The 132,841-nt window shown below is 41.9% G+C and overlaps 10 protein-coding genes and 1 non-coding gene across 19 annotated transcripts; 9 read left to right on the forward strand and 2 right to left on the reverse strand.

Moving 5' to 3' along the window:
• The first annotated feature begins 2,448 nt into the window (after window positions 1-2,448).
• Window positions 2,449-2,521, forward strand: trnaf-gaa (transfer RNA phenylalanine (anticodon GAA)). Its single transcript has one exon. It is a non-coding gene; the product is annotated as a tRNA-Phe (tRNA).
• Window positions 2,522-29,761: 27,240 nt separating this feature from the next.
• On the forward strand, window positions 29,762-36,626 carry ip6k2b (inositol hexakisphosphate kinase 2b). Of its 2 annotated transcripts, XM_071536760.1 has the most exons (6): window positions 29,762-30,331; window positions 33,544-33,775; window positions 33,903-34,066; window positions 34,242-34,417; window positions 34,850-35,213; window positions 35,298-36,626. In XM_071536760.1, the coding sequence occupies exons 1-6, from the start codon at window positions 30,118-30,120 to the stop codon at window positions 35,465-35,467; spliced, it is 1,320 nt and encodes a 439-aa protein (XP_071392861.1). In that variant the 5' UTR covers window positions 29,762-30,117; the 3' UTR covers window positions 35,468-36,626. The 2 variants fall into 2 exon arrangements, with proteins under 2 accessions (XP_071392861.1, XP_071392860.1); XM_071536759.1 differs by having other exon boundaries at window positions 34,850-36,626.
• Window positions 36,627-47,255: 10,629 nt separating this feature from the next.
• Window positions 47,256-53,671, forward strand: sec61a1a (SEC61 translocon subunit alpha 1a). Its single transcript, XM_071536752.1, has 12 exons — window positions 47,256-47,329; window positions 47,973-48,040; window positions 48,172-48,237; window positions 48,643-48,721; window positions 48,809-48,940; window positions 49,036-49,145; window positions 50,039-50,192; window positions 50,366-50,526; window positions 50,681-50,878; window positions 51,076-51,267; window positions 51,356-51,432; window positions 52,355-53,671. Exons 1-12 carry the CDS (start codon window positions 47,323-47,325, stop codon window positions 52,539-52,541), a joined length of 1,431 nt encoding a protein of 476 aa, XP_071392853.1. The 5' UTR covers window positions 47,256-47,322; the 3' UTR covers window positions 52,542-53,671.
• Window positions 53,672-54,407: 736 nt separating this feature from the next.
• Window positions 54,408-58,727, forward strand: LOC139658626 (mitochondrial intermembrane space import and assembly protein 40-B-like). The gene is made up of 3 exons (XM_071536761.1): window positions 54,408-54,582; window positions 55,395-55,493; window positions 56,150-58,727. Exons 1-3 carry the CDS (start codon window positions 54,561-54,563, stop codon window positions 56,530-56,532), a joined length of 504 nt encoding a protein of 167 aa, XP_071392862.1. The 5' UTR covers window positions 54,408-54,560; the 3' UTR covers window positions 56,533-58,727.
• Window positions 58,728-59,401: 674 nt separating this feature from the next.
• Window positions 59,402-65,233, forward strand: uroc1 (urocanate hydratase 1). Its single transcript, XM_071536763.1, has 19 exons — window positions 59,402-59,527; window positions 60,118-60,248; window positions 60,589-60,682; window positions 60,808-60,867; window positions 60,988-61,116; window positions 61,221-61,282; window positions 61,419-61,485; window positions 61,680-61,823; window positions 61,963-62,051; window positions 62,461-62,523; window positions 62,656-62,835; window positions 62,927-63,024; window positions 63,159-63,231; window positions 63,378-63,567; window positions 63,679-63,777; window positions 63,897-63,996; window positions 64,249-64,330; window positions 64,496-64,595; window positions 64,772-65,233. The coding sequence occupies exons 1-19, from the start codon at window positions 59,402-59,404 to the stop codon at window positions 64,910-64,912; spliced, it is 2,028 nt and encodes a 675-aa protein (XP_071392864.1). The 3' UTR covers window positions 64,913-65,233.
• A 319-nt stretch (window positions 65,234-65,552) lies between these two features.
• Window positions 65,553-70,175, forward strand: LOC139658621 (MAP kinase-activated protein kinase 2-like). Its single transcript, XM_071536754.1, has 10 exons — window positions 65,553-66,125; window positions 67,509-67,648; window positions 67,894-67,958; window positions 68,073-68,152; window positions 68,288-68,414; window positions 68,669-68,744; window positions 68,863-68,987; window positions 69,189-69,274; window positions 69,422-69,502; window positions 69,619-70,175. The coding sequence occupies exons 1-10, from the start codon at window positions 65,868-65,870 to the stop codon at window positions 69,892-69,894; spliced, it is 1,314 nt and encodes a 437-aa protein (XP_071392855.1). The 5' UTR covers window positions 65,553-65,867; the 3' UTR covers window positions 69,895-70,175.
• A 1,333-nt stretch (window positions 70,176-71,508) lies between these two features.
• Window positions 71,509-77,957, forward strand: LOC139658622 (actin nucleation-promoting factor WAS). 3 transcript variants are annotated; one of them, XM_071536755.1, is made up of 9 exons: window positions 71,509-71,687; window positions 74,837-74,983; window positions 75,578-75,664; window positions 76,259-76,343; window positions 76,580-76,751; window positions 76,884-76,959; window positions 77,143-77,287; window positions 77,443-77,660; window positions 77,758-77,957. In XM_071536755.1, exons 1-9 carry the CDS (start codon window positions 71,589-71,591, stop codon window positions 77,899-77,901), a joined length of 1,173 nt encoding a protein of 390 aa, XP_071392856.1. In that variant the 5' UTR covers window positions 71,509-71,588; the 3' UTR covers window positions 77,902-77,957. The 3 variants fall into 3 exon arrangements, with proteins under 3 accessions (XP_071392856.1, XP_071392857.1, XP_071392858.1); XM_071536756.1 differs by having other exon boundaries at window positions 76,643-76,751; XM_071536757.1 differs by lacking the exon at window positions 74,837-74,983.
• Window positions 77,958-78,289: 332 nt separating this feature from the next.
• On the forward strand, window positions 78,290-96,432 carry pfkfb4b (6-phosphofructo-2-kinase/fructose-2,6-biphosphatase 4b). Of its 6 annotated transcripts, none has more exons than XM_071536768.1 (15): window positions 85,069-85,234; window positions 88,472-88,588; window positions 88,752-88,848; window positions 90,031-90,097; window positions 90,201-90,275; window positions 90,638-90,694; window positions 90,892-91,013; window positions 91,104-91,311; window positions 91,718-91,842; window position 91,890; window positions 91,962-92,066; window positions 92,167-92,296; window positions 92,949-93,011; window positions 93,238-93,302; window positions 93,536-95,106. In XM_071536768.1, the coding sequence occupies exons 1-15, from the start codon at window positions 85,111-85,113 to the stop codon at window positions 93,593-93,595; spliced, it is 1,416 nt and encodes a 471-aa protein (XP_071392869.1). In that variant the 5' UTR covers window positions 85,069-85,110; the 3' UTR covers window positions 93,596-95,106. The 6 variants fall into 6 exon arrangements, with proteins under 6 accessions (XP_071392868.1, XP_071392869.1, XP_071392866.1 ...); XM_071536769.1 differs by lacking the exons at window position 91,890; window positions 93,536-95,106 and adding exons at window positions 87,317-87,482; window positions 95,125-96,432 and having other exon boundaries at window positions 85,133-85,234; window positions 91,718-91,864; XM_071536767.1 differs by lacking the exons at window positions 85,069-85,234; window position 91,890; window positions 93,536-95,106 and adding exons at window positions 78,290-78,380; window positions 95,125-96,432 and having other exon boundaries at window positions 91,718-91,864.
• A 248-nt stretch (window positions 96,433-96,680) lies between these two features.
• arpc4 (actin related protein 2/3 complex, subunit 4) lies at window positions 96,681-100,067 on the reverse strand. The gene is made up of 6 exons (XM_071536771.1): window positions 100,007-100,067; window positions 98,358-98,476; window positions 97,991-98,102; window positions 97,719-97,814; window positions 97,417-97,587; window positions 96,681-97,203 (listed from the first exon to the last, which is right to left on the reverse strand). Exons 1-6 carry the CDS (start codon window positions 100,007-100,009, stop codon window positions 97,198-97,200), a joined length of 507 nt encoding a protein of 168 aa, XP_071392872.1. The 5' UTR covers window positions 100,010-100,067; the 3' UTR covers window positions 96,681-97,197.
• Window positions 100,068-102,275: 2,208 nt separating this feature from the next.
• On the reverse strand, window positions 102,276-111,855 carry LOC139658623 (ras-related protein rab7-like). Its single transcript, XM_071536758.1, has 6 exons — window positions 111,507-111,855; window positions 107,376-107,438; window positions 106,683-106,809; window positions 105,228-105,446; window positions 103,868-103,996; window positions 102,276-103,696 (listed from the first exon to the last, which is right to left on the reverse strand). Exons 2-6 carry the CDS (start codon window positions 107,426-107,428, stop codon window positions 103,601-103,603), a joined length of 624 nt encoding a protein of 207 aa, XP_071392859.1. The 5' UTR covers window positions 107,429-107,438; window positions 111,507-111,855; the 3' UTR covers window positions 102,276-103,600.
• A 3,419-nt stretch (window positions 111,856-115,274) lies between these two features.
• LOC139658629 (fibroleukin) lies at window positions 115,275-118,213 on the forward strand. The gene is made up of 6 exons (XM_071536764.1): window positions 115,275-115,496; window positions 116,214-116,409; window positions 116,789-116,866; window positions 116,979-117,091; window positions 117,226-117,488; window positions 117,871-118,213. Exons 1-6 carry the CDS (start codon window positions 115,275-115,277, stop codon window positions 118,211-118,213), a joined length of 1,215 nt encoding a protein of 404 aa, XP_071392865.1.
• The last annotated feature ends 14,628 nt before the right edge of the window (window positions 118,214-132,841 follow it).

Here is a 132,841-nt window from a genome sequence, read left to right on the forward strand (position 1 = left end):
ATAATCATTCTTGAATCTTTCACTGAATAATTTGACAGAGAAATGCAGACTAAAAGGTCAGCTGTGTGTGTCTATCCATGTTTTTGAAATAAGTAAATCATTTAATGAATTAAGATAGACAGAGACTGGAAATGAAAGATTACAAATACAAATTGTGTTGCTCTGTTAATTCACTAAGCTAATATTATGAGCGAAAGCCTTATTATTAAATAAATAGTTCTGTGATTGGACATCCATCACAACTGCAGCTGTATTTCTACAATCTAAAGAGAAAACCACATGGATCCATCCTGCTGGAGAAATATCAGACTCCCTCCATCCTCCTTCTTCGGACCTTACTGCCCAAATCTTTCTTTTTTTCTCCTGTCCTTCCCTTTCTACATCTCCTGTTTCCACTCCCTGTTTCTCTGATCTCTAAATTTAGAAACTCTGTCCCAGATACTTGCAGTATTTAGTGCTGACTGTAGTGAACCCTCACTGTTCCTCACTATGATGTGACAACAGTGCTAATCACCAGTGCTAATGAAGATCAAGCTCGTTACTCAGGTAAACATCTGCCTAGGCAGCTCATGATGTTGATGTTCCATTTCTTATTTAACAGAAAGAATTTGTCTGTGTGCGTGCCTGTACTGCATGTCTGTGCTTTTGTTGCCTTGCTGATTTGTTCAGAAAATCAATGCTGTAGTTCCCACCATCCTGCTTGATAATCTCATCAGTCCCCTCCTCTCCCACACCCCTGTTTCCTCCCTTCCTTCTCCTTCTCTTTATTCCGCCAGTCTGCATCTCTCTCATCTCTTATCCACACTCAGGCCCTCCAGAACAAAGGGAGAAACAGCTGCAGTGTCTGTGAAGGAAGGAAAGTCACCTTGGGGGAAGACAGAGAGACAAAACAAGAAAGAGAGAGAGAGAGAGAGAGAGAGAGAGAGAGGCGGTAGAGAAGGGAGATTAGGGGGAAAGGGGAGAAGGAAAAAGGAGGGGTAGAAGCTGGTAACGGGACATAATATGACTAATAAAGGGACAGCACTGCATCACTCTAGAACCCCTTCAGAAAATACCCAAACACTGATGGTTAGCACAGACTGATGAGATGGATAAGACTAACCCTAACCCTAAACTGTTACTGCCACAATTATCCCAGGACTCCCAGAGTCCTGCAGTATTGCTCCTGCCTCTTACCCTTCACACTTTCACCAACCAGAAATGTCTCCCCATTTGCGTTTCATCCAAAACAATATTGTCATCATAGCCTACAAGGAAGTACTTGAAGTCTCTCCCCTCTTTTGTGGCTTATGATGAAGCATTAAACCAGTAATGAATCTATGATGTATCTGTTTTCCATTTTTGATAACATAAAGGAGAAGTGAATGACAGACAAATTATAGTGTCAATTTTCTTTTTCTTTAAAGTGTACATTCTAATTTAATTGTACATCAGGAAGCATTAAGAATCTATTTTAAAACAGGACGTCCTGGTGGCTTAGTGAGTGGGCTAAAGTGTGTAACGTCCTGGGTCCGAATCAGGCCTGGGACCTTTGTTGGGAGCTCATCCTCCTCTATCTCCCAGTCTTTCCTGTCTCTTTGAAGCTACCTAATAAAAAATGCACAAAAAAATCTTTAAAAAAAAAGATGAAGACATATAAACACTGTGTGACCTCAACAACAAAAAACAATTATGCATCTTCAGCAATTTGATGTGAAGAGTGAAGGGCTGATTGAGACAGAGAGTGCATGGATACACAGCAAGGTGGAAACAGGAGATGACAAAGCCCAGAGTGATAAAAAGGCAGGTAAGGAGAGGTAAAAGGCCATGTAATGTATCATGAAGGTTGATGATGTGCAACGTACTGTCTCTGTTAAAACAAGCCCTGTAGGGTGGTATCATTAATCTGAGACTGTGCTCAGAGGCCAAAGGCCTTCTTTGAATATGTCAACCACTTGTGTTTTATGGAAGGATCAGTCATGTTTCGTGCATGTCATTACTTTCTCTGCATACACTCTTCTGCGATCACCAGCAGCGCCATCTTGTGTTGAACCGGTAGATAAGCAACTTCTGAACTACTGTCATTTGAATGCGGCTATTTTTGTTCACAGCTGTGTTTGTCTCCACTGGTATGTTGACTACTTTTTGTTTCTTCTAGCGTCCTCCTTTTTCTAGGCAAGCCACGGCCCTCTTGACCTGGGACCTTTTTCGGTCATGTCAGACTATTGAAGACGATGAGCACGAGCCGTTTGGGCAAAGTGAGTCATATAGCAGCCAGCACTTCCACGTGAGCTAATTCACCAAGGACACCAAGCTTTTTGTCACATTACAGCATCGAGCTATTGGGTGAAGCACATGATAGATATGTACATGTAGATAGCATAAATAAGCAGAAATTGCGTTAAAACATGCCGTGTGAGGCAGATAGACAAGAATATGTACCATTTATGTATTTTTATGTGTATCGGCGCCGAAATAGCTCAGTTGGGAGAGCGTTAGACTGAAGATCTAAAGGTCCCTGGTTCGATCCCGGGTTTCGGCAGCAGATGGGAAATCCTTTTCGGGCCAACTGTATTTTAGTTTACGTTTATAATAAGCAGATAACAGCAGTGGAAATAAAGACAAATCCCAGTAACGTGAAGCTGCTGGACAACACACAAACCCAGATGACCGCCGAAAAACGCACGAGAAAGCCGATGTGTATATAAGTATTAACGTTACATAGACGTATTTCCGCGTTTACGTAACATTGGCGCTTTTCTGAGCAACCCGACTGTCGGTCATCTCTTTCACCTCACCGAGTCTCCTGCACAATATACAGTATTATTGTAATTATATGGAAAACATGTTAGCTCACCAAGTGTATAGGCTACAACAGCGCGCTGTAACCTTTGTTTTTTTTAACAGTCTATGGCTGTAACACGCTAAACCAAAGGGAGAAGCCTGTTAACTTGCTTTTTCACCAGAGGGCGATGTTGTCAAATTAATCAATTAACTGCTGCTGCACACAGGAGCCACATGAACGATTTAATCGATTCGACCTGCAGCTCACCTCAGGGACATGTTGGTTTAGCAAGTTAAAATACATGTTGAGCAGTAACACCGTGTTGTAGCAGCTACTTAAAGCGAAATTGTGTTTTGTTCGGCCTGCCTTAATGGGAGGAGGGACATAGCCTATACTTAATCCATATTAACATCAAAGAAACATAATATTCCTGTAGGCCTTCATCACTTAAAGTTACATAATATTGTTTTTTCTTCCATTTGCATGGGATAAAAACGACACCTATCCTTTAAGGGGATTTGTGGGCAGCAACATGCTTTGTCTGTCTCCCATAGGCCTTCAGAATTTGAATGTGTGTATGTTTATGCACACTAGAAAAACAGGATATCCTTAACTTTTTAATGCAGGTATACAACGTTGTCCCTGGATATTCACTGCCCATGCTAAATAACCTGCAAGCAATTTGCACTCTTGTGGTATTTTTTTTCTCAGTCCATTGCACGTGCGGACACACACACACACACAGTCTTATGTAACATTACTCCTTGTCATACTACGACCCCATGGCCCCTTCATACATTAGCGCAGAGCTTTTCATGCTTTCTTCTCCTGTCTCCCAAACCGCTGAGTCTTTCTCCCCGCTCCGCGTCTTTCTCTCTGCCTGGCTCTCTTCTTCTCACCACCAACATGTGGTGACAAGCAATTTACCACAGCTGTGAATCTGTCCAAGTTGGGTTTGAGAATTTGTTTAAACATTTTACTTTTATTATAATTATTGACAAATCATCAATCAGACAGGCAACTTAACAGATTTCACATTCTAAACATAACCTTTCCCTTGAAGGTAGGCTATCCCTCAAGTGAAAAAGTGCTACATTGCAAATCTTTGGGGTTAGATTGTAAAAAATTCATTGACAAATTCCAATTTTTTTTTCAGACCAAACTTGAAATGCACCATTCTATTTGTTTGGAGTCAGGGTGTCAACTGACCTCTTCGTAGATCTTGACTTTTTGAGTTTTAGTCTGTTATTTTTCTGTACTTGCTGCTTGTCACAGAGAGGGGAAAAGTCCCTGTTTTAATACTTCAGTAAGCCAATTTTTGGCTGAGGGTCAAACGTAGAGCTTTATTTAAAGCACCGTGACAGATTATGGCCGTTGTACAAAGGCACATCAACATTTAGCACTGATGGAGGCGGCAGCATTACTCAATACTTTCCAGTGTTGATTTTCAAAACTATTGATTAACTGCATTCACAGCACTGACCTGTGCTGTTGAGCTTTTGTTCGTTGCCTGAAGCCATTTGGTAAAGGTGCAATGAAAATCAGCCATATCAGTATCTTGAATGAGGATCTATGTTTGAATATCAGCTTTATGCAAATTATATTCACAGGACATATCACATTATTGTAATCTGTTTGGTCTGTGTCTGTAATATCTGGTATAATCCTTTTTAACCTCTCTGTCAGGATACACTGATTTTGCTAATCATGTCATGGGTCCAGGATCCACAGCCTGCAGGATCCTTGCCCGCTTTATGGACCAAGGTAATTAAAGACTTACAACATGTATCCACCCATTGTCCTTGCTCCGAGGCCAAGTTAACAATTTAATGTGTGAATTATAAAAATCATAACATATCACTGGATATGTCAGATTGTTTAAGTGTTACAGCAAGTTTCAATGGGACCCTGAGTCTGTAATGTAGACAAATCCTTAAGTTGATTCTGATTCTGATTTGATCAGCAGCACAACAAGGTGAAAAACTCTTTTCTATTTTTGCCTTAATAACAGTGTCTGGTCATGAGTTTTAAAGAATGGCTCGACATAGGAACCATTCTGGTCTTTTGTGTGTGTGTGTGTGTGTGTGTGTGTGTGTGTGTGTGTGTGTGTGTGTGTGTGTGTGTGTGTGAGAGAGAGAGAGAGAGAGAGAGAGCCTGTGCTACTATGTAAACTATATACAGAGTTGAAATGGGGGCCAAGGAGCTAAAACACAGAAACCAAACTACATTACATAACAGTTACTCCTCATATCGCCTCAATTCACAGACACTTCAGTTTCCACATTCCTCCTCAGCAGTCACCTAACACTTACTCACCTTAACACTCCTCCCACACCCAATACCCCCCCCCCACTTAACTCTCTCTCACTCTGTTTCACTCTCACTCTCTCTCTGTCTCATTCCTTACTTACAGAGGTATTTGACTGAATTGATCTCTATGTTCATATCCCCCAAAAGCAGACATTTTCCTAACTTTTATCAAGACTGTTGTTTTAAAAGTTTTGAAGAATGCAATCTCAAGATCAAGGAAAAGACAATATATGACATCATCCAAGTGTATTGCTTGAGATGGATAAAAAAATTTTTTCCTGTATCCATAGTAAGCATCTACATTTTTATATATGACAGATATGTAACATTAGTAACAGGAAATTACCATAAAAAAAACTTTGCCAAAGACAAATGCCATTTGATAAAATCATATAATTGAATTTTCCTCCATCTTGCAAATTCCTAAAACAAAAGAAATAAATCAGGTAATTTTAGGGACATGTCTACCTTAAACAGCATGTCCCTAACAACAAACTAAACATCAGTTTCAGTGGAAATGCCCTCATGAGCCATTCTCTGTATCCCGGACCTCTTCTCTGTCTTTCTATTTGTCTGTTCACCTTCACCTCTGTTTCTGTACCTATCACCTTCATTTCTTCCCAGACCAGTTTCTCTGCCTGTGACAGTCCACCAGTTAACAAACCACTCCTTAGTTTATTTATACACACCTTTCCAAGAGAAGGCTGAACCCATTGCACTCTGATGTTGACACGTGAGACAACTGTGTGTGCATGCATGAATGAGAGGGTGTGAGCAGGGCGTGTGCTCAGAAGTTGCTCTTGATTTGGAGAAGTTGTTTATGTCTGTTCATTTCTGTTTGTAATGAGAATTATTCCATGTCAAAATGAAATAGAATCTCGCAGAAGCCACCCGGACAGAATTGTATTTGGGTTTTTTTCCCTGCTCCATGAGAAACACAAGTACAATTCATAACTCTTGACAAAGAAGATGATTCCATGTACCATGAAGTGGTCGATATGGAAAATGAAATGTTCTTGGTTTCATGCAGATTTCAAAACTCTTGACTGGTATCTCCTGCCAAGTACATTATGTTCTGTATCGATAATTCACTGCAGAACAGGCCATTCAATATAAGATGAATACTACTACTACTACTACTACTACTACTACTACTACTACTAATAATAATAATAATAATAATAATAATAATAATAATAATAATGATAATAAACTTTATTTCTATAGCACTTTTCAAAATCAGAGTTACAAAGTGCTTTACAAACATGGAGCAAACTCAACAGAATACAGTACTGGATACAAAATACAATAAAATAAGAGGAAGGACTAAAAAAAAACATGATTTTGAAGTGCATTAAATATAGCAGAATAAAAAAGATAACAGGAACAGAAAATGATCATAACAATCATTTTTGGTAAAAGCCAAAGTTTGACTCCCTGTTCCTCACATTTGACTATAGTGTTATGTAACAGACTGACCATGAGGCAAGCCAGTGGTTGCGAAAGTCGGGCAGTATCCCAAACCGCGGTGTTCTTTTAAAACCCAACAACACATGAAAAAATACACATGTTCTATGTCAGCCTGACCTGTATATGTGTGTGTGTGTGTGTGTGTGTGTGTGTGTGTGTTTGGGGGGGGATGTATACAGTATGTGTGTGCACGCTGTGTTGTGCATATTTTCAGCTGGAATCAGTTTACTGTAACCCTGCCCCAAGTGATCCATGAGTCACTATAGAATAATATACCATTATTATTATTATTATTATTATTATTATTAAAAGTGGGGATGAGATCACATGATCCAGGTCTTGCACTCTCAGCCATAACTGCATCACTTGGTTTCGGCCACAACGTTCTCTTACAAATCCTCTGTGAGTTTAATTACACAGTGGAGGGACTGATGATTCAGTTGCTAGTCATCTATTAACATCACTGAACCGCTTTGGTTAAGCAGTACGCTTTGTGGTCAGGCAGAGATTTTTGTAGAGATTAAGTGCTAATGTGTGCGTGCGTGTGTGTGTGATATGAATTAAACAATTACTAGAAATCCAATGTCACTTGCAGGATCCCTAAAATTTACATTCACTCAGTGGTCATATTTTAGACCAACTGCTAGCCACAGGTTTAGATCAAAGCTGATAGGTGAATATTCATTAGCACAATTGGCCTTTTATTGTGGCTCTTTATACGGAGAATTGCATCCCCTTGTTTCTGTGCCCAGAAGAGTCTTCTAAATGTCCAACGGTGTGATTCAGCAATGAGAAGATTGCGTTGCCTCTGGCTGAGCTGTGATGTGAGTTTGTAAGTCAGAAACAGACAGAGGACAGGATGAGTGTTTTGTTTTGCTCAGCAGATATCTGCCAGAATAGGCCCACTTCCTGTATTTACCCAGCCCACTCCTTCCTCAGTCAGACCTCAGAATGTGCTTCTGTACGCTTCACTGCACTGGCCTAAAGAAGTCACGTGCTCAATGGATTGAACGTGAGTGGGAGACAGGACGACCGGCGCCCCTGAGTGAGGTAAGAGAAAGTGAGAGACAGACACACAAAAAGAACCAGAGACAGAATGAGGTGTAAAACACCCTGATACTGTTTCAACTGTGCTGGCATGAAGTGCCGCCTGCAACCTGTCTTCCAGTTGGGAGCCTGGAGCCAAATAGCCAGTTGACTCCCTGATGACGGGGAACAATAGAGCTCCCTACCTGTTCCAGACACCCTGTCCCAGAAAAGTCAACAACTGTGTCATGATGCCACAAATGCAAAAACACCATCATTAACAACAACAACAACAGAAAGCAACACAGAAGGGCAGGTTAAAATTGTCTTTGTCCATGCTAAGAACATTCATTTATCCATGACGAGACTCTAATAAGCATGAATTTGGTATCAAAGAAAATATAAACTGTTTATACTTGGGCCGAGGTATTTTTTGGAACTTACCCTCTCCCTGTTCCCTTCCTATTTCCTACCTCATCTTGCCTAACCTGTGTTCTCTGGCTCATTTTGACTTCTAGGATGTTACAGACAAAATGTATGACTACTGGGAGGTATTGTGAAGAGGTGAAATCTGTGCAGATGATTTCACTAATTGTAATTGTATAAGGAAGTGAGCATCAAAAATCATGCATCCCAGAGTGATCATATATCAGAAGATCTCATGTTTTAATAGCCAGGCATTAATGTCGAATTTGAGAAATATCAGCAGAGTGATTGAATAGAAATATGACTTACCTTGTATTTAGGTTGCAGTGCTTACCTCAATCATTCAGTCAATGTCATTGTTTGATTTTTCCAAATATTCAGTTCTGATTTGCTCCAGGCTGGTTCATATCTGTGTGTTTAGTGTGTTCAGTGTTTCTTAACCATTAGGTTGTGACCCAGTTCCTAGTCTGACAGAGTTGTGCTCAGAAAAAATCCCTTTTAGTCTTTGATTTTACACCCCACCAGTACTTGAACCAATCTTAGCAGCTGTTTCAGGACCATTATGAATTTTCACAATGTGTACATTTGGTATTGGAAAGATAATTTTATTATCATTTATTTGTCAGATGAACACATGCAGGCTTGGAAGTGACCATTTGCCTATTTTTCACTTACTCTTGGTTAGGATTTTCGACTAAAGCCCAGATAGACAAAAAACATATTGTCTACTAATAATGTCTATAATGTATGAGAAACAGTCCACAAAAATCACAGTAGTGAGCTCAAAACATTTAGCTAAGATGATGTACACTTGGATTAGAAGACGTTCAGAGAGATGCAGGACATTTGGGCCAAACCTTCTCCCCCGTTGTCAGTCGGTCAATCAAGGAATTATTTGATTGTCAGACACGTCTGCCACACAGGTGGAAATGTGACCATACAACTGCAAATGCCAGATGGTATAAAATGGGACATTTAACAGAATGCCTCTATTAATAACTGTTCCCCTGTATGTCCTTAATTAATCCTCCTCTCCCCTCCTCTTGGTCAGCTTTGTGTTGTTGATGGAAGGTGGTGTAATGTGATCCAGTGCAGCACATGCCACAGTGCTAGTGACTCCTCTTCAAGAGGACTTGCGGCTGTCTATATCAGGGTAAGAATGCCCATTGACCGCTGCATTGGAAACTGTATTTATAGTTTGGGAATGAACCTTAAAAGCGTCATGGTATGAGAGGCTTCGGCACACAGTCTGGGGGTTTCTGTTGCTGTGACCCCAGGACCAAAGCGTTCCTCTTGCAGCTGTGTCCTGTTGCTCAGATCAAGAGGACACACAACAAGGGTGTTGGCGGGGTGAAGAGTGTACATGCGTGTGTCTGGGTGGAGAATGTGTGTGCGCGCGAGAGAGTCTTACTCAGCACTGACACCAGCAGAAAGAATATTATTTTCAACCCCCTCACAGTGCATCTTTTGGCAGAACATGGTTAAATGGGTGGTGATCCCTGTAAGTCCTCTGATGACAGGGAATGGTCTATGTGTCAAGGTCAGCCAGCCCAGACGCCAGCAGCAACTCTGATGATTCAGGGATTCACAGAGACGGGGGTCATGCGTTTAACAACTGTGGCCAGCAGGGATACACTGGCAGCATTTGCCATTGACTTTGCCAGGTGACATTAACTGTGTGTTGTGACTGTCAGCTCAGCAGACATGGGGTTTTATAAATATCAGGTGAACCAAACCACATCTCCACAAGCCTACCAATCATCCTCCTCCCTCTGTGTGTTTATGTAGAGTTAATGTCATGTATTCACCGGTCTGGCCCTCTGTTTACACAGATCAGATCGTTCCTTCAGCCAGGGACAGACAGGAAAGAGAGAGGGGAGAAGAATGAAAAACAACAACAAAGACGAAAAGGGACAAGAACAACAACAAGGAGTGACTGTAGTACTGCAGTAGACAGGGAGGCACAATGTCTCATAATGCACATCAACAGATACATCCACTTGTACTGCAACACCAAAACACTTAACAATGTACAAATTTGCAAGTTTATTTCAAGCCTACTGGATAAATGTTTTACAGTCCAACTGTACTTAATTTGTTCTATTTTTACTTTTATGTTTATTTTTCAGCAAAACATTCATGGATGTACTTTCTGGACTTAAGTAGCATCAGCACCAGCCAGTTAAATTCCTGGAACATGAAACTGTCCCACCACCCTTTTGACTTTGGACTAGATCTCAATCCAGACTCTTTGAAATTAGTATCCTCAGCTACGATCACTAATTAACAGTAGTGATGTCCTAATTATCAGGATAACTGTTGCACTCCAGAGGCCTTCTCGTCTTTTGCACGTGCTGGAACAACGCTGAGGTCACATCTGAGATGAGATCGTTTTACTCTATTCTTGCTCTTTCTTTCTCTCGGGATCATTTGAAAGGGTCTGTGGGGTCAATGTAATTATCACTGAACCCACTTGTTTTCTCTCTCTCTCTCTTTCTGTGTCTCTCTTAACATAGACGTGTATGTGTAACTGATCACATGTTTGTGCACACATCCTCATTATGAAATATCAGCTCAACTTACATTTAGATACAGTATTACAAGATAGAACAACAGGCTGCTTTTAAAAACAGGAACATTGCCTCAGGCTGTTCTAACTGTGTCACATTAGAATATTAATGTACTCCCCAATACACACATTGGCTGAAGGCATCTGGTGTGGCCTTTCTCTAACTTGGTTTCTCTGAGAATGTTGAAAAACTGTACTTTCATTTCCCTAAACTAGACTTTTATTATGCGCTCATTGCTTTTGTAAGTTGCTTTCACACATGGGATTATTGCCCATGACTAGACAAACCTAAACATGTTTAGCTCGTTTTTTTTAATTTAAAACAAAAGGAAAATATCAAAAATCAAATATCAGTCACTGTAACCTAGATTGCATCTAATAGTCTTGCCAGGCTGAAACTTTTACTCCAGTAGATCCACTGCAGTCAATAATCTGAAGCTAATGCATATTGATTGTGCAAGGTGATCTTATATCACAAGTGACCAGTGGCCTAGATGTATCCAGTAACCCATCACACATCAGCGAGTGCCTGGTGTTGCCTTACCACATCCCCGAGGCTCACAATGCAAGGTGAAAGGGTTAGCATGACCCCAGGCTGCACTGACGTAGATACAGACACACACTGTCATGTGACACAGCCAACAACCAGCTATGGCCTGTCTCCACTGCTGCCAGTACCTAAATACTTAGGCAACTAGTACAACTCTTCTTCCAGGATTATGAGTTTGATGGAAACAAAATTGGACATACTGTTGCAACTATCCAACCAGAGAGACATCCTTTCCTTAGAATAGATTCGATACGATTAAATGATTAAAGGAAACATTAAATATTCCCATGGGGATATTAGGTTGTCACAGCAGCAGAATAAATATTAAAATATATATATAGAAGAATAAAGATATAGATATAGATATTAATAAGACAGAGAGGGAGTACTAAAGATTACACAAGTAATTATCACAACTGAATATAATGAGAATAATACAACAAATAAATAAAAAAAGACAGGGTCGGATTTGAAGCAGATGTGCAAGTGTGCATCACTAACTATTCGCATCACATGTGGAGATGTAAGAAGGCATATACAGAAATGTGTCCAAATGGTCAAATAAATACAATACGTTATTACATTATCAGATTTACAGATGCAGGTAACTGAATGTGCAGATGTGTATTGTTAGCTATGTTGGTACCTTGTAAAATTTACAAATGGAGATAATATATCTACAGAAATGAGTTGGACATGCAAATGGGCATTTTCAGACGTAAGTAGCATACATACAGACGTGTGTCCAGTATATGCATCATCTCATACACAAAGATATGTACAGAAACAAGCACAGGTCATGTGCGTTGACAGATATCAAAAAAGTGCAAGCCAGGCAGATGCACAGAGTACTGCACAGTAGTTCAGAGCTAGCAGAAAAAAACACAGCACAGCAGCTCATGAAGACGGTGCAGTGCAGCCAGACGTCAGCACCCTCCTGGTTGACTGAGGCTCGGGCCACAGTGGCTTCTCACATTGGTCAGCAGTGAGCATTTAAGGCCGCATGCATGTTTTCATCCTCTCTATGTAATCATAAGACACTTGTCGCCATCTCTTAATCAATATGTGCAGATAAAATGAATGAAATTAGATAAAAAACTGCCAACTTTCATTTTACACCTGTCATTTTTAGATTGAATTACATGAATTACACTCAGTGAGAGATCAGCACTTTAATTCTATCTCCCTTGAAAGGGTATGTACATGCTGCTGCTGTACAAAACTAATCAGAAATGAGTTTTTAAAAGCAGAAAATTCCTTCCTTGGGGAGCATGTCCCCAGACCTTCCTAGTTTTATTAGACAGTTCACAGTGAAGAGAGTCAGGGAAGAAGCCATGTGACAGGAGTCCCAGGCTGGATTCAGATCCAGGACGTCACAGGCCCATGTTGTGTGACTTAGCCAACTGAGCCGCCAGAGCGCCCCAGAGGAGCATCATGCCTTTAGACGTTTTTGCCCCTGCCCCTCCCAGAGTCTGTGCACGACACTGCTTTAAAATATGATTATTATAGTTGCCTTCTATGTCTAGCCACATTCAGCAACGCTGTCTGCAGGCATTTTAACATCAGACAGCCTTATATAACCTCAGCCCCCTACACATAATTATCCCATCCAAAGAATTTGTCATCATGCTATCTAGAAAGATTAAATATTAGTCATACCTTGCAAGATCCTCTATCTTTGTTCTTCCTTCCTGAACCATAAAAATTAGAGTCTGTAGAGTTGGACTGCTTGTGTCACTCGTCTCACTTTTAGTGTGGTTGCTGTGAGTTGTGCTGCTGTAACGTGCAAAAGTAGATCACTTTCCCTGGACCTTACGTAAGCAAAAGGACACTATATCTGGGCAGGACATGGCGATAGTGATGCTAACCCACTGCCATTAGATTTATGCTGAGGCTTGCTCCTTGTGGTGAGGGTTGCATGGGGTTCCAGGTCACCTAAGCTCTGCTGACACACTGGCTTGCCACAGGAGATGAATGGCAAGAGCCTCCACACACACCTCTTCCATGAATGTTTTTTATTTATATATTTATTGCTTCTCGCTTAGTGTGTCTTTGGTGTGCGGCTGTGACTGGGTGTGAGGAGAATGTGGGTGTTTTGTCAGTCGTCGTAGGTGGTGACAGCGAATCTGACATCTCACTTCTCATCTTCATGTTGCGCAAGAGAGAGATGAGGGAATCCAGCAACCAGAGCCTCCGGAGCTCCAAGCATGGCCATCGGAAGGGAAGTCTGGCATGGAGGGAATGAAGAAAGAAGGGATATAGAGAGAAAGGGATGAAAGAGGAGATGGAGAGAAACTGTGAGGAAACTTTACTAGAAGGTGACTCTTTCTATTATCCAATATCTGTGCTCCAAAACTATGACTTGCTCCAAATCTATGCCTAAATGTGTGATAGTGATTTTATTCCACTCACACACACACAGATGGTCGGTATAATCCTTACGGCACATTCCAAGCGGCTCCACCATCTTATGGCATCGGTGTAGGGGAAGTTCACTGGAGCAGGATGAAAAGGCTGAGGGGGGTGTTACAGATACTGTATCTCACAGCGTGACTCACGGGGGAGCATTTAGCTGAGATGGGCTTACATAGAGGGAGGGGTGGAAATTTTTGCAAAGAGATGTATGGAGAGAAGCGATAGCGAGCTCTGAAGAATTCTCTCTCTCTCTCTCCCTGTCAGTCTCTCTCGCTCTCTCTGGCTATATTTAAGCTGTTCTCTTTAACAGCGAATGTGACCTCTCATTCTCTGGCGCAGGCTGTAATTTACCTCTCTTTCTCTCCCATTAAAAGGCTGAGCTGTTTTTAGCTGTGTCTCTGAAGGTTACCTCCACCATCCCATCCCCTCGCGCTGCCAGACCTAAGAAATGTTCTGGGTTGCTCCTTTTTTCCCAGTTCTAACTTCCTCACATAGTTGATGTTGTGCCTGAAGAGGCCTGTCCCAGTTCCTTGCTCTTTTTCGCAGCAGAACTTCTTATTAGAGACTTGTGTGTTCCTTCAGGGAGAACAGGTGGAGAATACAGACTAACCCAGAAAATCTCCTGGCTTCTCAGCTGCATCGTCTCATTATCTCAAACCAGTGTAGCTCCTGCTGGCTTAAATTTTCACTTTTCCCAACTTGCTTGCTTCTGCATATTTTTTGCCCGACAGTGCTTTGCAAATGTTGGACACAGTGTTCGTCGTGAGTGTGTGTTGAAATTTGTTTTCACAGCCTAAGCCGCTCTCTCTCTCTGGCATGCCCTCAGTCTGCTGTCACAGTGTTCTCACCCAGTCTGTGTTCTCAGAGGAGAGGGCCAAATGCCTGCTACTGCCTGCCAGTCCAGCAGCTCTACATCCCTGTCCCCCCCTCTCTTTCATCCTGTCTCTTTATTCTTCTTTCTGCCCTCCTTTTGTTTGATCCCTTTCTTGATCTCTGGGATTTAGTGGTGGTAGTCGTGGTGGTGGGCTCGGGGGTCAGAGTTATGCAACTCCAGGATTACTCCAGAGGACAAATTGAGTCAGACAGGCTGAAAGTATATAGGCCAGATGGCCAGACGCATTCCCATATAGCCTGGTAGAGAAAATAATGCACCCATCATTGATGTGAGACACTAATAGACTGATCACATGTGTTAAGTGAGGGTCTGATGTGAGGATGCTTCATTTGGGCCTTGCACCTGTGGAAGATTTCCCTGTTGACTGGGTGTTACCTAACTTCACCCTTTCTTCACCTTTTCTTCTGGTACAGCTTGCCTTTCCCATGTCCCTGAGATTGTGCGTACAAGGACATATGACTGGCACCTGTGGCGGTGGCCTGAACTGGCCCAGATCCCAGGCCCTTCGGGATTCCCATAAAACCCCTCCTGTCACTAAGGCTCACTGGGTCTGGTTTCCCTTGGCGCCAGAAAGAGAGAGGGATGGAAAGAGGGCTACAAATGATAGGGGGATTCACGGAGGAGTGGCTGAGGTTTGTCACATGCACATCCATGCTGGTTGGCATCGTTACCCCACATACCTCTCATATACGTCCTGCCTGCTTAACTAATTTTCCCATACTGCTGCCATTGCTCCACCCATCACCATTCTTGGCCTCTTACCAACCTCTGAGACCTTGTCCCATGATTACAGCCTTATCTGGACACATTCAAAGGCCGGACTGGGTGGCATCAGATCAGTAATCTTATTACTCTAAGTGATCTTTGGATTAGTTGGTATCCAATGAACAATTTTTCCAATTTACAGACTGTGATGTTGCATGATTTAATATGTAACCGCTTCCATTTTTTTTTAAATATTTGTAATCTCATCATTTTGGTCTTCATTGCAACTGTTTGTAATGGTAACTGTAAACTCTTTAGCAGATTGCAGTTATGTAAAGTTACTGTAATCCAATTATATGTAATCCATTCTATACCAATGTACCAAAGCTACAATGCAGTTGCTACACTCTGCAGAGATGCTTGATGTTTTGGGATGAAATAATGATTGTGTTTTTTTCATGCATGTAATGTATTACATGCATGATAATGTGTTACTGAAGATAGTTTACTTATTGATGCTTTTCTTTTGTATATAGTTTTATTATTATTATAGCGTGTGTGTGTGTGTGTGTGTGTGTGTGTGTGTATGATCGTGAACGGATGGTCTTGAACAGGCCTAGTAGCACAGGCACTGCTGTCATGTCCCACACATCACTGGTGACGCGGATCAATGACAAACCGTTTAGAGATGCTCTCCCTCTCGCTCACCACCACTGGACGACGTCATCATTCTCACGCTGTCCCATCAGGTTGCAGCAAAACCTGCCCTAGTCATTTACCCACTAAATGGCCTCAACCGCACGCATTCACATTCGCACAGAAGCCCATATTCCCGCACAGTCGTCACAATCACACAACGTCATCAACACATTTCCAGGCACCTCCTCCACTTTCACATTAAAAATGCTGGGACATCTGACTGTGTCATGACTATGTTGCCTGCAGGGACATTTGCTCGATTAATGGCTGGAAGATATTCCCCTTTTACAACCAATCTATCTACTGCTGTGAATTTGCTAGCCTCCCTTTATAGTGATTTATTTTGTGTGTTATTAATCTGAAAATGAACTTGGCTGGGCTAGCTTAGTCAGATTCACTGTACTTACATTACAGTGAAGTACAAGGCTTTCATTCAGGGTTCATTCTATACAGGGTGCCAGGTATCTATAGAGACTGATGAGCCCCTCACTATACACAATACAAAGCTCTCTTTTCACAGGCAAATTATTGCACTGTGGAATCTTTTGAGAGGATGTAGGCACAGTTAGTGCCTAGTGATTATAGGCTGTGAGAGAATGAATGAATGACTGAATTAATTAATTAATGAATGAACAAGCAAAGTAATCACTGAGTAATTTAAAATAAGACTTTATCCAGTGTTCCCTCAGTCAAGCCGCAAGGCTAAAACAATAGTCTCAATATTCAGTATCGTAAAAAACACATCCAGCTCCTACTGGGTGCTTTCCCTCCATCTCTTTTCTCTCATCTCTAACTGTCATCTGTCTGGTATTTTTCCACTGAACGTGTGGAGTCAGATGAGATGGTGTGACCTTCAGCAGAATGGCTCAGGTTTGCTGCGGTGTGTGCGTTAAGTAGCGGTCTCTTTCTTTCTAATCTTCCTTTACGCTATCGCTCCAAGCCCAGACACTGCAGCGCTCTGCTTGGAAAATTCCACACTGCAGCAGAGAGAGAGGGGTGGCAGTGGAGAGATGCAGGTGGGATGGGGGAGGGACAGGACAAAAATACACTCATGTGAAAGAGGTAAACGATGAGATGTGACTTCAATATTTCGTGAGGGGGAAATGTTCACACTTTGAATGAAGAGAGGAAGGCAAGGTTACATGGTACAATTGAGGAAAACTAATGGAATGATTGATGATTAATTGGATGATTAAATGTTGAATATTTTGAAGACGTCTATAGCTTATTATTATTCATAAATACAATACAAAAGGGCATAGGCAGGAAAGGAATGACTGAGGAGTGACTGAACAGTATAAGGAGGAGGAGGGACAGATGCATTCGAGAGCAACCAGAAGAGATGGAGAGAGTTTTAGAAAGAGTGAGTGACGCTGTAAAGAAACAAAATAAAAATTTGATCACAAAGAAAGAGTGAGTGATGGAAGGATGGAGGAGTGCAGCTTTTTGGGGTGTCTTGCTAAGCTCTGCAAAAACGTGCATCTGTCTTCACATGCGCTGAGAGTAAGCAGAACACCGCAGTACCCCACTACTGCTGCTTGGAGCTGGCACCTAGATAAACTCACTCACAGAGCTGCAGCCTGATGCACACACCCACTCACACACACACACACATATTTAGATGCTCGTTCTTAACACTGCAAATAGTATTAACATTAGCATTAATACATATATAGGGAAGGGCATTCCTTTTACTTCCCCATGTCTATTTAAACAGAAAATGTGCATGATGATGTTTTATGCAAGGTGGCAATTGAAACAGATAGATCACCAAGATAAAATGCACATTATAACATGACCTACATCCACCAGCTGTCTGGGGATGCATCAACCCTAATGTTGGATTCATATGAACATAGAAACGTTGGTGTCTTGTACTCAAACTAACAGTGACTCACACAAACTCAAACGGACTAGACACCAATGTCACATTGAAGCACACTCCACATCAGGTGCCACACACAGGCGTCACAATGTTACGGATCAATTGGCCTGTCCTAGGGTAGCCATACAGATTGATTCAAAACAAGTAGCCTAATGCATTATCGATCAACTCGTTTTGCAGACGGACACACAAATGCATGGGAAGTGAGACAAAATCACGACACGTGAATAGTAGACCTGTGCGCCTCTACAGCTGCTCATTCACTCCACATTTGTGGCAGCTTCTATTTATAATGAGGCTAAGTCCTTAGTGCTTCTCATTCTAGTTTTTACACAGCAGTCCTTTTTTAGCCCTCATTCAATTTGCATAGTGTGGCATGTGTGTGCGTTAGCGATGGGGAAGTTCAGGTCTCCATTTTGAGTCAGCACTTTGACGTTTCTTCAGAAAAACCAAACAAATCCTACAACCCATTTCTTTCAGTTAATGATGTTTCAGCAGGAATAGGACAGCATCTATAACTCAGATTCACAGGAGTCAGCTCTTGTTCAAGTGCATGGTTGTGTGTATGGGTGCAAATCTTTAACAAAACAAACCACTTTCATGTACATGGAACAAATCCCTTGTGAATTACATATCACCCCTGTGTGTGTGTGTGTATGCGTTTGTGAAATGCTGCTCAACCTCTGGTCTACAGCTGTGAATTATTCAAACCTCAGTTGCCTGAAACTGAAATTTAAACAGCCAAGCTCAAGTTACAGGTACCCTAACCTTCACAAATCAGTCTCTTGTGTGCCAGTCTGTCCACCTATTTCAGAGGTTCTCTATCTGAGGATAAGACAAGGAGAGTTCTACATGGCTATTGAAGTTACAGTCTATTGAAGTTTCTGACTTGGCCTCTGATGATGTTCTAGTCTGTAGAACACATATCAGCACCCTGTTTTCCCATTATAAATGCAGAGAGGTTTAAGCCAAGTGGTGTGTAAGGTGTATTTATGTAGGCCCTCAGATACTAACCCATTTACATTTACTCTAATTACAGATAAACTCTGAGACCTTGATGTGAGTCTGATGACCTGCAGGTCTGTGTGCCCTCTGTCTCAATTCCAACCAGTGGAATACCAGGAATTCATCTTCGGTTTTGGGATCAGGAATGGATGTTTGGGGAATCTCTCAACCTGCTCCACTATCACTCTCTTTCCTTCTCTAATGTAACTTGTGTGTCCGCAGCCCTGGGAAAACATGATGCAGGACTTCTCTCGCCCCTACAGCAAAGCACCAGAAATCACTGGGATGGCTTTTTCAAAGAGCTGCTGATGTAAATAATATAGCTATTGAGTCAATACAAGTCAATAAGCCATCTGGGTAATGTATAACAGCAAGTCTCTATTGAATAGCTACCATGCAGATTTGAGAGCAGCACTCTAGACTCAGAAAAACCTGAGCTGAGCCCATTTAGTATGGGATAGTGGAGTCAATAGTGGCCTTGTCTAAATCAGCTTTAGCAGTGGTAGGTATTGATGCTTTCTCACCATGATAGCACCAATCAGCTGTATTGGAGTACTTGCTGACCTGAGCTCTGTTAGAAAAACTGGTTGGTGTTGGTCTGGTCCTGTCTGAGTTGGACTGGGCTGAGTTGTGTGACAAAACGTCATCACATCATGCAGACACTCATATGGGAAGATATGGCTTTGACATTGCACAGTGATGTCTAACTTGCACAAGAAGGATTCCTCCTAGCGTCCACATGGAGTGACCCATAGAGGTAGAGAGCATGGATATATCAGCCTTGAGGAAATTTCAGCATTTGAGAGGTGTACTCAGTATCTCCAAACTAAATCTCTCCTGTCACCTCAAATCTATACTATGCGTAAGGGGATGGGATACCGGGTGACTAACAAGCTATCCCACACAGGAATGCAGACAGCACTCAAATACTGAACACTCTTACACTGGATCTATGTTTACAGTCTGCAGTCTCAGTGCCCCACTGTACTAGTTTACATTTTCTCTGCTTAGGCAACTGGGGAACTATCTATTAGCTAACCTCAATACCTGACACATGCAATACTTTAGCTCATAGATTTGCTACATTTACCCTAAATAGGTTTTGTAGCAGCGGTCTGACTGTGTCCTGCAGACTGTGTGTCACTCATTAACCATCACTCACACTAAACACTCTGGCTACATGTTTACAGTGAGCAACTTCGCACATAAGTTTTCAGCACAAACTATTAGCATGCTTACTACCCAGGACTACCCAGATAATGTCCAGCCACAATCAAGTCCATGATGTGTCTGATTTAGCATAGGGTAGACTGTAGGTAAAATTAGAACTAGCTAGCATATCTTGCCTTTTTGTACAAAGCCTGATCACAATTAATCACAATTAAGGTCCAAAGTTTTACCTTACTTAGCTTGTTAAAAAATCATTGGCAAATCATTGCCACTTTTGCAAGAATGCAAGTTAGCTGCATCCAGTATCATTACAGATAAATGAAATCATACAGCAAATAGCCAATTGTTAATCTACAAACCCAACAAGTAACTAAGCTATCTCACAACAACCACTATCTCAAATGTAAGATTCATTTTAATGTAAAGCCGGCAAAAAGTGTTTCAACAAACAATGTACTGTTGTCAGCAATATCCAGTACATCACATTGGGTTCAACTAGATGCTCTTCAGTTTAATGGTGGTTGTGAAACTGGTTGTGAAAGTGTTTGTGGCCGCATGTTTTTGTTCATGTTTAGAGCTACTACCTCTGGACAGCCTGTACTCCAGTTCAATATAATGTCATGGGGTTTAGATAAGATTGGATCCACTGGAGCGTTACATAATATAGCTGGCGCGTACGAAAGGCCTGCATTCCCTCCATCTTCACTCTCGCTCACACACACACACACACACACACACATGCTCACACACACACACACACATGCTCACACAGGCATGCACACCCACTGATATGTGAGGGAACTCCAAGAGCCCTTACATCTGCAGCTGAAAACAAAAACATGCTCCCTTCTCTCCCGCCAAGTGGGGAGGAGTTTTGGTCCTGACTTTTAACAGATGGTGTTTACTCTATTTGCCTGGAGACAGAAAAGAAAACTGGCATATACCAAAGTGCACTTGACAATGAAACAACACATGAGGGTGAGGACACTCTGCTGATGACCTTTGCACCTAAAGAGAAACTTAGTTGCATTTTTCACCAGCCACCATTCTGTCTCAGAGCTAAAAAAAAACAAAAAAAAAAACAAAGGCAGCATTTTATCTCATATTCATTAATCTGAATTATGGGGACACGCAGGTGTACTTTTTGTCCCAGACGGCAAGACTGAAAAACCTGACTCAACTGTTCATCTAGTTAGGAGCCCATTTAATCCTGTGTGTTGTTACAAGGTTTGCAAAAAACTTTAAAGCATATTCATCACCAGAAGTTGAGGTAGACTGGAAAGATGGAGACTAGGTCAGAGAAAAATAAAGCGTAGGCTTTCTAGGAGGCAGTTTGAAGCTCAGCTCTGAGGGAGTTTTCTTGGGAAGGTTGTGCTGATTTAAAACGGAGACCAAGACATGAGTATTTCCATGTGAGTGGATGAACTTCAGTATCACAGAAGTCCTTGAATGGCTAATGTCTCCCTGCCTTGTTTACTTTGGGCTGAATCTCCAGTGTGTATGCCTGGAGTTCAGAGAGAATACTTGTATTTATGTGTAAGCGTGTGTGTGTGTGTGTGTGTGTGTGTGTGTGTGTGTGTGAAAATCAAAATATTTTGAAATACTGGAGGGTGTCTAGTTTTTGGCAGTGCTAGGCTCCACGTGACATCCTGTGCAACACGTGGAGAGTAGTAGGAGTTTTGTTTTCATAAATCTCACTCTCTCTCTTGCTCGCTCTCTCGCCCGTTTTTGGTCATATGGAACTCATTACTGTACAGTGAACTGCAGGGAGAAAGGCAGACTTGGTCGATTTGTCATGGGTCTCTGTATGCCACTAGTCAACAACACTTCAGATCATGTTTTATTGACTAAATCTTTACATAGTTCGACTCACTAAATCTTAGGACGTATGTAGGCCATACAAACTTCATTTGTGATGCTTGAGTGTTTGTCTTGTGTCAGCGTGGTGTGTCGTCAGTTGATGTTTGTGTGTGTGTGTGTGTGTGTGGATTCACATATCTCCTTTGTGTAAAGTGTGCAGTTCACAACCTATGCCCCCCATTGAAGTTCAGTCCATAATCCCCAGGTTTTGAGAAAGCCCCAGGGAAGATACCAGAGATAACTCACGTTTCTTCCAGAGAAAAGAGGTGATATAGGCCATGAGGTTATACAGTTTGTTTTTCTTTTTCTCAACAGTCTCCACCCACCAAGCTTTCCAGGCATGCAAGACTGTACTAGGTTCACTGTCAGTATTGGACTCAATCCAAATTTGGTTAAAACCCACAACTAAATTGCATGTCATTTAATAAGATTAATACTTTTTACATTATGAATGGGTGTGTACCACCCCAAAATGAGTAAATTGCGCTGTTTTGCGTTGTGTTTGTTTGTTTCTTTCTTATTGTTCTGTCAAGTTTTGCAGTGTTGACTGGTTTGGATAAGAGAAGCAGAGTGAGAACACTGCTTGGTTTTGAAGCAGCGACTGGGCCTAATGTGGGAGTGAACTGGTACTGAATGTCCATTTGCATGTAGTTCACGAATGGGTCTGCATATCAATAAGGAGGAAAGTTTTTGATTTATCCCTTTTTAGAAAACTATGCTACTTTTCGGTGCTTGTGCTGCTTATCTGTGGATGCATTTGTGAGTTATCTGCCAGTAACCCTCATCTATTGTCATGTCAAGTTCTTCTCTTGTTTTCTAGTATTCACGTGGACACCACATGTGAATTTTGAGTTCATGTCTTGGCTCTATTTATCCCTGTCTCTCTGTGTCCGCCAGTGTGTGTCTTTCTCAGGAAACCGTTCCATATGAGAGCTGCAGTCTGTTCCTAAGTAGTGGAGGTGTTGAGAGCTAGTTGGACTGTCGGCATAGTGAGAAGTCATGTTCTAGCCAAAAGGTTTGCTGTGGTGAGAAGGGACTTTTCAAACAGTGTTGATACAGCTCTGGGATTAACAGGGGGAAAATCTCTGACTATAACCCTCTTTATAGAAACACTGACATAGACAGATTTACTTTACACTGGAAAGAAATCCATTTAACATTTCGTCTAGTGGAATCTTAAAATTAAAAAAGTAAAAAAGAAAAATGTGCCAGTGAGGTAAGATAATGTCACTTGTTTCCAATTAAAAATCAAGTGTTATTTTCTTGATATTAGTAGAGTACTCTGCCTTATTCTTCCTTGTTTCAAGATGTTGACACTTTAATTCCTGAAGTGAAACTGCATTGAAAACAAGTGCAGTTAATCTCACCCGTTTTTCAATTGTTTTTAATAAAAATGAGACTTTCAGAAAGAATTTGAGACTAGATAACTTGTTAAGATGGACATGTTTTGCAATGTACTGCCGAGGGGATCTGCAGGAAGGTGGAGGGTTTAGGTGGAGGTTGAAAGGTTGCACCACCTGAAGATGTGTTCAGAAATTCCCTACCAACTAGCACTTGTACACACACATTTATATACACACACAAGCAGGCCCCCTGTAAGCAACACCTACTAGCCTTTGACTTTGGTGGGATGTGGATGCGATGGTGGGGCAGGCAGGATGTGGGGCAGGGAGGCGGGGCTGTGGGTGAGCGCCTGAGGCCGAGCACGTGCAACAGGCTTGGTGCAGCGGCTTGGACAGGACCCAAAGCCCGCATGCAGTCAGAACCTGACCACCCAGATCCTGGGCTAGTGACAGGAAATCTGACCCAATTTTGCCTTCAGGTCTGGGGGAACATAAGAATAAGGTAAGGAGCTGGTATTATTGTGCAATCCCCTGCAGCATCACACTTGAAGTTATCTATCAGAGGTCAGGGGTCAGGGGTGGGGGGCTAATTTGGCTGGGTGTAGGTGTTTAAAAATGACAGTCAGCAATGACTGATAGGTGGACAGGAGCCACAGGTGCTATATATAAACAGACCTGGACTTGTGAAATGTGTTGTGTGTATGTTTACGTGAAGGATGAGATTAAGGTCAGAGAGAACAGCATTTGTTGGATACTTTACACAGATATTATACTTTTCCATGGAAACTTTAATCCTCCCATAACCATTACATTTCTGGTATTAATTTACCACAAACCAACAAGGTCTTGGATCTCTCTTCCCACACTGCTCACATGCATACTGTCCTCTTGAGACTGTTCCCATGGTGATTTGCTAGTGCAGAGCTGAGGCATCGATCCACTGGGTGTTGAAACTGGGCCATAACAGTGAGGCAGTCAAACATGTCTCCTATCTATTTTCAATGCAAGCACGTGAGTGAAGGCCCTCACAATAGACAAAAACGTAAACTGTGTACCCTCCCAGGCATTTGTTTGTTCACACACTCAATAAATCATGATAGCATTTCACCTGAGAAATTCCCCATGCCTCACATTACAGCATGACATACATGTTTACAAACATACATCCAGAGGGGCCTCACCTTGAACCAGGCCCACCCCCTGCAGACGTCAGATGTTGCCTTCTAAGTATGTCAGGGCCTAGATAGTTGTTCAGTGAAGGGCTGATAGGAGGCGTCGGGCTGATAGCATGGTATTATCTCCAACAACTTAAAGAGGCTGCAGCGAATTTAAACACTGCAATCATCTGGTGTCAGTCATCTGGTGACTGCATGCATTTATCTCTATCACTTGTTAGGGGTCTTCCTGACACCTGGCAGTACGCCAAGCATATGTTATGCTATGTTGTCTAACTGTGCCAGTATACAATGTTGTGCATGCTCTCAACTTTCACTCATATGCACATGATACGCTGTACATTCGACAGCCCATTTATACATTATTAATGTTTTCAAATTTGAGTTTGCTTCTCATTGGAATATTAAGCTGCATGCAAAGGGATGTTCAGCCAAAGTTGCATAGACACATTTACAAGTCTCTCACCAGCTGTAAGCTGGAGGAAGTTCTGAGTTTACAGGGATCAGAGAGGCCAGGCTTTTTTCCTGCAGCTATAGACATGGGTCTCTGCACAGGTATGTGTTACAATTTAATAGACTATGTTCAACTTCATGAATGTACGTTAGGAATGTTTCAGTGGACTTGAAGAATCGCTGTCTAAACACGAGGTCAGAGAGTATATGTGGTAGAATATTGAAAGGTTCCACCAATGAAGGAGACACAACTAAGTCTATTGCGGTTATGAAATTCACCAGTTGAGATGTTCAAGTCACTACATTTAAAATAATTGGGCAGTTGAAGTGCAACTTCTGTTTTGATTCAATGCATATTACAGTCAACTTTTGTTTATACTTCTGTCCAAGTTCTGATGGTTAAAATGAACTCTGTCACTGATCCTCTGTTACCCCTGGCATCGAAAAGTGTGCTGTTTTTAGAAACCTATTCCCCTGAGCATTTATCAGTCTGTGTGAAAGTGCCTGTCCACTTTTCCCCTCTGCCTTTGATAACCCTTCACTGTGTAAACACTATAGAAACAACAACTCACCAATAGAGGCTTTTAGGTTTGGCCGCTAGACAGATAAGCAACACGTGGGAGTTACTTTACATACCCTCACTGTTGGTTGAAAGAGCATTTATGACCAAGCTTTTTGTTTGGATACTCACAAGGCAGCAGGAGAGAGGAGGATCAATGTCCCATCCCTGCACTGGATCACTGGTATTGCCCCATCCTGCACGTTTTATATGGTTGTATTTACTGTGCAACCGCAAGCATTCTCATTGCTATCCATGTGCACATGATCCTTCATCCTTGTCACTGATTGTTAGACACATTCATCATGTTGTATTATTGGTCTGGACTGTGCTATGATTGGTGTTTGTTTTTCTTGGTGCTGGCATTGATAAAGTATACCAGATGACAAACAGTTGCTTTGATTGTATTTTTATAGTCATGGAATGAGAGTTACGTGATCAGATAATTTTTTCCATTGTAGAGAGAGGGAAAGAGCGAAGGAATGATGTGAGGAGCAGGGTGGTGGGGAACGCAGGGGTAAACAAGGCTGTCCTTGACTTGGCATTGGGTGTCAGTGTCAGTAGCGCTCATCACTATCAACACACTTATATTTACGCAGCCTGTAAGTGAAGGTGCAAATGGGCCCATCACTCTCTGTGACCATGCAGCTCTCATACTCACTCATACTTTACTTCCTCACGTGTATGGGAGAGAACGTGAGGAGGCACGGAGCCAGGGGAAAACGAGATGTGAATTTGGCAGTACAATATCATGATGTCTTCCCCATACAGGACTGCCAAGGTCCTCCCTGTCTCACAGCACACATTTTACCCCTAATTCTGACTGACTGTATTGTGTCCTCTTCTTTCTTCCTCCAGGACTCATACACCCTCCTCCCTCGTCCTCACACTCCACGTATTGTGCAGATGTTTGAGCACGGCCACGTTTTAAGTTAGTTAAGGCTATCCATTTGTGTGAGACCGTCTACTATTTGAGAGAATTCATCAAACTGGGCCAAACTCCAGACAGATGTGTGTTGTTGTGAGTGGTTGCTAAGCTCATGTGGGTAGAGGCAGAGGGAGATGAGATGGGTCACTCTGTCTAGGTCACGCTACCTAATGCAGTAGAGTATCATTTATTCTCTGTAGTCATGGAAATTTGCACAAAGCTAGCACATGAAACATCTAGATGTAAATGTTAAATGTATGTAAATATGCAATTATCATGACATGTACACATAACTCATATATAAGTATACTCAATATTGGTATGCTAGATTAAAGTGCATAATCCGGTCAAACAATAACATGTGCAGTTAGTCGGTCCAACAGTCTATATCACAGTTGCAAACAGCCACCTAATCTGTCTTCTTATTGAAAAGACTGCTCTGATCATACAGTCGGCTCATGATGGCTTCCTCTGTGTTCTACTAACACCTCACTTTCAGATGTTGTATGACCCTGATCTGTCCCACCACCAGTCTGCCTGGCCACAAAAAAGCCATATGCCAGACAGAGCTGGGTCAGTCTGTATTTGAAACAGGCCAGACAAGGCAAGATCAATCAACACAAGCAAAGCTAGTCACAGAAAAATCTTTAAGTACCAGACCTGGTGCAGATACGACACTGGATTTAACAGTAATATTCCTGGGCCATTTAAGAACATTTCAAATTCATTTTGTCATTTTTCTGTAACTGCTATTGCATGTGTAGAACGCTGTATTTCTAGTGACTGCTGCTGTATTTCTAGTCGATGGGGTTTCCAGTGACTGCTGTGTTTCTAGAAGGCCAAGCATTATACAATGTGCATGAAGGACGTTGTTAGAGGTTGCATCACTGCCCTGTTTCATAGCAGGACTGAAGGCCCTATAGCACAGCCTGGGCCTATTGTCCCAGGGCACAGGCCCGTGAGATGAGAAGGGAGGCCGCGCTAAGCTGACATAACACTGACGCATCCATCAGGTCAGGCTGACCGGGATAGTCATACCCTTCACACACACACATAAATATCATGAATACTAGCAAAGTGGGCTCTGGGGAGATGCAGTGGGTCCCCAGCAAAATGTGCCAGGGTTTAATGTTAGTGTTGTTTCATTTGCTAGAGGGTAGTATCACAATGACAGACAGAATGTGAAATATGTACTTTTCTGAGAGGTTTCGCTCTCTACAGTGTTTTCTCCATTTTTGATCATATCCAACAATAAAAGTAATTTCAGAATGGGCCTAATGTATGTCTTCCCTGAAGTTTGGAAACACCTGAGCACACACACTTTCATGCCTGACCACACTTTCACTTTTGAGGCCCTCTACACCTTTGCAGTCCTTCACACCGTAATGTGACACTGCCTTGGTTTCCTTTCCCAAAAGATGGACTAGCATGATTGAGTCAGCATTGTTCTGTTGATCCTGGGATCAGAAGGCCCGGGAAACCCTGTGTGTACCCCCACACGCTCATAGGCACACACACATTGCTATACACACACCCTGTCTCCTCTCCCAACTTTTGCTCTCAGCCACATTTCACACCAGACCACTAGGGAGTCCCGGCCTCTGGGACCGTGGCCAGAGAAGAGTAATGTCCTGTTCAAGTACAGACCACATAATCCCTCTCTCCCTGGGTCTAGGATCCTTTCTTAGGGGCAATTCTTCCCTTTTCTAATCCCAGTGCAGAACTGGAACATCGGGGATTAGTGCATGATTAGGCTGTAGTCGTCCATAATGACCTGAGCCTGCCTACCTTAGCTTGTGTGCCATGCTCACTAGGCCACTCACAAGGAAACTTCAAGTTTGGTTTGTATTATTGAAGCTCTTTGGTTGACCCGACTAACAGAGTCACAGCAAAGAGCCTTTACTTCACACTGAACCAAATTAATTGATGCTAATGTAGGCCTATTCACACACACCAGAACTTGGAGCTCTCAGTTCCACAACTTCCCATTTCTGAATTGTTGTTACAACTCCCTGCTGTTGGTACTTTTGCAGTAGGTACTCATAAACAAAATATATGTTGTCTTCACTTTCTATAGTATGATTCTGGAAAAAAATATAATACAAGCCAAGTTTAGGGCTCTCAAAAAGATACTATAAGTAGTGATCCTGGTAGCCTAGTAGTTATTTTACAAAGTAGCTGTCTCCCTGTTTCTTGCTTGAAATAACCTCAGGGGATCCTCAGGTCAATCTTAATCTGGGGTGTATTTATAGATGATTTAGTAGTGGCAAAGAATTTGTTTATCTGCCATTGCCCTGCATGTTTATCATTGCAAAAGGGCGTTGTTCTGTGAAGTTTATGTTAATGTGATTGATTAGTCAAATGGGTAGTTGGTTAGTTTCTTTCCCTTTAAGTTCCATTTAACTGCTGGCTGACCCACACTGTGCTGATGAGAAAATGTAATCAGTGCTCTGATAATGCAGCTGTTTGTTTGTGTTTGGTGTTGTGCACTTCCACTTGTTAGTGAGAGGAACCACCATAATGAGTGTCTTAACATCAATAAATCATTACCATATTAATTTTGAGACATTGGGATAAAACACAAAAGTCCATTGCCAAGAAGACTGCCAGTCTCTTCTGGTGTCTACACTACATTTTACATTGTGTGCCACCAGGTTGGATTTCACAGGAGATCTGCTGGATTGCTTTACGGCACAAAGGGAGATTGCTTTACAGCACCGAACAGGAAGAGGGCTGCTGTTCTTCTAACACAAATAGAGCTAAAGCTTTCAGAGTTTCTCGCGATGGCAGATGCTGGAATGAGTTAAAAGCCCATGGAAACATCACTTCCAACATGTAAAGTGAAAAACCTTTGTCTGATGAAGCAACATCCTCTTCATGGCAGGAATATATGGGGTTTATGGGAAATGTGGTCTTAATTTTGAGAAATTTGAGACTAACAATATCACTGCCATGAAATTAAGGGTCTTCTTGACCATGGTCTAATTTCTTAATGGCAATTATACCAATGTGTCACCATTAATTTGACAATTATTGACTTGCCATTTGACAACCTCTACTTCAAGCTTATGGCTACAAATTACCAAACACCCTGCACTCCTTTCAGTTTTCATCCCCCCTCACTGTCTTACTCAGATATGAAAGGAAACAGAAATTGCTAGTACCAGCAAATTCACTTTCCCTCTTGCCTTTAATTCAAATTCTCTACTGCAGTTATATAGACAAGAACATTATTTTATGTTGCAAGAATCACTTAAAATCCCGATACCCGATAAAATATTGTTGTCTGTTGTAGCCTGAGTACCTTGAAAAACGCCTTGAATGTATGTTTTTGTCCCTTGTATTTTTCCTGTTCTCCCCTCCCCCTATTTCTCTCCCTGCTTCCTCTTTGTTTGCTTGAACCACTTGATCCTGTCGTAGGCGCCTCGTCCCCTCCCAGCGACAGCTGCGGCTCTGTGATTGGCTTCTTAAGGAGAGAGGCGGGACTTGGCAACTGCCTGTGATCTTTTTGTCGCTCGGAGATCAGCACCGACGTCAGTTTCAGTAATAGCCGGAGACCGAGGAGGACGGAAGCACATATTTGCTTCAAACGTTTTCTACAGCTTTTAGATCCGTATAAATAACCCTTTTTATAAGTACATACACACAGGGAATATTTTAACCCAACGGAAGACTCTCGTAATCTATCCCCGGACCAGGAAAGCGAAGGGAATAAAGGATTTTCTCGCCGTCTCCTCTCCTTCCTGCTCTGCCCTTTGTTTTTTACTGCTGCGCTTGAGCAGGCGACCGGCAGCGCCCCCTGCGAGCTACAAGGGAAGAGCAGAGGATAGGGAGCCAAACGAGCGGCCGAGCCTCTTGCCTCCCTCGCGCCGTGGGTCCCCCCAGCTCAGCTGTCCGATGCGGAGTGAGGATGAGTCCCGCTCTGGAAGCCCTCATGCAGGCGGACGGGACACCTTATCCCGGAAAAGGGGTGATGCTTGAACCCTTCGTGCACCAAGTGGGAGGCCACTCCTGTGTGCTGCGATTTGGGGAGCAGACAATCTGCAAGCCCCTCATCCCCCGGGAGCACCAATTCTACAAGAGCCTCCCCCCCGAGATGAGGAAGTTCACCCCTCAGTATAGAGGTAAGAACCTCACCCCAAACCTTGCGGGTTGTACCAAGCATCAACCCACCCATCAAGTCAAGTATGTGTGTTTTTGAGTGATGTGCACAGTATTTCTCTGCTGTTCTCCTGTCTGTCTGCCTGTCTCTCTCTCCTTGTCCTCATCTCTCTACTGATATATTGCAATGCATTGTGCAATATTGGCTGTATTTAACATTACAGATGGCGGACGATGGTGGTGCTACAGCACAAGGAGATTATTTTTGCTGGGGGAGGGGGGGTCTGATGGATTGCTATAAGAGCCCAAAGAACATGACACACACACACACTACTAAAATGTCTTTCGTTGATAACCGTAGATAGTTGATTTCTTCTTTTCAGCGGCCACTCGGACACGGTGTGACTTGTGTACTAGTGTCACTCATGTTGGGGTCATTGGTAGTGTGGATGTGACCCTCTGCTTTTAGAGCGGGGGCGTAAGCGGCCTCCTTGCTGACAGCCTGACTACCTGCCAGGAGGATGAGTGGCCAACGCTCTGAGTGTCGTGTCTAGCTTTTAAGAGGGCTTCGGTTTCAGGATGGGATAGAGTTGCAGGAGGATCAAAAATAAATAGGACAGATCATTAGAGGAGAAGCGCTGAGCCGTGGAGATTTCCATGTCTGGTTTCAGGTCCATCACAGAAACATACATGCAAATACACATTTTGGCCTAACCACACACACACTAACACTATACACCGGGTGGAATATCATGTTCCAGATTGTCTCAAAGTCCACAGTGTTGTATTCAGCGCCCTCTTATATTGGCACACACAGACAATCATACACAGTACATTGATACGGACATCAGGCCCACGGCGGGCCTGATGACGGAGGTAGGACACACGCGATGGTATCCGACTCCTCAGAAATGCAGCGTGGGACTATAAAAAGACCTGAGATGAGGAGTGGGATTTGGAGAGCTGATAGTAGAGGACTTCTGGTGCCTTGGGGAATGTTCCACATCATTGACACACTCCTCCTGCCTCTCTGTGTGTACATAAGATATATAGGCAGGTAGAAAACATGATTTTTTTAAAAAGGGACACTAAGTAATTAATGAGTTTTATCGACCCCTACTGGTGAGGAAGGAAGTGCAAAAACATCAAATGGTCTCTGGCTCAGTTTACGGTGGCCTGTAATCAGTAGTGTAGTCACACTTTAGGGACATTTTCATGAAGTGCACTGATGAGGTGAATCCAGGCAAAATACATTATCTCTTATTGATTTCCCTCATTAAGAGAAGCAGAGGAGTTAGAGAAGGATTTTTAAGCTTTGAAACAACTGACATGTGGATTGTGCAAAAGGGGCTGCAACTCCATATCAGGAAGATGTCCCTAATATTTTGTACATTCAGCGTATATATCACAATGCAAAATATTGTAATAACACTGCTTTGTCAATTTGCTTTTTTGGCTTGAGAAGGAAATGTCTTGTGATGCCATCACTTATGGGGGGAGTTGTGTTTGGGGTACGGGCCGGAAAGTCAGCTGTGAAAGCCAGAGTCTCAGCTGGTATTGATATTGGAACTCCATCAAACCCCTGCAGCTATATTTTAGTCATGTTGTGCTATGGGGCAGTAAAAATCTTCCTTATTGAACCTTTTAGCAGTAATGTCTGAACACCCACTGCAAATAAAACAATGACTCACAAGTTCCCACACTGGCTCACGCAGAGTGATGACAGTGCAGCTCTGAGAGGAGAGAACGGTCAGGAGAGAGTTAACAGCCTGAGAACTCTGCAGGAGCATGACGTCACTGCGCATGACATCAGCCAGGGCTGAGGCTGCGGAGGAAAGATGGATGCTGGGTCCTCGGGGCCGCCATTTAACACGCAAAGCCACAGAGTATTATTTTTTAAACACCAGCTAGTCTCATCTTATGGTTAATTTATTTTTTTCCTGAGTAAACTGTTATTTGTTCTTGTATTGTTATTCAGTGGCGATTGTATATCGTGAATGAAGATGTGAGGTTTATTATGTTTTGAATCAGAATCAGAATCAGAATCAGAATCAAGTTTATTGCCAAGTAAGTTTTCACAGTACAAGGAATTTGCTTTGGCATGGAGGTGCATACAATAAACATATGGGATGCTGTATCCATATTTCTGCCACTTCCTATCTCGATCCGTTTTCTCCCCATCCCTCCCTCCTCTGTCTGTGGTTTGTCTGTATCAGCTCCTGCAGCTGTGATGTTTATTCGCAGTGTGACGCCTCCCCCACCCTGCACAGAGACGTGCAGTACACAGGCCCTTCTAGGGACTTTTATTAGGGTGAGGGGGGGTACTGGGGCGCATGTTTATGGATCATATCATAAATTACCACTGACATTAAGGTGCAGTGTGTACAGTGTTTCTTTTATTGTTTAGACTGTTCTAGAAACATCTGTTAGCCCCATTCCCCCTCTTTCTCTGGTCTGTTTTTGATTTGTCAATTTTTTATTAATAATCTCTTCTAAACAGACTATATAAAACAGCATGACACACCTGAAAGGAACCGCAACATGGACTTCAAATGTTTGTGCAAACAATCACTTTTTTTTTTAGGGCTGGATTATTATTCTCCTGTGGGAATAGACTGATTGATATGCCATTGAATCATGGCATATTTGTGAATATCTCTATTGTGGTTGTGCAGCCATTTACAGTTGTATCAGTTTATTTTGCTGTTGTTTCATGATTGTTTGTGGGTTTGAAAAGAGTTACTTGCACTTTGTTTTCTCATCATGTCATTGCTGACAGCTCTAAATCTCTGTATTATGAGTTATGTCTGTTTCATAAGGCGGTGTGTGGTCGTTGCTTAATAAAGGTCCTGGCCAGTCTCACACATCTCAGCCTCTTGTGGTATTTTGTGTCTGTCTTTCCTGGTTTGAGTTATATACACTCCTAGTGCTCCGATTACACGACATCTGCTGTTGATGCTATCGAATGCTACCTTCTTGTTTTCCTCTTCCATCTATTTCTCTCTGCTATATCTCCTGCCTCCATGGAATATGCGTGTGTGTGTGCACATATGAGTGGCTGTCTGGATGTGTCTTATTTCTTTGCAGAAATGGGTTTTAAAGAGCGGAGACAACAGTTGGTAAGGGCTGTTCTGGGAGGTTTTGGCTAAATTATTATTAGTATTATTATTACAGCATGTAGAAATAACAACTTCTCTCTCTTTTCTATTCCTCCTTGTCTCTCTCTGTCTCTCAGGTGTAGTATCAGTCAGCTTTGAAGAGGATGAGGAAGGGAACCTGTGCCTCATCGCCTACCCCCTCCACAGCGAACCAGGGGACCTGGAAAACAAGGACCCCTCTGCAGACTGCGAGCCCAAGAGCAAGATGCTGAAGTGGGGCAACAAGAAGCAGTCCTCTTTGCTTCTGGAGAATGACAACTACAGCAAAGACAGGGCCCGACAGATCCGCAAGGAAGACAAGATCATGAGGTGAGGACACACTCGCCTTTGCACGCTAATGCAAATCATAGACACTGAGACGCATCATAAATGAGTTGTATAATAACAAAGCCATCCTTATATTTCTAATACGCTTCTATCTGTGTCCCTTGTGCAGTTATAATCGTGACGAGGTGCAGCAGCAGCAGGCAGAGGTGCTCTACTACAGCCTGGAGAAAGGCAACGTGGTGCCACAGATCAAACACAACCCCTGGAGTCTCAAATGTCACCAGCAGCACTTACAGAGGATGAAGGAGAATTCAAAGCACCGCAACCAATACAGTATCCTTTCACTGAGCAAATGCCAATTATCTCAGTCTGCTGTGGAGTACGCATTCGGCCATGTTTGCATAAACTATGAATTGATAGTGGGATTGGTCTTGCCTATTAACATAAAGATGTACTGTATGTTAGTTTATAGTCTTTTGTTGTTACTTGATCCTTGACTCACTCACAGAATTCATCCTTTTGGAGAACCTGACATGGCGCTATGCAGTACCATGTGTCTTAGACCTGAAGATGGGAACACGGCAGCATGGGGATGATGCATCAGAGGAAAAGAAGGCCAATCAGATCCGCAAATGCCAACAGAGCACATCTGCTTCCATTGGAGTGCGACTTTGTGGCATGCAGGTACAGCATGGAATGGCACACAGAACTAGGGATGGGTATTGTTTAGATTTTGCAGATACCGGTGCTAAAATAATATTTTTTTAAATGGTGCCGGTGCCTAAATGGAGCACGATATCTTCTTTAAAATAATGCGCAAACAACAACATTAAAGGACAACTTTTTTTATTGCTAAGGCAAAGAAATTAAACAATATATTAACTGTTAAACTGTTTAAATTATACTTATAAATAAATCCAAAACACTATTAACAAATGTACATAATAAAAAAAACCTAACCCAACTACAATAATTGATTTAATATTCGGCAGCTCAGGCATTGTATTTTAAAGTGGCACCAAAATGAGGCACCGAAATCTGTGTTAATTTGCTGGCAAAAGTTAAATTGTTAATGTTTGGAGCTGTAGTCCTCATGTTTGTGTGTGACCCCTGCAGGTGTACCAGTCGGACTCAGGCCAGCTGATGTTCATGAATAAGTACCACGGCCGTAAGCTGACCCTTGCAGGCTTCAAGGAGGCCCTGTACCAGTTCTTCCACGACGGGCACCGCCTGCGTCGCGAGCTGCTGTCCCCGGTGCTGCGCAGGCTCAGAGAAATGCAAGCCGCCCTGGAGGCCTGTGAGTCCTACCGCTTCTACTCCAGCTCCCTGCTCATCATCTACGATGGAGAACCTCCCAGAACTCCCACTAGACCCAGGCACCGTGGTGGAGAAGAGGGCGATGAGGATGAGCCCTCAGATGAAGAGGAGGAGGAAGACGAGGAGGAGGAGGAAGAAGAGGAAGGGGCCTTTGGTTTCCCTCGCTCCTCTTCAGCAGGTGGCAGCGGCGGTGTGGCAGGAGGAAGCAGCAACAGCGGCAGCGGTCGCTCGTCCCGCAGCACAGGAGAAGCCAGCAGCCCCGCTGTGGACGTGCGCATGATTGACTTTGCCCACACCACCTGTCGTCACTATGGGGAGGACAGCGTTGTCCACGAGGGCCAGGACAGTGGCTTCATCTTCGGCCTCCAGAACCTGATCACCATCATCTCCCAGCTGGAGGATCACAGTGCTGATTAAGGCCGGACTGGAGCCACCATGCTCTGAAACTCAAACCTGGGAATAGCACGCTGAGCTGAAGCCCTGCTCCTCCAAAGGTGCATTGTCCTTATGCCTACATAGGAGTCTGTCGCTCCTCTACTTGGAGGCGGGGGACTGGGACTCCTCTGGGTCAGGGGAAGATCCGTATGGTTGCTCCTGCACTCTCCCTAACCTGCCATGGGACAGGGCTGCCTGTGCTCTTACTTGCACTTTTCCCTGTTTCTGGGACAGCTCCTTTTCTTTGTTATAAGTGGTAGGAGAAATCTTGTATGAGACCGAGGTCTCTTAATAGACACAGGGACTCCTGTAGCATCCTAGAACTCTCCTCCCCCTCTTCTCTGTTACAGATCAGTTTCTTTACTGTAAGTTCTCTCTGAGAGAGAAAGAGTGAGAGTGAGGCAGAGAAAATTGAAGCTCAAGTGTAGTTCTAGGAGCCTGACTTGGTGCTTTCCCTGGGAAGCGACAATTTTTCTTTTTTTATGAAGTTTTGACTGCCGTTCCCCAACAGCACAGCACATATTAGTGGGGGACTGACTGTACAAGCTGACCTCGGCTGGCTAGGTCAGCAGCCTTGTAGCAATTGACAACTTAAGCTTCTGATATGTCAAACATTTGTTCTGGTGTCTCTCAAGACCCTAGTAACAACAGTTGGGCACTTGGATTTACAGCATCAACCCGTTTTGTGGCGGAAGAACAAGATAATATAGGTGTAGAAGAAGGGATTTGCCTTTTTTCAGCCATTTCTCTCCCCTGAAATACTTTGCCTCTAGACAAAAGACATTTTGAAAGGGGATTATAAGGGGATAATATCCTTGTTTTGTCACTTTCTTTGTTTTTGTCTGATTTACTCCTCTTCATTCCTTAAATGGTGACTAAAGAAGAGAATATATTGATAAGAACACTAGATACAAAGACTATATAGAGACGTTATTTATTTGAACTGTTTGTTAAAATAAAGAAAGAAAAGAAATGGAGACAAAGACTACATTCCATATTACCACTCTAAATGTTCTGTTCTGATATGGACTTTGATGAATTTTGTTATTGCAAGTGCAGATACCTCTCTCTTGTATACCTGTGTGTCAACAGTGTCTTGGAAAATAAAGGCATTTCTTTGTGGTAAAAAGTACTATTTGGTATCAATTTGTATAGCTTGTGTGTGTGTGTGTGTGTGTGAAGGTTTTTTTTTTTAATGTGGAGAAAAGAATGTGCATTCAGTGGGCAGGAATAGGCGGAGTGGGGAAGTGCTGAATGAGAGCAGGATGCTGCATACCATGACCTGTGAATGCAGATGTAGACTGGTGGTAATAGGGGTGCAATGCTGTGGAAAGTATGAGTCACCCTCTCTGTTAGATATTAGACAAGATTTTGAAATCCTGCCATGACCTTGTCATTCCACTGAGGTTCTTCAGCTCTCCTTATACAGGACTAACACACTTTCAACCCTGAACCTGTGTGATGAAAAAGAAGCACCCTACGCATTAAGATGATCGCAGCATGAATGTGCCATCGAAAATGTGCCATCTGCAGGAACTATTGAGTGAGACTGGAGCAAGATCCCTGTGGAACATTTCCAGCACCTTGGTGAATCCAATGCCTCAAAGAATTCAGGCTGTTTTGGAGGCAAAAGGGTACCAGGTACTAGCTAGGAGTACATTATGCTGTATTTTTAGTTCCATCGCACCAATAGACATAGTGGTCAAAGTATCTACTTTCAGACCAAGGTGACCATTAATGACATAGTTTTGAACTTTGTTGAACTCACTGTTGAATGTTGACCAATCTGTCCAAATTCGGGGGATCAATTTGGGCCACCTTGGAATTATCTTTAAATCACCCAGTCAGACAATGTTTAGTTAATATTGGCTGAAAAAAAGATGAATGAATATGGGGGTCAAGGGATAATTTCAGAGAAAACATTATGTTGTGTCATTGCAAGAAAAAAAGGAGGAAAGTAAAGAAAGTAAAAGTTGGCAAAGGAATCACTATAATAAATGGAATCTCCTCAAAAGGACTTGTACAACCTAATGTTTTTTTAAGTATCACTACCTGCCAGTAGAAATCTCACTGTAGGAATGACAGAGAGGGGAATGGTGTGTGTGTTTGCTTGTAGATGTGAGTGGGGAATGTGCATTGCTTGGTAAGCAGGAGAATGGCATGTATGTTTAGATTGTATTGCAGGCCAGTTTATTTGTGGAGACAGAAAGCCAAGATGAAGTGACAGACAAAACTACTCTGTGGGCTGGCTTGGCAGAGAATGAATGGCAGGATGGATGTGGCCCACAGTCGTGTCTCCAACACATCTGACACATTTGTAGTTGAATGTTTTTCAAACTGCAGTGAGGATCATTGGGTATAGCAATCTACCTTAAAAGAGAGGCTCTGTACAGTATCAAAAGAGGCTGTGATGTGATTATGAGCCAAAGAATTAGTACCTGGTACTGTTTAGTCCCTGAGTGTGTAATTTAGACAGTTTAAACAAAATTCCTCCAGAGGAATGTCTTTGCCAAGGGAATGGGCTTTGTTAATTTGTGTACAAGTAGGCTATGCTTGAGCCAGAGTAAATACAAAGACTGGAAACATCACTGCATGCGTCAAAGTTACAGAGTTCATTATTAAGAAGTTTAGATTGTTGCCACTCAGTGGCGACATCCGTGACTGCCACGCGTTTCAGCACTTTCTCCGCATTAGCCCCATCCTGAGCTCAGATTATAATCTTCAAACATGAAAAAGAGAGCTGTACAGGGTGCAAACAGGAGGTATCATATGTCAGGGGTGGTGTGTGGTTGGCCAACACCTACACACAACAACAACTGCATGGCAGTAGCCTCAGATGACCACTTAGTTAACGTGTACTTTGACCTCCAGACTGTTGGCTGTCAAAAGCGGTAGCTTTGTAGTCAACCCAAATCCGCTGTCCAATACCGGAAAACACATGGAGCTAAGGAGGGTAAGTCCAGGAAGGATTGACCATGTGGAAAGAATGTCCAGAATGCTGCTTCACTCTTTAGCAGCTTGGCTCACCTGCTGCACACAGGAAAGTAGACGAGGGTGGGGTTGAAGTGAGCAGCTTACTTGTGACAGAAGAGCAAATTTATGCCAAGGCCAGATGGTAGTTAGCAGATACCTACTTTTAGCCCTGGGCACAATTGCAAGATGTGTCAAATGGGTTAGGAAAGTACAAAAACCTACTGACAGGTGGCCATTAATCAGTGTTAGTGCTGACTTTGTGTTGCCATCATTAATTCATAAGGCTGTTAATGAATTAAACTTTATTATTTTTAGAGGCTGTTAATGAATTAAACTTTATTGTTTTATAGTGAGAAGCAGTGGCTGGTTACTGTGAAGCTAAATGAAAGAAAAGGCCATGTGAATGCACACTGAGGGCACAGTGAATGTGATACATAGGGGTTAACTAGTGTTGGATGTCCTGATGGCGTATGCGTATGTGGAATGAGAAGCATTTACTCACAGGAGCATGATGCTTACATGATGCATCGCTCTTACTGCGTAATGATGCCTAGAAAAGAAACTTCTACCCTGGGGCCGCATCACGCAGCGCCCTGACCGCCTCCATCCCCACAGCTTCTACTGCACAGTCCAGTCACAACTGGTTTGAACAGACTGACTTAGAGCCCACAGATGGCACATATACCCAGACTTTATGTGCACCATTCAATTACCAGACAATTAATGCATATCCAAAGAATATCCAGGCACTCTGAACTAGGATGGGAGGAAGACAAAGACAAACAGAGCTTTTACCTTGTGCTTTGTTTATCTTCTTTGTTGGTCTTTAATGGTGCGTTGGCTCTCACAATTAGGCCAACAGTTTCCAAAATATATAGGGCCACACTCTCTAGAATGGACTGCATTTATGTAGCGCTTTTATCCAAAGTGCTTTACAATGCCTACATTCACTCATTGTGGCAAGCTACCATGCAGGGTGCTGGCACAACTATGGGGAGGTTCAGTATCTTACCCAAGGACACTTTGACATGCGGACTGGAGGAGCCGGGGATCGAACCACCAACCTCCTGATTAGTGGACGACCCGCTCTATCTCCTGAGCCACAGCCACCCACACAGTAGCTGAAGCAGGAGATTCCTCCACTAGATATTTTAGAAAGACAAAGATAGACACTATCAAGATAGTGGATAGCAAGATACTTACAGTATTTGTGCATCACCAAACTTTTGGACCTGGGTAGATTTTATCCACTACTTGGACCTGGCTGGTTCAGGCATTATCCTGTCCAGTTATGGGTAACACACATCTCTTAGCAAGGCATTCTTCATAGCTTCAGCTGTGTACCAAACATGAAAGCAGAACCAACCATATTCTGGTTCAGAAATATTGTCTATACTATGAAGTAAACCTTATTTCTCTGTAAAAATTCAAAGTCTACAAAATGAGAACTGCTCAAAATCCCCATCCTTCTCTATTCTCTTTGCAGATAATGAGAAATATCAAGACAGTTTAATTGCTTTACAATCATAACAAGATCTATATATTGTTATTGAGCCTCTGATAGTTGTTGGTGGTTGGTTTGTGTGACAGAAGGAGGATACTGTGTATCATCAACGGAAACAGAAGAGAGAGTAAGACATGGAGAGCAGAGACAGTTTGGGAGAGATAACATGGAGCACGAGCCACGAGGGATTAGCATTTTCCCTTTTCAGATCTAAAAATAACTGCACAATCCTCATCTGCACATCTGCTGGCTGTGGCAAACAGATTTAGATGAATATATTTTGACTCAGCATGAGTCAAAATATATGGTTTTGATGATATAGCCTAAAGAATATTTCAGTTAGGAAAGAAGAGAGTACCCAGACCCATATGTATTTATTAACTTGTTCATTTGTTTGGCTGGCTTTGGCTGGAGTTGGTTCACTTTTTTTTCGGGGAGTGGGTAGTCAGTTGCCTTGGTTACTGGCTTTGTAGCAGTGATAAATTGCTATGGCAACAGCACCAGTATTTTTAGCACTATTGAATGCCAAAAGGGTTCAAGGATTGCCTTGGCCTCATATGAAAATATTCACATAACCTAGATAATTAACAGAGCAGAGAAATTAATTTGAGGAAAGACCAACAATATCATGCTATAGATATAAAACAATAAATTACCCTAAAAATAACATTTTGTTTTCACCATATTAGGAAGCTACTTTAGTTTTCTCTTACAAAGCTATTTATTAGCACAGCATGGAGCTCACAGGTTGATAAGACTCTGTTATGGATATAGTGCTTTCATCATGCACTGAAAGAAGTAATAATGCCTGTTCGACCTCAGTGGGACACAGGGAAATGTGAGCTGTGATGTAAGGGCTTGTGTGAGCAAAATCTCACTGATGATGACAGATGAACGCACCTGTTCAGCATACGTGTAAGTGGACACGTGTGTATGTGTATTGCAAATAGGCCTATAGTATACAAGAGCACATGGTATGACATTCTTCACAGTTCAAAGGTTCTCAAAATTCTTGTCTTGTCTGATTGTCTGATGTCATTCAGGCTACCTGAGCTTGTTGGCCTGATCGTTTTGAAAGGCTTTCTGTTGGAGACATTAGGGAGTGAGTGAGTGAGTGAGTGAGTGAGTGAGTGAGTGAGCGAGCGAGCGAGTGACTGAACATTCGACCCACCGAACACAGCCATACACATGAAGAAGAAATTGATAACAATATCCTAAGAAGTTTTGATAGGAACTGTGGCTGCAGAAGCTGATACAGGTAAGAGTACGGGTGTGATTGAGATCACAAGATGTGTCATATCTACATCAGTACGATGTCACAGACTATTATGCAACCCTCCCTATCAAGACGAACCCTAGTCAACAGATTGATCAGATAATAACACACGGCCACTAGGTCCGAGAGAAGAAATCACACCACAGTTGATCATTAGGAGAATTTAGGGTGTAATAAACTTGACCACGCAGTCCTCTTTCCTGACTGCCATTGGCCCATTTTATCAGAGCAGATCACACTTGTACCTCTATTGCAGCAACACTGTTGGCACTGTATTAATGTAGAGCATTATTAGCCCATTAAATTTTATCAGCGAAGGCTCAATAAACCGAAATTCATAACCATGCTAAGGATTTGCATACTGATAAATAGATAGACAGATAGATAGATAGATTGATAGATAGATAGATAGATAGATAGATAGATAGATAGATAGAAAGAGAGAGTAAGAGAGAGAGAGAGAGAGAGAGAGAGAGAGAATTAACTTGACCCCAATAGTGGTGGTTGTGCGTGTTACAGTTGCGCAAGCCTGAAGGTCAGAGATAAGTAATGACTCCATGGTTCTCTGCAGCTCTCACTGTATGTTGAGGTCAAAGGTCATAAGTATCATGGGTGTGATAAGCTGCTTTAAAACACAGAGACAGGCCAAAGCAGCACAAAAACAGTATAGGTATCCATTTCTAAAATGAAAGTTATTTTTCCCTCACATATTCATCAAACTCCCACTGATGATTACATAAACAATTGGTAGAATCCTGTGATTTTGAGGATACGTTCAATGGGCAGGGGCTTGTTATATAGGAGAGTGAGGGCACAATAGTTTCATCTGGCCAGGGCAGACCGAGAGAGGACTGGCCTTATATAACTGCTCAGTAGTTTCACGAAATGTTCAGCTTTGTCCCTCATTAGCTGCCGTCCCCCTGGGCCCAGGCCAGGCCATCAACAGCTGTACTCACAGTATCCATGTAATCTTCCTTCCGTTCACCAAACCCACAAGGCTCTGTTGTCTATTGAACAATTGAACAATACCATATAGTCTATATCACATATTTATGTGTTCTGATTGATATTTAAATGTGGAATTAATAAATCAAATTTAATGCAGTCCCACACAGAATGAGAGAAGTTGCGGGATGTAGTGAGAGAAAAGGAAGAGCTCCCTACCTCTGGGCCTGATTTTAGAATTTGCATCTGATGAACTGAGGGCAATACACATTGTGTAGGGTTGAGTGAGTGAGTAAGTGAGTGAGCGAGTGAGTGATGTCTTGTTAAAAAAGATATTTCAGTCTGCGATATAGCACATGGACACTCCCTGCAGCTACAGTGAAGTGTATGAGTAGGCTATGTGTTCTTAAAATAACCCAAGACAAGACTAGAAAGGCAGAGGGAGCAACGAGTGTGTGTAATCTGAAATAGTCTGGATTAAGTCTGTTGACTGCACTGCTGTCAAGGACTGTTAACTCTGCTGTGGTTACGCTGTAGCTTGTCTTCAGTCAATGAAAGAAGGTGCTGCTCTGCAGTTAATTGTTTTGGTTCTCTGCTGGTTAAAACACGGTTACATTAATCCTCATCACATACATTTTTCCATTTCACACATGCCATGACCCCTAATTACAATGCCCATAGATGGTTGAGTGTGTGAGTGTGACTCTATCTGGGGGTGGTGCGTAGGCAGAGTGTTTCATTGAACAGTCCTCATTGTATAACGTTCTCTGCACATCGATGTCATTAGCTAGCTATTAAGTACAATTAATTAACCATACAGCAGCGATGTACAATGACAAAAAGGTTCCATGTCATAATGGCTGATTCATTTCTGCTGTGGGAATTTTCCAGCGGATTGTCTTGTATTTTTATGACTGAGCAGATTAAGGAGTTTTTGTGTTATTGTCTTATTGTGGAGCACTATGGCCCACTGCATTGTTTTGAATAATATTTTATAAACATTATCTGTTCTGTTCAGATAAAGTTGAATTCTTCTGTTGACTGTTGTGTGTGAGCGCCTTAAGCCGTATTCTCTTAGCTTTCGTCTTGTATTCTATGAGACTGAAGCATTAATGTTATCATCATCAAACAATAAACAAGGTTACCCAGGCTGCACATTTCCAGTGGGTTTATCTCTCTTCCCTGTCCTGTCTGTGTTTATGCTGAGAGCAGAGTCAGGGAACCTTTGCATTAGTTATATAAGGCATCGATGGCTACTGTGGGCACAGCTGTAATGGTGAGATTAGAGGGACGACAACAGCACAAACAGCGTACTCCTCCCCTCTCTGGCCCTCTGGGATTTGTAGGTGATATTTACAAAGCCTTATCTCTGACACAGACTCCCCACCCCCATCTCTTTCTCTTTACCCCCCTCCTCCTTTCACTCTCTATCTATACAGTGAGCTGCAACAAAGATATACAGACAGAGACACAGTGATTCATGTTTTGGCTCCATACTTTTGTTGATTTGGATGCGAAATGACACAACAGCTATATGAGTAATGTGGAGACTGCCAGCTTTACTTTGAGGGAATTTGCAGCCATATTGGACAGTTTAAAAAAATACACCTCTTTTGGTTCATGGTTGCCCCATGTGGCTATGTGGAGCTGAAGCTGTTCTTCATTAATGTAGTAATACTGTGTGGGAAAGGGCTGAAGGGAGGATCAAGAGGTCTTTGATCTGTTAGATGTTTATGTAACCTGGAGCATGAGGTCGAGGACACAATGTTCTTCTGTCTGCCAGATCACTGCAGTGGATTATGGGGACGATTTAAGCTTTCTGTTAAAACCACACCGACCTTGACCCCTGACCCCTAGTCTAGCTGATATGACTATCGGGATAAAATATGTCAGAAACTTGTGGGTCACCAAGAGATCAGAATAGTTGTTTACTGCAGAGAGGAGCTGCTCACTCAGAGAGGTGAAACCTGTTCAGACATCAGACACCAGACATTCTGGGTGTAATAGAAATCTGTAGTCAGATAGAGTGTCTAATATGATATCATATCAGTACATCTTATTTTGAGAAATGATATGTTTGCATCTTATTGGGTTGAGTTTGGAAATAATATAGATGGTAGCAGTTACATGATCTGAGGAATTAATGCATTACATCATCTCAAAATAGAAAACGACACTGGTTGAAGAGTTTAAACTAACATTAGACTATGATTCAGAAAGAAAATATGATAGCGAGAGAGTGACTGAGAAATCTTAACACGTGTTGGTGAATGTTACACTCTCTTGGCTGACCATGATTGTCCCATTATAGTTATTCCAGAGAGGCAGTAGACAGAAAACAGGAGAAGCGGGATAGGACAGCTGAGCAGGGAGTTACTCACACTTCTCAGTCTCATGGTGGTCTTGTGACTCTGACTCCCACTGGTTTCACACAGTTTCTTGTCTCCCCTCCACTAACCACATATACAACCCGGGTGGCGCTTGGGAGTGAAGGTAGCATTATCATGTCATTGTCAACATCAGAATGGTCCTCACAAAGCTACTGACATTTGCTTTTACCTCGCTTCTTCAGCATTGCACACACACACACACACACACACACACACATACACAGCAGTTGTAAGTAGAGGTGACTCTGAGCCTTCTGATCTGAGCAAAGATCTCTCTAAACAGAGAGGGATTGTGTGCTGTGAGTGACCTGGTTAAGATGGAGGATGGGCTGATTGATCTAGGGAACAAGTGCGTGAAAAGATCATCACTTGCATCAGAGCACGCTGACCTCTCAGGGACAATTAAAAGGAATAAGAGGCAAGTGAGAAAAACAGCAGGAATCATAGGAATAAAAGAACAATAGCAAGAGTTGCCATGTTGCCATGTGCCACCTTCCCTCACTTCACACCATAGTCAAAGACCATTATGTAATCAAGTGGCTGAACAAACATAGGCTACTGTATGTGTTTGAGTGTGTGTTGAGAGAGAAGATCTTTCTCAGTTGACTTGGAGACTGGGACATGGCAGTAGGTGAGGGTGTGTACACTTTAGATACAAACACAAGCACAATCATCATAAATGTTGCCATCAATTTTGTTGCAAAATTATGTTTTGGAGCCTTGTTTGGACTTTTACATTGCTATAAGCACAACTGAAGTGTCAACTTCATATCCAGAGACATTGCATCTAATCCTCTGTGATATATAAAACATTTGCAAGTGCACAGGAACTATCCCTTGTGCTATTGTGCAAAGAAAAATGCAAAAGCAGGGCAGCAGCTGATCAGCAGTGATAGCAGCAGGAAGGCAGCAGCAGCAGAATGGTAAACCCAGTAGTATATATAAACCAGCCTATCAGGGGGGAGCTGTCCTGGGCAGGAAGGACATCACCAGACGGTGATGTAGCGCCACTCGAGTTGCCTGCCAGAACTAGCTTGGAGGCTTCGCTTCATTTCTGGCGTCTCAGAACCAATCCTCCTCCGCACCCACTTTCAACACTGATCTACATTACACCTACAATTGAACTTACAACTAGCCCACTAGCTCTCCATGGCCCTGTTGCACTTGGCCTACATTATCCCAGTGCTGACAAACTGTACTTTTAAACTGAATACTATAAACCATGCATTTGTAAGAACTGTTCTGATGTGTTCTCAAATATGGCTTCTAAAACTCCAGATGCCAGTTACTGTTAGGGCCTTATGCAGAAGCTAGATGAGGGGCCAACAGGTGATGGGTCTGCAGAGGAGGAGGGCCAAGTGACTGACAAGATAGTGCAGAATCACTTCTTGACAGATGGACAGTGTAGAAGAGGCACTGCTGTGGTTTCCTTCAGCTGTAATTGTTAAACTGACTACATATGGATCTGCCAGGTCTTGGAACATTTCTGGTTGAATGTATATTATTTGTGTCCCTGCATTTGTTGTATGCTCTTGATATGGTCATAAATAAATAACTGAAATGTGTGTGTGGCTCTGCCAGTCAAAATGGTTCAAGAGGCGCTTTCTGTGAGGCACTCTGCGTCCGTCTAACTGTGTTTATCATCTGTGCTTGCATTTCCCTGAGTTACATGATTTTCAAGCTATTGCTGCTTGTCATGACACTGCTCTCTGGTGGAGACATGCACATGTTCATATGTGGAGGAATAGCATCATCTGGTGGTCAGTGGATTGGTTGTCCTCTGACATGAAAATGCAGTTGCAATGTTAGATTTTTTTTTCAGCGATGCTTACCATGCATACTTTTAAATAATTAATCAGCTACCAATTTCTTTTTCATCTGGATTTTAGTAAAGCACAGATGCCCCATCAATCTGTGTCTACAGTTCATACTGGAAAAGCTCATATAAAAAAAAATGTGGCTGCTGAACCTATGTGTTGCATCCTGGTTGCACCCAGGAAAGGTTCTGACAGCATTAAGAAATACAGTTATATACGTTTAACATGACAAATATAAAAGGTGTAATAAGTAAGTAAATCAGTGTGCTGTGTAAAAAGTTGAATTCATCAGGTTGTTAATCTTTCAAAACTGTTTGCAGTTTCACCACCAGATGTCACTAATTACTCTATGCAGGGAAAAACAAGACTAATGGTTCAATATCTGTAATAATAATAACAATAATAATAATGATAATAATAATTTTATGGTTTCTTTTTTATTTTACGATTGTGCTGGCTATCAACTAAGCCAAACAATTAGAACAATATAAATTATTAGAAAAAGAATGAAAGGGGAATCGTGTCAGGGTAGTAGTCACTTATTTTTTAAATTTGGAAAATACTACAACAGTATACCTGAAGTAGCCCTATACAAACTACAAGTTAATCCACAAAAAAATGACAACATCACAGAGAAATGATGAACAGAAGCGAGGGGGTTGAGGAAAATCGCCTTAACATTAAACGGATGCTTATAGCCTTCACAGCTTACTTATTGTTTGAGGTAGAAATGTATTGTTCATACTCTTAGATAAAAACAATAGAAAGACTATTGGAGTATTTACATTTAAAGGTACGTAACGTCACGAGCTTGTGTCTGTAGTGGTGACGTGTCTCTAAAGTTTCCCCTCCTCCTTCCTGCCCGGTGGCACTGAGCTAGTCTAGTCTGATCATTCCAGTAACGGAGCACACAGGTTGACACTTGGGACACCATGGGGAGTGAGTATTACCATAGGCAAATGAGTTGTATGAGACTGATATCCAGCACCTATGTGGCAAGGTTTTTTTTTTACTGTTTTGTCTGCGTTAACTTAGCTAGGTTAGGCAGTAACGTCAGCATTAACAGTGGGCTAGCTTACGTTGTTAGCTAGCTAGCTAGCTAGTTGCTTTTGTACTGTCATGAGCCGTGTGTGTCAAGAAACTGTCAGTGACTGAAATTTAACATTTAGTCAATATTTTTAGCAGCTATATGTCTTATTTGTTACGCGATTATAGAAGCTCCCCAGTCGTTGGTGTTGGCTGGTAAAACCCATCTTGTAAGCTAACTTGTTAGCCTCTCATTCAAAGACATTGACAGCCTAGTGATGACGACGCATAGCAGCCGGCGTTATGTTATCGCGCTTTGCCTAAATCATGCCACTGTTGCTTGTAGAAACCCTGATACAATAATACATTTGCTTTCTATGCGACACTCTGACATGGAAGATGCCTTTTCTCACACCAAATTTATTTGATATTGATAATAACGCTAACTTCACCTGAGTCCGCCCCCCATTCAATGCCACGTCCCTCTAGCAGTGCTACGACCACGGTGAACAGCTACCAGTAACTAACCTTACTACGCCTGTTTTCTTGTCTCCAGTCAAATTCTTGGAAGTGATAAAGCCATTCTGTGCAGTATTACCTGAGATCCAGAAACCTGAAAGAAAGGTGTGTGTTTTATCAACCGACATTTCCCCTGAGTCATTACATTTGTATTTACACATAAATAAATTCCTCTTGGTTTCCTCTTTACTTGAGCTACCTGTTGTTAAACCTTCCATTATGTGTTTGGAAAACAGATCCAGTTCAGAGAGAAAGTACTATGGACAGCCATCACTCTCTTCATCTTCCTGGTGTGCTGCCAGGTAAGTGTTATCAATGTTATTAGTATCAGTGTTTTCACATGTCAAATGGTCTATGAAATTATGCTCCAGTCAACTGTAGATGTATGGCTATAGATATTTTTGTAATTAACGTTTAAGTCAGGGAAACAGGAATAACTCAACAAGGTGATGAAATCTGTGGACTGCTAAAACCAAGTGTTTAAAAACATGTGTTTTAATAAAATTGCCAAAAATGGATTTGCACTTAGTTTTGTATGAGCTAACTTTCATTTTAGCTGTTCACCAATGAGTTGTTTACATTTTTGTGCCTGGAGAGCTTAAAGTAGGGCTTTTGGTGTAAGACTTCTTTGCAGCAGTTTAATAGCAATTAAACTGCATAACTGAAAATCTTAACCTCTCTCACTGTGTGAAACGTTTTTTCCCCAGATCCCCCTCTTTGGCATCATGTCCTCAGATTCTGCCGATCCATTCTATTGGATGAGAGTCATTCTGGCGTCTAACAGAGGTAGTTCTCTAGATAGTGTATGAGTGGAAAGAGAAATGCATGTCTGCTGTCCTGCTGGTATTTCCTAACTCAAAACTCTCTCTCCAGGTACTCTGATGGAGCTGGGTATCTCCCCCATTGTCACCTCAGGCCTCATAATGCAGCTGCTTGCTGGAGCTAAGATCATTGAAGTCGGAGACACTCCCAAGGACAGAGCCCTCTTCAATGGAGCTCAGAAATGTAAGTCCATTATCATCAGGTGGAGCTTTATGAATGTGTGGTTAGAATTTGTGATTAAATCCATAGCTTATCTAACCTCTGTCAATGGTTTTCAGTATTTGGTATGATCATCACCATTGGCCAAGCCATCGTATATGTAATGACTGGCATGTATGGAGACCCCTCAGAGATGGGTGCTGGGATCTGTCTGCTCATCATCATTCAGGTGAGACCATGAACACTTTCTTTAATCCCATCACACCTGTTCCTTCTCTCAACCTGGAGTGTGTGATTTGACTTAGAGTATAGATTTGGGGCATGTGAGTCATGTGAAACTGGCTCTCAGTATGCATTTCTGATCAAAAGATTAGTTAGATTTGTGATCAGGATATTGTTACTGCCTCCAAAGTAGAGATTGGTGACCCGTTATTATAGACACACGCTTCTATTTGCTCTCACTTCCCACCCTACATTTTTCACATCTTTCACAATTGTGTACTAGGCGGAGACTGTCCGAAAACAGTGTGTTTACGTAATCTTTAAAGCCATTATTTGGTTGCTTACCCATTATAGCCAATAACTGCATGGAATTTGTGACCCATTTAAACCAGCAGATTCTCACAAGGATGCAAACTGGTCACCTTTCAGCTATATTCTCTGTTTTGATCCTGAAATGGGTATATATAGGGTGTAAAGTCTCGCTTGCAAGGCTAGGTTGTGTAAATTTGCTAAGAAAATAAGAGTGTCTCAAAGGAAGGTATCAAGGATATGGTGGGTTGCAAACTTCAGTCATTGCATGTTAGATTTATATAACCAATTGCATTGCTTAAATTAGTTGAATTTACTTCTAAAGTGAAATATATGCTAAGGAGAAACTAGAAGTGCTGGCCTTAAAAGCTGAGACTTGTTTGACTTGAGAAAATGTTTCATGGAAATAAATATACAGCACAGTCAGAATCGGTAGCTAAGGCTTTGCAAATTTGCCTCTTCATCTTTCAATCAGAAATGTAAACTTCCTGAGTATATAGCAAATAGAAACAATTTCACATGACTGCCCCAATACTTTTCCAGCTGAGTATATGTGTGAATGCAACCTGTCTTTGTTCTGTTCTTCTGTAGCTGTTTGTTGCTGGACTGATTGTGCTGTTGCTGGATGAGTTGCTCCAAAAGGGCTATGGTCTTGGCTCTGGGATCTCCCTGTTCATTGCTACCAACATCTGTGAGACCATAGTATGGAAGGCCTTTAGCCCCACCACTGTTAACACTGGCAGAGGTAAGAGACTGCACAGTGGCGCCAGTCAGAGAATTTTGAGCTAGGGAATAAGAATGAAAAATGCATCTTTGAGCACTGCCTGGCATACATCTTTATAAGTCAAAGTACATCCTATTGCTGCTCTGCACTCCACACAGGAATATGGCTAATTCTTGTGACTTTATCATTTCTAGGAACTGAGTTTGAGGGAGCAATCATTGCTCTTTTCCACCTGCTGGCCACACGGACAGACAAAGTGCGTGCGCTGAGAGAAGCCTTCTACAGACAGAACCTGCCCAACCTCATGAATCTCATCGCCACAGTATTCGTATTTGCTGTAGTCATATACTTTCAGGTCAGTTGATGTCTTTTCTTAATATGCACCTTAGTGTAAAACTGCAGGGGTTTAAAATAGGCGTTGCTAATAGAGGGGATGATGAAGTCTATGGAAATATAGACAGCTTTGCTGAATTTTTAATAGTTGACCTCTGTTCCACTTCGTTTTACAGGGCTTCAGGGTGGATCTGCCCATCAAGTCAGCTCGCTACCGTGGTCAGTACAACACCTACCCCATCAAGCTCTTCTACACCTCCAACATTCCCATCATCCTGCAGTCTGCCTTGGTCTCCAACTTGTACGTTATCTCCCAGATGCTCTCCACACGTTTCAGTGGCAATTTCTTGGTCAACCTGCTTGGGACCTGGTCTGTAAGTATACATGTAGTCAGAGATTTTCCCACAGCACATTTAGCCCAGGTTCTTTAGCCATTGCCTAAGAATGTTTCCAAACAGGCTTGCTTATGCAGGTCATTGAAATTATCCTGTGTAATTCATCAAGACACCATTTCTCCGTTAAGATACCTGATTTTGATAGCTATTTTTTGTTTTCTCTCCTGTGTTTGTAGGACACAACGTCTGGTGGTCCAGCCCGTGCCTACCCTGTGGGTGGACTCTGTTACTACCTCTCTCCTCCCGAGTCATTTGGGTCTGTCCTAGACGACCCAGTCCACGCCATGATCTACATTGTGTTTATGCTCGGATCCTGTGCCTTTTTCTCCAAGACCTGGATTGAGGTCTCAGGCTCTTCTGCTAAAGACGTAAGTCCTAGCTGTTTGCTATCAGGTGATATTCTGGGCTTCTTTCAAAGGAACCGTGTTTAAGAGTTCTGTTGTCACAATCTTCCAGGTGGCGAAACAGCTGAAGGAGCAGCAGATGGTGATGAGGGGACACAGAGAGACCTCAATGGTCCATGAACTTAACAGGTACACTCAAAACCCTTTCTCATGTATTGGTCATTAAATGTGCAGGGTTCATAAATGTATAGATTGATACATAGACAGTTGAAGCTTCCCTCTCTTATTCAGAGTATGCTGTAATATTTGTTGGTAGTCTAAAAACATCTCTCCCTCAGATGAAACAACTGCCAAATTTGTATGGGAGAAAATGTTACACAAGCCATCATGACTTGCCTGTAAATGCAGATTAGGGCTGCAACTAACGATTATTTTCATTGTCGATTAATCTGTCGATTATTTTCTCGATTAATCGATTAGTTGTTTGGTCTATAAAATGTCAGAAAATGGTGAAAAATGTGGATCAGTGTTTCCCAAAGCCCAAGATGACGTCCTCAAATGTCTTGTTTTGTCCACAACCCAAAGATATTCAGTTTACTGTCATAGAGGAGTAAAGAAACCAGAAAATATTCACATTTAAGAAGCTGGAATCAGAGAATTTCTACATACTTTTCGTAAAAAATTACTCAAACCGATTAATCGATTATCAAAATAGTTGGCGATTAATTTAGTTGACAACTAATCGATTAATCGATTAATCGTTGCAGCTCTAATGCAGATAAAAGCATACATTGTTTACTTGGCAAATTTTCATAGTATTTAGATAGAATAGGTCATGATCTTTCCAATTTATGTTCATCATCACTGTCACCAATGTGGTGCACACTCACACCCATAAATCGCATAACTGTACCCATACTTCCTTTTAATCAGAGCTATACACCAGATTATTCATTCGTTCATTCATTAATTCAGGCATAAACAGGCCACAACTATCAAGGTTGCATCTGTATATGCAAGGGTCTTGTTATTTAAACATTTTATTGAAAGACCTTGAAGTGACATTCTATGTACAAATATAAATCTAGACCTCTCCTGTTGTGTGTTCCAGGTACATCCCTACTGCTGCTGCCTTCGGCGGACTCTGTATTGGTGGTCTGTCGGTGATGGCTGACTTCCTTGGAGCCATTGGCTCTGGCACCGGTATCCTGCTGGCCGTCACCATCATCTATCAGTACTTTGAGATCTTTGTCAAAGAGCAGAGTGAAGTGGGCAGCATGGGAGCCCTGCTATTCTAGAGAGGCCAATATTCTCCCACTTACCACCACCTTTTATTACACACGGGCAAGCACCAACCCAGCCTCACCAACTTTGCTATTATTTTACATCTGTGTCAAACACCTGCATTATCGGCTCTCCAGCTTCAGGATGTTTCCTGGAATCTCCCCTTAAATGGTCTTCAGGAATCACAGCTGCAATGGGAAGTTTCAAGGTGGTGGGACTACATCTTGACACTCACAACCCCTTGCTCCCTCCTCTTATCTTTCAACACGTAGACCGACATCTCAGTTTATACTTCATCAGTTTTTCTAACTGATTTGAGATTGATTCAGCTCCCGAAGATTCACTTAAGAGCTTCATTTGTGTATGAAATGATGAGGTTAACGGTGAGCGTCTGAGATGATGCGGGAGCTCGGTCTTTTTTCAGACCATCAACAGAGCTCTGCAGTATGCAGGCATACTAGACTTGGACGAGGGCGGTCCGCCTCCAGCCGTGTAACTACAAGCATTCGATCTTCTGCTTGTAAACCATATTCACCCCTGCTTGGTGTTAAGTAATCTTAGTTTATACCCATACTGTAACTTTCAACTTTATCTTTTTTTGATCTGTTAACCTGCGTATCGGGGGAAGGTGTGGACCAGAAACTGAACTGTCAGAAGCTGAATTGTGAATTTTCCTGAATTATGAACCTGTTTTTAAAATTATTTGAACAGGGTCTGTAAGTGGAGGACATGGGGCTCACATTGGGGTCCATCTGTCAAAATAAAATGTTTACTTAATTTTGTGAATGTGTACAGTGCAACAGTCCTCCAGAAAACCATTGCAAACAAGGGTCCTCGCTATTGAAATGTATGGCATTCCCAGGGAGTGGCAGTATTAACTAGCATGCCACATTCATTCTTGTTATCCACTTTGTAAGACTGAGTGAGGTTTCTTTTTTTGTTTCATTTTTTAATTGTCTGCTTTAAGTGTAATTGCTTTGATCACCTTTTCACACCCCATGAATTCCGGTTTTCTGTATATAGCCCATGCTTTGAATAACTTTGAATTCATCTAAAGTGTAAAATAACGTCTTTTGAATATGTAAAAAGAAATGCAGTTCTGAACAAACCTATTCTAGAAAAACATTCTCAATAAAACCTCATTTTGGGAAGAAAAAAAGGCCTCCATCATCTGTAATGGTAAAGGTAAATTTTGGGATTCAGTACATGGTGTTCAACACATTTAGGTAAGTGTGTGTGTGTGTGTGTGTGTGTGTGTGTGTGTGAGAATAACAAGCGGTCCACAAATGAGTGCGGGCCGGTCCGGACAAAATTTATCTCTCAAGGTGCGTTGAACGTAAGGAGGTTTTATCAAGGAGGTTCTGAGCAAACCACAAACTTAAAAAAAAAAAAAGCAAACCTCATTCAACCGGAAAACGTTTTGCACCGTAGCAAAACGGTGCAAACTTTGCACGTGCCCCGACTGTTGACAGTTGTATGGGAGTCTGTGGTGTTTTGCACTCTCTTGGCTAGCATTCACTCTACGATTTACATCTCTTCGATTTCATTACTAATCTGAGATGAACATTTGTATTTATGTTAATAAATCAATAGGTAATTTTAAGTTCGAGAATGGCAGTTTTTGTCGTGTGGGAATATTTATTTATTCAAAATGTAATTTGTTTTAATTTGTGTTGTACAGGTACAAGACTCACATTTTAGTTCATATTCTTCTTTGGTTTAAGCAAAGGAGCTTTACTATATTCCCTTCAGATCAGAACATTTGATTTCATCCAGCTCCCGTCTGGCATTTCTGGTCAGGAACCAACAAGGGCATCTAATGGGTCCATCGTACGCGGTGACGTTACTGCAAACGCTAAACCCAACGTGGGTTGAATGAATCTGACAAGGGTAGTTGTGAAACGAGCTGTAGCTGGATTAAACTAACCTTATCAGCCACAGTATTGTGCTCAGTAAGACGTGATATCCTCTGTGGGTTGCCGACGGTCTTGGTAAATCAAAGGGTGGAGATAAAGCTTTCACAACGGGAAGAAATGTCCTCGGTCAGGGAGGAAGGTAACCATGCTGTGTTAGCGAGCTATCTCGCAAGCTAGCACTGAAGTTTGTTAGTTTTGAATTTGAATTAAAAACTACCATTGGAAAAGGAAAGAGTAGCTAAAGTGCATCAACAGCCCTCTTGCAAAGCTAAGAACCAGAGAGTCGAGTCAAAATCTGGACTTCTTGTGTTTACACTGGATGGGAGTCTGACCTGTTCGCTCACAACAGGATTTTTGACCTTTTACACCCATGTTGTATTGTTCACAGTTGCTTATCTGATAATGTTGCCATATTACTTCACTGTCACTGAATTGGTGTCTCAGTGTCCCTAAGTAACTCAAGCACTCTGTTGTAGTCTAGCCTCTCTTGCTTTTGCTTTTAGTAGACAATTGGCCATGTTCACAAGTCTAGACTCACCAGTCAAGGATCATAGGAATAACACGTTAACAATGTTTTGAGGAGGAATTCCCCTATAACTAACTCACTGAACATGCCCCTACCCTTGTATTGTCTAATCCCATACTCGTTGCACAAGTACTAAAATACATAAAAAAAACGTTGGGCCAGAACATGCACCACTTACACTGCAAATATAATGTAGAGTCTAATTTGCAGTTGACACATTTAAGATGAATATATCAACAGACATCCAAATTGCACCCAGTTACATACTTGCATAAATACAGTTGCGTATTGTTTTGGTTTTCTCATGTTCTGCAGTACATGCCCATTAGGTCATTGAGCAAGCCTGTTGTTTGGATGAGGTTCTGCAATAGTTAACTTATCACTGTCACTTGGTCAACATCATTCTTCCACATTTTGCACATCAGGTAAAGACCGAATCATCTTTGTCACCAAAGAGGATCATCAGGCACCCAGCAGTGCTGAGCTTGTAGAGGAGGATCCCAATGACCCCTATGAGGAGCGAGGTGAGGAGCGGCCAATGTACCAATAGGAAGTCGCTGTTGTCTTTGTCTTTTTCTTCAACCTGATGCAAGGCTCCACTGAATTGAAAAAGAAAAAAAAAATCGTAAAATATATCTGATGGCTTCTTAACTCTGATAATATCATTACTTGTAGCATTTATGCAAGCATATGGGATCAGTTTCCCCAGACACAGGGTTTAAGAAGCCTTTTGATCTTGACTACAGTTCGGAGGACATGCTACACAGCTACTCAGTCAGTGATGTTTGCAAAACGGTAACATAATGAGCCGTCTGGGAGGGATATTCAAATTATCCCTGACCAGTTATAACACATTTCTTATCATCTCCTAACAAACATGAATGGTATTCATAGTATTCCCATGATGTCACATGCATTTCCTACCAATATGGCGCTTCACAATGCACACAGCTCATTGGCTGTGTTTGTCATTTGTCTGTAATCACCTGTTAATCACCTGTTATTTTCCTACCAAGTAACAGAATACTATGAATAATGTATTGCAGACTAAGGAAAGCTGTGGTTGTCATCACCCGCAGCCCTTTATCCCAACATGGCTGTCATTGAAGCAGCTTCTGATCTATGAAACTGACATTTACAGAAGGAACACTCTTATCCTCAACCTCCTCTCTCATCCTAGGTCTGATTCTTCCCAGTGGTGAGATCAACTGGAACTGCCCCTGCCTTGGCGGGATGGCCAGTGGTCCCTGTGGGACTGATTTTAAGGAGGCCTTCTCCTGCTTCCACTACAGTAAGGAGGAGATGAAGGGCTCGGACTGCCTGGAGCAGTTCAGGGCCATGCAGGAGTGTATGCAGCGTTACCCTGAGCTCTACCCGCAAGAAGATGAGAAGGAGAGGCAAGAAAGTTCACCTGAAACAGACCAGACCACACAAGACTCTGCTCCTGCAGAAATGTCAACTCCTAACTCAACCTCTGCCCCTGTGCAAGACTCTAACCCCACCCCTACATCGGCCCCTGCCGACCCCACACCGCCCCCCACAGAGAGCTTAGGGGAAAGCTAATAATGAGCCTCATTGCCCTCTTGTTACTCCTAATCACGCTGTATTTATGGAAAGTTGGGGTGTTCCTTTTTTTTTTTTTTTTAATAACTATTTCATGTCATTAATGAAAATGTTGACTGTCTTCAGGCTGTTCAAGCCTTTGTGGATTATTCCAGCCATGGGGACTGGGTAAGAAGAGATGAGTGAATCTTGCATCTGGTCAGGAAATGAGGGGACCAAGCTGAGTACTGAGGTGTAGCAAACATTTCCTTCCGTTGTCTCGTGGTAAACAATCATAGTTCCCTGTGCTGCCTTTTACCATAACAAGATTATAGTGAAATGCTTTGTAATCATAGTCTTTCATTTCATTTACTTTTTTTCTTCGGTCATCTGTGAGGTGATGTTCATTACTGTAGCGTGTAGAGTCGAAAATATCGAATTTAGAATTTAGTAAAGTTATGGAAATATGAAACTTTGATCAAGATATCAAATTACACTCATAGGGGCACCACCTTCATTGATGAAGGAAAAACACCTTTACTTGGCTCCAACCTTTACTTGGCTATACTAATCAGTCAATCTGAAGATCATGAGATCTTTTCAGTTCAGGGATTACTTTTTTCTGCAGAGAAGGAGATACAGAACAACCAACTTAGTGAATGAATATATTTATTAACTACCTACTAGACAAACAAACTCAGTTTGTTTGTTTGTTGTGTCATGTACATGAAACGGGTGTAATGTGTGACAAATGGACAGATGATACACCAGAATAAAACACTTAACTATAGGTTGAATAATGCAATGAGAATTTAATAAAATAAATTGAGAATGAAATGAAAATAAAATGAGAAGGAAAGGAATATTGGAATGAAAATGAAATGAGAATTAGGGATAATTATTGGCAACAGTAAATAGTGTTATGTCAATTTAGATCAATAAACCGGAGAAACGAGGCGGGTCGCTGTAAGGGATCAATCAGACTATACTAACTTTCCTGATTGGATTAAGTGATAATTAGGGTTCAAACCCCAGATGGGTAGAACCCTTCTAAGTTTGTGCCGATTTATTATTATTTGTCTTCTGACGCGGCTCAAATTGCCGTGAGCTGGAATGAGCGAAAACCATGAAACTTGGCCCAATAACTGGAAATGATGTGCAAATGCTTCCCAAGAAATATGAGCCCAATCGGCCAGATGGTGGCATTGTAATTAAGGCCCAAAAATGCAATTTTGGAAAGGCCACGCCCCTCACATCGTAAGTCCGTTTGACTTTGACAAGTCCAGCTCAATGTGCTCTACAAAAAAGCCTCTTGGACCATAAAAGTCTGCCATGATGGATTTTTTGCTAATTTGCATAATGTGAAAAACAGTAATGTGACATCTACTTTTTGGATTTTGACGTCAACACCAAATTTCGTATACAGCCTTGGGAGACTGCGATACACATTTCTATTATAAATTAGCAAGATCGGTCGAAAAACATGGCCGCCATCAACCAAAATACGAATAATATTGGCCCGGGCCTTTATTTACCTAAACTGCAGAGGGTACCAGGCCTTTATTGGAAGCAGGCTTATATTAGAGACAGGCCTTTATTTCTGATTCCCTCTGTTTCATAAGTATATTTGCTCATATTTTAGTACGAAGCCTCCTTGTTTTCTGATCTGCTTCTGTTGGGGGTCGTTAGGTAGCCGTTTTTTTGTTACTGCAATGCATTACCGATAATTACGGTAATTGACGACGGCACGCTCCAGAGACTTCCGCCAGGCACCAGGAGTTTACCGGTATCCACCGTTGTTTTTAGCTGTACGGACTGTGTTTCTCAGTTGTCTTTGCCAGTTCGTTTGTTGTGTTCCCTGTGTTTCCAGTTTAGTCACCAGCTCTGTCACCTGCCTTGTCACCAGTGTTTCATGTTAGTCAGCTTAGGCCATCTGCCAGGTTTGAAGTCTTAGTTTTGCCTTTTGCCTGTCCGCCTGTTTTAGTTTTTCCCTTTTTGGATCACCTGCTTTGTTTTTGTTCTTCTACTTAAGTTCAGCTATTAAAGCTCTGCTTCTACCAAGTTCTCTCTCTGCCGGTCATTGCATTTGGGTCCAGTCCCTAAGTTTTCCCTACACGTGACAGTCTCAGCATATGTTGTTGACATTGTTTAGTTGTATGTTGCTGTGGATTGACGTGTGCATCATTTGTATGCAAAATCATGTTGACGGAATCATCTTCACCTGAAGTGAATAATGTTGAAAATGTTTATAATAAATTGCACTATACAGTTCTTCAGTTCTTATGAGGCATTATTGTTATAAACCCATTTTATCTTGTAGGCCTAACCTTGCAAAATGACTTTATACTGCACTGGCACGCATGAGCATCATTAGAACACATGAGCACCACCATGATAATAGAAGGTAACTTTAAGTAGACCATACATAAGTGGTTCTATATGAAACTCTATCATCTTTGCTCCCTTCAGTTTTTATCTGGTTCCAGTTTTAGCTTTTGAATTTGGTTGTGTAATGCATATTACTGTTGTCCAAAGGTTCTGAAATGCGTTTTTGTTTAACTGAGTTACATGTCATCAGAGGTCAGAGGTTTGTGGCAGTGTTTGTCCACTGAAGCATGTGCCACATCAAGCTCACTCCGGGATCAATAATTACCAAACACCCTTTTCCATCTGTGATTTTCCATTGGTGGATTGCGAAGGGCAAAGGATGCAAAGAGCCAATGGAGTAACAGGGAAATGAGCGATCACCCTCAATCCGTCACACGCAGTTGCTGCACAGTCTTTCTTTCTAGAAAGCGTCATCTGCAGTGAGGTGTAGATCTGCCTGCACATGTCCATATTCCCTGTTATTCAAGTCTAGGCAGGCATACAACAGCACATGCTCAACAGGATGTCTAGTTTAAAGGAGATTTGCAGTGGTTTGCCCCTGGACCCTTTGCCCCCTAACCGGGGAAGAGACCCCAGTGTGCCACACGCACCTGTCCGGACCCCCAACCTCACAGCCGAGGAGGAGCGGGTGAGTATACACAATAAAAAATAGTGTGTATTAGAAGTGCCATTACCTTTTTTTACTCACTAATTTGTAAATCTGTAATGGTGTAGGTACAGTATAATAAATGCACTTTTGCATACATCACTGCACCGATGCATCTCAATATTTGATATAACGTGGACAATAGTCAAGATATGCCCAGTGGTTCATGTTGTATATGGAATAGCTGGTTTGCAGTCCAAACTATCAAAAACGTAAATGAAAAGTATGAAAGTATTTCGGTCGATACCTTAAAGGTATCGAGTACCGATACCCAGCCCTAACTAGGTGTCAGTCACGTGTGTCATGCTTGGTAGTCTGTCTTGGCTATGCATCATTGCTGTTGGCTCATGTGCTGTCCCAAAAGAAATGGATTATTCTCTCAGGCTCTCAACTGTTTGTCCAAACTCAGAGTAAAGGTTACAGTCAATAATTAAGAGAGATAAGGGGAGTGCTCTACCAGTTAGACTGGGAGAGACAACAAAAAACAGTAAAAGATCTACTCATGGCTCTTCTGCATTTTCAAAACTTTGATCTGCACCATGTTTTCTAACCCAAATGCCTTCTCCCTCTAGTCGGCCTTGAGGAATGCCTTGCGTTATTTCCCCCCCTCCCACCATGCAACACTAGCAGTTGAATTTGCTCAAGAGTTGCGGCAGTATGGGCACATCTACATGTACCGCTTCTGCCCCGCATTGCGCTTGAGGTGAGACAACTTGATGATCCCTTCTGAAAACTGTGTATTTAATGCCAACTTAGTGTTGCGTGGGTACACAAACATTCCAGACTTTGGATTCTCTTTTGATATAGTTTATTTTTAACCACCAATTGATTTTTGCTTCTTCACTGATAGTAAAAGTAGACTACAGTCTTAGGTTCACTTCAAAAATACGTTAAGGAATGAGCTGGAAATGTAACAAGCACTGTGAAAAACACATTATATTACAATTAGCCCTCTAAATGCTTTGCATTTACTCCAAAGATGGTATTGTCTAGTTTCTCCATTTCAAAACAATGGTAATATGTGTTTACTTCTGTTTCCTCAGAGCGTACCCAATAGATCAGTATCCATGTCGCACACGTCAAGCAGCCTCCATCATGCTCATGATCATGAACAACCTGGACCCAGCAGTTGCCCAGGTTAGCATCTATCACAACTTATTAACTTGGCAAAGCTTCCTAAATTCCGAAGTGAAGTCCTCTATATACTTTACTGTGTCTGTGACAGCTTTGACAGTTTCATTGTCTTCATTGTCATCCTTCAGTTTCCACAGGAGCTTGTCACCTATGGAGGGAACGGTCAGGTGTTCAGTAACTGGGCCCAGGTAAGACCTCAGCATGGGTTTATGGAATGCCTTTGATAATGGTATGGAGACTAAATAAACAAAAAATAATGTGTGTGTGTGTGTGTGTGTGTGTGTGTGTGTGTGTGCGTGCGTGTGCAGTTCCGATTAGTGATGCATTACCTGAGCGTGATGACAGAGGAGCAAACTCTGGTCATGTACAGCGGTCATCCCATGGGTCTATTCCCCAGCCTGCCTTCCTCACCCCGTGCCATCATCACCAACGGCATGGTAACTGCACAACACACATCTGACTTTAGAAAGTGATACTTTGGTGCACATGCATCCCAATTTAAACACAGTTTCACTCAGTCTGGCTTATCTCTATGCTTCAGGTTATTCCAAATTACTCCTCCAGAGAGCAGTATGAGAAGATGTTTGCTCTTGGTGTATCACTGTAAGTTTTTAAGGTTTTTTAATTTGTTGTCATTCAGTTTCTTCATTATTTGTTACTAATTGCAGTGCTGAATAGACTGGGCAGTGTTGCTATCTTTACTATATGGGTTCAGATGTCTCCATTTGTCCATCTCCAGGTATGGTCAAATGACTGCAGGAAGCTACTGCTACATTGGGCCTCAAGGGATTGTTCATGGCACTATGGTTTGTCAAAAGTTTAAAAAAAAAATACACACCACACTCTAGTGCTCCCTTATGGGTCATGCAAAATTTGGACTACATTACACGATAATAATTAGTCCACACAATACCTTTAGGGTGTAGTTATTAGGAGTAATTAGTACCTTTGTCTGTTTGTTTGTTTCCATTTATTTGCCTGCCTGCCTTTTTCTACACAGCTGACTGTGCTGAATGCAGGCCGGAGATACCTGGGCTCTGACGACTTGAGGGGGCGTGTCCTTGTGACCTCGGGGCTGGGGGGCATGAGCGGAGCTCAGGCTAAAGCTGCGGTCATTGCTGGTTGTGTGGGGGTCATTGCAGAGGTCAGTTGTTATAAAGTCATTTCCCACTAATACTCGCTACTGAGCAAGCAATATTTTATTAGTGGTATGAAGGTCAGTGCTAGATGAATGGTGGGAGTATGTCATGTCAGTGTGATTGTATGAATTTGATCCTCTGTAGGTGGATGAAGCTCCTCTGAGAAAGAGACATGAGCAGGGCTGGCTAATGGAGATGACCAGCAGCATGGATCACTGCATTAAGCGCATCAGGTAGCAGACAGTAAAAGATCCATGCATACATGGAAATTATGAATGTCAAAATCATTAAAAATCATTACTACTTTGTCAATGTCACTCTTTAGTTTAACGGTATTGATGGCCGTGAGGATTACATTCCTATGTTTTGTGGGTGTGTGTATGTGTGTTAGCGCTTTCACATTATTGTTGGTTGCACCCTATAAAAGTTTGGCCATCGCAGTTTTAAGTGGCAGCCTTGTTAGTTAAAGTCAACTCTGTCTGTACTGATTCTATGCCACTTAATATTTTGAATGTTTGGCATCTTAGCATGTTCCTTATTTAGAGCAAAAGGCTCTTAATCCTAGAGAAGAGACACTAGGATGTATCCCATGATAGAAACTGGCCAGTGCTATGAGATACAGTAATATTTTGTGTCTTACAGAGAGGCCAAGAGCTCCAAGACTCCTCTCAGTTTGGGTTACCATGGAAACATTGTAGACCTATGGTAAGTGACAGGTCTAAGCTTTATGCTACCCAGACACAGCCCAGGTCTGCAGCTACAAGGAAGTAGCCCCCCTGTGCTGCATATTTGCCATTACTGCTCTTGTTCTGATTTCGGTTTGGCTGTCCCTGCCAGGGAGAGGCTGCTGTTAGAATATGAGAGGACAGGGGATCTGCTGGTGGATTTGGGCTCAGACCAGACCTCCCTTCACAACCCATTCAGTGGAGGCTACTACCCAGCCCAGCTCAGCTTCCGCCAGGCCAACCAGCTCATGACCGCCGATCCCAGCCGTTTCCGCACCATGGTCCATGAGAGGTCAGAGATATGACACAGGAAGATTGCATTGTGGTATATTTTCTGCAATATACTAATGTTATCAAGCTGAAACACTTACATGCTGTTACAGCCTCCGAAGACAGATAAGAGCCATCAACAAGCTGTCTGATGCAGGCATGTTCTTCTGGGACTATGGCAACGCATTTCTCCTGGAGGCCCAGAGAGCTGGTCAGTGATTCAACACACGCTCACACACACACACACACATACACACACGCACACACACACAGGAGACATCACCAATGTCATTCAGTCCATGTCAGTTCAATAAAGAGGCTTGTGTTAACCTTTTCTTTCCACAGGAGCGGAGGTAGAGAAGATCGGTGGTGGAGCAACAGAGTTCCGCTACCCCTCTTATGTCCAGCACATTATGGGGTGAGTTAAGAGTTGTATGATTTGGTTGAAGGTAAAGTTGAACCAGCAGCAGAATAATAACATTTGGCCCTAGGCAGTTGAAAATCTAGAAATGGCAAGGCCAACAAATTGTCCATGATCCCTCTGTCCCTCTGCCTTTTCCACAGGGACATTTTCTCATTGGGCTTCGGGCCATTTCGCTGGGTGTGTACCTCTGGCGACCCCCAAGACCTTGCGGTAACTGATAATATCGCTGCCACTGTCCTGGAGGAGATTGGTGCCAATGTGACTGAACGCATCAGACAGCAGTACAATGACAACATCCGCTGGATCAGAGAGGCTGGAAAACACAGCATGGTCAGTGACTTCCTGGACAGCCTATGCCTGCATTTACTGCCACAATACAAATTGCACAGACAAAACGACAGATACGTTCTCTGATCACCTCTGTTTATTCTCTGTGTTTAGGTGGTGGGATCCCAAGCCAGAATCCTCTACTCTGACCAGAAAGGCAGAGTCTGCATTGCTTTGGCTATCAACCAAGCTGTTGCTGATGGAAGAGTTTCAGTAAGTGTGTACTAGGAGGACTAGTTCATATTTGCATGTTAGAGTTTCAAAGGTTTCAATATTTGGCCTTGGGCTTTTGGCTTTTTCCATGACTGAGTTCTTTTGTTTCTCTTGCTCAGGCTCCAGTGGTTATCAGCAGAGACCATCATGATGTCAGTGGCACAGACAGCCCCTTCAGAGAGACCTCCAATGTGTACGATGGCTCTGCCTTCTGTGCAGGTACATACAGCCCACACAGAGTACTTCTACTCCCAATCTATTATTCGGTTACTACTGGCTACTATGGAAATAGATGTGAGTGACTTAAAGTGAGAGGAGCTTAAAGTGGAAGTGGTGTTTGGTTTCCTGGTGGCTCAGTGGGGCAGATGCACACCATGTACTAGCATTCCTGTCACTCTCTGTATACTTTATTATAAAACAATAATCATAAAAAAAGTCACAGTGACAGTTAACCGTGTCTCCCCCTTACAGACATGGCTGTCCAGAACTTTGTCGGTGATGCATTCAGGGGCGCCACATGGGTGGCCCTGCACAATGGTGGAGGTGTTGGCTGGTAAGGCGATCTTACCCGATAAATAGTAGGTCTATGTGAAGGGTCAGTTGCTATGATTGATCAGAGTGATTTATTGAGTAATATTCCTTTTCAGGGTCTGTTTGTATTTAGCTTAATCATCTTGTAAGTCAATGTGTTTCCTACTTTATCCCTTGCTGCACCTAGGGGCGAGGTGATGAACGGAGGGTTTGGTCTTCTTCTGGACGGCTCGGAGGAGGCAGCAAAGCGTGCCAGTCTGATGCTCAACTGGGACGTCTCCAATGGGGTGAGAGAGTAGAGACAAGAGGGACTTGTGGGATTGTAACTTCAGTGATGACTAACACTGTCGATGTCAAAGATCACAAGATGTCACAAGATGCCAAACATGTCACTCAGGTTGCAGATGATGTTTACCTTGACAGCCTTGATGGGATCTAACCTCTATGTTCCTGCGTGCTACAGGTGGCTCGTCGCTGCTGGTCTGGGAACTCTAATGCCTATGAGACCATCCAACGCACCATGGAGGAGAACAGGCAGCTGCGTGTCACCATGCCCTTCCCTGTGCAGGATGAGCATGTGTTGGACCGTGCCCTGCAGGGCTAGCCCAGTCTTCAGCATGGGCTGACAGCAAATACAGCCACACAGCAAAGGAAATCTGTAGCTGTAATCACCTCACTAGATGTATCTGAATGAGGCTGTATCCTAGACAAAGTGAATGTTAAAAGTATACACTGCAGACATCTAATTGAAATCACTTGCAGCTCCATTTATTGAAAACTTGCAAAATATTTTGAAAGCAAGCCTATATGATTGATATGAATTTGTTTGACATGAATGCATACAACCCAGAGTTAAGATGCACTACAGGCTTATGCAAGGATCTTGTAACAATTTGATCTGTAAGTAAAGATATTCAAAGTTTATTTGTGCTCAAAATTAAATTGCAAACTTGTATTAATTATAAGCTGTATTTGAGTCATTTATATTTCAAAATTGTACAAAGAGTTCATCACCTCACGTGCGCATTTTGCAAGAGGCCACATGTGGGGCAGGCACGGCGCTTCAAGGTCTGGATCGGGCCGTTGGTCTTTTGCTCTCTCCATTGCGCCATTGCCGTGCGTCTTTGCGCGTGGTGGCTCCTTTAAGAAAACAGTGAATGGTGAATGAATTTGAGCCGCTCTACGCTGACGTAAGGGACTTGGAGAGGTTTGGTGTACCCAGCAGGAAGAGGCAGATAACGGTGATGAGGACCAGGCGTATTGCGGGAGGGGCATCAAAACGTTTTTTTCCGATTGTTATTGTGTTTTTTGACCTAAACATCCAGTTGTTGGGTACAATCTTATGACGTTCTATATGCCAATATTACTGTGCGATTTTTGCTCACCGCCTTTTCCCGTGCATATCCTGTAGTTACTGTACATTACTGTACATTATTCAAAGTCTGTCGAAATACCCTGGTGGAAAGAACGCTCCATGGGACTTTGACTGACATTGGACATTATCTGCGGCAAGGACTGATGACATTTGCTCTGTACCACTATTGGTATTTCAGGGAAACATGCATCATAACAAGCTGGAGCAATCGGTAAATCCCATTCCTGAGCAGCAAGGGACAGCGCGCGACAGTGACTCCCACATCCTGGGGAGCAGCTCGGGTCCCGCTGACTCTCAGCAACCTGCTCATCCTAAACTTGAGTTCAGACGAAATGCAGTCACAGACGACTACAAGATAACCGCCCAGGTTCTTGGCCTGGGAATCAATGGCAAAGTGTTGGAATGTCATTGCAAGAAGACGGGGGAGAAATGTGCTCTCAAGGTGTGTGTGTGTGTGTGTGTGTGTGTGTGTGTGTGTGTGTGTGTGTGTGTGCGTGCGCGCGCGCGCCTGTGTGTTATCCTCTATAATCTAAATTGTGCTCTTGAGGCTATCTTTCACTGATGATGGAAAGAAAGAGGGCATCCATCAATTATTCATCTTTCTTCAGTCTCCTCAGTGTCTCCCCCGTTTTATGGTTGTAGGGCTGCTCATTGAAAATCTGTGTAGAAATTCGTTTTTTACTGGACAATTTTTACTCTGAGTGTATGAAGTTTGATGCCAAGTATAGTTTAAGATTGATGAGCATGCTTGATGATACCAAATGCCACGCATCAAGTGTCCATTTAGCAGTGGAGGAGCAGTAATCTTAAAGCTAATTCAATCACTCTTATACCCAGACAGTGGAAGTGTCTGGAGACAGTGATGTGCTGTCTGGGATGCTTGAACACAACATCCACTCTGCTGTAAGGGTTGTTGTGTGAACAAAGATCTACTCTGTTAATGCGTCACACAATGATCTGTGCTTCTGACTTCTGAGGTGCGATTCTGCATTCCACATCATCAAATCAACTTAGCATAAAGTAACAGGCATGTTACACATTCATAATATATAACAGGATGATTTTGAAAGGGAAACTAGGACTAGGGAACTAGGAAAGTGTTGAGTCACAGCAAAGTCTTGAGTCACAGCAAAGTCTTGAGAAAATAGGAACAGGAAGAGAAACCCCATAAGTGCTTCACATGTTTTCTTTGGATGGTTAACCACAACACTTGAGGTAGAATGAAATGTGACGAGGAATTTGTGCGCATGTACTTTTATGTGATGTTCTGTTAGTGCTAATGCTCTGCTGAAGATTTCTTTGTAAACATTATCATCTCTGCCTTCTTCCTCCTCCAAAGCCCAGAATGCATTGCCATGGTCAAGAGGGTTGGACTTGGGGTCTGTATGTCTGGGAAAATGGTATTCCCTCCATCCCTTCAGTCTCACTGCAGCACTGTCTCTTTAACGATAGAGCATACTGCACTAAGCTAAATACATTCACTCAATATATTAATTGGGGATGTTCTTTACTGCTTAGCCAATGAATATGGATTCATGGGCTTAATAGTGACCATCAACAATAGTGCTGTAAACAGGGAGGGACTTGACAATGGGGCATGTGTTTGTGTATGTCTGTGTTTAGTGAATTATTGTATGTGAAACATGAAACAAAGCTTTAAACACGACTGAAGCTTGTCTGTTTAAGACTTGTTAATGTTAGTGATCTACAGACATAAGGAGCACAGGTGTAAAAACATGCATACATCAGAATAAGTGATGAAACGTTTAAATAATGTATATTTTCTTTCTCTGTCATGCTCTGTTTTGACCCCTCTCTGGAGCAGATCCTGTATGACACTCCTAAAGCCAGACGGGAGGTGGAGCTGCACTGGCGCGTGTCTGGCGGTCCCTATATTGTCCGGATTCTCAGCCTGTATGAGAATATACACCAGGGCAAGAAATGTCTCCTCATCATAATGGAGTGGTGAGCATCACCAAGACAGCATAGCCTTGTCTGCTCCTTGTCTGCTTATTTGAGGTCTTAATCTTTCTTAGCTCTTGCCAGTCATTCCAGTCCGTAGTGGCTCTGATGACTGGACACATCTTAACAGTGATTAGTGAGGCACAATGACTTGTTTTGTTGTCAAATCATGATTGCGGTGGAGGACTCTGCTTGCCAAGAGTCCCCTAGCTGTCCCGACTCTGATCTCTTTGTTAATCTTGTCCCAGTATGGAGGGAGGGGAACTGTTCAGTCGCATACAGGCCAGAGGGGACCAGGCTTTCACGGAGAGAGGTGGGTTAGGGGGCAGCTTTATTGTCCACCATTGGTTTAAAGTACGAGATTAAGATTTATGGGTTTCTATATTGAGGCCTGTGATGTCAATTCTATGTCATGTCTGTCCATTAGAGGCATCAGAGATCATGCGGGACATTGGCACAGCCATTGAGTACCTTCACCACATGGACATTGCTCACAGAGATGTAAAGGTAAAGGAGTGTTGCTGTCAAAAGTTTCTTCACAAAGTCAGTAAGAAATTATGGAAATTTGTATTTGGAGTAGTTGTGTTGAAACTCTCTCATTGTTTTCGTTTTCTCTTTATCATACACACACACACACCGCAGCCTGAAAATCTACTCTACACCACCAAGGAGAGTAACGCCACATTAAAACTGACTGACTTTGGCTTCGCTAAGGAGACAACGTTGCACAACTCCCTCCAAACTCCCTGTTACACACCATACTATGTTGGTGAGTGTTTACTGTGATGCTACAGTGGATGAGTTTTAGTGTTATTGGTAGACACACAATAAATATGCCATGGTAGACATTGTTTGAGTTATACTATTGTTGTGGTTGTGGTCACTCATTCTCCTCATGGCATCCTACTTGTCTGTGTACTGACTTGCCTGTGTGCGTGTGTGCGTGTGTGTGTGTGTGTTTGTGCAGTCATGCATGCTTCAGATTGTTGTGTTTGTGTTTACTTTGTCTATTTGTCCATTCAGCCCCAGAAGTGCTTGGGCCAGAGAAATATGACAAATCATGTGACATGTGGTCTCTGGGCGTAATCATGTACATTCTGTGAGTATCATGTGTCTCTGTAACTGCTTAAACCTGATGAATTGTTTAAAAAAAGGAAGTGAAGACAGCAAAGTGGAATAATATTCTATTCTATTCTATTCTACTCTGTGTTTCCTAGGCTGTGCGGGTTTCCTCCGTTCTACTCGAACACAGGCCAGGCTATCTCTCCAGGCATGAAACAGAGGATCAGGTTGGGCCAATATGAATTCCCCAACCCCGAGTGGGCTGAGGTTTCTGAGGAAGGTCAGAGTCCAACACTAGCATGCTGCACCAACCCAATCACATGCCTGAGATCCAGAGAGAACAACCTGCACAAAATCTGCACTTAAGACCAAACAGACTACATCATTTTAGATATACAAGCACTTAATGGTTTGTGTCAAATGCATTAGGTTGTTTAATCTTGTTTAATTCCATGTCCTTTGGGCTCATTCTCCTCTGTAGCGAAACAGCTCATCATCCAGTTACTGAAGACCGACCCCAATGAGAGGATGACCATCGGACAGTTTATGAACCATCCCTGGATCAGTGTAAGTTCACATCTGTTGAGCGTAACATACTGTATATAACATACTATACTGTATAACATCTGTGTAAGTGCTGTCTCCCCGGCTGATTGACTTGTTTTTTGTTACCCTGTGTATTTGCATATGCATGCTTGTGTTTATATACCGCAGCAGGCAATGGTGGTGCCTCCAACGCCCCTCCACACTTCTCGTGTTTTGACAGAGGACAAAGAGCTGTGGGACGATGTGAAGGTGAGACTCATGCGCTGTAACACAGAGACTGCAGATCAGATGTTGTTGTGAGAACGGCCACAAGGTGGCTGTAAAGCACCAGATTTACAATGTAAAATGTCTCTGTCTTACAACAGGAGGAAATGACCAGTGCTCTGGCCACCATGCGGGTGGACTACGACCAGGTGAAGATCAAAGACTTGGACACCTCCAACAACCCGCTACTCAACAAGAGACGCAAGAGGCCCATGCCTGGGGGAGCTGCAAGAGGAGGAGAAGGTGATGGAGGAGAAGGTGACGGAGGAGAAGGTGACGGAGGAGAAGGTGATGGAGGAGAAGGTGACAGAGGAGAAGGTGACGGAAGAGAGGGTGACAGAGGAGTGGGAGCAGGAGTCGTTTGTAATAGTCAGTGAGATGTTTAATTCCCTGAAGAGCATGGGAAATGATTATTGGACAAAAGGAATATTATATGACCATGAGAGCCCGAGTGAGCAATATTTTTCCATCCACGGGTCACTTATTGTTTTTCTTTAGTCTTTTCTCATTCTTTCCATTTCCATCACCAGCACATAATAGTCTAATGAATGTTATTCATGTACTGTTCTAACATTTAAAATAATTTTTGTTTTCTATGTTTTATAACCATGTTGTGTCACTTTTGTACATGAAAATAAACTTGACACTGTTTGTGTCTCTCCATGAGAACTGTTAAACCACTTGCTGACTGCTATTATTGTTTTCACGTGAAAATCAGTGAACAAGTTGAATACAGGGATTTTGGGACAGTGGAGAGAAATTGGTTGTTCTTGCTGTAAACATAAAGATTGTATGTAAAGGTTTTAGAAGATATTTAGGCAAGAGTACAGGCAGCTAACCATTGATGCTGAGGGATATTTTACGTCACGCTAAAACATGTTAAGGAGAATGTCAAGACATGTAAGAAATGTTATTTGTTGCAGCCGATCCACCCAACATCAGGTGTGCATAAAGATACATTGATTGTAGAAGCCCTGTTTTTACTGCTATTGCACTAGTTGCATGTAATAGTTTAACAGTAGTTCACTCCTGCTCCACCACTGACAGGAATTGTCTTTACTTTAACCAGAAAGCACAAGGAACAATCTAGCAACCATTAAAAAACACATGTTTGTGTTACATTATGCCTCTAAAGCTGTATCTTACTACACTTGAGATATAATATGCTAATGCAATACTAACATCAGATAGATGAAGGAAAGATGCTAGATGGCTAGCACTGAGGGTATTATGACTCACAATTCAGGCATATTAAAAGTTATTTCTGTGTCTTTTTCACACAATAACTGAAGTTTGCAATCCATCAACCTAACTAGACATTTCCGTTCATTCTTAGATGTCTTCCTCTGAGAGCCTCTGCCAAGCCATTAATGCGGCCTGTTGTATCTCAATGAGATTTTAGCTGTGGGACAGATGATGTGCTCTACTTTGATAGAATGTGTAATAAATGGATGAGAACATGGCAGCCTCAGTCAGCAGGACCTGTAGCAATGCACCAGCTAAACCCTTAGCTCTCCCACTGCCATGCTTCAACCTGTATAGGATCACATTAGCAGGGGGCAGATTATGTCTGTTTTTCCTATAGAGTTGCATGGGGGGAGACCAGGGTGAAGATTTTTGGCAACTAGTTATATTGTTTGGTCACAAAATACAAGCAATTCCTGTATGTAACGTGTAGTGGCTTTTACAATTAATTTGCTCACTTGAGACTGCAGGGATGACCACAATTGTTCTTATGTTTCTCCAAATCAATAGCTTCTTCTCACTATCCTGATGGTTTTGTCACTGACTGTGTACAGTAGGTGAGTTGGTGGAAGTCTATCACTGGTTCCCAAGCACATAAGCCACAATACATGTACAGTACTGTAAGTCAAACAGATTTGCATGAGGTGGCACTGCACTGGAAAGAGGTTTTTGACCACAGCAGAATAAATATTACCATTCAAATCAGTTAGGATCTGGACTGAACATGTTCAGGTCGAGTAGGTTCAGTGTATATATCTAGAAAGGACGAAGAGACAAGGTAGAGATAGTCGGACGAGAGAGTAGAAGGTAAAAGGAGGGTGTTGGGATGGCGTCCAGTCCGAAGTCTGGGTGTCAGGTGATGAGTGATCTGCTGTCTGTCCGTGAGAAAGGCGTCCTGTGTACTCTGCTGGGACCCCAGTGTAAGGTCAGTTCAATTTGTTACAGTCACTTTGCTGGAACCATGACAGTGCTTACAAAGAGTCTAGTAATTAATTAATTAATTAATTAATTGATTAACATGACAAGTTTACGCTATAATTTGGTGCCTGTCTCCCAGTATTATGTCCCACTGATCTCAGTAACTAATGCTTGTTTTGCTTGTTTTGAGGGTGTTCGCATGTTATCAGTAGCAGTGATCAGGCCAGTGGAGGCGTGGTGGATGAAAGGGCTATCTGTGAGGGGCTGTTTTGTTTGTGGTTAATACTTGACGTTTGTTTTATCCAGCACTGGGAACACACCTTGTCACTGGAGTGGTTGCAGTTGTGCAGATATATGGATATTTAAATAGATAGATATACATATATAATAATATATAATACTCTTTATCTATATGGCACTTTTCAAACACAGTTACAAAGTGCTTTACAATGAGGTAAAAAACACAAAAACATAAAAGCAATGAAAGCAAACAAGCAGAAAATATAAAATTAAGGTCAAGAACCATAAAACAGAGGTCAAAATTAATAAAATGTCATTACATAAAAGCAAGCCTATAAAAATGGCTTTTAAGAGGTAATTTAAATGGTTATACATATTTAGCCAGCCTAAGAACCTCAGGCTGCGGTCTGGCTTATTGGGTTATAAGGTCTGTGATATAGCTTGGTGCCAGACCCATTCATGCCTTAAAAATGATCAGTAAAGTATTTTTGCTCCAGTAAGAAACCTAGCTGCTGTGTTTTGTACAAGTTGGAGATGAGAGAGAAACACATTTGACTGAGGAAGGAATACAGAGAGTTGCAGGAGTCTAAGTGAGAAGAGATAAAAGCATGGATGAATGCTTTATTTTGGAGATTTTTCACAATTCATAACCGCACAATCAAAGTGCTTTACAAACAAGAAGCAGAGAGTTAATAATTAAAAGCATGTAAATACACAGATATACACATATAATCATGTGCACAAAAACATGCATGCATACTACACACAAGTACACACACACACACACACATATGCAGCATACACTCTATACATACACACACACACACACGCACACACACACACATACATACTGTATACACACGCACTCACACACACACACACATACATACATACGTGATTTAAGAACAGGGGATATATGGTCTGATTTTTTAGTTCTCGTCAGGACACAAGCTGCAGTCGTCCTACAGACCCCTTTATAAGCCCAGAAAAGAGGGCATTACAGTAATCTAGCCTGCTAGTTATAAAAGCATGCACCAGTTTTTCAGAGTCAGATCGTGTTAAAAATCCTCTTACTTTTGAAATATTTATAAGGTGTTAGAATGATGACTTGTTGATGCTGTTTATGTGGCACTGAAAGGTCAGATTTGGATCTAGGATTACTCCAAGATTTCTGACCTGGTTACTGCTCTTCAGAGACAAGGAATCCAAGTACTCAGAGGTTTCCTGTCTCTGTGCCTTTGCACCATGACCAAAACCTTTTATTTTCATTAAGATGAAGAAAATTATGGGACATCCAGAAGTTTATATCCTTCAGACAGTCAAGCAGTGTGTTTAAGGGGCTAAGATCTCCAGGAGACAGGGAAATAAAAAGCTGTGTATCATCAGCATAATTATGGTAACAAATCCCTTGTGTTTTGATAATATATGTGAGAGGTAACATGTACAGGTTGAACAGGAGTGGTCCTAGAATTGACCCTTGTGGGACCCCACATAAAATATCAACATTCTCAGACTTAGAGTTACCAAAAGAAACAATGTATTTTCTCCTACTCAGGTAAGATCTAAACCAGTCCAGTATGGAGCCAGATAAGCCAACGCAGTCCTGAAGTCTTTCCATAAGAATGTTGTGGTCGAAATGCTGCACTTAAATCAAGTAATACAAATACAGAGAGCATTCTTGCATTTTACTAAGAAATGGAAGGTTGGAAATAGGCCTGTAGTTACTGAAGACATAAGGAACTAAACAGATATAACTGTGTGCCATTGGCATAACAGTGACAATGTATGTGGAAGCATGTAAATGGAGAATAAGAAGCAGACTAAAACTGAATCCTGTGGGACGCCACAAGTAATATCTACTGAGGATGAGGATGAGTTGCCTGTGACTGAAAGCATTCTATTGGAAAGGTAGGAGCTGAACCAGTGAAGAGCTCTGAGACCAACCCAGTTTCTCAAGCGGTCTAAAAAAAATATTATTGAATTATTACTGAATGTTATTGATATTGAAGGCCACACTGAGATCTAAAGGAATTAAAATGGAACATTCCCCGGCATCTGCTGCTAAAAGAAGGTCATCGGTCTCTCCGAGGGGAGCAGGCTCTGTACGATGATGTGCTCCGAAACCAGACTGGAATTTATCAAAGATTATTTTGCTTTCATAAAAGGTAAAGGTTGCATTGAAACATTTTTTTCTAAAACCACAAGAAAGGCAGTTTGGAGATAGGCGTGTAGTTAGCCTGAGATAAAGGGTCAACACTGTTTCTGGAGGGGTTGAACCACTGCATTTTTAAAACTAGAAGGAAAAATACCAGTGGCCAGAGAGCAATTGATCAGAGACAAAATGCTTCCACTAACTGAATCAAATGCATCTTAAAGAAACAACATCTAGGACTTCATGTGAGACATAATCTCCTCCTGGACCAGGGCAGAAATGGCACCAAAACAGTGCATTACTGTGGAATTATCAACAGATAGGTCTCCTTCAGAGGGTGAGATCTGGAGTCTTGTGTCCTCTACTGTTTTGGTAAAGAATATTAAAACAGTCTTCACTTGAGAGATAACCACTAACTTTGTCAATTACAGGATTTATCAATCGATCTACCTAAATCTATCTATTCTTTATAAAAAAAAAATAAAAGACAAACCTGGAGTGTGCAGTCTACTCAATTCGCTTTTTTTTTTTTTTTTTTTTTTTTGGAGCAAGGGAGCCAAATTGGGGAGACATGGGAGAAAATGCTCTGGCAGTTTTCAGTCCCAGGACCACTTGGCACCATTCTTCCTCTTAGAGTATTATTCCATATTTCTGAACACATATTCATGCTGTAGATATTATCAGATCATATTATTATATACTTATGTAGTATTTTCATATATAGTATATTTTTATATTGTTTTCTGACTATGGGTGTTTTTCAGTTGGTCGCCTCTGCAGTAGCACAGGTGCTAGTAGCCAATAAGACACAGTTTGGGAATTTAGACTGGAGTTGTTGGGGTTGTGGAGTCGTGTGTCTTATTGAAGATAACTCCATGCACTCCAACTTCCTGCGTCTCTATTGTGTCAAGGTAAGAGGAACTACATAATTAGAGATCTTCCAGTCTAACACCCTATTCACTCACATCAGTACACACACACACACACACACACACACACCACTTCCCTCAGTGTAGTAAATGAAAATCTTAATATTTTATTCTGTCCTCTTGGCTTCATTTTGTGACCATGAACAAATTCAATAGGGACACAGGCATCCAATGAAAACTCCTGCCTGTTGTCTTGTTCGCCTAGTTTCTCTCTCTCTCTCTCTCTCTCTCTCTCTCTCTCTCTGTTTGTGAGTATGTGTGTGTGTGTGTGTGTGTGTGTGTGTGTGTGTGTGTGTGTGGGTGGATGTGTGTGCATGTGCGTGCATGTGTGTTCCTGTGTGTATGTGCATGATTGCACACATGGGATTGCTTGCTGGTATGTCAGTGATGTCTTTCCTCTGTCTTTGTAAATGTATGTGACTTTGCAGTTTCCTTAACAAACAATAGAGGATCTTGTCTTGATGGGTGTGCCTGTATTCTGCCTGACGTAACTGCTAGAACATACAGCTGTACAACAGTTACAATAATCCCTTTCCTTTCCTCTCCATTCCTTTCATTTCATTTCCTTATACACAGCGGGCCAAGTTACTGTGGGAGCAGGAGGTGTATGCTCCATTCAAGTACACTGCAACGTGCATATTCTTCCACACTTTCCCTTCAGATGTAAGTCTATCTCTCTATCTCTCTATCTATCTATCTATCTATCTATCTATCTATCTATCATCTATCTATCTATCTATCTATCTATCTATCTATCTATCTATCTATCTATCTATCTATCTATCTATCTATCTATCTATCTATCTCCATCAAGAGCCCTATTGTGACCTTGATTATGAATACCCAGAATGGCCAGGTTCAAACTGATACAAATTTCTCTTGTGTTTTTAAAAAACAACAACAAACAAACAAACAACAACAACAAAAAACCCACAATACCACATTCGTATTCCTTTGTGGGTCCTTGAACAATCATTGCCAATGCTAGTGATTTCCATTACTTAGGGTTAGGGTTTGTCATTCCTATAATTTGAAAATCATAACTCTTATTTACAAGCCTAAGTAGGGGGAATGAGTTAATATGATTTTTTTTGTGACTTTTTTTGGCATCTTTTCCGGGTTTTGTAATTTTGTCTGCAATTATTAATTACTCTTAAAATTCCCACAACGGGCACATTGAAAGTGTCAGAGTATGCAACATTCATCAAAGTATAGTTCTGAGTTAGCTTAGGGTAAACTTGCTGCATTTTTGCACAGGACTGCCAGGCAGGCCTGAACTTTGCAGATGAGACAGAGGCAGAGGGATTTCGTGTGGCAGTGGAGAGTATCCAACGAAACCAAGGTTAGAGGAACAACATGTAGTCAAAACTCATGTTCCAACACATTTATATCAAAGATGTGTTTACTCTTTTCACAGGAAAGCAGCAGTGGCTAATTTCTCTCTCTCTCTCTCTCTCTCTCTCTCTCTCTCTCTCCTTACTGTATCTCTATTACTCTATTCCACCACTTTCGTTTCCCTCTCATTCTCTCCCATTTCCTCTTAAACCATTCTCGTTCTCTCTTTTCTCTTCCATCAAGAATCCTCTCCTACTTTTTCTCCCCCCTGTCCTCCACTTCTCACTTCCGTCTTCCGTTCCTCAGAGAAGATGAGTGGGTGGAGCAAGATGACATATGTTGTCAAAGAGGACAGCTCAACAGTCAACAGACCAGAGCAAGGCAGATCTGAGACAAGTTACTCACCTGAGTCCCGGTGAGGAATACATCACCACATTCATGTCTGACTTCTGAATATCTCTGCTGCTGAATATATTATATTGAAGTAGTGGAGGGGAGAGCAGAGGGTTACTGCTGCGGTTAACTGTATGTTTCTGTTCTCCTTTAGGGTGGACCACGTGGACCAAGGGAAATGTTTCAGCATGCATACACCGTCCACAACAGTTACACCAACAACCAATTCAGTGAGCTGAATCATATACATGAAATACATGATGAGCCATATGAGCAGTCAAACAACTGTCTCTTTCACATAAATATCCCAAACGTAGAATTCAGTTTCCAACCATCAGACTATAATTGCTCCCTGTTTAGACGTAATAGATACATGTTAAATCAGTCTCATTCTCTGTTTTATCTGTGCACAGCTTGACCCCGCTATGAGGAAGCTGTTGAGGCAGGCAGGGCTCAGTGAGGGTGACCTGGAAGACAAAGACACTGCTGAGGTCATTCATTGCATCATCAAAAACCTGGGGGGACTGCAGGCTGTGCGGAGGGAGATGAAGAACAGAGGTACTCCATCTTGAAACATGTTGTCCTATGTGTATGTGTGTGTTTTTAAGTTACTTTTCTGTATTTTGTAAGATATTCTCATTTTATACTTCAATTGTATGGAATCAAGAGTGATACAAGGTCTTTTGTTGAAGGTCTTTTTGTGTATCTAACAGGGCCGGCCTCTCAGACATTGCCAAGATCCGCGGGGGTATCTATCTCCCTCAATTTGAAGAAAGGGCCTTTGCCACCTGTCCCCTCTATCACACACAGCAGCAGCTCCCAGCATGTATCTAAGGTGCAAAGTCCTCTTCCTCCTTGGATCCCCCCTCCTCCATCAGGGCCTGCCCCTCCTGTTCCAGAGAAGATCAAAAAGAGTGCCAGTTTCAAACCAGTAAGAGGACTGGTGCACTGCTATCACTGTGCTGTAAACATCAGTGTATGTTGTGGATTGAATAATTACATTTACAAAATTTTCTTTGCTGTGTTAGGTGGGCTCACCGGCAACTGCAGAATCAGGCCTTATTCTCACCGCACTGAGAGATGCATTCAGACAGAACCAGTTTCTCCAGCGTCAAACAAGTGCAACTGGAGGTCAAATGGAGCAGGATACTGGCAGTGGGGCGCAGCTGTAGAAAAATATAAAGTCTCCACCTGATGGAAAAAAAGGCTTTTATTGTGTGACTGTGTGTACAATAAACTCATTTAAAATAAACTGATGAGTTGTTACTTATATTTGATTCTCACACAGGCGCATACTCAGACTTGTCAAAACAAACTTAAAGCAAGACACAACTTTAGGCAGGTGGAGGTCTCAGCATGGTCCATGAGCCATCTGTCTTTATGCACACTGAAACGTCCCAGGAATGATGAATTATAATAACGAACAGCAATGCATCTGCGTGTGTGCGTGCGTGGGTGTGTATGTGTGTGTGCGCGCGCGTGTTGATAGAGACCTTAGTGCGCCTCTCTCCAGGCTCCACTTCATTCATTCCTGCCTGTCCGTGCTGCGAGCGCCACGAAGAGACGCACTCCTCTTCACGCTGGGAAGAACGGCTTCAAACCGGGACAATGAGGGGTTCCTGCCGCCCGAGAAACACGCGGGACAGGGCAGGTAGGGCGTTTACTCCAGCAGAGTTGACACTGTGTTTTCTGACACTTGTCATTTGACATTGTTTGCAGTGAGGGAGTTGCAAGTGCTACGGGGCAGCGCAGCTCCAGTGTGAGGGCTAGCAGGCGGATGAAGTAAACAAGCTTGTCACGTAGGCATGCTTCAGAGTTGACAAGGCTTTCTCCTCAAGAGGCATAGGACAGGCTGTGGTGACCACCTGTGATATTTGGGAAAGAGGTGGTACTTCAGGTTTTACGTAGAAAAAAATAGTTGGTTACTTTGCAAATGCCAAGGATGCTAGGTTAGCTAGCATCTCCTTATTTGCTACTTAGCCTTGCTGCAGCTGCTGGCTAGTTAGCCTGTAAGCTAGCTGGTAGAGTGACAGTGATGAGTGACATCCAGCCAGTGCAGTGGATGCAAGCAGGACTGTCCCTCTCTAAAGGTTCCCAAACAAAATATAAATTAGGAACAAGGGGTGCCCGCATCTTTTGCGTCAAAGACCCCCAAATAGATCCGCACAAGACCATGGGTCTCCATTTGATTAGGTTGTGACCCAAGGGATCCTATCTGAGAGGAGGATGTTGTTGTTGGTATAGAGTTGCATGCTGTAACTGTCGATACTGTGCAGCAATGAAACCTATGATCAAAACTTATTGTTGTGCTAATCTCTAGGCTCATTTTGCTAGGGACCCCTGGGATTTCCTCATGGACCCCTGGGGGTCCCTGGACCCTACTTTGTGGACCAGTGATTTAGTTGCTCCCCACCTGACTTACCCAGTGGTTATAAATCCAACAGTAACCAGCCAGTTTCACAGACTACCAATGCAGTTTTCAAATGAAAATCATAAACTTTTGGTTTACCAAGACTATGTAAAATACGTTTTGTATTTCTCAATGGGTTGTTGCCATGTTCTTGCATGTAGTTTTCATTGTAACCTATTCTGGTAGCCATATTTAGCCAAAACACATTTATTTCACAATGATTATTTTTAATCGCTGTTTTGTTAATTGTAAGAAATACGTTAACTGCACACTCTTATCATAAGCAGTGGTTAATTTTTTTGGTCTTTTGACAGCAGTAGCAATGTGCTTTGGTTTTCATGAGCCTGGACAGGAAATTGTTTATTTGGTTCCCTGGTCTTGGGAGAACATAGATAACAGGTGCTGCCTTGTGTCATAGGTCCCAGAACTTGACCCAAAACATTGCAGACTGAAGATCTGGGTTACTTTCTGCATGGAGTGAGGTCTAGCCCACTCTACTTTTCCTGCTGTGCACATTAGTGATAGATGTAGCCTAACCTCGGCATACTATATAAAAATACATTTATTGTTTATTGATTATCTTTTATTCAGTTGAAGCTCCTGATTTGAGATTCTGCACAGCATTTTTTGGTTTCACCATTATTAGCCTTTATACTGATAGAGGTTATATGATTATTTCCTTAGGCTACTGACAGCCAAGGATAATACTATGTGCTATGTAATCCAATGACTCAGTTATTACTGTGTAAGATTAGACTATTATGTAATTCTATTAGTCAGGGAGTCTGGAGGCCCTGTTTAACTTTGTTTACGTCTCACTGTGTCATGTTGACAATAAATGCCGTGCAGAGAAGATAAATTCAGTCTCTGTTAGACTTTTTATCCTAAGAGAGGGATTCAGTTTCTTGTAGGGAAATGCCTTGTTGCCTTTTGTGTGTCTGCTGCTTGAGCTGTTGTGACAGATGCATGAGGGATGAACAGAGCTCAGGCTGTATTGGTTGAGTAGGAGCTGTGCTCTGGCCGTGCGTCTGTGCCTACAGACAGAGAGGCGGGGATAAGCAGGAAACAGGAACAGGAAAAACACGCTGGCAAGTTGCATACTTGTCTCTTGCTTGTAGAAGCCCAGCCAAACAATTTATTTTTATGTAAACATCTATTTTGTATTTTTGCTATTGAATTATGTTGTTAACCATGTTGACTTTTACATACTGTATTTAGCTGTCTCTGCTGTCAATAGTAATGTAAGTGTGATGCCAAGGAAACGCTGGTAATGTCATGATTGAGTTAGCTGTACCCCGTAAGTGCCCAGATGGCCCATGAGTGTCTATAGCCGCATAGGGAGTTGGGTATACTTCACTGGTCGCAGCAGACCCGAGACAGAATTATATTCCTGTATGAGCTCTGTGGCGGCCGTATGCCACAGGATATTCGTCTCCATGCCTGAAAAGCTGCCTGAAACTCTGCCAGCTGCGGTAAATCTGCCATCTCTCTCTCTCTCTGTCTCTCTCTCTGTCTTTTTCCTTTCCTCTCTCTATTTTGCTATTTTCATCTCCCCCAGATCCCCAATCTGAATAACTGCTATAAATCAGTCTTTCTCATCCTTGCTCACTGGCTTGCTCGCTCCATGCTTCTCCCTCACTTTGTCATCGCTCTATCTGGGTGAAAGTTCAACTGCACAAACCGCACGTTGAGAATCCCATTATAGGCTTCAGGCAGGGATGCAGCCTATATTTGTATTGCATATAGGCTATGCAGTGTTTGTGTGCCTGCTTGTATCCATAATTTGAGTGCAAGCTCACAAGTCTGTTTTTTGTTTTGTATGTGTGTGTGTGTGTGTGTGTGTGTGAGTGTGTGTGTGTGCTTGCATACACACCAGAGTTTCTGTGGGATGGTGACATTTTCTTTCTTGTTCAGACTCAGATAAGACCGCCTCTTATGTCATTCCCTGTGATGTGTAGAACAAAAGGAGCCTATAGACTGGATTTGGATTTTGCCAAATACAAATCAACAAGCTAAAACAGACCACAAACGATTTAAACGGTCTAATAATAGATCATCTGCAGCAACCAGAACCCTGAGGTTAATGTCTTCATGCTATGATAACTGGGTGTGTTCTGGCCTGAATCAATATGAGTCAGATTTGTCTCCTAATTATGTTTTCTCTTTCTCTCTTCTTTACACACTACACAAAAGAGCATAACCTAATGGAAACCCAATGCAGCGTATGCCAGTTTCCTGTAGTAGAAACATATTAGATGTCAATACACATTAGATGTACAGGTCTAAGGAAAGACAGTTTAGACTTTCATCATAGCCACCTGTCTTATGAAACTCTTTTCAATTTGAGGCTCCATAATCTCCCTCCTGCTCAAGCTCTGGAAATAGGTTGGGTATGTGTACGCTACACCTTTTAGGATTATGATGAATATGTTTGAGGATTATGATGAATTGGCTAATGCTGATAAGCAGTTTGGGATGCACAGGCGATCAGGACGCATCTGCCAGAAATAGGTCAACATACAGTATGTCTCTTTCACCTGTAAACTGGATGATTTTAAGAATACAGCTCAATTTAGTAATAAATATGTCATTAAAGTTGGACAGTCCAGTCAGTATGAACATGGAAGAATTCCCTGGTAAAGATAGAGACCAGTGGAGACCTAAACCTGTGATGTCATCAAGATGTAAAATCTGGAGCTGCTCTATGGAAAATGAATAATATATTTTATAATCAAACGAGTTTCATTTTAATTGTAGGGTTAGTAGATCTGAAGTAAAACATGTACCCTTGGACCTGGAAAATCCCGTTTGGTGTGCTCACAGTCGCCTTTGCCGTCTTTCCCATTTCATTCTCTATTGAACTGCACTCTTCCTCTGTTCAGTAATCATTGTTGATGAATTCATATGAGAAAAGTCACGGCATACAGGGATTCCACTATAAGACTTAGGTTTTAGATTTCACACAAAATAAACTTCTACTAATACTTATAATGTGGCTTTCAGAAAACACATCCATGAGTAAATGGAAACCGTTTTCGAGTATTGATCAGCATTTGGAAAGTTGTTGTTCTTAAGTGTCAGCTAATGTTGTCCCCATTCTGTGCTGTTGCTGTCCGAAGGCAAAAACAAATAGATGCACTTGGCGATATTGTAATGGTCATGCAACCTTGTCCATGATGTCACTACATCACTGCTTATTTAAAAATGCATTTCCATCACCATTTATCACATAGTTTCATTATCAACAAAAACTTTTCCACTATAAGTGAACATAAAAACATTTTGGTGATACTGAGGAATTTTGATCGAAATTTGGCATTTCTGTTCAGCATTTCTAATTTGATAAATTCACTTAAATTCACTAACCCAGCTATACTTAAGGATAACAGAAATGAAATAAAGAGGTAAATCAATCAGTCACAAGTAGTCTACATTCAGCCACCCTTTAGTCACCAGCTCTAATGGCTTTATCTGTATTTTTATCACAGATTCAAAGAAGAATTCTTGTCATTTTCATGTGACAGTCAGATGGTTATGTTACCCAAGTCTGATGGTTATGAAGTCTAAGAGCCAATTTATACTGAATGCCTGGTTTGGTTCTCTGACAGTTGCTACACAGAAATCAGAAAGAAAGAAATCATTTTCCCACTGCTAATGACTGGGATACATAATGGCAATTGCAATATGATTTGGCCTAAAACTCAGTCTCTCTGATGATCTATAACCTATGAGAAAAGTTCTTGATATGTCACAGCTGCAAAAATACCTTAAATCGGTTATAACTTATATATAAAGTTTAAGTAAGTAAAATTCAATAAGTTTTTGCTCTGACTGAATAACAGTTGTCAAGCTGACTAGTAAACAGACTGTCCTACATTTGTTTTCCTGAAGATGCTGTATTAAAGTAGTTTCAGCTTGGAGGTGCTGTTTGTTTTTTCATAACTGTTTTTACATGGTGTCAAGTGTGTGCTTTGGCATGTGTTCAAGTAGGAAGACATGGTAACCCTGTGTGTGTGTGTGTGTGTGTGTGTGTGTGTGTGTGTGTGTGTGTGTGTGTGTGTGTGTGAGGGTTTACTACAGGGTCTAGTAGAGTGTGTAGCTGATGGGATTAGTCCTGCTGACATGCTGACTGGTGTGGGACCGCCCTGCCCTGCCCTCTGACTCCCGCCTATGGTTACTGCCAAGAAGGGCTGAATTGAATAGAACTGCTTTCATTCCCTGAATAGAGCAGTTTCTCCATAATAAGTCAAACTTACAAAAAGTCATTATTATGAAAAATGTGCAAAACCCATAACCAAGCTTGTACTGCCCAGTATTGGGAAATACTGTAGCTGACTGAATTCAAAACAGTGGCCAGTTAAATCTGGTATACAGTGCCACCTGGTGTTACAGCGTTGACACATTTTCATCACATCATTATGGAGTTTAATTGGCATAAATGCAGGTGATGAGAGATGTACTGGTTATTGTATTTTACTGTATTTCTCTTTTGTTGCTGTTATGTAGTAGCCAGTTTTTTCTTTAAAAAAAAAAATCCACCTGTTGTTTCTGTGTATAGTACTGTGTATGTGTACATTGCTGTAGGAAAAATATTTTTATAGACCTAGGCATTTCTGTTGTACTTGAACACTAGCCTCTACAGAGACATTGAAGCTGATAACTTGATAGGATAATGCCAGAAGTTGCCCACATGAAATACTTAACTTTATTTGAGGCACTGGAGAACAAATCATTGCTTTGACTTGTTTACTTGTTTATTTTTTGCATGTAGAATAATCAGCATAACATTAACTGTGTGCTCCAGCACCTTACTTTGACTCTTTATATATGAAGACTCTAAAATGAGATGTCAACCACTGAGAAAAACAAATCAAACACATGACACATGAGCCCCATGACACCTACTACTCCTAGAAAAAAAAAAAAAAAGTCAAGAGGTAATTGCAGGTCATTTAAATCCTTGGTTGTCAAAATCATGACACTTTTACAGACTGGATACACTACATTATATTTTTGAGACATTTACTGATAAACTTCAGGTAATGATATTTACTCTAAAACGGAACCATGTCCTTTTGGAATAACTTAATGACTGTCCTACTTTCCCTGCCCTCCTTCCAGTGTGAAATGCCTGCCTGGGGTACTTAAAAAATAACAGCAGGTTTTTTGTCGGTGTTTATCTTTTCTCCCAGCAGTCAGCACGCCCTCCGGTTCCCCGGCTCAGCTCTCCCATTGGCCAATGTGCCTCCTTGTCCCTTTTCCTATTGGTTCATTTTACAGCAACATTCACTGCCCATGTGTGTTGCATGTGAACAGCTGAAGGCTTGTTTTCCCTTTCCATCTGCTCTACCCCTTCGCCTGCACATTAACCTTGCGTCATTACGGTAACATTTTAAGAGGTCTCTAATTAAAAATGAACTGTTGCCCCATTGTCTTTTTGGCGTATGTCTGTTTAGGCTCTCAATATATATTGGTGCAAAAAAAATAATCAAAGTATATGTAGGTTTTGTCACTTTTGTGAAAACCTCTGGAACTTTTTTATGAAAACATAACTTTATTCACAAATATGTCTGTTTTTGTAAAGATGTTCATTTATATGGTTTGGAGGTTTGCACACGTTCTGAAAATATTCATTATCATTTGAGGATTGTGCCAAAGCAATTGAGGAAAACTGTAATAGCCTACATATTTGTGGATTGTAGTATTTGTCTTTTTTTCATTTATATTTTTATTCATTACATATATTTTTCATTATTGAGATAAAACTCCCCTAGTTTTATCTATAACCGGGTTTGAGCAACAGTGTTTCAGAGTAAAGAAATCTCTTGCGCTTAGTTTCCTGCCATTACGGTATTGTGATACTGCTGTTTCTCAGCTGATATGACATCCATCCCCCTGCAGCCTGGTGAATCAGACTGGCAGAAGCCCACCGCCTCAGTTACACGGCAACAGGCATGATCCAACCGCCAGGATGATAAATGACGAAGAGGTTTTTGTGGAAACGTTTCCACGGGAGCTCACCCAGAACCCGCTGAGGAAAATCTGGGTGCCGTGCAAAAACGGGCTACCTGAAAAGCACATTTCTCAAAGAAGGGGTAAGATGCAGCTCGCCGGCATGTGCCGCAAAGGATGTGCTGGGGATGTGATGTGGGGTATCTGCTGATCTTTTTTTTTATTTTTTGGTCATATTTTTAATTTTACTGTTGTTTTCCGGAGCCCACTCTTAACTTGGGGAATAATTACATTGGATGATATTTACACAAGACATGTCTTCGCACTATAAGGTGCCTCAGTTATCGGCTTTCGGGGTTGGCAGTGTTGCATCATTTTCAGCTTGTCTCAACTGATCCTTATAGTATTTGTTGTATTAAAACACATGATGTAAGGAGGTAAATTTCAATCGTGCTATAGGAGAAAACATTGCAAGCTCACCGAATTAAACTTATCCAGATGACACACGCCAGAAATTAATTTACATGCATTTACCCACCAGTTAAGATGTGAGAATCGACGGATATTCCTAATGTCAACCCGAGTGATATTTGGTGAACTGAAGGCAAATTGGTGACCTCTGTGTTAAGTGATGGTTGTTTGGGTGAGCGCATGATTGCAGCCCAGCAGCGATGAGAAGCGACTGGTAAACTATTAATAAAAGCGGCTGTTCAGCAAGCCGAGCCGGGGCCGCCTAGTGGCAAAAAAAACTGGGGGGAAGAACTCGCAGTATCTCATATTATTCATATTATCCAGATCTCCATACGGATAACACGCGTCAGAGCTTGCCTTTGGTTGATTTAAAAGAGGGAAGTGGCTATATAGGAAATATCGTGTGACAGTGCTACGCAGCAGTCTGGCTCGCTCCTGCTGGGCTGCATCTCCGGAGCTCGGGCCGTTTTTGCTGAGTCAAGCTCTCTGCTTCGAAGCTGTAGTCTTGTCGCCGTAGCCTCTTCCTTTATTTGCCTGCTATCCCAGCGGCATTTTCATTCCGAATTTAAAAGAGAAATCTGAGGCAGCAAGCCTATTACTAGGAGGCTCTGCACGCACTACTCCACAACGCCTTGCCCCATGTCATCCTTGACATAGGATCAGTTTATAGTGGGCTGGATAACGGTGGCAGGATTCCTTGGAAAACTGGCTACCTTAATTATTATAGGGTTATTATAGGGAGAAGTGCTCAAGGTTGTGACCATTCTTGTCTTTTTGTTCTGGGCATTTGTTGTGGTGTTCTTTTCAGGACCCTTATGTCTAAAATGTTGGAATTATTATTTTTTGTTTGTGACATTTCCAAGGTTAGAGTAAACCCAGAAAGACCATTATAAGAATAGGCAAAAAGGGTCAAACAGAGCTCTAGAGACCACTATCTTCAACTTTCATAGTTACAACTTAGTTAAAATGAAAGAATAAACATTATGCATATTAAAGGTTTGTAAGGATCCCAAAATAATCAGCTGAGGTGGCAAATCCTGTTTCCAGCTGGTATGTAACCAATATGGCGGCTGCTTTTAACCCTTTGTGTGGGGGCCCAGTGAGACCCATGGCCTGCTAGCTGCCCATCGTTAACATAGCCTGTACACAGCTTGACTTGCATGTGCAGGACATGTCTGAATTGTAATGAGTAGTTGGATTGAGTGTTGTAAATTTTAAGTTGTGTTTTTTCTGTATCAGACAACCCCTGATGTCAGAACCTGAGAGATCTGCAGTTGCCTTGCATTATACTCCGCTTAAACCATGTGTGCCACTTGCCAGCAGACGCAGAAATATTTTCAGAATGACAGAAATTTCAGACATCCCCTCTCTATCAACACAGAGACCTTACTTGCTGCCCTCCACGCTGCTTATCTCCTTCCTTCTTTTCAGTCCTGTTATTCATTGTCATGTCTCTATCCCCCTCCCCCGTCCCTCTTGTCAAGAGATATACACTCACCGAGCACTTTATTAGGAACACCTGTACACCTGCTTATTCATGCAATTATCCATTCAGCCAATCATGCGGCAGCAGTGCAATGCATAAGATCATGTAGATACAGGTCAGCAGCTTCAGTTAATGTCCACATCAAACATCAGAAAGGGGAAAAAATGTGATCTCATTGACTTTGACCGTCGTGTGGTTGTTGGTGCCAGACGGGCTGGTTTGAGTATTTCTGAAACTGCTGATCTCCTGGGATTTTCACACCCAACAGTCTCTAAAGGTTACACAGAATGGTGCGAAAAACAAAAAACATCCAGTGAGCGGCAGTTCTGCGGACGGAAACGCCTTGTTGATGACAGAGGTCAGAGGAGAATGACCAGACTGGTTGGAGCTGACAGAAAGGATACAGTAACTCAGATAACCTCTTTACAACTGTGGTGAGCAGAAAAGCCGCTCAGAACGCACAACATGTCGAACCTTTGTCGTGGAAATCTGTCAAAACACTGGACACATACACAAAATAAAGGCACAGACACTGACGGTTTTGAAGATTAATGAGATTATTATTGATCAGTAATAAGGAGACAGAAACTCACACCCAAAGCTTACATCAGTATGTCTCAGCTCAGAAACAGAATACTTAATCTTATATAGTTTTCTAAGAGACAAAGAAATGATCTGTGATTGGTCAATGCATATTTTCTTAAATACTTTCAACCAATTGGCATAAAGCCATGAGAGAGCAGACGCTCCGATCATGCTCCCAGCTCATGCACATATATGAAGTCATGTTACTGGAAACCTTCAAAACAGGGCCTCAACATCTGGTTCCACTTAAATGTCTCTAGAAGGTTCTCTTTGTTTCACAATATAGTTGAGAGTTAAATCAGAACAAAATGAATAAATGATAAAACTAGATATTTGACTTACTTTCACACCTTGAGGCGGGTGTCACTTTGGTAGCTGGTTGACATTGAGCTGAAAGCTGATACCTACCCAGTATTAGTATGGTGTTCCTAATAAAGTGCTTGGTGAGTGTAATTGCTGGCCTCATGTCCTGATAGGAAGTACATCCTACATGTGAAAGGCTTAGATCAGATGTTTTTGAGTCAGGGTAGTACAGGCTAAGTGTGTGGCTCGCATTATGAGTCAGTTCACTGTTTTAGTTCCAGTTATCGCTTGTTGTAGTAAAGACATCTCTGCTCCCTGACAGGGATTTTCTGTAGCGGGTCTATCTCACCTTCACACAGAATGAACTGAAACCTTTCCGAAACAACGTTCTCACAGTGTCTGGTGTAATTATGAGCAACCTTCAAGACTAATTAGATTCTTCATGAATGGGACAGTGTTAAGTGTGCCATTCTCAGCCTTTAATTGTGTGAGAAACTCATTAAAAGGTTTGTGTTTCTCTCTCTCCCTCCCTTAGTATGTATGACCAACTGCCCAACCCTCATTGTGACAGTAGGACTGCCAGCCAGAGGGAAGACCTACATTTCAAAGAAGCTGACTCGCTACTTAAACTGGATAGGTGTGCCAACCAAAGGTACCAGTACACACACACACACACACACACACACACACACACACACACACACACACACACACAGACAGGTATTTACATATTACTTACACAGGTATTTACATATTACTTTGTTTGCACTATTAAGCACTTTGCCATATCTAAAAAAAGCAAAATCCTGTAACAGAGTTCAATGTGGGCCAGTACCGGAGAGAGTGCGTGAAGATCTACAAGTCCTTCGAGTTTTTCCGTCCAGATAATGAAGAAGGCCTAAAAATCAGACGGTGAGTCTACACTGTTTTAACTAGCTGTGCAAGTCAAGTTAGTCCATGGCTCTCCTGATATGATTATAGGCACAAACACCCACTTTCTTTGCTAGACCTTTAATGGTAAGAAACCATTCAGAAGAGGAGAATAAAACTGTTTGTCTCAGCTTTTAATCACCAGTTTTTGGCCATCAAAAGTTGAGAAATTTCAAATCTTCCCAGACATACTGGATAGCAGAATGCTGTATGATAATATCTCTTACAATCTTAGAGGTCTACTGTAATAAATGGAATGGAGAGTAAACTGAATCTGATCATCCACAGGAGCAAAAACAGCCCATCGGTTGCACAAATCTAGCAAAGCCAACAACTTTCAGTCAACTTAGGCTGAATGAAACAAGTGTGTAGGATTGTCCTAGTCCAGTGTCACATAGCAGCCTACAGATATGATGACAGCAGACATTCACATTGCTATAAAAGTAATTCAATATGTGCATGGCATGACTGTAGCCCCTGGCCAATACATCCTCCAGGTTTGTGTAGTTGGCCCTACGGTCTGACATCCATGGAGGAGCACAACAAAAAAGAGAGTTTTCCTACCTGGTTAGGGTTAATCAATGAAGTGTCATATTTCATTTTGAAAACCCATCTGAAGGCCCATTATTTTGCCCAAATGGACGAGATTGTTCTCAGTTGCATGGCTACCAGACATAAGTAGCCTGATTATGAACTTTGTTCTTTAATACCTGATAGGCATTCCAAATGAAAAAGCAAACTATACTGGTTGAACAGGTCAGTTTGAGGCTCGTGGAGCCACATGGTAATACATTTTTAAAAAATGTAATGTGTTATTCTGTGAAACTTTGTCACCAGTGAGAGCCTGCTTATCATTATTTTGAGCCTTGAGCCTATTGTGTGCAGCATGTCTATATCTTTAGCAAACTGTTGTATTCAAATTGCTTTTATCTGTGTAAACTCTTGTTAAGTCAAGATCGTGTCGTATCATTCACCACACCTGTGGTGAATGCAATCACACAACAGACATTGTCAAAAGATATGGTTGGAATTTTTACAGCTAAATGAAAAGTCAACAGTAAGAAGTGTAGCTAGCTAGTAAACGAACCCTGCACTATAAATATTGTTTGACTTGGCTGTAGTAGACTGACCATGTGTCTGCCTGTGTGTGTCGTCCTTCACCAGTCAGTGTGCGTTGGCAGCACTGAATGATGTTCGCCAGTATCTGAGTGTGGAGGGAGGACAGGTGGCGGTAAGTGGAACTAATATGGTCCCTGAGTTCAATGTGACAAATGATCATAACATGAATACGTATATGCTAGGATTATACAAGGGGGTTTTCCCTGATATCCCAGGTCTTTGATGCTACAAATACGACAAGGGAAAGAAGAGGAACCATTATCAAGTTTGCTGAGCAGAATGGGTTCAAGGTATGTTAACCAGGACTGGACTTTAGCCAATCTAACCAGTTACTATAACTCGATGACCTCAAGGTGTATTATATTAATAATGGAATGTTATTTTCACGTCATGCCAAAGTAATGGCCCATCCCACATGAGATGGGATGGGCCATTAATGATCTTTTGGTTAAATTATACTTAACGTATTTTTCGGTAACATAATCTCTTTTTATCACACAGTATGTTCTAAGTTTGGGTTTATTACATATCTCTGCAGCCCATTTCTCTCTCAGTTGACAAAAAAATCAGTTAAATTAATTAAATGAATATCTACTTTTAATTTTGAAACATACATTTCTTCACATCCTATATTTCTGTGTGAATATGCCAGGTATTTTTTGTGGAGTCTGTGTGTGAAGACCCAGATGTCATTGCAGAGAATATTGTGGTGAGCAATGTCTCTTTTCATTGTTTTATCGAGAATAATTCATTGAAGAAAATAAAAGCAAGTAACATAGTTGCTCATAATATGCTAATATGCTATGTTAACACGTCATAGCAAAGTTTAAAAAGTGAGACGGTGTCAGACAAACTAACTTCCTCCTCTGTTCCACTCTTCTCCCTATATGTTTCCTCTCCTTGCAGCAAGTGAAGTTGGGTAGCCCTGACTACATAGACTGCAACACAGAGGAGGCCATTGAGGACTTCATGAAGAGAATCAAGTGTTACGAGACGTCCTACCAGACTCTGGATGAGGTTCTAGACAGGTGAGTACACACACTCACTCTGAACAGATTTAAAGGTCCACAAGATCACAGACAGTGGTTGTTTACTCAACTTGACGCCCTTTGCTCCAGGGATCTGTCCTACATAAAGATCATGGATGTGGGCCGGCGTTACCTGGTGAACCGGGTCCTTGACCACATCCAAAGCCGGATCGTCTATTACCTGATGAACATCCACATTACGCCACGCTCCATCTACCTGTGCCGCCACGGTGAGAGCGACCTCAACATCATGGGACGCATTGGAGGCGACTCTGGCCTGTCTGCCAGGGGCAAGGAGGTGTGTGTCTGTGTATGTGTATGTGTCTGTGTATGTGTGTGTGTGTGTGTGTGTCTGTCTTTTTTCTTGTCCTGCTACATGGTCTTTTCACTAAACCATTGTTTCTCATAATAATTGTAAACCTAGGACTAGCAAAATTGGTTTTTCGCATGGACTTGGCATTTTGGCTGTAGGAACAGGCAGTCAAAAGCAAAGCTGCCTATCTTGCTTTCCCACAAATTCCTTACGTTTTTAGTTTGTTTTTTTAATGTTGAGCGAGTTTAACTGTAGTTTACTATACATGTATAAATATGTTGTATATGTATAAGTTTATGTACATGTATACGTTTTTCAGGAAAGATTACAGCTCTCATAGGAACGATGGAAATACAATGTTTATTTTACAATGAGGTCTCTTGTCTCCTAGTTTGCCAAGTGTCTGAGGAAATTCATTCAGGACCAGAACATTAAAGATCTGAGAGTGTGGACCAGCCAGATGAAGAGAACGATCCAGACTGCGGAGGCCCTTGGAGCGCCATATGAACAGTGGAAGTCTCTGAATGAGATAGACGCTGTATGTCTGTTTCTGCGTTTGTCAGAGTGAATACAGAAACATTTTTAAGCGTTTGTGTTCATAAGCTAAGCATCATCTCCTTCTTTTGTGTACCAAGGGTGTGTGTGAGGAAATGATGTATGAAGAGATCCAGGAGCATTACCCTCTGGAGTTTGCGCTCAGAGACCAAGACAAGTACCGCTACCGTTATCCTAAAGGAGAGGTAAGAGTAGTGGTACTTCCAAATGTTTTTTTTCTCATGGGATATGTTTGTGTGCTCTTTATGTCTGTGTGTGCCTGATGGGTCTGTGATTCTCCTTCAGTCGTATGAAGACCTGGTGCAGCGACTGGAGCCTGTGATCATGGAGTTGGAGAGACAGGAAAATGTCCTGGTCATTTGTCACCAGGCCGTCATGCGCTGTCTTCTTGCATATTTCCTGGACAAGACTGCAGGTACTAAGAATTAGGAGTGGGCGATATGGACAAAATATACTACCATATCTCAGTTTTTTAAGATGGTTTCACGATTCAGGATATGGATCACAATATTTTTTCATCTCGCTTTTCTAAGGCTAAGTTGGAAGTTAGTGAAAGGTAGAATAGTACTCCATTTGCAGCCTTTAATTAATGAAGGTTTATGCCAACAAGACAACATGCTAGAAAATTTGAGCTTATTAAACTTAATAATATAATATACTGTAGATCACCAGGATCAGTCAAAGTCAGTCTTCAGACGCAGACCTACAATTCAAAACATCACCTCTCAGCAACTTCCCACTTTCCTAGTCATAAATAGTAGGAAGGATACATAATGTCTTTGGTGATAAATTGGATGAAATCAGTGAATGAAAATGGCTATAGTGGAAGATATATAATATATCACAATGTCCATGATCCCTATGAAAGCAAATTGTGACTAAATTTAGATCTGTGATTATGTAACATATTGCCCGCCCCTGTTTGGAGTCGACTTTTCCCTTCCTACTACCTCCTGTAATCATATTAGTCACATCAGCACAGACCCCTAAGCAATGATTAGAGTACAGCTACTCCAACATGGAACTTAAAACTGATTTTTATTATGGTTCTGTCTCTGCCACCACAGATGAGTTGCCTTATCTAAAGTGCCCCTTGCACACTGTGTTGAAGTTGACACCTGTAGCATATGGTGAGTAATGCAGTATTCTTGGTTAATACACACAGCAATATTGACTAGCATCATTATTCTATCACATTAAATCACCCAGAAATACACACAGATTTTCTTGTGGTATCGTTGATGGTATTTAGAAACAAAATGTAGAGATTTGGTGCCAAACCCAATGTCTTCGTCAGTGCCAAGGATTCAACATGCTCTAACTCTAATGATTCTCTTTTCTCCTCCCTTACCTTAGGCTGTAAAGTGGAGTCTGTCTGTCTGACCGTGGAGGCAGTGAACACACACAGGGACAGACCAGAGGTAGGTATCCCAGACACAGAAACGGCCCTCAGCTTCCCTCAGCCACCCTGCTGACCTCACCTGTGTCCTAGGACTCGCTCAGGAGGAGATTGTAGGCAAACAGACCGCATGTGTCTCTATGTTTATAGAAGGGAGTGTATCTGCCGCAGTGTGTTGTCTATAATCTGGCACCCTCCTGAAGACAGGCCTAGTGGTCAGTGCTGATCCCTTCCCTCTCTTCTTATCGCACAGAGAATGTAAACATTTCACACATGGCAGAGGAAGCTGTGTTCACAGTCCCCGCCCACCTGTGATCCCTGACAGCAACCAAGACAACTGTGACTTCACTGACACTCCTACTTCCGCCCAATGAGCAGTCACTGACTGATTTTTCATTCATTTATCTCTCAGTGGGATCAGAAATGGGGGACATCAGATGATGTTTTTCTTTCAGGTCCTTTGTTCAGTTTTTCCAACTTTATGTGTTCTTCACCCAGCAATGAAAGAACTAGACAACTGGAATCCAGTTTAGGGGTGATTCACCCCATTCTCTGTGTGTGTGTATATGTGTGTGTGTGTGTGTGTGTGTATGTGTATGTGTATAAATGAATGAGACGATGAATGCGTGAACATGACAATAAAGATATTACATGAATATTGTTTTAAAGTCTGTTGATGATTGATTGTTTTTTGTATTTTACATCCATTTACCTGTAAATGTAGCTTCTGTTGTTTTATGTGTTTACTTATGTATATAAACTGATGTATTAAACCTAAGAACATACATTTTTGTTGCTTATGAGATGATGCAATGTGAAGCCATTTTTGCACAATATCATATTCATTCCAGGATTTTTTTTTAGTCTCAACTGAACATTTTCTCTATGCCAAGATCTGTGTCCTATAAAATCTGTCCTGCTTAGCTGTTCACTGTTTAAATGTGAAGAGTAATTTGATATTCACACTAAAATCCTGTCTGTACACCACTAGAATCCAGATATACAGTGATGCCGAGTCTACAATCATCAGTAATGATGTGAACTTGCTGTTGGATAACGCACACACTTGAATCATTTTACCAATTTAACAGTTTTTCATGTTTTTGTGTATTTATTTGATTGTCCAAAGATTACTTTATGTCAATATCAAAATCCAGATCTAAAAATAAATCTGATTTTTCTCATGTTATTTTCTTCTGGTAAAAACCTCAGTGATCAATTGTATTGGCAAAGGTTCATCACTCTCAGGCCTTGGCTTTAAAGTGTCTATGGTTTCATTCTGTAACTCAACAGGACACATTTCAATGGGGTTCGAATAGGATATTGAAGTCATCTCATAAAAGCTGCAAGAAATGTATGAATTGTAGTTTACAGTTATATGCATAATTATATTGTATTACATTGGCTAGAAGGGACTATTCAAATTTGAGTGACAATAGTAGGTCACTGTCCATGATGTAACACTGACCATTGATAATCTGAATCATAGTCAAAATAACACTCATTTGTGAAACTTATAATTTAGATGGTTCTTTGGCCCAAGAGCACTCTATCGCTATAAGCCATGTGTGGTTGGCATGTTTTAATATTTCTTCATCAAACCACCTTAACAGAACTTTTTTTTATGTTAAAAAATGATGATTTCACCTAAAATTGACATTCACCTGACAATCAGATGGAAGCTTAAGCTAGACTGAACATACATTGATCATTTGTCTGTTTGAAAAATGGCAGTCGATAATGAAGCGGGTGATATTTAAAGACCAGATGTCAATTAAAAAATGTCAAACTAATGTAATGTAATACTCAATACTCAGTCCTTTCCTCTCTTATCATTGTTTCAGAATGTTAATGTGCAGCGCACCAAAGAAGATGCTCTGCAAACAGTCCCAGCTCACTTCTAATCCCCTGCACTTCCGTTCCAGTGGACCTTATCCACCTTTCTGTTAGGACCTCTGAACACCACAGGCATGAGACCGTTATGGGAATGATCCAGTTACACAGCCTACCATGAGCGCGTCAGGACTGATATGAATGGAGAAGTGAGCTGTTGCACCTCCCCAGACCCAACTAGTAAAGCACTTTTACTAAATGTAATCCTTTTTTATACCTTGTTCTCTGTTGTGAACTGTACTGTAATTGTACCTCAAATCCCAATGAGGAAAACTAAAGGAAAATGCCAATGTTTTTGACGTGAGTCTAGCGTTATTCTTGCATTGATAAAGGTTGACACCTTAAACATTCAGCATCTTTTTCCATAATTATATTTGATATATATTTTGTGTGCTAAGTGAACACTGCCGTGTGATTCCGGTGTGTCTAAAGATATTTTTATTGTATGCACTCTATCATAACCTGGGGGGAGACTGTGAGCAATGCTGTCCCCATCCTCAACAACTTCTGCTGACGTGCCCTTGAGCAAAGTGATTAATCCCCAACTGTGTAGGTGAAGCTGCTAAGTAAACATGGGTAAAAGTCTGTGGTTGTGCCAGGTAGCTCCAGGTGTGAATGTGTAATGGAGTTTGACACAGGTTGCTGCCAAAAAAGAGCCTTTGTGCTTGCTCTACCTAGCCTGGGTAAATAAAGATTAAAAATGGATCTCTTAACATTCCATGGGTAAAGATAAAATTCAAACGCCATATAGGATGAAAATGCCATTGTAAACTCAACTGACACTTTTTCTCTGGAAAGTAGCTCCCATATGCAAAGTCTTAGCACGACATATGCATCAATTGTGAACTTTTTTGTGGGTTTTCAGTGTTTCTATTCAAGTTTGTCACATACACTGAAATGCCATTGCAAGCATTCAATCATTATAAAATGTATCCAAAGTATCTGTCATGAGTAAATGAGCCAAATCCATGTGTGTGTCAGTGTTTGATTTACTTTGTAAAAACAGAGATTTTGTCCTTTAAAATGAGGTCCGGTAATTATTTGGGAGTACAAGAAAGAAAGGTACTGTGAAAACTGTACATGTAAGTTTGATGTAAGTTTTGTGTGTATAACTGACTTGTGTGTATTGTACAGTATGCCATTTTTTGGAGAATTTGTGTACTTAATACATTTGATATTATACATAACTGTACTGAAAATATAATTCCAAATGCCTTGTTCCTCTTCAATTGTCAAATTTCAATAAATCTTGAATTCTTGGGGAAAGTCTTAAGGTATTCTGGTACGACAACCATCACTCTGTCACACTGGCTCCTTATTAACCCTTACTAGCCTGAATGTAAGGATTTTAGTTTCAACCCTGACCCAGGATTATTTGTCCTCGTCATGTTGCTCACCTGAAACAGCCCCATTGTACATGCAGCAGGGAAAAGATCGATAGCTGCAAAGCATGCTAACTTCTGTAATATCACAGCAGATTAAAAAAAAACAACACTAAAATACAAACAAGCGATAAGGTTTTTATTTATCTCCACTGCCAGTACGTATAATTATTTCCATCTACAATAGGGTCTACTCTGTGTACTAAGACATGAAAAATGTGCACCAATTCATTGCCCTCATGGTTTAAGGTCTGTCGTAACAAAAACATAGCAAAATTAAATTTATGTGCATATAATATTTATATTTAAAAAACAAACTGTTTAAATTATATGAAAAAATCTCCATGTTGCCCTGTGCTCATCAATATTGATTAGGGATTTCTCTATAAAGGACCTGCCCTGATTTTATCTTATGTTCTAATGGCAGAAATTAACGCGGGCTGTGAACAGTCATTATGTACAAATACCAATATTTTTGAGCACAGGGACATTTTAATGATGAAGGGTCAATACATCTTTACTTTTTATGTTTCTCAGCTTGACAAGGCTGATCATATTTTCTCTCATCCCTCTGCCTTGTGATGTGAACTCTCCGCAGTGACGGCCAAGATCAGCAAAAGGAATGTATTCTCCGGTATTTTCTCAGAACTGCAAGAATAAAACAAAACAAATGTCAAATCTACAATCAATCTGAAAGACATAGCAGAAATATATGAAATCAGATTGCATTTTGATGTGTCTTGATTGACAGCTGAGGATGTATTTTTATTAATAACCCATTTTACCACCAAAATAGTAGAAAACTACATGACTACATGCAGGTCAAGAGCCAGAAGAAAAGACAGAAAAACCATGACTCACATTTTTGAGGAACTCCTCAGCGACAATACGGGCCCTGGCATTGACGGACAGCTTCATCTCACTGATCTCCTTGTCAATTTCCTCCATGAAATGGATGACAAAGTCCACCAACTTGTGCTTGTACATCTGCTCTGTGTGGAAGTTGGTGATGAGAAAGCTGATGTCATAGCCCTGCAAAAGAAAGACAGATGACAAGACAAGAAGAGCGTGTTAAAGATCCTTTAATCAGATGTATCCGTTTTAGTCGAATATGGTAAACCTTCAACAATAAATGACATGTAAACGTCTCAATCGCCTCTTACTTCCACTGGTTTCCTCCTCAGGATGAAGAAGTTCTCTGCTCTCATCATCATGAAGCGCATGAATTTATGGCACAAAATCTTCTCAATCTCATCCGCCTGCAGGGGCAGATTGTTCACAGTCAAGAGTTTTCAGGATCAGGAGTCAGGACCCCATTAGATCCAACTCAAATCTCTACATCAGCCCTAACTACCACCAATCACTATGTAATGGCCTGTTTTGAGTCAGGGTCAAACCATGTGACCATCGGCAACCAGACTGCAGCCTGACTGACCTGCTTGACGGCAATGCTGACTCTGACGGAGTTGATGGAGCCCTCAATCAGTACCTTCTCCTTGTCATTACGGCTGATAATGACAGGCTGGAGAAGCAGCTCTTTACTACTCCTGGAAGGGGACAGAAAAGACACACACACACACTTTGAATGTGCCGTCATACAAAGATGTTCCCAATCAGTCTGCTCTGTTCCCATTCCTTTGTAATTATGGAGGTTTCTGGCCAGAGGTATGAGAAATATAAACTCAGATTATAAGTGGAAACTTTGACAATGGTTTGGTTCAGCCTGCATCCACTGCTTAGTTCTCATCGCCCCAAAGAGACGTTACAATCAAATGGATGCAAAGTTGCAGTGAGAGACTCACCGTACTTCCACCTCTGGCTTGTTGTGTCGCTCCACCACTTGGGAGGAGAAATTCTCCAGGCAGAGGGCGGCCTGCAGAGTGGCACGCACAGCGTTCAGATATGGGCGCAACGTAGCCGTCTGAGGGAGGAAGGTGAGGAACAGTACAAGCAAGTTGAGAATGATTCCTAATGACTTCAAGGAATGCCAACAACTACTGGCAGGTGCTATTGAATGGCAGGCAAAAGGTCTTGCCTCAGGTGGATCAAGAAGTTTCATACACACGCCATTCTCTGGTTTCACTTCCCTTGATACCCTTGTATAGTCGAGCTCAGTGTTTCAAAAACAGGACCCACAGTGGGTTGTGGGTTGTTTCTGGTGGGTCCTCACATGAGAAGACAATTTGTTGTAATAAGCCTGGGTCCATGAAGAAAGTTTTAATAACCTTGGGTCTACTATCTAAAACGATAATGAACATGAGTTTATGAATTTGACATTTCAACAACCCTATAATTTGCAGAGAGAATGGTGTAACTTGAACCTTGGGGTAAGCTGAAAAACCCTTACATTTTGGGAAATTAATATAAATATGAATTTAATACCAAATATAAGTGTATGTAATCAAATCATTGGGTCAAATTTATAAAAATTTATGATAAAAATCGAAATCCAATCCCAACACAGGGGGCTCAATTTACCTGAGCCAGAGTATAGGCCTAACTGTGAAATTGCAGCAACACAGGAAAGATGTTTCCACCGATGCACATGAACTACATGTGTAACAGTTTATAATGGAGCATTACCATATCCAGCCAGAACCTCAGAATGTAGAACATGTCTCAAATTACCCCACTCTCCCCTACACAACAATAGCTTGTCTTCCCATAATCATATCACATAAACATGCTCAGGACCAGAACAGGACATTAATAATTTAGAGGGGCCTTCAATGAGAATACCCAGGTTCATGACCTGACGCTCTGCTGAAGTATCTTGAGCAAAACACTAATGCCAGCTCCAGAAGTGCTGTTCTGCTAAGCCTGACCTCTGACCTCCCTGCAGGGGAGCAAGGAAAAGAGAATTTCCCTATGGACATCAATATAAATACCACATTACAATATAAGTCAGAGTGGTAGAAAACAGTAATATTAGAATTTTGTGGTGACCCAAATCAATGAATTCATGCAAGTGAGATGCAAAAGGTGAGTGAATCAGCAGCAGAGGAGCCAACGCAGCATCATCTGCTCAGCTGGCAGCACCAGCAGCTCAGTCCTGTCAGTCACCAGATGTGCCCTCCCCTGCCCATCAGCATAGTGCTATTAGCCTAGCTTCCAAGTATTACTACAGTGCTATTACCAAACTCACCAGCCATAATAATAACAACCAACCTGCGATAACCACCTATTTGCGCCCTGGCGTAAACCGGGCTGGATGCTATTATCTTTGACATTTTTCTTTTAGCTCGCAAGCCGACCAGCTAACGTTAGCTAGCTAGCTGCCAGCTATTCCAAATGAGACCAGCTAAAAAAACCCACACAAGCTGAACCTAAAGCTTTGCATATGGATACACTGGTAGGTGAGGAGTGATAACAAACCAATCGCGAAAAGGTTGAATGCATGTAACTGTTAAATCGTGTCTGTTTCTCAGCATATAGGTGTAATTTCTCTTACCATTTCTCTGTCTGCGGAGAGGCGGCTAAAGGCGGAAGTAACTACACTGTCAGAGCTTTTTCCGTGAACATACCGGAACCGAGCTAACCCTCGAGCTACTGGCTTAAAGTCACAGTTTTAAGCAAATAAACCGTTTGAAACTGAGGAATAACAACATCAAGCTTACAACTTAAGTTTAGTTTAATATAACGAATCCCGAGTGTAATTGTGCACCGTGTATTTGTATGTGTAACTCCTGTTTTAAGCTAACCAGGCAGTTTGATTACAGTAAGGGTGTTTCGGTGTTGACCCGTTGCTTTGACTCTGTTTTCACAACAGCTTCAAAGTGGAAAACTCTTATTGTAAAGTTTGATAATCGTGGGCTCAAAATCACATATAGCATGCAAAGATGCATCAGAACATTGGGTTTGTTCCTTGTTGAATTTTAGTCCTTGCAGCATTTTAAAATAATCATCATAATCATGCCATCAAGCAAAGTAAATAATTCTCAAAACAGAGTAGCCTATGTAATGGTCATTAATATTAAGCCTATCCAAATAGAAAGGTGACCTGTACACTGTCCAATTTAGTCAGAAAATGTCACAGTTTTACAGTATGACTGAATGTTAGTAGTGTGTTGTGAAAGTACAGGTCTGTAGGAGTGTTTGACATATCTTGTGCAGTATGAAGGGTGAACTGTGCAGTGTCCAATTTAGTCTGAGTTCTGTAGGTCTATTATGCACAGTGTAATATTTAAAAACATTTCACCCTTAAAAAGCCTCTGTCAGATTGTTCACAGCACCATTATAGGCCCCTGATTTGAGATAACTGTATCGGGCCAGGCTGGAATCAATAACCTATTGCCCTTTAGTTTTCCCCCTTCACTTCTGAATGAGAAGCTACTCGTCAGAAAGCAGCTTCAACCGTTTGATCCTTTTCTCAACACAGAGAAAAGTTCTTATTATGACTAGAAAAGATCTCGTTGTCACAAGAAAACAGAGAGACTCTGCTCCAATAAAATTGCTTTCACTAACGAGTTGTGAAATATTTTATTCATTAAGAAGTGCTGCTAATTCTAATCAGTTAAATTTTACTCAAGTCAGAGGAAGAGTATTTTTCTTCTAGAAAATAAGTCAAGTGAAGGTAAAGGAGTCTGTCTGTCTGCAGTGACACTGATGTAACCACTAGGTGGCAACAAATGACCATCACCGTTTCTCTTGGGCATTACTTTGTAGCCTAGAGTCATTCACATTCATTTCTTTATCTGGATTTAGAGCAATGGTTCTCAACGTGGGGTCTGGGGACCACCAGGGGTCCTTGAGGGCATTCCAGGGGGTCCCCAGCAAACTGATGAATTGTTAAACTTCATTATTTTGTCATTTTAGAATGACTATTTTGATCATAGTTTCACTGTTATCTCTCTACCTACAATTCAGATAGTCATGGAATTCTGGACAAAATCATATCTGACAAAAATATTCTCAGATTTGGGTCTGAGCGACAAAATCTCATCAGATGGGGGTCCGTGGCCCTAATGTGGACTAAATTAGGGGTCCTTGATATGAAAAAGGTTGAGAACCACTGACTTAGAGGTACACTCACACTTACACACACACTCTCACACATACACACACACATAAGCATAGATACACAGACACCTATGAACTTGTAGGTATTGTTATTAGTATCTTAGACCAGGGGCTGGTTTCATGGACCTGGATTAAGCAAAGTCCTCGACTAAGACAATTGTCTCACTGGAGATTTTGACAGAAAGGAACATTGTAGTCTCTATTCTCATACACAGTGTGTTGAGTTTTACATGGCCCTGGAGAGGAATTTACAATGCCAAAGGACAACAAACTTAACAATACAAACACATGCTGTACCTGTCTACCTGCAAGTTCTGCATGTTATCCCATGGCCATATTTTCTTTCTTCAAGGGTTTTGTTTTAATTGGTTATTGAGCCTACTTCTTTTTTCTACGCTGGTCAGATCCATTGTCAAACCTCTTAGGAATTATGCGAAATGTGGCTTGCTAATTTGTGAATGGTTTTGAGATAGGAGCCGTGGAATTTCTTAAACTTGGTGTGCCAAATTGACTTTGCTGAACAGTAATTTTGACAATCGTACCATTTCTAATTGAGTCTTATAGAGCATGTCATCCTGAGCTGCAGTATGACTTAAGTTTTGATATTTTTGCAATTCATTCCTGTAGGAGCACTGAGAATCCTGCCTGGTAGTCAGTCCATCTTTAGATTTAAGTGTAAAGTCATAATGCTAGACAACTGATATATTCAAGAACTTTATTATTTGACATCCCAATTTTTTTTGACAACATCATTGGCATCGCAGTGATTTTTCTATAAGGAAAAGGAGTAATACCAGGGCAAAAAGTCTGATTTCTTTACATGGAAAGAGAGAACATCCATTTCAATTCAATCCATCAGCCTTTTACCTGTACCATCTATACACCATAATACACAATCTGTTAAAAAGTAATATTAAGTACTTAGCCAACCTGAGCTACAAGCAGATAGAGAGAACAGCAATAACAAAGACATATGACAGTAGACAGGTGTATGTTGTGTTGGTGGCATATTGTAATTCCATAGCATTGAAAGATGATGTCTGACAGGACAGAACACATACAGCAGTAATAGTAGCAGTACAAGTAATGTTACATAAAAGGCAAATAGTATTAATATCTCAGGGAATTAATCCAAGTTTTACACTGTGACTGCATTATCAACTTTTCTTATTAATGTCTACTTAGGAATATTTCTTCTGCAGTGTGAGGTTGATATAAACCCATTAACACACAACCTTTAAGGGGCATGGCAATACAATCACCAGGGTGTTCAATAGAATTTGACAGGGAAAAAAGAGAGGCGGTGTAATTTGAAGCTCACCAAAAGGCGTGCGGTAGCAGACATTGCCCAAAAGCAGCCATCCCTCTACGTTTATAACATTTAAAGGCAAAAAAAAACAAAACATAAAAGTGCAAAAACAAGTATGTGTTTCAGATTGGCTTGAGAAATAACATCAACAGCCAATTAAAAATATATATAGTTCAGCTTGATTATTTCTTGACAGATAGGCAATAGAAAGCAGACATTTCTGGAGAAACAGAAAGTAGGAACAGAGAATAAGATACTTGGGATGCTGACCTTAGCCAACATCATCTCACATTACAGAGCATCAGCCAGTCCATCTAGAGTTCCCAATTGCACTCTTAGAACATGGCTCCATCTTGCCCCCTCAGTGTGAGAGACAAGGGCCAGCCAGACATGTGGGTGGGCAGGATGGGAGATCACTCACTATCAAGTCAGGGACTGTGAGGTCAGAAGGGGTGTCATTCTTCTCTCGTGTGATCTTTGGGCACTGGATTTCTCAGTATATTTATGGGAGTATGCTAGTGTATTAATGTGTGTACTAAGTGTGGGGATACATCCATGTGCAGCATACTGTGTGAGGGATTGTGTTGATGGAATGAACAGTGGCATGAAGGAGGAAGACCAGTAGGGAAGTCCTTTCCCTGGGAGGGTGGTGCAGGTGAAGTAACCGATGACAGGGTGTTCCAGAAAGCCAAGAGAGAAGATGGTCCAAGTTGTTCCTCAGCAGCTGCAGCTTTCTGCTGAAGGCTTAGCTCTGTCGTTCCTATCCAGTTTTATGGGCTCCGGGAATTCATTATACAACTCCACCTCTGTCTCCTGAGAAGCATCAAAAGAAAGAAAATAATGTGCAATAAAGTGTAAGGGAAAGTTAAACCAACACTGTTATAGGGACTAGAATTTAAACATGCATTACAAAGATATATGCAAACAACAAAGCACACATTTCCATTATCTTTCTCTTTTTGGTTGCAATGAGCTTTGACCCACCTGTTTAAGGGCGTTACGTGCAATAGTCTGGAATGCCTGTTCTACATTTATGGCTTCTTTGGCGCTGGTCTCAAAGTAGGGGATGTTGTTCTTACTCTGACACCATGCCTGAGCCCTTTTGGTGGTTACCTGTATGTGTAAAGAGTAAGAGATTCACGAACATGACAAGTAGAAAGGGCAGGTTCAGGGTTGTCTCCAGATGAGATGGGCAGGTATATTCATATATACAATCACTGAAAAATAAACAAGACTAAGAGTCTAACAGCCCTACGACACTGAATTTTGTTGAAGTGTCTCTGCTGGGAATCAAATACAGGTCTCCCTGAGTGAGAGTCTGCAATCTAACTCCCTGCAGCACACTTCACCCACGTGACAAAAAGTAGTGAACAGAGCGACCGACCGATAGACATTGCGATCCTTAGAGCCCCTGCTGTCACGGGGCTAAAAACCTTGCTGGACCTGAGCACCAAATCCAAGTATCCAATCTAAATTGCACACTACCAGATATATTGTTTCCTATGATGCTTCCACAATCCCACCTTCCCAGCGTATTCCACAATTATAATGAAATGCATAACTTTAAAGGAGTGGCTACAACTCGTGAATGAATGGGGGAAGCAAAACAAAACAAAAAATAGGAAAGACAACATTTGTAGTGTTTCCAACAAGTTGTCAGGTAACTTTGGCGTCATCGGGAGGTTGTTGATGACTTGTTATTGATGTTTAATTTAGTAAGCCCAGTAACCTAGATTTTTCCAGGCACTTTAAATCTCTCAATCTAGCATAAGTTAATGGCATTGCAACATTAGCTGAAATACTTTCAATGATTAACGAGGCTACAGGTCAAATGGTCTCTCCATTCAGTTTGTCGGCACAGACACACCACGATTCGAAGCAGCTCAGATGCACTACGTCATAGTTGCAAAGAATTATGGTCACCGTAGTTCACTAACACAATTTCAGTGCTTGGCAGATTGAATTCTTGACTGTTTGAAAACTACATCGACGAGATCCACCATCTTAATGTATCATGGCATCCAAAATAAAAATTTACTTGGCGGGCTGTCAATTTACCTGGGCAGGGCACCCAAATATTAACACTGAATGGGAAACACTGATTTGAGTAAATTTGTAAAGTATCAGAGAATTGCAAACCTCAACAGTTATTTTGCATAGCTGTTTTTGAGTGAAGTGAGTAGGTTCAACATGGTGCATTAAGATGGCAGCCTCACTGGTTTCTCCTGGCCCACCTCACACTGCACTGTGTTTTGACATTTGGCTGCACTACACTGTGGGATGGGTAATGATGTAGAACTACGAGGCCAAAGAGGCATTACCCATATCAGTCACTGATACCAACCTGTCTATTCTCCAAGTCAATCTTGTTGCCTAGCACCACAAAGGGGAAGTTCTCAGGGTCTCGAGGGCTGGCCTGGATCAGAAACTCATCCCTCCAGCTGTCGAGGGTCTTGAAGGTGTTGGGTGCGGTCACATCAAACACCAGCACACAGCAGTCTGCTCCACGGTAGAACGCAACACCCAAGGACTGGAACCTCTCCTGGCCAGCTGTGTCCCAGATCTAGCCAACCACAAATAGAAAGGAGATAGGGAAGGGGGCAGGATTATAGAAAGGAGACAGTGACAAATTTAAAATGGAGTTTGGAATTGAAATAAGAATGTTAGCAATGCTAGCCTGCCATGTTTCTGTTAATTTAAGTGGCCTTACAGCAATGTCTTAAAAAGAGTGTGGTATATCTATAATTTTGCCCAAAATATACTCTATGCACTCATCTGTGTGTGCGTTATAAATGACTGATTGGAACTTCACTGTGTTCACTCTACCTTTTTAAAGCAAGGACACTAGATTAAAGGAAATAACATAACTGATTATCAAAAAACAAATGGTAAGACATTAACTCATCAGGTGATAGGAAGATATTACAGTTGGTTTGGTCCGTGAGGGAGAAAAGATTAGGAGTTAAGTATTTTTGGGCAGGCATATTGTCGGCAGTGAGCACTACCTTAAGGCCAGACTTCTTAATATGGTCAGAGGCAGAACAGATTCTATATATTGTGGTGCTCATAGTGCCATGGGAAGATGTGGTAGAGAGGCTTATGGAAGGAAAATGCTTAGGTATACTGAGTTTGCAGCGGGGTTGGAAACGTAAACTACACCCCATGGAGGCTGGATGCTGAGGGTTTCTAAGTCAACCATAACACTACAGAGTGAATTAAGCACTCGTGGGCGGAATTTAAAGTAGGCAGTAACAGTTATCTGAGGTAGTAACGGGAGCCAGTAAATGAGAAAGCTTACTGACTGGGGCACAAAGTCACTTAAGTAAGTACCTGTGAGTGTAAGGTAGGAACCATTTGTTTGACTGTAGCAGGGTTGCTAGTCAACTGTTTTTAAGTAGTCTGTTCGCTAAAGTATTGATTTGTTAGCATGTTGATATAATGGATTGTTAGCATTTGTTTGTAGCATGGTACGTGATATATTGTTTGTTAGAAGTATGACTGATCTGGCTGAAAAGAAAGGATATCAGCTAGGCTCCAAAATATGAAAATCTATATTATGAGTAAGACAAGAGTTATATATCATATGATAGTATAACTATGGTAGCCAGAGTGAGCAGACATAGGCTGTTCTTAAGTCTCTGTATTACTGTTGACTGATGCAATTCAGGCTGTGGAGATATACTTACTCCATGGCATTCCAATATATTTTTGAGACGAGATGTGTATATGCTTGACTGAAAGGTGACAATTTCATTTTTCTACAGAAAATGTAATCTCCCCAGTTGTAACCGTGCTGCACCTGCATTGTGACGAGCCGGTCGTCCACCATCACCTCCTTGGTCAAGAAGTCTGCTCCTATTGTAGCTTTGTACTGGTTACTAAACTTCTTATTCACATACTGGTTCATCAGGGAGGTCTTTCCAACACTGTCAGAGAAGCAGAGGAGAACAGACAGCAGGATAACAGACAGTTGGGAAAACGTCAGTAAAAATAAAAAGGTTGATAGCTGGTATTCAGTATACAGTAATTAGATTATCTAGTTCCAATAATTACAACAAAGCTTACATCAAAAACCTTTCTTACAGAGGGTAAGACAATAACCCATTAAATTCCCTTAAAATGTTGTGTATACATAACTGATGTAATCAATTTCAACAAGCAATCCAGTGCAGCACTGAGCATGCAAACCAATGGCATAACTCTTAAGTCTTACTCTGCCTGGAGACAGCTTATGGCAGAGTAAGAACTCCTGTTTGAAAGGAAGTAAAACTAAAACAAAAATGGAGATAAAAGTCACACTGAAAAGATGAAAAATGTGACAAACTGATAAAGCAAGACGAGCTAATTCAGAATCTTGAATGGCACAACTCAAGACATAAAAATTAACCAGACACCAAACTTTGATTTTTAGAGCAGAACTGGTTGGTGATAACTTCCAACTGCACTGCTGTGGTTAACATCCAGGGGCAGAAAAGGCTGTTTTATGACTCACCCAGAATCCCCCAGAATGATGACTTTCAGGAGCACTTTCTTCCTGGATGTCATTTTGCCAAAGCTGCAGAAAGACAACAGAAAGTCATGAATGTTTAGCATACAGAGGGCACTCAATAACCCACACGCCTCATACCTTATTCATCACAAGTCACAACCTAATCAGCAGTTTTATATTGTTCTGGGACAATAAATCCCATGTACACGTAAAATTGTTTCTATGTAGACAAGCCCATTAGAAGCATTAGTCTACAAATTTGTGTACAGAGTTCCATGCCACTGGACCAATCAGGTTTGAATGCCATTCATTCCAGTCATGTGCTTTTTAAGCTGTTGGCCAAATCACGAGGAACACATCATTCTCTCTCTCTCTCTCTCTCTCTCTACCTCTCTCACACACACAAGTATGTATAAGGGGAAAGGCCATTTCTTTACCTCCTCCATTATACAGGACTGACTCCTCCTTTGTACTACAAGTGCAAACCCTGTGAAGCATCTGTCATTTAGATTCTCAGTAAGCAGACAAACCTAATGCAGCACCGGTTGGCTCCAGTGTGCGAGTGATGATGCAAAACTATTGTGTAGTGTAATGGGAGAAAAAAAAAAAAGAAAGAAGAAAGAATTTATTTTATCGGCAAGTACTGGCATGGCTCTCATTTAAATAGGCACATGCTGCAATAACAGTTGCCCTTCTAAAGTCTGATCAGTCAATATTTGTGCAAATCCTAATAACATGTTTTTTTGTGATTTATTTAGGCTATGGGAGCCTAATTGAATATGGAAAATCTGGGTTAGGGTTAGGATTCTTAATGTCCTGTTCAGATAGCTACTGACTGATGTGAATGTAACCATGATTCAGTATTTCGATTTGAGGCATGACTTGTGGCAAAATGGCCGCATGTAAATAGAAAATTTGATTTAGGCCTATGTTTGCGAATGTGATACCAGGTATACTTTGCAGATAAAATGACAAACACCAATTTAGTCACTGGTTTTAGAAAAAAAAATTATTTGGTAGTGCAGTGCAATAACCAGTTAGATAACCATTACTAGATAACTTGACCACTTCCCATTAACTCCCAATGTCAACATGTATGTACAAATCACAGAGAACCTATCCTCACAAACAGGTTTTTCATTCTGTGGTACAGCCCAGTTATGGAACAAACTGTCTACATGAACAAAACATCACAAACATATTTGACATATTTGACAAGACTTGAGCATGACAAACCACAGCTTTGAGTCAATGGAAATGGATACTGAATCATCTACCTCTCAAATCAAGCCTCGTACCAAACTGGACAGCTTAGCCTATCCTACACATATTCTTCAGTAGTCATCAAGAGCTGCAAAAGTACACTTGTATTCTTCCTGAATACAATGGTTTCCCTGACTTCAAGCATGACACTCCAGTGACTACCATACTGTGAAGCATAGATTAGCTGACAGAAGCATGGACAACACCACATCACTGTAGTCTTAGACGTGCTCACACCACAGTCACATGATTATAAAAACAACTCAACTCAGACCTTTAAACTCTGACAGAAGCAGTGTGGCAAGAGACACTGACTCATAAGTGCTGACTATGATCTTGTAACCTCTTTGACTGTAGATTGAGTCCTAAATGAGGTGAATAACTGAAAAAATAATTGTCTTTGAGACAATTTGCTTCCCCAATTTAGGAAGCACATGAGAACGGGATGACGCTTGGTTTAATCATGGCTACAAGCCAAAAGGTTATAGCTACTTCTAACACATAGACAATCTACGGCAATAGGACCCAGGTAACATTTTTCATACTGCGTTGTCTGTCAAAAATATTTTTTAAAAAGTAGGCAAGTTTAACTTGTTTGCATTTATGGATGACGTGCAGTGCTGCACACTGTTTTTTGCATTTCCAGTTCCCCATATTCATCAATGGTTGTTTGAAAGAAAAAAATCTACAGGCTATAGATCAAACTGTTGTGTAATTCAATACAATTTTCAGTGGTATTTCATGTTATTTCTAGTTTTGATGTTTTTATCCATCCATCTATGTATCCATCTATCAGTTGTATATCACTTGACACCCAGTATGACACCTGGGCTAGTAATGGTGTGAAGTCAAAATTAGGCTAGGTATTGTGAAAACACACATTATGAGATTCTTATGGTGGTGACTGCAGATTATTGAGCTGGCTAATGTTGGGAGTTTAATTTATAAGGAGAAATGCATGTTAAAAAACACGATCAAGTCCTGGCATGTTTTGCTCTCTACCCAATACACAGAAGCAGCTCTGGTTCACAGGTCACTTCTGATTTGGATTTTGCATGCACACCCACACGGACACAAACAAACTCTGGACTAAATATAGGTTTGGTAGTCTGAGTTAACATGTTGCTCAATGCTCAACCATCTCAACACGTCACAAAGTTAGGCTATCTTCATGCTTCCAGGTTGACAGTGTAACCTGCCTGTTTGTGAGTGCCTATGTTACACACAGCTGCTCCAGTGTCTCTTGCTGATTAAGAGAGGCAAGTCAATCTGGTCAAAATCTGACAGACACAGACACACATTGAAACCAACATTCTTACTATATTGAATGAAAGTAATAACTACAGCATTTGACAATGTGTAGTATATGACATCAAGCGTAGCAAAAGATTTCTATGAAACCATGCTGTGTTTTTTTTCCCTCCACAGGACTAGATCTATATACACCCATTCTAATCAGCAATGTGTGACACCACGTTTTGCGACCGTACCAAATGGAACAGCAAAATTGTTTTGGACAAAAAGAATGGCTGCCACCGACGTGGCATGAGCCTACTGATAGGTCCAGATGCTAAATTGCAAACACAGGATGACAAAGCCACCACTATAAGAGGGTAAATTGGAATGTGGACTTTGCAATATAAAATGAGAAGCAGCTATTCATGCTACAGTACATAGTGCAAAATTTCCATTTTCCAGCATGTTAACCTTGACATGCCTCCATGAACAGTAGCACTGCTCGACTTCAGTACTCCTGGACTCAACTAACTCGTGGAATTTGAGTGAATGACAACCAGGAACAGACCCAAACTCTCAAGGAGTTATTCAAGTCGACTATGGGAGTCAATTCTCCATGAACAGTCAAGTTCCAGTATTAACTGTCCTGAGATGAGGTGTTTTCCCCCAGCATCTCTTTATGGATAATTGCAAAAAGAAATACTTGTTGAAAACAAAGAAAGAAGAAGAAAGAACAGTAAATATCTCATTGTCTTTATATTGGTTTATATTTAAGAAGTATGACTTTCAGAATGAGGGAAGCAAAAAACAAGGAATTGAGCACAGCGTCACACAATATGAAAGTCTGACCACAAGGGACACGGCAGTTGCATTTTGCTTAAAAACACAGGTCTGTCACGATTAGGTGGTGACAGCATTACATTTCATCCAAGCAACAGTTACATAGGTAATAGGTTAAGTATCAACAGCATCATGCAGAGGACCCGCTGTGATCAAGCAGACAAACAAAAAACGACTTGTTGTAACCTGTGTGATCCGTCTCGGTAATAAGCGAAACTAACATAATCATGTTGAACATCGAAAGTCAAGGACCATCGCTGCTACCAGTCTCTCTTTATGCAACTACAAACTCATAAATCATTTCCGTCATACAGTCAACAGAATGCGGAGAAATGTAACTACAAGTCAATATGGCTAGCATCATGACAGGTTAACAAAACACAACTAGATGTTAAGTTATGGTTTGCAGACGATCCAGAAACTGATAGTTTGGACTAGAATCAACGTGTGTGTGCCATACATTTTGTCGCATCTCCGTGTCTATCTACATCGATCACGAACGCCAACTAAAAATAAGCTATTTAAGGTAACTAATATTCCCTCTCTCGAAAGTTGACAACGAGAAGCATCCTTCTGGGAGACTATGATCGACCGACTCGGCTCCACAGTTCTCCTTCCTTGTTGGAATCGACCCAGGAGCTACAGGCCGTCCTTGTTTTTGCCAACCAGCTTCTCGAAAAACATTGCACCACCATCACCGGTGGCAGCGTTAGCGTTAACATGACATTGACTGCGTTGAGAAATAAGCACATATTACGCTATCTGAACAAACTGTTGGCTTCTTAAAAAACTTACTTTGTTGTAACACACGGGAACGGTGACTTCTCGACGTGGATCGCTTCGACTGCTAACTAGCTGTTATTGTTCAGGACAGCTAGTGGCTAACTAGGCGTTACGTTAGCTAACGTTAGCTAGCTCGCTGGCACGGAACTTGTTAGCTGGCGTTAATTAGCAATACCTCACTTCTGATCCTTAGAAAAGTATGTTGCCCTGTCCTCGGACACCTACAAAACAGTACCTCAAATGTATGAGGCAGCTATCTACAACTGGTTTGAAAATTTGGCACTTATCTTGGAAGCTTACTTGCCAGCGAGCTAGCTATTTGCTATCCTCGGCTGTCTTTCCCTTTTCCTTCCCCTTTCACTTCCTTCTCCAAAACAACGCCTGCGTCAGACGTCATACGCATGTAAACGGTGGCCCCGCCCACTTTTAAGACCAGTTATTCCCAGTCACTATACACAAGACTGGCTTGTCTTATCTTTCTGTACTTGTAGAAACTCTCCCTTCATTCATTCATCAGTCAATAATGCTCACTCACTCACTCACTCACTCACTCACTCAACCAACTAATCAATCAATCAACCGATCAATCAATCGACCGATCGATTGATCAATCAACCAGTCACAGTAAAACAATCGATAATTTTCTTGATCTATAAATCAAACAATAAATGCCTATAAGAACACACAAGTAGTTTCACAACATCATAATAATAACAATGGCTTTTAACAAGCCAAGGCTGCATTACTGAGAATTAACTAAGCTCTGCAGAGGTGCTGCTAGGAATTCTGGACCCTCGACAAATGTGACACTGGCCCCCTCCCCAATGCGTCTAAGGGGGCTTTCACACCGACCTTTTAGTCCGAATCCAGGTACGGTTTGTATCAAAAGTTGGTAATGGGTGTGAATGATGTGCTGCAAGTAAAGCAACAAATAGGCCTATATCTACTGCCTGTCTTCTCAAAAACCTTGTGTGAGCAGCTCACCTTCTGCACATCTGCAGCATGACTGCATGTGAGGCACAAAGGCACAAGTGTGACTCCCTGTTGTGCACATTTTTGGAGTGACACCAAATTTTTATATGAAGCAGCTAACAGGTCTGGAATGAGATGGTTAATGTGTTGAGATGGAATTAATCATTTACAGGGGGAGAAGTGTGATAAACTACCACTAGAGGACAGTGTCAACTCATTTCAAATGAACAAGCCAAATGAACTGGTAGTCATTAGCTTACATTTCTTTTTTTGGTCCACTGGGGAGAGACACAGCACCCTACGGTGTTGACATTGTGCTGAGAAAGCATAAAGGTCAAAGATAGATGATTGATCTGCTTCTATGATACTTGAAAGACTTCCCTGATTAAACACAGTGCTGCTGAAGCATGCAAAGAGGCCAATGGAGATTAGCCCTTATGTCCTGTCTGCAGACTGTGTTTGTGAGTGAAAGTGTATTCGTGTGTGTGTGTGTGTGTGTGTGTGTGTGTGTGCACGATAGAGAGAGAGAGAGAGAGAGAGAGAGAAAGAGAGAGAGAGAGAGACAGAGAGAGAAGTAAACATGTCTGGGATCATCCTTTACCAAATATAGCTATTAAAATGCAATATTTTATTGTGTTAAAGTCAGTGATTATGAAATTACAACATTAATACAATAATATAATATTGCAATGATACTAAAAAAAAAATTAAATACGAAAAGGTCGCTATAAACTCATTATAGAGTACCACAAGTCCCTATAGCAATATTATAGTGATTTTTTGTTAGGGAAACAAATCATATCATTAGACCTTTGTGAAGTACTATCTAAGAAGCGTGACAAAGCAAGAGATCTCTCCAACAGCACAATTCTCCTCTCACTAACATCTGAAATGTGTTTCCTAAAAGTTGTGCAACCCCTTGTGAAGCAATGAGATCCCATCACTGTCTACCTAGAATTTCATGTGTTTCTCCTGATCTATCTTCAGAGAAACACATTGAGCAATCACTGGACATGGAAATTGAGATGACAGAAGTACAAATGAGATTCCAAATCAGTTTTATCTGATAACATGACTCTTCCTTTAAACTAATCTCCTGAGATAAATAGTAATATAGAGCTATAAATAGAAAATACATGCCATAATAGAGATCTAGGTTGCTCAGATATCACTGAAATAATAATTTAAAACTAATCTCAATTATCTCACATCTTCATTGCTCTTAAGGGGGTTTTAGGAGAAATGCTGGCATATGTGGATTTGTAGAGATCTCATTGTTTTACCATGTTTCTCAGATAATTCTCAGTTGACAGTCTCCACTAAGAATCTTTTATTTCACAGAAGCATCAAAACAATGCTATTCACTGAGACAAGTGTGTGAAATGTATGACATAAAATGAGGATCACAATTTTTGAGTTTTCTTTAAAATCTTCTTTTAAACTCACATTCTCATAGCTGGAGATACACAGATGATTTTTCAGAGAACACAGAGCTACTCATTTCAGATTATGAGGTTATTTTTCCCGGTTACATCTCACCTTGAATTATGCTCTCCTGTGTGCATGTATGTGTTTGCGTGCCTTGTTAGTGGGAGTGTGCCTCTGTAGAATCCTGATGACTGGGATGACTCTGGTATTTGTAGAGGAATTCCTGCCTTCTCACACCTATTGAACGTCTCGTCTTTACGGCCTCTTTGGAACTCGGTTCGTAAACACAAACACTGCTAGACAAAAGGACGCGGGTGAGAAAATGGGACACAGGAATGGAAGAGACAGCAGAATACACACATACAGCCGCATACTTGAAGCATCTGCAGCATATTCATCTCTACAAACATTGCACACTGATGGGTAAGAGTGAGAGGTGGTTCATGTCTGCCCGGACGGGGTGGGGGTGGGGGTGGGGGGGAGTTGAGAGGAAGAAAAACATGGCTGCAGCAAAATATGAGATAGAGAAAATTGCAGGGGAAGGTGAAGAGCTTGTGCACAGCAGTAAAAAGGTCTGTTAATCTGTGAAAGACCGGTTTATATGTCCATAAACTGTGTGTAATGTTGCACTACACTGTTGCACTGTTGTACTGTTGCACAGGATTCAAATTCTGTGTGTATGTGTGTGGGTGTGTGCATGTGCATGTGCATGTGTGTGTGTGTGTGTGTCTGAGAGAGAGAGAGAGAGAGAGAGAGAGAATGAGATGAGTCAAAGAGATGCACGGATTGTGTGTGTGTGTGTCTGTATCAGGGGGTGGGTGCATTAGTCCGTGTCAGACAGCAAAGGGTGCCGCAGTTATCTAGGAATCTGAGCCAAAGCAACCTCACTAACAGAGAGAGAGGAGGAGAAAGAGGGGGACAGGGAGTGAGATGAAGTAAGGAAAGAAAGGGAGAAGAGGATGAAAGAAGTACAGAAGAAAGACAAGGACATCAATAGATAGACCGAAGCAAAAAGGAAAGGTCAGCATACACACTGAAGACTTGAATGAGGCACTTCATACTGAAATATATGGCTGAATGAAAGAGACACACCTACGTAGAGTAGCGTATGTAGGCAGGACACTACTGAGACGTCAATCAACAGATCGACCGGACTGGACAGAGACAAATTTTGCTGAGAATCATCTTCAACAACAGAAGGATCATTAAGAAGAAAACTCACAGCACATAGGAGGCAGGCTGTCCTCCTGGAAGTCAAGGTGGACCGGTGCTCAAGTGGAAAACCGGCATCAAGAGGGGAGCGCACAGGGACACAGGCCTGCATTTGGCTCAAATTCTGTATCTATGAGTTTTCCCATGATTCCGTTTGGTTCTTTCGGGATGCTTCCTCTGCTGTCGCTCTGTGTGGGAGCTCTGCTGTCCTCAGACGCATCCCCGGCCTGCCCGCACCCTCCCTGCAGGGACAGTCTGGTGGCTGCACCGCCTGCACAGCCTGGGATGGTAGCGGGAATGGGTGTCGGGGCCTGTGAGGGTCAAACTGGGACGACAGGCTGCAGAGCGGGCGTCTCGCACAGGCAGGATCTCCCCCAGGTTCAGCCTAAGGTGAGTGACATCACCCGTAGTTCAGCGTGAGGTCATGTCCTGTGCTTTTCCTAATATGATGTTTACGAGAGATTTAGCACGTATAACTTTAAAGTTAAGCCGGACAATGTGACAGTTAATAATATGGCATCACGTTGCTCTGCCATGTAGCAGTGGGATGGTTCAAACAGTGAATGACATGACATCAGCTGTTGGTTGCTGTTGGTTCAAGTGTGCCAAGGAGACTGAGATGCCTACTATCTGTCACGGGCCAGCAGGTCCCTTCTCTTGGGATTGTAGGCTCACTAAAGTTGGCACCACCTAACAGTGACGGCAGTCAAAGTAGGGATAAAATTAGATCTGCTTTAAAAATGTCCTCATCATATGGCTGTGCTGAGCTCATGCAGCAACAGGTGTGTGAGGGACATTATTACAATGGGTGATGTAAGTGTAAGTGACTGATTGAGTGTGCCACCACACATGCCCCTGAGTTTTGGTGTCTGTGGATTAGCATGTGTGATGTGATCATACACACTGATGCATGTATGAATACGCACATACACCACTTCATACACTGACAGTACCATTCCACCCAACCGAATTCTATATATATGCAACTGACTTGGAGAATAAAGTTGATTCTGAAGTGTTTAACCGTGGATTGATTATTGATTTTTGATTTCTGACATGTGACCATAACTCCTTATAAAAGAGTGCCGATGGGTATTGTCTTTGCAGACTGGGGATGTCAAAGAGCGTCTAGTTCAGCTGCAGCGCTGCATGCGTTCCCTCCAGGAAACAGGCGGCCCCTGGAGCCAGGGGGGCCAGGACAGCAACTCACTAGGGGCCATCCTGGCACTGATGGCAGCTGTGCTGACAGAGTGTGACCTCCACTGTCACAGCCAGGCCCTCAGGGCGATGGCCAAACGACTGGGTCAGTGGCATGCACACACACGCACACGCACACGCACACGCACATACACACGCACACACACACACATATGTATACATATGCCAGCCACCCCACTCCCCCCCACACACATAGTAAACAGAACCTCAATGAGGCCTGCTAAGTGTCGGTCAGAGGTGAGTGCATAGGAATTTAAGCGCTCTGAGTTGGATGAGAAAAACTCTGTGTACATGCACACACACACACACACACACACACAGCTCACGATGTGAGGAACCTTGAAAGAACCATCATACAAATTGGATTCCTTCAACAGCAGATCAGGAGATAGCTGCTATTTTTAACCACTGACAACAGTGTGATGTTTTCTTGCTTATAACCTCCTCTTTGTCTGGATGTACAGAGAGTGCAGCGGTGGGAAGAGAGGGGGAGAAAGATCTGCTGCTTTTACTGAAGAGCATCACACAGTATCCACCTACAGGTGAGGGCATCAGGAATAATCAGGGGGTGTCTTGTCATGTATGAGTGAGAGGATGATTAGTTGACCAGGCAATTCATTAGTTGAATAAAAATGCACTGTGTGTGGTTCTAAGTTGCCCCGTTGGCAAGGTTACATCCTCAGGACTGTGCAGAGATCTACAGGCTGGGGATCAAAGAGAATGGAATCTACACCATCCAGCCTGAACTGCATAGGCCGGCAGTGGAGGTATTTCAGATACAGCACACATAAAACACACAGACAGCCACCACCTCTTTCTCTGTGAGAGATGTGAAATGTCTGCTATCTGCAGATCAAAAGTATTTAGGCTTTATGATATCAAAGTCTTTGTTATTGCTCAGGCTAAATGTGACATGGAGATGGCGGGCGGTGGATGGACAGTGTTCCAGAATCGGCGGGATGGCTCATTGGACTTCAACAGGACATGGCAGGAATACCGGGAGGGCTTTGGCAGTCCGCAGGGAGAACACTGGCAGGGGAATGCAGCGCTGCATGCCCTCACCTCCACTGGCCAACACCAACTCCGCATCGAGCTGGAGGATTGGCACCACCAGAGACGCCATGCCACCTACAACAGCTTCAAAGTAGCCTCAGAGGCACAGAGGTGAAGCATACACAAAGGCACACACACACACAAACACACTCACTAAATGGGTGGAGGTAACCTAAGTTTAGACTGAAGATTAGAGAAACAAACTTGTGACTGTAAGGTCACCATATCCATATCAAATCAACAAGTTGCACTCTCCCTACCCTCAACAACTACTGGTGTTGTTAATGCTCTTGAGGGCGCATGAGAGCTAATTGCTGTACTCAGTGGCCAGTAGGGTTAATGTATGTGTGTGTGTGTGTGTGTGTAAGAGAGAGAGAGAGAGAGGAACTATTTGCAACTATTCATCCATGGCCTTTGCTGTAAATATGATTTACATATATTGTTTGTAAATCATCGATTGTTTTGGTTCTGATGTTCTCTGTCTTTCTTCCAGGTATCGTCTGACAGCGCGGGAATACTCTGGTGATGCAGGCAATGCCTTGAGCTACAGCAAACGCTACAACCATGATGGCAGAGCTTTCAGCACCACCGACCGAGACCATGACCGTTACACAGCCGGCAACTGTGCTCAGTACTATGGTGCAGGCTGGTGGTTCGATGCCTGCCTGGCAGCTAACCTGAATGGACGGTATTACCGTGGGCGCTACAGTGGGCTGACCAACGGCATCTACTGGGGGACATGGTACATCCTGACAGACGGCCGATCTGGAGAGCGCTACTCCTTTAAGAGTGTGGAGATGAAGACAAGGCCTCGCAACTTTGTAGGACCGGCCTAAAACCTAAATGAAACAGGGCGTTAACGATGAAAAGTCTCACTGGAACATGTGCCGCACGGTACCATAATATATACATGTCAATCTTAGATGTGAGACCTGTTAGATGTTTTTGTCACTGTCTGGACATCACTCTATTTAGAGAAGATGTCATGTCACTATCATTTACCATGTGCAAATGGCAACAAATGGATGGAAGAAAAACGTTTTTCTAACAATTAACATCACCAGTGGGTTATTTGATGCTAAAGCTATAGACCTCACACTAAATTATTCTTCTGTTGTTCAGTAAGCAGCTTCTGCTTTGCAGACAAATTGTGTTGTATTTGTGGAAATTGTCCATAAAACTGAAACAAAGAAACATATATTGAAAATAATGCCTGTAGAAGTTATTGTTGAAATAAATGTTCAGTATCTTTATTGTACATATGGTATTTCTGTTTTGTTGAACTGTCAATTCATCATGAGGATGCCTGGTGAGGCGTGTGCCTATATCACATCCAGAACTTCACACATTGAACCATATAATCATTGTTTACAAGTGGAGGACATGATTGATTGAGATGTAACTCCTCACATACATCTACAACATCGTAAAGATGAAAGCATTATTTAAAATAACCCAAACCATTCCTAAAAATGATCCTATGAGCATGTGGTTGGTATTCTACGCAGGGATTAACACCAGAAGTTTGCATGTACTCCAACTAGCCTAAACCACTCGAGCAGGTAAAACACAAGCATCTCTGTTTGTACCAACTCACGTGTGTCTTAGATAATGTGACTTGTCATGTGAGAAAACGTCTAACTCTCTCACAGGTAGCATTCCTGCAGCTAAGAGGTCATCCTGTGCCTGCAGAGGGGGGCTCTAACAGTTGGGTGATACACAGCTCCTCAAAGTCATCCTCCAATACCATGTCACTCATGCTACTCATGCTAATGTTCTAACATGCAACAGAGAGCTGAGGGGGACTTTAATAACTCCAACCCATGGCTCTCTACCCACAAGCCCCTGTGTTCTGAATCCAGCTATATTACTGTGGAGCCAAACCCAAGGCTGTACTCTTCTGATATCATGGTTTGACACTAAATAGAGAGGAGCCCAGGTTCGGTAAAGTCCTTTTTCTCTGATACCTGTCACCTCACCTTACTCACACTCATACCTAGATCCAAGCCTGACACACTGATGATGATCATTAAGAGCTTTCTCTTGTCGTCATACCCCCAAACCCACCACCACCCACCAGTACCAGCACAAACACACACACAGAAATACACTCACACACACACTGACCCTCACCTGTTTTTTGGAGTTGGCGTCAGGCGGGCGGCTCCCTCTCTGGCTGTGGTTCACAAGGCTTTTCTGGGAGTTTAGAGTTGGTGTGTGAGCAGTGTATTTGTGCGCGTGTGTGTGTGAGGCTTGTCTGTGTGCATGGAGGTGGTGGGGATGGACAGCGAGGGTGTGTGTAAATGGCTGCGCCCATTTTAGCAGCGTTCACGATGAGCTGTCAGTCTCTCCAACAAGCAGAGTGTCTAATAATACCAGTGAGGGGGCCTGGGGCCAGGGGGCACAGCGGGCTCTGATCTAAACACATGGACAGACAACAGGCAGACTCCCGACCAGCCACGGTATTTCACATACACTACCTACACACACACTGGGACATGCTCGCGTGCGTGTACACACACACACATGCACGCAAAGATGAGACACAAACAAGAGACAAGAACTTGCACTCTCTCCCAATGACTCTCTCACCAGATAGGGAGGTGCATGATGTGCTTGGCTTGATAAAAACAAGCCAACATTAGAAATGAAGAGACTCCTCTTTTAGACGAAGTTTGATCATGCCGCCTTAATTATCATCGTATACCCACAACCCCCCCTTTCCCCTTCTGTCTCTCTTTCACACACACACACACACACACACACACACACACACACACACACACACACACACACACACACTGTTCACCATAAGTAATCAAGATCAATCACCCATACAGGCCATTATATATATCAGCTTTCTTATTTGATTGTGTCTGTATCTCTGTCTGTGTGTGTGTCTGTGTGTGTGTCTGTGTGTGTGTGTGAGTGTGTGTGTGTGTGTGTGTGTGTGTGTGTGTGTGTGTGTGTGTGTGTGTGTGCGTGCGTGCGTGCGTGCGTGCGTGCATGCTTTGCTGCATTACTGTAGAAACAATGCAAGGATGAAAGGTGAAAGGTTTAATGCGCTGCCCCCTGGTGGCTCAAGAGATGAGACAAATCTTTTGTGGCATAAGGCTTTATTCCAGCTCAAGATTTGATGCTTGGTAAAAATCTGCATGGAGTCAATTCAGAATTGATTAACAAATGTGCTGTTGTTCGGAAAAAGTTTCTGTCTTTGAGAAATAGTCTTGGAACGTGCTGAATGATGCTGCAGCTCTGGAATTCAGCGCTGTACCTAAAAAGACTAGTGCATCACTTACATGAAAGAGAGTCACTAAATCCTCCTCTGTGTCATCTTCTACTCATCCTCACTTTCCTCTCCTTCTTTCAATCTCTCCCTCATTCTCTCCTCATTTCCCCACAAATTTTCCAATCAATTCTTGCTTTCATTGTCATTTTTGTCTGTTTTCATCCTCTCCTCTGAACTCCAGCCACATTCATTCATCAGTCCTCATGTCCTCTTCTTTTCTCCTCTCCTCCTTTCTCCATCCATCAGTCTTGTTGACAAGGGAGGAACCGAGGCCCAGGGTTGTGTTACCACAGTATCCTGGCACAGTGTCTGGAGTGGGGTGATAGTGGTGGTGCTGGAGGGTGTGAGGGGTACCGGTAGGCTCTGCTGCCCCAGGGCCGGAAGCCCAGGCTGGGCAGCGGTTAGCCAGCACATCCCTCTGAGAAGCACTGCACTCCCTTAGGGGAAGTTCTCATGTGACCTGTGTCGTTTCAGTGTGCCACCAAGTTCAGCACAGCAGCCTGCACCATCTTGATGCTAGCCTATTGATCTTTATATAATATGTTGGCAGCACACTTTATTTATGCAGGGGCAGACATTTACAAGATCCCTCTTCTGGGAGCATCACTTGATGCACAAGCCTATATGAATGGACATGGTGACCAGAGAATCTCTCCACAGAGTATCAAGATGGATCATTCGATGAAACACCAAATCTCCAAATGGCCTTTCCAAGACACAAAAACAAAGCCGAAACACACAGTGTCATGATAAAGTAACACTCTGGTAGAATTGCACCGATGTCATGTGGACGGGCAGAGGCAGGCTTCACTAAACATGAATGTTAATTTCAGTATTAAGTTAGAGTTCAACATTAAGTTAGAATGCCGTCTCAGATGTGTTATTGATTAAAATCAACACATATCATGGTGTCAGAGTGTATAGCTTGCTGAAGTAAGAAGATACCACAGATTACAGCCACTAGGCAATATCTGGAGACTGGATCCATTTAAACCAGAAAAGCCCAATGCAATACCATTTAGGCAGATAATTCATATGGAGCAAATGCATTTGTCCAGCTTTATTGTTCAGCTATACTGAGCCCAGCAGTACTCAGACTTTTGCATCAACCACCCAGGAGGAGATGTTATTAGTAGTAAACCATCTGTACTCTATCTCTACTCAACAGCAGATGGCAGCGTTGCATAATCAAGAGGAAACCCTGGGAAATGATTTTCCTTCTGCCTTGCTGCTATGAGATTCATGTGATAGTAATCGACCAGAAAGACTGCAGTTCAATTGCAAAGAGGCACACAAAGAGGCACCAAGCACTCAATGTGCAGACAGACAAGAAATTCTGCATTCATAGAACAATAGATATTGTGCTTTATAAGAAAATAAACAATAAAAGACAATAACAGGTTATAAACAAAGACTCACAATGTGTTCATGTGAAGGCTGATGGAGGAAGATAATAGTGATGTATACAGCTACTGAAATTATTCTTGTAAAATGTGACTGATTTCTGAGATGGATGAGTGCACTTCTCTTCAAGCCGCATCACAGAACCATGACTGATTTTGCAAATATGAGAGAGCTTTGGCCTTCATAAAGTGACAATATTGACCCTCATCTCAAAACGTTGCAGATTGCAGTGCCCCTTCTCAACACTAGGGGCATCATATTTGGGGTTGGAGGTCAAAGGACAGATCCAGTGAGAGGAGAGTGAAAAAGATACTCACTTTGCTTATAACTGCACCATGCTGCTTTACTCTGAGACATCAAGAATAATAACCTTCTGCTCAATGGCAGTGTGGTTTCAGTAGAGCAGATTTGGTGATGTGACAGCATGAAAGAAGTGGGAGGACATAATGTGAACTTAATGGCGTATGGTAGAAGGAGCACTAAATTCTTTCATCTGCTTTCTTGGTGATAAGGAGTGAGGCTTTCAGGGGTGAGGAGGGGAGGTGGCTGGGGGGAGGAAGCAGGACCGGGCGAAGTTTCAAAGGTGTGTGAGTAACAGGCCGTTAGAGGCTCCCCTCCCAGACCACAGGGCCACCGAAAGACAGTATGTGCTTGCTAATAATACTGGTCCTGCAGAAAACCAGAGCAAGGCAGCGTTCCGTTTGAAACCGGAATTCACCAGAACAAGTGTATCCTGATGTGGTGAGGAGATGGGGTGAGGAGGGGAGGGGAGAGGAGGGAGGGAGGGGTGGAGAACACAGGGGGCGCCATGTGGCAGGCCTCACTCCATCTCTCGTCATTTCTCTGTCTGCACAAGAACTGGAGGTGAAAGGCTTTGCAGGGAGAGGGAGTGAAGGGAGCGAGGTGGTGGAGGCACTGGAGGTTGTGTTGTGTAATTATTTTGTAATGTTTTTTAAAAAGACAAAACAAAACATGTCTGCGTGATAAACCCCCAGCATACAGCATCTGCGTGATGCTTGCTTGATGCTGATAGATACTCAGGGTGTGTGACAGCCAGTGTTTGCAACCATAGAGACAAAGACTGATTTGAGTGTTTTGTCAGGTCTAAAAAATTATGTGGACTGTTATGCATACTTTTGAGATCAGTTGTATTCGTATTTTTGGAAAATATCAATTCTATTTCCCTTGTGTTAATCTACTTGAATGATCAGTGCTCTGATTCAGGGCTGATGAGAATTCGATAAACATAAACTGATCGGATCACAGCAGTACATTGTGAGTCCTCAGCCAAGAGCAGGTGAGGTTATGAACCAGACAATCTCAAAGGGCAGAGGGCACAAGAGGCCGTGTTGGAGGGATCATATCTGTTCTCTAGCTGGCCAGTCCCATGACTTTCCCTTTAGCTGCATGCCTTGAAGCTTTAAAATGTTATCAAGCTTTGGAAGTCAAGAGTCAAGCTAAGACAACAAGATTTTAAACCATGAAACAACAAGTCCTACAAAAACAGAGACACTGTGAATGGGTGGTGAGGCTCTTGATACTTTACTTAGCTTCTCGATAACACACCTTTTCATTTTTTCCCCCACTGTTTTGCAGTTTGCATAAGAAAGGGGGTTAGCGTTTCTTTGCAAATTTTCATCTATCACCATTGCAAACATGGATATTTTCCAGATTTTAACATACATGTATTTCATTTTTTTTTTTATTTTCAACAAGATACATTTTGATGTACTTTTGTCTGTCAGTGGGTTCTGGTTCACCATCATCACAAAGCTCTGTTTGATTATTGGCTCAAAAATTATTTGAATGCACAATCTTCCATTCACTGTCAATGAAGCAGATTAAAGATCTCCATCTTGATGACATGGCATGTCACAGTTCACTAGCTTTTAGCCTTAAAACAGTATCATGTGTGTTCAGAAATATTGATTAAAACCTCCATGGCCATAGGAATGCCATATGATAATGCTTAAAAGCGGTATTCCCCTTGAAAGCACTTCTGTGAAGTCTCTGGTGTTGCTAGTTTCCCCTATAATCCAGTGAACCGTCACTTGTCAGCATGACATGAGGGAAGAGGGAGAAAATAGAGGCAGGGCGGGGTGAAGAGATTGAGAATGTCGATCAGGCAGAATCTATTCCTCAAACCAAAGGGGTTTCTAATCTGATCTTTCTTAGTGTCGCCAAACCTTGTGACATAAACACACAAGGAAAAGGCTGTCTGTGAACCACTAGAGGTCAGGAGTAGCACATTGGAAGTTATAAATCCCTATAAAATACCAGGGAAGCATTTGAAAATAAAACAGGCCATCCAACATACAATAGATTACACATTGCTTTTCATGTTCAGTGACACGCCCAGTAGACAAACAGAAATATGAAGAGGGGTGTATGTGTCTGTGTCTGTGAGTGTGTGCACATGTTTCTGTGGGTGCTGGGGAAGAATTGAGGTACAGTATGAAGGATGTGGTAAAGCAGCCCAATGGTCAGCTGTGTTTCTCTTCTTCTCTGTATCGCTTTGTCTCGCACCTGCAGGGAAGGATGGGTTGTGGCCAAAAAAAAAAAAAAAAGCAGACAGACAGGCAGTGTCAGAGAGACACACACACTTTTACATTTACAGCATCTTACCATGACTTCACTGTCCTCACTTTGAACAGAAACCAGTGAGGGGCACGTACTGAAAGCCATTAAATGCCAAGAGATTATGTTGTTGTTGTTGTGTGTGTGTGTGTGTGTGTGTGTGTGTGTGTGTGTGTGTGTGTGTGAATGGGGGCAGGTGCTGGGGGCGCAAAGAATGATTGAGGTTGCGTTGAGATGTTTACATTTATTTTCATTCCAGCACTAGAACCGACAGGCACCTTTTTATACAGAGGAGGAGAGCGAGAGAGTGAGGGAAAGAGACAGAGAGAGAGAAAGAGCGAGAGATGAGAGAGGGAAAGAGATGGATCTGATCTTGTTTATTCCCTGTCTCTGCGTGTGTATGAAGTGTATGTGACAGGCAGGACGGGTTAGCTCTGCAGAATCAGCTTAGGCAAAGAAGCAGACATTTCTTCACAGGAGGAGGAAAGTCAAGGGATTTATACTCTCACCATCGCTGAGGATCAGAGACAGAATGAGCAGATAGATGCACACAAAAACATGAGCCGACGCATGCATGAGTGTACGCATACACACACACACACACAAACACACGCAAATAAACACACACTCATGCGTGTGCACAGAAAATCAACCTTTATCACTCAGAAGACTATATAAAACACATTGGTGCCCTAAACTCTTTGTCCATCAGCTGGAGGCTCTTGTTGCTCTTCCCATCAGCTGCAGGCTGTGGTCTGGGTCTTCCACATCAGGCAGTTCCCTCCACTGAAATATGGATAGGAAAATAGAATTGTCTGACTGACTGATACAAAACATGGAGAGAAAGAGAGAGAAGCAAGAGACAGCAGGGTTGAGGGAGAGAGAGAGAGAGAGAGAGAGAGAGAGAGAGAGAGAGAGAGAGAGAGAGAGAGAAGAATCAAACAAGAAAACAGTCTATGTGAATCAATTTTCATTTTTCATCCCTAACCCTGCCTGATTATACTCCTTTACATTCCTTTTCTCTCTCTATGAACACACACACACACAGGCGCACACACAAGCGCACACACAAGCGCACACACACACACACACACACACACACACACACACACACACACGTAGATATTCCCACACCAACTGGATTTAAGAAAAGACATAATAAAGGCATGGTGTCTGAAGTTGATGAACAGACACACTGAGAAAAAAAAAAGGTGTTTGGAATTCTACAACTCCCCGGACAGTGCCAGTGAAAGACACTTTGACTGACAGGTTGAAAGTGACATGGTGTTGTAAACGTTAACTTCCTGCTGTACTCCAGGCAGGAAGTGAAGTAGTGAACTTCTGACCTCTAATGAATTAGAACGGGCCGTTCTCCAGACCATGCAGAGTGTGGTGAGTGCTTCATTAGGGATATACAATATTCTAAAGAAAAGCATATTAGAGACTACAGTGCCAAATAATTTCTAGCCTGGATAAACAATTTTTTTTCTTTGTCTTTTTCATTTCAACAAGATTTCAACAACAAACCAGCTGTAGCAGTACAGTAGTCCAGTCTGGCGTTCTAATAATTTGAACATTCATAATGAGGAGCTGTGTTTGAAAAGTGGGTCATAATGAGTGTGTAGGTCTTTCTAGAAAGATTAAGGGTAAAAAAAAGATCCTGGTCAGGCCTGTTCAAACCTTCTACAATAGCAAACAAGGCTCATTTTAACACTGACCGCGGACCAGTCTCCTCTCTCTGCCTCATCTGACTGGACTCAAAATGACTCCTGCTTATTTTCCTTACTCTTACGGGCTCTACGCTGCCTTCACTGTAGCTAGGGAACCCAGAGAAAAAAAACAGGAGATATAGAGCATACTTTCTAGCCTCAAAGGCTCACTCTTGTAAGAGGATCATCTACATCAGTCAAATGAAAGGACTATTCATGTGAAACTGCATGCTCATTAAACAAAGCAGGCACCGCACTGGGAAGGCAGAAGATAGCACATTTTACATAAAGACTCCAGGATCCGTAAACTGAGAAGGTAGCCGACTGCCACCTCAGTGTGGGAGGAGGAAGGGGGCCAACTCCTCTCCCCTAGGTGTCACTGTCCGCCTGATTATTTCAGTCTGGCATCAAGCTGTTCCCTATAACGTGAAGGCACTCAGAGCTGTGGACCAAGAGCATGACCAGGGGTTAGGGAATAGCACATCCTGCCTGCCACCGTTGAGATATTGCAATGCTTGACCTTTGTCTTTGTCTTTAACGGAAATCAATGCTTGGTTCACAGTATACCTTCACGGAGAAGAGCTAAAATTTTAGATGGATACTATTCAAGTATCACAGAAAAACTCTAATTTATATTTATAATATAGGGATATCATACACATTATAAGCTCCTGTGGGAATATTATAGGAAAATCTGTCCAAAGACCTGCAGGTCAGGTGAATTGAAGACTAAATTGTGTGCTTGTGTGTAGTACGGTAGGCTATATGATGTGTCTGATCTAGTATATGATGTAGTAATTGATGTAGTATATGATGTATAGTATGTATATGACGTATTAAATGATGTATATGAAGTATGTATATATGATGTAGTATAGGATATATATGATGTGTATATGTATGTATGTGTATGGCATATGATGGTATGTAAAGCCCTTTCAGAATTGCTTGCCATAAAGGGCTATAGGCAAATAAGATACTGGACAAGACTAAAATCAGTGGGGGGGGTTTTCTATCAAAGGATGTCAGCAAAGGTCATTACACTGGTACAACAGGGGAGTATAGAGAAATGGGAAACGCTCTGTCACTATAGGGGAAAGGAGGAGGAACACTCGTAGTTGCCTGACTTTGTATTTGACCTTTTCTGGAAGGAGAACTAATCCTTGAATATAATAGACTGTAAGATATGGAAAATGACTGCGCTGTTATCGCTGTTACCCTGGAGACCATCAGCAGCACCCAGGGCTGCTGGAGCTGCCAGGTTATTAAGCATCCAGTTTGTATATATATTGGAAAAATACCTTTTCTGCCGTGGATGGTCACTCACAGACACTCACAGCCTACATAATGGTTCAGCGCCGCAGTAAATAAGTTCCTCTTCATTCCCTGGACCCTCACAGGCCTCTCCTTGCGTTCGCATTTTTTTTTTCTTCAAATACTTGCCTGAAGAATATAACTACAGTTCTTATGTCGGGATTAGTGGGTAAATTTTGAATTTTATTTTGGACTATTCTTGAAAAACAGAACTTGCGGGCCTTGTTGAACAATATAGGTGATCCTGCTGTGGGCCACACAGTACCCGGTGTCATTCATATCGTGTTTTTAGTTTCAATCCTTTAGGTCATATAGTAGTTTGACATGACTTAATTCTAGTCAAGATAAACCAGAAATTAGAAAAATACATGTGTTTTATTACTGGATAATGTCTATATATTTGCATGGACGTGTCACGTTTTATTTTTAATAAGGTTAAGTATCTATTTTGTTCTTAAAGGTGTTGCAAGGCCAATCAGTGAAGAGCGCAGGCCCTGCTTCACAACAAATCACAACAAAAGAAATTGATCAAGGATATACACCATTATGAACAAAAAATTCAAACACAGAACACTATCAGTCTTCATCAAATAAAACTAACCACCATGGGCTTAATGTATTTGTGTGAGGCCAAACCGTTTTATAGTCGCTTATACATTATCCAGGACATTTGCTATTTCCAAATATCTTCATTGAAACGTTATTCAAAATAATTTTCTCCCTGGGTAGAACGGGCTGTGCCTGCTTAACCCTTATCCAGTAAAATCCAACATGAAAGAAATAAGCTGCGTGATACCACAACAAAGACCCGGAACCTCAGATGGCCCCACAGATAACCTCAAAATAATGGAATAGCGAGCTGTATTTATGCTGCCCAAATACACAGAATAAAGACTTTGCACATGCAGAACATTAAACTTGTAAATAATATTGCCATCCAGCCCCCCGCGCCCTCCCCCTCTCTATCTATCTATCATTCAGAGAGATCTCGTCCAGTAAATGATGCATTCCCTGCATTGGATGTATTTGTTGTGCGAGTTTGAAAAGGCGGCGATAATCTGGGAGAGTGAGATAAGAAATGCCATTTATTCCGCGGCACTTTGGAGCCTATTTCCCGGGCCGATCAGCCCCATTCTCCCCGACACCTCCAGCAGCTCGCTGATAACGATTAGGCTATTTATTATCTTCACAAAGAACAAAGATTAGCCAGCACCGATGAAAAATTACCCCGGGATGGGTTATAATCAGAGGGACCCAAGGATCCTACGAGCATTGGATCCCCCCCCCCCCCCCCCCCCTCTCTCTCTCTCTCTCTCTCTCTCTCTCTCTCAAACACACAAGCACACACACAAGCACACATACACCACGAACATAAACGCACAGGCTTCATGACTGCTCAAGAGTGCAACAAAATTAGTTAATTATTTTTACGCATTTTTACGCATTGGCCACTGATAATGTGAGTGTATAATAATAATAACGATAATAATAATAAAAGAAAACAATACTAGCCAACAATAACAACAATACAAATATCAGCAGCAGCAACAACAACAATAATAATAGCCTAATAATAGGCTTAATAATAATAATAATGACAATAACACAATAATAAGCATGATAATAATCATAATAAAGGCAACCATTTTGCTTTTAATATATATATCAATAACAAGTACACGTCTATAGGCTAATATTTGGCTATTGTCATTTTTAGCAGCCTATATTATATATCATACTGAGTTTTATTATTTGTTATTATTAGCTAAAGCCACTTCCTTTTCAACATTAGGCCTATTGTGATTCTCTAAGCTAAATCAGGCTGCGACCTCTCTCTTTCTCCTGAGCCTGTGTGAGGAGCAGCAGCGGAGAAAAGCAGCAGTAAGGGCGGATTGAATTAATGTCAAATCCTAAAATGGAAGTGGATGTTTGCCGCTGATAAGGTTTTATCGCCACACCAGATCAAAAGGGCTCACACTCAAAGCATGTGTATTTCCACATTATCATGCTGATGAGCTCTAATATTGGCACACTTGTCCCCCCGCTATGTTCTGGTTTCTTTAGTCTACAGAGTGTATTTCGTTTCATATAATCCTGCTTGAAAAGGATTGTTTATCTCGGGAAAAATAAAGACAGCTAGTTGATAATGTTGTCCCCCCGAAATGTCTGCCTACAAAATAAGTGTATAAATAGCCTAAGTCTTATAACAAATAAAAAATAAAAAATAATAGTAAAAATCCTGTTTTCATCATGGCCTTTCACATTGGCAGGTAAGGCAGTTAATAGTCAAATAGCCTATCGTAGTTGCTGCTGCAAGTGAAGAAAAAACAAAAAACAAAACAATGGAAGTTACTGGCTCACATGAGATAGATAGATAGATAGATAGATAGATCATTGGGGGGAAATCGTTGAACGCTCTAGTCAGTGAAGAAAATTAATATTTAGATAGATATTTAGAAAAAATAAAAGTCATGAAGTTGCTTTCTCTCTGAAGTCTTTTAAACTTTCCCACAGGCGAGTTGCACGGGGCTTTCATCTAATCTGACGGGCAACACCTGTACCTGCGCATGCTATCTCAGTCTGCGATAACCAATGCAGAGGCCAAGGTGCACGAAGAAGCAGTAGCCTAACCTGAACTACAGCTACTGTTTTTGTTTGTTCTCATTTTATTTGTCATCGTTTGACGAATAGCAGACTCTCTTTTCACTTCACTCCTGCTTCTGCAGCTGCGGTTCCAGTGCGACGCGCGTCCTCGCAGTGGGAATGATGGATCTGATTGCGTTTTATTTTCATTTTTCTTCCTTGAAGTTGGCTATACTTTACATCTTCACCCAAAAGAAAAAAGAGAGAGTGGGGTGATGTTTTAATCCGACGCAGCCAGTAATTTGAAAGTAGCCTATATGGCACCTGCATGCGTGCGTGTGTGTGTGTGTGTGTGTGTGTGTGTGTGTGTGTGTGTGTGTGTGTGTGTGTGTGTGTGTGTGTGTGTGCTGCAGGAACCTCCCCCCTGCTGCCGGACCCGCTGCTGCACCGCAGACTTGCAGGCTGCACACCAGAAGCACTTTGCTGCTGCTAAAGAGGTGGCTGTGAACGACACTTCCACGACCCTCACATCTAAACACAGAATAGCCCACTATGCATTGCTTCTGAAAAATAAGATAATAATTGCATTTCGCATATAGCTGCCCGGTTCTTGCACGAAGGAGCTGAGTTTTCTCGTGATCCAAGTCGTAGGGGAATGCAGGAGGATTTCACATCAGATAGGTATGTGCGTCTCACGGCTGTTCAGCTGGCCTCATGGATCTTTTGTGTGTTTTTACATTGTTTTAATTCCGTTATTTTCGGACTATGTAGTTGAGCATACAGATAGTCAGAACAAGTCATTGTTAAGCATCATCACCATTATTATTATTATTACTATTGTTATTATTTTTGGCATATTATTAGAGTAGTAGCCTAGTAGTAATAATAGCGGTAGCCTAGTAGTCTAGGCCTAGTTGTAGTGGAATTAGTAGTATCATTATTATCATTATTATGGGGGTGGTAAGAGAGTAAACGCAGTGGATTAATACCATGCTATATCATTTTGCAAACACATCAGCAATAAGACGAGCAACAGAACCAAACCAACACAATCTATAACGAGCATTTTACAGTGTTGAAACATCACAACCCAGTCAGAAAGGTCACACAGCTGTACAGGCCCTGAAAGATTTCAGATTTAGACCTGTGGCTGAACAAACACTAGAAAAACTCAAATAACCAAGCAGCAAACTCACTGGTTTACCACACACACGCACGCACACACACACACACACACACACACACACACACACACACACACACACACACACACACACACACACACACACACACACACACACACAAACTTTGGACAACATCAGTGCACATGCATTGTGAAGTTGCTAATTTTCTTTAGATTTTCCATGCGTCATAATTCAGCCTAAGGTCAATCCTTAAGAAGGATCCTTACTCAGAATAGGTTTCAAGTGAGGCAGTCCATTCCAGTGATGTGACTGGAGACATTTGATGCTCAGGTTTTACTGCGATGTGACTGAGTGATATTTTTTGCTGGTGTTTGTATTTGTATGGTGCAAAACGAACTGCCTCATTGAGGACATTACAGTTTTTTAATCTAATCTAATCTAATCTAATCTAATCTAATCTAATCCGTATATTTGCGTTTAAATAAAAGTTCAGTCGGGATGGGCAAATCTCAGCGTTTCTCGCCACTGTCAGTATTCTTCGAAATCACAGCAAGGGTCAACAGAATGTACTTTATATATTATTAATGCTGCCAGTGTAAATATCAGTTGCAGTCGTCTCCCACTGTCCTTCCTCGAGTTCATCCACTGGGACTGGAGCAGATCCCGGGCAACCCCGTCTCCCTCTCTCGGTCCCTCGGTGTTATAAAAAGTTCATTTCCTGATTAGATATTTTCTCCTCTAAGATGCACTGACGTCAGGATACGGCGTCAAGCAGGCGGCAGTGTTGGCCGGTCAGGGCTGCGCGTTCCCTCTCCAATTATTGCCTGCCAATCATACAGAGAGAGCGAGAGAGAGAGAGAGGGAGAGAGAGAGAGAGAGAGAATATTTATATCTTCAGCTGGGATGTGCTTGGAGTGAACCACCCTAATTATTTAGATTGTTGAAACATTTTACACACAGGTAATTTGGACGCTCATCACTCACTGCAACAATGTCTTGAAGCCCAAGACAGTTACAGTTTTCCATTATTATGTACATAAACGTTTAGCCAATAAACAGCCAGCCATGCACGTGGAAGGGATTACAGTAAAAATACCCTATCACTCCTAATACACAAACACATGGCTGCTCAGCCAAATGTTTTAGTCCGAGCCACTGATCGTTGATCTTCATTTACATGTAGCCTACACTAGATGCGTGGCAAATTAATCCTCTCTTATCTGTCAAAACAAATCACATCATAAATAAATAGGCTATAATCATAAATCAGTTGAATCAGACAATAACGCATTTATCCTTATACAAATTGATTCAAACTCAGTTTATTTGCTTTGTTTGCTTACGTTTATCAAAGCACTTTCACAGACTCAGAGCAACCTAAGTATGAATTAAGGCTATAGTACTGCATTTAAACATCAAAGCAAAATACTCGTACTGTCAGCT

Source organism: Centroberyx affinis, unplaced genomic scaffold, assembly GCF_046629955.1.
Source record: "Centroberyx affinis isolate AG114_WGS23_722 - 3 ecotype Tasmania unplaced genomic scaffold, CSIRO-AGI_Caff_v1 ptg002933l_1, whole genome shotgun sequence".
In the NCBI taxonomy this organism is placed as follows: Eukaryota; Metazoa; Chordata; class Actinopteri; order Beryciformes; family Berycidae; genus Centroberyx; species Centroberyx affinis.

Coding starts and splice junctions, on each gene's coding strand:
- ip6k2b (XM_071536759.1), top strand. CDS start 30,118: ATGAGTCCCGCTCTGGAAGCCCTCATGCAGGCGGACGGGACACCTTAT. Junction 30,332..33,543: donor GTTCACCCCTCAGTATAGAG/GTAAGAACCTCA, acceptor TCTGTCTCTCAG/GTGTAGTATCAGTCAGCTTT. Junction 34,067..34,241: donor AAAGCACCGCAACCAATACA/GTATCCTTTCAC, acceptor ACTCACTCACAG/AATTCATCCTTTTGGAGAAC.
- sec61a1a (XM_071536752.1), top strand. Junction 48,941..49,035: donor CTTCAATGGAGCTCAGAAAT/GTAAGTCCATTA, acceptor AATGGTTTTCAG/TATTTGGTATGATCATCACC. Junction 51,433..52,354: donor ATGGTCCATGAACTTAACAG/GTACACTCAAAA, acceptor TGTGTGTTCCAG/GTACATCCCTACTGCTGCTG.
- LOC139658626 (XM_071536761.1), top strand. CDS start 54,561: ATGTCCTCGGTCAGGGAGGAAG. Junction 54,583..55,394: donor GTCCTCGGTCAGGGAGGAAG/GTAACCATGCTG, acceptor TTTGCACATCAG/GTAAAGACCGAATCATCTTT. Junction 55,494..56,149: donor TGACCCCTATGAGGAGCGAG/GTGAGGAGCGGC, acceptor CTCTCATCCTAG/GTCTGATTCTTCCCAGTGGT.
- uroc1 (XM_071536763.1), top strand. CDS start 59,402: ATGTCTAGTTTAAAGGAGATTTGCAGTGGTTTGCCCCTGGACCCTTTG. Junction 61,283..61,418: donor TTTGCTCTTGGTGTATCACT/GTAAGTTTTTAA, acceptor GTCCATCTCCAG/GTATGGTCAAATGACTGCAG. Junction 64,596..64,771: donor ACTGGGACGTCTCCAATGGG/GTGAGAGAGTAG, acceptor TGCGTGCTACAG/GTGGCTCGTCGCTGCTGGTC.
- LOC139658621 (XM_071536754.1), top strand. CDS start 65,868: ATGCATCATAACAAGCTGGAGCAATCGGTAAATCCCATTCCTGAGCAG. Junction 67,959..68,072: donor CCAGGCTTTCACGGAGAGAG/GTGGGTTAGGGG, acceptor TCTGTCCATTAG/AGGCATCAGAGATCATGCGG. Junction 69,503..69,618: donor AGCTGTGGGACGATGTGAAG/GTGAGACTCATG, acceptor GTCTTACAACAG/GAGGAAATGACCAGTGCTCT.
- LOC139658622 (XM_071536755.1), top strand. CDS start 71,589: ATGGCGTCCAGTCCGAAGTCTGGGTGTCAGGTGATGAGTGATCTGCTG. Junction 75,665..76,258: donor TCCACACTTTCCCTTCAGAT/GTAAGTCTATCT, acceptor ATTTTTGCACAG/GACTGCCAGGCAGGCCTGAA. Junction 77,661..77,757: donor AGAGTGCCAGTTTCAAACCA/GTAAGAGGACTG, acceptor TTGCTGTGTTAG/GTGGGCTCACCGGCAACTGC.
- pfkfb4b (XM_071536765.1), top strand. CDS start 85,111: ATGATAAATGACGAAGAGGTTTTTGTGGAAACGTTTCCACGGGAGCTC. Junction 85,235..88,471: donor GCACATTTCTCAAAGAAGGG/GTAAGATGCAGC, acceptor TCCCTCCCTTAG/TATGTATGACCAACTGCCCA. Junction 91,865..91,961: donor CTCTGAATGAGATAGACGCT/GTATGTCTGTTT, acceptor TTGTGTACCAAG/GGTGTGTGTGAGGAAATGAT.
- arpc4 (XM_071536771.1), bottom strand. Junction 98,103..98,357: donor AAGCCAGAGGTGGAAGTACG/GTGAGTCTCTCA, acceptor GTCCCCTTCCAG/GAGTAGTAAAGAGCTGCTTC. Junction 97,588..97,718: donor TGAGGAGGAAACCAGTGGAA/GTAAGAGGCGAT, acceptor TTTCTTTTGCAG/GGCTATGACATCAGCTTTCT.
- LOC139658623 (XM_071536758.1), bottom strand. CDS start 107,428: ATGACATCCAGGAAGAAAGTGCTCCTGAAAGTCATCATTCTGGGGGAT. Junction 106,810..107,375: donor ATCATTCTGGGGGATTCTGG/GTGAGTCATAAA, acceptor CTTCTCTGACAG/TGTTGGAAAGACCTCCCTGA. Junction 103,997..105,227: donor TTGACTTGGAGAATAGACAG/GTTGGTATCAGT, acceptor TTACACATACAG/GTAACCACCAAAAGGGCTCA.
- LOC139658629 (XM_071536764.1), top strand. CDS start 115,275: ATGCTTCCTCTGCTGTCGCTCTGTGTGGGAGCTCTGCTGTCCTCAGAC. Junction 116,410..116,788: donor GGCGATGGCCAAACGACTGG/GTCAGTGGCATG, acceptor CTGGATGTACAG/AGAGTGCAGCGGTGGGAAGA. Junction 117,092..117,225: donor TGCATAGGCCGGCAGTGGAG/GTATTTCAGATA, acceptor GTTATTGCTCAG/GCTAAATGTGACATGGAGAT.